At 38.7% G+C, this 140,806-nt stretch overlaps 3 protein-coding genes and 1 long non-coding RNA gene across 5 annotated transcripts; 2 read left to right on the top strand and 2 right to left on the bottom strand.

Moving 5' to 3' along the window:
* Positions 1–20,114: 20,114 nt before the first annotated feature.
* LOC306663918 (PRELI domain containing protein 3B-like) lies at positions 20,115–21,329 on the top strand. 2 transcript variants are annotated; one of them, XR_013764588.1, is made up of 2 exons: positions 20,115–20,765; positions 21,036–21,329. XR_013764588.1 is itself a non-coding variant. In XM_079144565.1 (2 exons), exon 1 carries the CDS (start codon positions 20,188–20,190, stop codon positions 20,713–20,715), a length of 528 nt encoding a protein of 175 aa, XP_079000691.1. In that variant the 5' UTR covers positions 20,117–20,187; the 3' UTR covers positions 20,716–20,720; positions 21,036–21,329. The 2 variants fall into 2 exon arrangements, 1 of the variants encoding a protein (XP_079000691.1); XM_079144565.1 differs by having other exon boundaries at positions 20,117–20,720.
* Positions 21,330–35,953: 14,624 nt separating this feature from the next.
* RHOBTB3 (Rho related BTB domain containing 3) lies at positions 35,954–95,875 on the top strand. The gene is made up of 12 exons (XM_079146017.1): positions 35,954–36,867; positions 37,049–37,274; positions 41,524–41,710; positions 54,573–54,727; positions 57,564–57,675; positions 60,269–60,634; positions 67,750–67,862; positions 72,247–72,367; positions 79,440–79,613; positions 81,787–81,953; positions 88,095–88,191; positions 92,984–95,875. Coding segments are annotated over exons 1-12 (1,836 nt in total). The 5' UTR covers positions 35,954–36,865; the 3' UTR covers positions 93,100–95,875.
* A 13,989-nt stretch (positions 95,876–109,864) lies between these two features.
* Positions 109,865–120,083, bottom strand: GLRX (glutaredoxin). The gene is made up of 3 exons (XM_079146032.1): positions 119,793–120,083; positions 114,192–114,311; positions 109,865–112,712 (listed from the first exon to the last, which is right to left on the bottom strand). The coding sequence occupies exons 1-2, from the start codon at positions 119,997–119,999 to the stop codon at positions 114,198–114,200; spliced, it is 321 nt and encodes a 106-aa protein (XP_079002158.1). The 5' UTR covers positions 120,000–120,083; the 3' UTR covers positions 109,865–112,712; positions 114,192–114,197.
* On the bottom strand, positions 116,217–119,786 carry LOC306664898. The gene is made up of 2 exons (XR_013764846.1): positions 116,941–119,786; positions 116,217–116,884 (listed from the first exon to the last, which is right to left on the bottom strand). It is a non-coding gene; the product is annotated as an uncharacterized lncRNA (long non-coding RNA).
* Positions 120,084–140,806: the final 20,723 nt, after the last annotated feature.

Genomic DNA, 140,806 nt, shown 5'->3' with positions numbered 1-140,806 from the left:
CGGTAATGCAAATCACACAACTAGGTTTTATTAAAGCAAGCTCGAGCCTGGACCACAACCAGCCCCTCAGACCGATACAATGGCTGGGGGGAGGGAGCGGCCCCAGGGGTGAGAAAGCGCTCTATTTAAGAGATTTCCAAGCATTCACACACAAAGACCTGTACGTTATTGGTTAACATTTGAACAGCTAAACATTAGTCCTCCTCTGGTTGGGTCCTGCCAATTTATTTGATTCTCCTTGGGTCCCGCCAGAACTGAACGGTCCTAGAAGAAGAAGGGAGGAGGGAAGGGGTGAACTGTGCAGGAGATGGGTCAGGTTTAGGCCCCCCTGTCCTTGACAGATAAGGTTTCTAGGCAACTGCACATTCCTCAGACAAATATCTCTTAACAACCTCGGTAAGCACGGGGGCCCAGCAGTCCTGTTTGTGCTGTATTGGCTCTTGAGGGTGCAGTCGCAACTGCCTGCATCCTGGTGATTAATTAAGACAATTAGCTGCACAGATATCACCCTGTTCCCAACATGAGCAGTAGCTCCAACAGGAGGCCAAGCCATCCCTGAAGAAGGGCAGTGGAAGTACCAACATGCCTGCCATTTGTCTCCTCTTCCTGCATGTGAGGACTCCCCACTCTCAGTATAGCCTTCCAGCATGACCCTGTGTCCCACAAGCCCAATCTCTGGACGATCCTCAGTAGGTGGGTCACAGCAGTTGGCAGCACATCTCCCAAAGTATCTCCACAGGGCAATCCCACAACAGCAGCAAGGGCTGGAAGGTGGTGACTAGGAGGGTCACCACCTGCATTCAACAACTGTGTTGTTGTATGCCATGATTCTGCAGGCGGGCATTCAGAAACAGAGTGGCTCCAGTGAAAACGAAGAGCTGAGACAAACTAATGGACAGCCAGAAGACCCTAGTCTCTGCAGACCCTGACATCATGGAGCAGGCATTGGCCAAGTGTGGGCTCAAACAGCTACAGGAGGGAGGAGTGCGACTGAACTTCTCCTGAGCTTCTCTGCATGATTCCACCCAGGAGCACATTTGGATCCATCAGGAGCCTCCTCTGCCCCCACCTGCCATCAGACATCAGAGACTCTTTTCCTTGGAACATTTCCCCTGCCCTGCTCTTTGTCTTTTCTCCTATGCTTCTGCGATAGCAGACATAGTATTTAATAAATTTGTTTCTCACAAATTGCATACACACACACACACACACACACACACACACTGGCAGATACTGAAAAATATTTCTGGACTTTTTTTTTTTTTTACTTGAGATTGAACCCAGGGGTACTTAACCACAAAGTCACATCCCAGCCCTTATTAAATTTTATTTACAGACAGTGCCTCAAACAGTTCCTGAGGTTGGCTTTGAACTTATGATCCTCCTGCCTCAGCCTCCCAAGTTGCTGAGATTATAGATGTGTGCCACCATGCCTAGCCTAGACTTTTTGCTCCTTTCCTTAGTTCTATTGTATACTAATAATTACAATATGAATTTGCCTACAGTGGCTTTTTGGGTTTTTGTTGTTGTTGTTGTTGTTGTTGTTGTTGTTAAAGCAGGACTCTCCTTTTTCATTCCGTTATTTCTAGTAGTGTCGCCCCCCCCCCCCCCCTGCTCTATGAATCTCATGGTTTTTCTGCAAATCTCTTAGATTTTCTACATACACAGTATCACTGAATGGGCAGGGGGGATAATTTTCTCTTTCTTTTTCTTATTATTTTTAAATTTTTACAGACTGCATTTTGATTCATTATACACAAGTGGGGTACACCATTTAGTTTCCATGGTTGTACACGATGTAGATTCATACTATTCATGTAATTGTACTGTACATAGGGCAATGATGTCTGTCTCATTCCACCATTTTTCATATCCACCTCCCTCTCATTTCCTTCTACATAATCCAGAGTTCCTCCATTCTTCTCTCACTCCCTACACCTCAACCCCATTATATATCATTCTCCACTTATCAGGGAAAACATTCAGCCTTTGGCTTTTTGGGATTGGCTTATTTCACTTAGCATGTTATTTTCCAATTCCGTTCATTTGCAAATGCCATAATATTATTATTCTTTATGGCTAAATAATAAATATTCCATTGTGTATATATACCACAATTTCTTTATCCATTCATCTGTTGAAGGGCATCTAGGTTGGTTCCACAATCTAGCTATTGTGAACTGAGCTGCTATAAACATTGATGTGGCTGTGTTACTGTAGTATGCTGATTTTAAGTCCTTTGGATATAAACTGATGAGTGGGATAACTGGGTCAAAAGGTGGAAAAAAGTCCATACAACTATTTTATAATCTTATTTAACTGAATTCACTCAGACTTCTGAAACAATGCTGACTAAAAATGATTATAGCAAGACCTCTTATTTTGTTCCTGTTTTCAATTAAAATTATTTCAGTATTTTATTGCTTACCAAAAACCAATAGCAAATGCTACTCTAAATAGTTCCTATCATATTTTTGTTTCCTTCAATGATCATTCTGGTTTTGTTTGTTTTTACCGGTTGAAAGTTGAATTTTATCAAATTTCCTTCATAATCTACAGGTACAACCATTTCCCCCTCAACTTTTTACTGTAACAAATTGTTTATTACCTTTCCCGACATTGAAACCATCTTTGCGTTCCTAGAAAAAGAAATTCTCATTTGATTATAGTATTTCATTTCTTTGTATTTTGCTAGCCTTTATTTGCTAAGATTTTACTTTTAATTTTTACAAGTATATTTATAAGATAGATTGGTCCATGGCTTTCTTTTTTGTACTTACTAAATTAGTACTAAATTCTTGTGAATATGAACTGGGAAATCTTCACATCTTTTGGTGTGTCTCAAACAACAACAACATCACAACTACTTGAAATTCCTTCTGCTCCCTGCTTTTATGTCCTAATGTTTCCATTAAAGTTAGAATTACCAGCTTTTACATTTTATATATGATAATTTATGTATTAAAGTTTTCTTTTTCTTGGGTAGTTCTGTAGTTTGTATTTTACAAGGAAATCTTCCACTACAGGATTTTCAAATATGTTGCTACAAAACTACATGTAATTATTTCATTCTTCCGGATCTATATTATTTCTGATGTTGACTATTTTTCTTTCTCTTTTCTTCATACTCATGATAAATTTAAGTATTAAGTTCTCTTATTTTTAGTTTTCTTCTTTAATAGTGAAGATACTCTGAATATATATTTCACTTTATCCCATAGATTTTTAAAAAATACTTTTATTAGTTGATGACTTTTACTTTATTTACTTTTTTATATGTGGTGCTGATAATTGAACCCAGTGCCTCACACATGCTAGGCAAGTGCTCTACCACTGAGCCATGACCCCAGTATCAGACAAGCAGTTCTTTATTGAACTCAGGGCCTTGTACTTGCAAGGCAAGTACTCTACCAACCGAGCTATATCCCCAGCCCTGGATTTTTTTTTAAAAGAATTGTTCTTTCCATTGCTTTCTTTGAATTCCTTTTGGCCCCAAGCGTTATCTTAATTATGTTCCATAATTTCCAAGTAATTCTAAGATTGGATACCCTATTATTATTTATTTTTACTTGATTGGCATATAGATCAGAGAATTTGGTCTATGAAATCTCTACTTTCTTGATTTTAAGTTTTTTTGTGACTAATAATTACATGACCAACTTTTCATCAATATCCTAAGTCACACAAAGAAATTTTTTTAGTGAAAGAATAAAGAAATACATTGTTTACAATTCTTTATAGCTGCTAATTTTTGCCTATTAGATCTACTGCTGAAAAAATGTGTTAAGAATTACACAAATCATATTTTCATTGTTTTCCTTTCATCACTCACTGTTTTTATATTGTTCCAACTATAGCAGTGATGTGGAACTTAGAAATTCTCATATACTTGTAGAAAGAATGAAAACTGGTATACTTTGAAAAGCAATTAACATTGACAAGTACAAGTGAAATACACATAGCTGTGATCACCAATTCTAATCCTAGACATATCCCTACTAGCACCAGGAGAAGTGTACTAGAAAGTTCACTGCTGCACTAGGTATATCATCGAGAAATTGTAAGCAACCAAAACATCTATCAACTGCATGATTAATAAGGGAATCATTGTATGTTCATAATGGTTACTACATACCAGTAAAAATATACAAATTATAGTTACATGTAATATCATGAATAAATCTCAGGAGCATAATTTTGGATGAGAAAAAAACAAAATAAACATAACATTCAGGATAGTGGTCATCACCTCTGAGGAAGGGATGAGGGTGGGTTCAGACATGGCACACTGAGGATTCTAAAGGAAATTGTAATGTACTTCTCCTAAAACTGAATCGTGTGTACAAAGGTCAATGTACTATCATTCTATATATCTCTCAGTAAGTTAAAAATATATGTATCTAAGTCCTTTGGGTATAAACCAAGGAGTGGGGTAACTGGGTCAAATGGTGGTTCCATTCCAAGTTTTCTGAGGACACTCCATATGCTTTCCATAATAGTTGCACCATTTTGCATTCCCATTACTTGATATTTAAAAAAACATTTGAATGAAATCGACTGGTGAGCAAATTGTTACAAAACTTTGATGAAAAATTACCATTAAAGGTTATTAGAGTAATGATGGTTGACAAAGATTTCCTGCTTGACCATACTTTAGTCAGGCTCTAAACCTTCTCCTGGGTTCATCAGTGCATTTCACTGGTAGTCCAGTTTTAGCAAGAACACTACTGAGTCCATTTAGCAAAATTTTCCCACTCTCATTATCTGATCAACCTTGACATCCGATCCTCATACCACTCACTCTAATCCTGAATGAAGTCTGCCTTACTGTATTTTAACAAGTGTCATTGAATAACTTTTCCTTTAACATGGTAAGGAATGATGTGTTTTAAGCATTCGGTATTCATTGAACACCTACCTATATGCCATCACAGTTTTAGCATCGGGAGATACAGCATTCAAGAGATACAGCAGAGAACAAAACAGACAAAATCTAGAAGCTGGGCATGGTGGCACACACCTGTAATTACAGCACCGAGGAGCCTGAGGCAGGGGAATCACAGGTTTGAGGCCAGCCTCAGCAATTTAGGTTGCAAGTCCCTGTAACGAAATTAAAAATACAAAGGTATAGGGATGGAGGTCAGTGGTCAAGTGCCCTTGAATTCAATCCTCGATATGAAAACAAAACAAAACAACAACAACAACAACAACAATAACAACCAGACACAATCCTTGTACTGATGGAGTTTACATTCAGTATGGAAGAGTGAAATTGAACTACTTATTTGCTAATTCCTATGAACCTAGAAAAAACATTTCTTTCATTAGTAACTTGCTCATATTTTGAGGCAAATATTTTACTTCTGCATTCTATAGTATTTGAAAAGATTATATATGATATAAAACATTCCTTGGATTGAAAAATAGATCTCAGTTTAGCTTTAGAAAATTCTGTGCTATAATGTTTTAAAGTGAAATCTTTTCTTTTTTACATCTTACTCATCAAATTTATCATTGTTCAATAGGGGGTTTTGAGCAGCTCAATATCTTCTGAAAGAACCCTCCACCTTGAAAATAGGTGATATCTAATTGAAACATTTCAATAGAAGCAAGTGAATGCATTTAAGTATTTATAATCCATATGTGCTATGGCCTTTTGTTAGAAGTCTTAAATTCATCTACTCATGCTATATATAATCTCTGCAGAGCATGACTTAAAATGTTGACTTTGTGTTTTGGTCCTTTCACTTATGATCCTAAGATGTATAACCTAATTACCTATGCACCTGAGCAAATCTTCCTTGTCAAACCAACAATGTTCAAACATAACGCCTAATAAACCTGATTGTTCCATGTATTTCCACAGAATGATGCAAAGACTATTAGATCCACTCAACAGTGCTAAAAATGAAAATGCTATAGATGCATCTTGTCCTTTATTTTGATCCAGCACTGATGCCTCTTTAGAGCTAGTTCAGATAAGATGTAAGTCACCATGTGTGAATTAATCTAAACATGCCTGTGAGACTATGTTTATTGTCAGGGAGTATCAACTGATCCTGTTAAATATGCTTAAGTTACTTTTCTTAAAAAAAATTTGTTAGTTGTAGATGGTCTTTTATTTATTTTTATGTGGTGCTGAGGATCGAACCCAGTGCCTCATACGTGCCAGGCAAGTGTTCTAGCACTGAGCTAGAGCTCCAGACCTGCCTAAGTTACTTTGTATACAAATAATTATTACACATGAAGAGTAGCAGAAGATGCCACCCCAAAATATGCCACTTTGACATAAGAATTATTTTAAACTGATGTTCCAGTGGCACAATCAGTTAGCGTTCAGTACTTATGAGAATTATTTTGAGCTGAAGACAATTAAAAAGAAGACGTAAGAAAAGCTCTCAGCCCTCCGTTTCTTCCAGGAAGAGCAGGACAATTCTTAAACCATTAGAAATAATTCTAAAACCTGTATCAGGCTGGAGATGGAAACAAAGAATGCTACATAACAAACCAATCCTGCAAACATAAAAAGTAAATCACCAAAAAAATTTTTTTGTAATACTGAGGATCAAACCGGGAGCATTGTATCTCTGAGCTACATCACCAGCTCTTTTTATTTACTGAAACTGGATCTTCTGTATATCTTCTTCTGTGAAGTGTCTGCCCTGTTCTTTAGCCCATTTATTGCTTGGGTTCCTTGTAGTTTTGGTGGAAAGTTTTTTAAGTTCTTTATAAATTTTGAAGATTAGTTCTCTATCTGAAGTGTATGTAAAAAAGATTTTTCTCCCACTCTGTAGGCTCTCTTTCCACATTATTGATTGTTTCCTTTGCTGAGAAAAAGCTTTTTAGTTTGAATCCATCCCATTTATTTATTCTCGCTTTCATTTCTTGCGCTCTGGGAGTCTTGTTAAGGAAGTCTGGTTCTAAGTCAACATGATGAAGATTTGGGCCTACTTTTTCTTCTATTTGGTGTAGGGTCTCTGTGGAAAAAGGCACACTCATACGTTGTTGGTGGAGTTGCAAATTGGTGCAGCCACTCTGGAAAGCAGTATGGAGATTCCTCAGAAAACCTGGAATGGACCCACCATTTGTCCCAGTCATCCCACTCCTTGGTTTATACACAAAGAACTTAAGATCAGCATACTACAGTGATGCAACCACATAAATGTTTAAAGCACCTCAATTCACAATCCCATTTATTGATTTTTGATTTTACTTGTACTTTATGAGACTTGTTAAGTAAATCAGATCCTACGCTGACATGGTGAAGCTGACATGGTCTACTTTTCTTCTATTAGATGTAGAATATCTGTTCTCACTTGTCAGAATGGCAATTATCAAGAATACCAGTAACAATAAATGTTGGTGAGGATATGGGGAAAAAGGTACACTCATACATTGCTGGTGGGACTGCAACTTGGCACAATTACTATGGAAAGCAGTATGGAGATTCCTTAGAAAATATGGACAGGAACCACCATTTGATTCAGTTATCGCACTCCTTGGTTTACACCCAAAAGACTTAAAATCAGCATACTACAATGTCACAGCCACATCAATGTTCATAGCAGTTCAATTTACAATAGCTAAACTATGGAACCATCTTAGGTGTCCATCAACAGATGGATGAATAAAGAAAATGTATATATATGTATATATACACAATGGAATATTACTCAGCCTTAAAGAAGAATGAAATCATGGCATTTGCCAGCAAATGGATGGAGCTGGAGAATATAATGCTATGTAAAATAAGTCAATCCCAAGAAAACCAAAGGCCAAATGTTTTCTCTGATAAGTGGATGATGACACATAAAGGGTGTGGGACGGGGGGGGTAAGGGAAGAATGGAGGAAATTTGGATTGTGTAGAGGGAAATGAATGGATGGGGGGGAGAAGGAAAGATAGTAGAATGAGACAGACATCATTACCCTATTTACATGTATGATCACACAAATGGTGTGAATCTACGTTGAGTACAACCATAGAAATGAAAAGTTGTACCCCATTTGTGTACAATGAATCAAAATGCAGTCTCTAAAAATAAAAATACATGAAATTTTTAAAACACAAAAAAGAAAAAAAGAAACTGGGTCTTGCTAAGTTGACCAAATGGACTTCAAACTGTGTATCCTCATGCCTCACCTCTCAAATCACGGGCAGTATAAGCATCTGTTACTGTGCCTTGTCAAATCATCAGTTATTGAATACTTAGGATCTAATCATTTATTATATGAATAGGAATTAACATTTTTTAATTTTAAAATGTATTTTATTTGTGTGTATGTATGTTTTAATTAGGAGGTGTGCTACCACTGAGTTAAACCCCTGGCCCTTTTAAATTTTTGAATCGGGGACTTGCTAAGTTGCCAAGGCTGTCCTCAAACTTGGGATCGGACTACTTCAGCCTCTTGAGTTGCTGTGATTACAGGTGTGTGACACTACATCCAGCAACATTTTTTAAATGAATTACTCTCAATATGTGCTATATAGTATATATAGTACTCATAAATTTTGATGCCAAACTTTAGATATACAGGTGACAAAGGATACTATATTTCAATATGCATTGTATCTTATAATGCTATTATAAATACTAATGTTTGGGAGAAAAGAGTTTATAGTATGAATAATGATAAAAATAAGACATGTTTTATCAATTTCTAAGTAATATCCAACATTTATACCATGTAGAAAGTCAAAATTTAGATAAAACGTTGGGATGTCATTTTTGAGACAGATTTCAAAAGACTGGATGACTTACATTCTTTATCTCTCTCTCCCTTGGAAATCAGCTGCCATGTTGTGAGTTACTCTTTGGAGAGACTAGCGAAGCAAAGAACCAATGTTTCTGGCCAATAGCAGTGAGAAACTGGTTCCTTGTTAGTAGCCACATAAATGAACTTAGAAACATCCTCCCTCAGTCAAGCCTCAAGACAATAGCAGCTCTGTTGACCCCTCGATTATAGCTTTTGGGACTCTGAGTTAAACTAATTGTACCTAACTAAGCTGCACCTGAATTCTTGATTACAGAAACTGTAAGGTAAATTTTACTGTCATAAGCTGTTAAGTTTTGGGGTAATTTGTCAAATAGCAATATGTAAATAATATAATTTATTTAAAAATAACAATAGTAATAATTTCTATGAAAATCACTGCATTTAAGATTATAGTATTAAATTATTAAATTATAGTATTATATAGTATTATATAATACTATTATATAGTATTATATTATTAAAAATATAGTAAGCTGAGTGATAACCATTTATCAGTTTTATAAATCTCTTTAATATCTAGTTTCATGAAAGTCATCTCTTTTTTCATATCTGTTTCTGAATTTATCTGTTGTTATACATTGTTTTTATTGAAGTACATAAAGAAAATCTTGTATCATACAGATATGTAGCTGCAAGGAGAGCAGTAATTTATAGTCCCTCCAGATAACTATGGATATTCTTTTATTCTATATCAATATTTAACAAGGGGTAGTTTCTGAAATGTTAGTTGCAATATGGAAATTATATCAATGAAGTTTTTAAATTATTTTACATTAAAATGTTTTGGCCTATCTTAGAGTTTGAATGCATGATTTTGTAACATCATGCAATGATTATTTGGATAATATTGGTTCTCTGACTTACCAGATCTTCCATTGATATGTTACATAATAATCTCCCCAAAACAAACAATGAAAAGCAAACCATTGTTATTATCACCACTTCACCACTGTTCTCAGAAAATCTTTAAGATTGGAGAGTACATTTTATGAGTTATTCTATGGCCAAATAGTAAATTACCCGAAACTCAATAACTTTTTTTTTTTTTTCCTGAAATGGCTAGTAATTTTTATTTAAATTTGCAAGCCTGAGGTAAAAAGCATAGGCAGTAACTTTTACTAGTCAATAAAAAGCAAACGAAACGCAATAATTTAAAGCAATTATCTTTCATTGTCTCACAGTTCTTTAGGTCAGCAATTCGGGAATGCTTTAGCTTGGTGGTTCTTGCTCCAGGCCTTTCAAGAGGTTGCAGTCATGCAATGGAGAAAAGATAGCCTCTTCAACAAATGGTGCTGGGAAAACTGGAAATCCATATGCAGCAGAATGAAACTAAACCCCTATCTCTCACCCTGCACAAAAATCAACTCAAAATGGATCAAGGACCTCAGAATCAGACCAGAGACCCTGGATCTTATGGAAGAAAAAGTAGGCCCTAATCTTCAACTTGTCAGCCTAGGATCAGACTTCCTTAACAGGACTCCCATAGTACAAGAAATAAAACCAAGAATCAGCAACTGGGATAAATTCAAACTAGCTTTCCCTCAGCAAAGGAAACTATCAGCAATGTGAAGAGAGAGCCTACAGAGTGGGAGAAAATCTTTGCCAATCATACTTCAGATAGAGCACTAATTTCCAGAATATATAAAGAACTCAAAAAACTCTCCACCAAGAATACACCTAACCCAATCAACAAATGGGCTAAGGAAATGAACAGACACTTCACAGAAGAAGATGTACAAGCAATCAACAGATATATGAAAAAATGTTCAACATCTCTAGTAATAAGAGAAATGCATATCAAAACTACCCTAAGATTCCATCTCACCCCAATTAGAATGGTGATTATCAAGAATACAAGCAAAAACAGGTGTTGGTGAGGATGTGGGGAAAAAGGTATACTCATACATTGCTGGTGGGGCTGCAAATTAGTGCAGCCACTCTGGAAAGCAGTATGGAGATTCCTCAGAAAGCTTGGAATGGACCCACCATTTGACCCAGCTATCCCACTCCTTGGCCTATACCCAAAGGACTTAAAATCAGCATACTACAGAGATGCAGCCACATCAATGTTCATAGCTGCTCAATTCACAATAGCCAGATTGTGGAACCAACCTAGATGTCCTTCAATTGATGAATGGAGAAAGAAACTGTGGTATATATATATACACAATGGAATATTACTCAGCCATAAAGAATAATAAAATTATGGCATTTGCAGGCAAATGGATGAAATTGGAGAATATCATGCTAAGTGAGATAAGCCAATCTCAAAAAACCAAAGGACGAATTATCTCGCTGATAAGCAGATGATGACACATAATGGGGGTGGGAGGGGGGCAAGAATGGAGGAAGGAAGGACTGTATAGAGGGAAAAGAGGGTGGGAGGGGTGGGAGGTGTAATGTACAAAGCTGCTCTCCCCGCCATTTCCGTTGCAGCCATTTCCTCGCCTCCCAACTACTGTCAGTCTGTGAACATCCTAACTAGCTATTGGTTCATCAGTCAGCTGCAAGTATCCTTCTTCGTTATTGGTCCCCTGTTAGCCCGGTGGAATTCAACTGCTTCATGGAAGCTATCCTGCCATCTTTTCTCTTGCTTTTTCTCTCCTACTCACTTGCTTTCTTTCTCCTCCTCGCTTTCCACTCTCTCTAGCGTGCGACCTTTCTCTTTCTCTTTTCCTCTCATTTTCTCTCTTACCCTGCAGGGAGACTCTGTTTGCAATAAGGGGAGACCCTTATGTGATTTCCCGTGTCAGGCGTGGTTTTCATGGGATTCCTTACAGGAGGGGTGGGGGGAAGGGAAAAAATAACAGAATGAATCAAACAACATTACCCTATGTAAATTTATGAGTACAAAAATGGTATGCCTTTACTCCATGTAGAAACAGAGAAACAACATGTATCCCATTTGTTTACAATAAAAAATCAATTAATTAATAAAAAAAAAAAAAGAGGTTGCAGTCAAGCTGTTGATTTGGCTCTAGTCATCTTAGGGCTCCACTAAGATGTTCATTTCCAAGTCACTCTCATGCCTTGTGGCAGCTTGTAGCACTTACACTTCCAGGTTCATTCACATGGTTACCAGCAAGTCAGTTCCTTGACACATGGGCCTTTTCTTAGGCTGTTTAAGTGTGTCCTCAGAGGGCTTCCGTCTCCCAGTCACCTCACAATGTGGCAGCTTGTCTCACAGTGAGTGGAAAGAGAAAGAAGAAAGCCTCCTGAAGACAAGAGACAGTTGTTTCATAACCTAATCTCAACACGACAGCTCATGTCTTCAGCCATATTCTAGTCACTAGCAACAGTTAAGAGCACATTAAAGGAGAGGGGAAATATCATCTGCCTCTTGAGTGGCGCTGCGTCAGAGAATGTGCAGCATGTCCACAGAACTACACACTGTCAAACTCTCAGTGCTGGATCCAAGTTTTCCCAAATTACAATTTTTGTTTTAAAGGTCACAGTTATCTTGACAATCAACACCGACAGTTTTTTTTTTTCCTTGAAATGACAGACTTCTTTTATTTTTGAGAAAATATCTGCCAAGAACCAAACTCTGTATAACCATTTCTGTCAGTCACTCTTTCAAATGGAAAAAAAAAAAAAAAACAACAACTCACAGCTCAATTGTACAAGTGTTTTTCCTTGAGGCAGTCATGCATTTCAGTAGGCAGCAGAAGAGCTTTATGTGTACTTTGTATTTAATTACATGGAATATTAAAATTCTGTATACTCAAGGGCCAATATTTAATATATGTATTTAACTTTCTTAAATAAAACTGACTTTTTTTCTTTTCTTTCTTTCTTTTTTTTTTTTGGGGGGGGGGGAGGGTTACAGACTAAACTAGAACCTCTTCAGCCTGGGAAAAGTCACTGTGGGAAGGACTAAAGCAGGAAAAGTTTCATGGAAAATGCGTACATTGAGATTGGCTGGGAATTGCATTAAGGTTGGCAGAAAGAAGGAAAGGTGGGAGGGACAAATAAACCAAAACCACAGGGTTGAAATGAAATGATCATGTTGATACTGCTGTTTACCCGTGACAAGTTCTGCTTCCTCTAATGTTGAAGTTTGAAAAGTAGAGAAGCATGCCAAGGCAAGCATATTAAGCAGGTTTTATTTAAAAGTAGTAATAACACAGATTTCTCCCTCTCCGGGGAGGGAGAAGGGAGCTGTGGCTGATGTTCTAGACTTCTAAGAAGTGAGAGCATCCTACATCTTTTGTAGGCTGAGGTCTCTTGTTCTCCAGTTCTCTCCTCCCTTATCTCTCCTTCCTGCCTATGTGACTAGGCCTGGTTTTGCAGGTGAGATGCATAAAGTGAGGAGCGAATGGGCAGGGGGAGGGCCAAAGTGATTCAGCCAAGCAAGGGCCCAGGAGCATTAATTAGCAGCTCCTTGCTTGCAGTCCTTGATAAAGGCAGGTAAATTTGGTAATTAATGGACTCCAGAGATCCTTGACATTCCATTCTTCCAGGGGCAGTCTCCAACTTCCAGAGGCAGATGGTTTTCATGGCCTCCATTTCCTCGATTTGACCCGATCCCCTATTTCTACATTAACTGCCTGTCCCCTATTCTGGCTTCAATGTTATGCTCAAGAATAAAGGGAGGAGCTGGTGCAATGGCACATACCAGTAATCCCCGCTACTTGGGAGGTTGAGGCAGGAGAATCACAGGTTCCAGGCCAGCCTGGGCAACTTAGCAAGACGCTGTCTCAAAATAAAATACAAAAATAACTGGGGGTATAACTCAGTGGTAGAGCAACCCTGAGTTCAATCTCCAATGCTGAAATAAATAAATAACACACTGTCAATCTCTTGGAGTCTCAGTTTCTTCATCTATAAAATGGTGATAAATGATGCCAACTTCACAGAGTTGTTGTAAAGACTAAATGAGTTAATGAGAATTGGAGTTGTAGCTCAGTGGTAGACTGCTGACCTCGCATGTGTGAGGCACTGGGTTCAATTCTCAGCACCACATATAAATAAAAGAAAGGTTCATCAACAACAATAAATTTTTTTAAAAAAGAGTAAATGAGATAATGAATGTACAGCAACAATACCTGGTATGTAATGTGTACTCAATGAAAGATTATGATCATCAAAATCTAAATGTAGTGACCTAGCAAAAAGTACTATTACTTTTGAAAAATATGCCAAGTATTAGCATGCACGATATAGTAAAGGTGAATCAAGAGTAGGAACAAGGAGAAAAATTGACACTTGGAGTAAAAAATGAGGTAGTCTTAGGTACAAAATAGTAGGAACAAATATAAGGAATAATTCAGAAGAAAATGAACAGAAGTGGTAACTGCTTACAGATATGGTATATAAAGGAGAAAGAAGAATCAAATGCAATTTAAATTTCTAAAGCTTGGTTGAAAGAAGAATCACAGAAATGTGAGAAATACAGAAATTGGCAGGGTGAATAGGTTGGGTGGGTGAGAATAGTGGGAAGAAGTAGTTTTGTTTTGCTACATTTTGGATTTAGGTGTCTGTGGGACTTCCAACTGTAAATATCTTATAAACATTTGGAAAGTTATTTATTTACTCATTCATTCATCTATTATTTCTCAAGAGTCACTTCATGTCATACATCACAATCTAGTAAAGAGTTGGAGTCTGAATATGACAGAGTCAGAAAATTTGGGCTTCTCAACATAGAACTGACCCCTGCATATTAATTAGTTGTCTATGGAGAATGTCAAAGAGAAAATTGGGAGTAGTCACATTGTGTATCAAGGAATAATCATAAGGGAAAAAGCTACTTCAGAAGCACATTGTAATTATTTTTATATCAAATTCTAGCCACCCATAGTTTATGAACACTTAATTAGGACAAAATTAAGCAGTCTCATAGCAGCTATTCATATTCTTAAAGCTTTTGATTTTAGGGGCTGGGGAGATAGCTCAGTAGGTAAAGTGCTTGCCTTGCAAGCACAGGGCCCTGGGTTTGATCCCCAGCACTGCAAAAAAAAAAAAAAAAAAAAAAAAAAAAGCTTTTAATTTTAGAATAATTACAGATTCACAGGTAGTTGCAAAAATAATAGAGAGGTTTCATTTACTCTTCACTGTTTCCCCCAACATCTACATCTTATAATTATAGTATAATATCAAAACTAGGAACTTTATTTTTTTATTTGTTCTAGTTAGTTATGTATGACAATAAAATGCATTTTAACACATTGTACACAAACGGAGTACAACTTCTCCTTCCTCTGTACTCATACATGTGTTTAGGATAATATTATCCATCTCATTACACCATCCTTTCCATCTCACACTCCCTCCTCTCCCCAACTCCCCTCTGCACAATCCAAACTTCCTTCATTCTTCCCTACCCCGCTCCATTATTAGTCATCTGATTATCAGAGAAAACATTCAGCCTTTGGTCTTTAGGGTCTGGCTTTTTTCTCTTAGCATACTCTGCAGCTTCATCCATTTACCAGCAAATGCCATAATTTCATTCTTCTTTATGATTGAATAATATTTCATTGTGTATATGTACCACATTTTTTTTTATCCATTCATCTGCTGAAGGGCATCTAGATTGGTTCCACATTTTAGTTATTGTGAATTGAACTGCTATAAACATTGATGTGGCTGCATCACTATAGTATGCTGACTCTAAGTCCTTTGGGTATAAACTAAGGAGTAGGATAATTGGACCAAATGGTAAAACCAGGAAATTTCTATTGGTATAATCCCCTGGATTCAGATTTCACCCATTTTACATATACTTATTTCTACATATGTGTCTATATAGTTCTAAGCCATGTTATCACAAGTGTGGATTCATGGAATCTATCACATTTATTTATTAAATTATTTTCTTTTTCTTCACTCCTGTTACTTAGATAATATGAAGAATCTGTACCACAGGAATTTAAAAAAATAGTTTTAGTAGTTTACCAATAATTTCTTGTGTTCAGTAAATTATAGTAAAGGTAATAAAGATTTTTAAAATATCTAATTAACAAGGAACTTGTAAGTATTTTACACTATTGGGTATATTGAGCCAGATTCTTCTGAGGTCTTTAGCCAGTCATTTACTGTTCTCAAAGTTCTTTACCAATATCGCTAATAAGTGGAGGATGACACATAATGGTGGGGAGGGAAGGGTTAGTGTTAGGGTTAGAGTTTGGGTTAGGGAGGGGGGCAAGTATGGAGGAAGGAAGTACTGCATAGAGGGTAAAGAGGGGTGGGAGGGATGGGGGGAAGGGAAAAAATAACAGAATGAATCAAACAACATTACTCTATGTAAATTTATGATTACACAAATGGTATGCCTTTGCGCCATGTACAGAGAAACAACATGTATCCCATTTGTTTACAATAAAAAAATAAAATTAAATTAAAAAAAAAAAAAGTTCTTTACCAGTAAAATGAGACTTGTGATTTCTAAAACAATCCATAACCCTGAGAATCTACAATTCTAGAACACTAATTCCTAGACCACACAGTTTCTTAACACTGAACAGAAAATTGTGGCAACTGCAATAATTCTTGAGTTAGATTAGTCTCTTTATCAAGCCTATGGCCGGGGTACAGATGCACTATCTTATTGCAGCAATTAACACGCTACTAGCTTGGAAGAGTGGCTGCTTCCTAAAAGGACTTTGCATATATTAGGTAATAGGAGAGTAAATTAGTAATTGTTCTAACAAAAATAACTTTTTTGTTTTAGATATTGGGGATTAAACCCTGGGACTCTCTGCCACTGAGCTACACACCTCCATACTTTTTCACTTTTTAATTTTGAGACAGCGGCTCACTAAGCTGATGAGGATAGCCTTGAACTTGGGATGGTCCCCCTTCAGCCTTCCAAGTCACTGTGATTATCGGCATGTGCCACTAAGCCTAGCATTTTCTATTTTTTTTTAACAAAAATATTTTTATCTCATTATTTTAATAGCATTAGAACCAAAACATCATGAACCATTTTATTCTGTCAGCATTCAACATGTTAGCATTAAGCTTTATTCCTACTCAAATCAAATTCGGTAATATTCTGATTTGAACTTAACAAGGAAGAAGCATTCTGTTTTGAGAGAAAATAATATTAGGATAGTTGCCAAGAAAATTATTTATAAACTAGGACCTCCCCGCCCCCCCCCAAAAAAGAGGTCAGCAATTAATTTCATGAAAATAATAAAAGCTTTTGTGCTTGGACAAAATGTTAGATTCTATCTCTGTGAGTCAGATCAGTGTGAGAAAAAATATTTTTGGGCACAGAAAATGCCTCTTTGTGAAAGTTGCCTGGATATTTATATTTTGGACAATAGTTATATTAAAAACTTGACAAACTGCATATGCTTTACATATTGATGGCATTAGCTTTCTAATTTAGTAATGTTCTAGAAAAATAAAAGTAGATTAAAGCACTTCATGATACTACTTTTACTAAACTAAAGTTAATTAAGTATATTTCAATCCTTAAAGGATTTTTCAGGAGCTGTTCCATTTTAAGCTGTAATAATTCCATATCAGAAGATCAAGATTCTCTCAAGGAAAAACTTAAGAACATGTAGTACTTGCTTTTGGTCAACAGAGTTGGTACAGAAACAAAAACAAAAATCTTTTCTCCAAAGAGCCAAAAACATGACACAATAAAACAGCCATTTGAAGAAATACATATATACAGTAAAACCAAAACATTTATATTTTCTTGTTATCTTCACATTTTTACCAGAGAAGCTCAGCTCCCCATATTCCAGGATAAGCATCCCACTTGGAAATTCCCATCAAGGACTGGAAAGTCACCGAAAGTACTTGTTGAACACTCCAGGCACTAACTCTGGGAGGGAGGCCTAAGTGTGCTGGCTTTACTAACACTCAGTGGCATCCCGTGACTTTCCCCCAAAGCTATCACCCAACTGCAGAGGCAGAAATGAGATAAGAAGCAAGGTTGCCTGATTCAAAAATTTATTGTTCTTAGACATATTCTATCTATGAGTCAATGCTGCATCCTTATGTAAACAGAGCAGAACCTCTACTGAGCAGCATTTAGCACATTTCTCCTATTTATTGCATTAAATTCCCTTATTTCTTCAACATTCACTACAGGGCACCATTTATGTTAAATAGGATACCTTTTTAATTCAGTTAAATCAAACTATATATTCAGGAATTATTTTCTGCTATTTTGGCAAAGGACAGTTATATTTAAGTATAAATGGGAGAAACAGAACTTCTGACATAAAATTTAACAAAGGGCTAACCCCTCACATCATATGAAATTCATAATTAAATACATAAACATCCCAAAAGGAGGAAATGGGAAAGAATGCACACAGACAATCACCAAGGACTCCTCAAACTTATATTTTCTTAAAGTCTACCACGCACTCTGCACAATGCTGTTACACAGAGAATGAAGAAGTATTTATGGACTTCAGGCTATATTGTTAAAAGTGGTTTAGTACGGTTTCATTCTGTAAATATATACAGTTACAAAATTTGTTTGTTTTTGGTACTGGGGATTGAAACCAGGGGTGCTGTACCACTGAAGTGCATCCCCAACCCTTGTATTATTAATTTGTTGTTGTTGCTATTATTATTATTATTATTTTGTTTTGGCACTGGGCATTGAACTCATGGGCATTTTCTCACCAAACTACATCCCCAGCCCTTTTTGTTTTTATTCTGGGACAGAATCTCACTAATTTGCTGAGGCTGACTTGAACTTGCAATTCACTTGCCTTAGCCTCCCAAATTTCTGGGATTATGGGTATGTGTCACTGTGCCCAGCATTTTGTTTAAAAATAATATGTATATGCATATATACATAAACATATCTGGATAAATATCAAGTGGTTACCAATGGGTGGTTGAATTGCTTTATATAAAGCTTATAAAGTAATTAATATGTATGTCTTATAACTTAAAACTTTCATTAAAAACTTTATAACTGTGAACATGAAATCATTAAATTATTTCACTTATTGTTCAGGTTTTTTGATAACAAAAGTACATTTTGCTTTTGTTTTCTAATGGAAGATGGATTCTAATAAAAATGAATTTCTTCTTTTTATACCACTATAATCCTATTTCCTATATCCTATACCTAAGATATGAATATAGGAACAAATACATGGACTGAAGACAGCTTTCCACACAATATACACAAATACACACACACACCACAGAAACATACAGAGAAACATAAAGAGTTTGAAAGTTGGTTGTAATGAGAATTTGGCAGTTACTGGATGGTTTTAATCTTTTAAATATCTTTCATTTTTCTCTAAATGTCTCCAGTTTTTCATTTCAGTCCCTGCATGCAATGATTTTTATGCTTGTGTATTATAACTCACTTATGTCTTAAGTCCTCTGTTCTGTCTACTAGGTCTGTGTACTAAACTGTCTTGGGACAAGTAAAGATACATGACTGCAGTAGCTGCTTATCTAAGATGACAAATAGTTTTGTAGAGTTAAAACTGATAATATAGAATAGATGGTTGGAGGGAAAGATTTACTTACTTAGTTAAAAATTATTTTATTTAGACTCATGGAATGTTATACATTGTAAATGTATATAAAGTGGTATTTTCATTTTTAAAATCATATATGGGTACCCACTAGTAATTAATTAACCACAGCATTTATTAGACAAATAAAACCAGCCTCTACAATATATTCCATACAAATATATTATCATAGCCGGTTTCATGATATTATAACAAAACACCGGAAACTGGGCAATTTGCAAAGAATATGAATTTATTTGTCACAGTTCTGAGACTGAGAAGTCCAAGATACTGGCATTTGCTGTCTTGTGAGGGCCTGGTTTCTACTTCCAAGATAACACCTTTTACTATATATACCCTCTGCAGGGGAAATGCCAAGTTCTCACACAGCAGAAGTGTGTGAGGGTGTGCCCTTCAACCTGGACCGGTTTTATAAGGTGCTAATCTCCTTCCTGGGGGTAAAGCCACACCTCCCAAAGGCCACTCCTCATAATACTACTGTATTGGGAATTGCTTGAAAATGAATTTTGAAGGGATACCATTATTCAAACCATATCATGTATAATTAAATATTCTGTTCTATTAAATTTAATAATTCCATGCCAGGGACATATCAATGACCATTAAAAAAAAAAAATATATATATATATATATATAAGTGGTTTCATCACAATGAAAATATCTCTGATGCTCAAATTTTTCATTTTTATAACTATGTATAGAGCAAATAATAAAAATTTTTCTTTAAAAGTTCAATAAAGGGGATAGGGCGCAGGGCCGCCCGATGGCGCCTGAGCGCTGCGCTGCGGCGGGGTGCGGGTGAGGCAGGGCAGTGTGTCTCGGTGCCTCATTGTCCCCCAGAGTCTTCCGGACAGGGCTCGGGCCGCCGGCACCACGAAGATCTGGACCTCAGAGCACGTCTTCGATCACCCATGGGAAACTGTTACAACAGCTTCTATGCAGAAATACCCAAACCCTATGAACCCGAGTGTGGTTGGGGTTGATGTGCTGGACAGGCATGTGGATCCCTCTGGAAAGCTGCACAGCCACAGACTTCTCAGCACAGAGTGGGGACTGCCGTCCATCGTGAAAGTGAAGTCTCTTATTGGTTCAGCAAGAACTAAAACATATGTGCAAGAACATTCTGTAGTTGATCCTGTAGAGAAAACAATGGAACTTAAATCTTCTAATATTTTCTTTACAAATATGGTTTTAGTGGATGAGAGACTTATATACAAACCACATCCTCAAGACCCAGAAAAGACTATTTTGACGCAGGAAGCCATCATCTCTGTGCAAGGAGTCAGCCTTAGCAGTTACCTGGAAGGGCTGATGGCAAGCACGATATCTTCTAATGCTAGTAAAGGCCGAGAAGCAATGGAATGGGTAATACATAAATTAAATGCTGAAATTGAAGAGTTGACAGCTTCAGCAAGAGGAAGCATTAGAACACCAATGGCGGCGGCAGCATTTGTAGAGAAATGATAAAAGTCGGTATAGAACATCAGGTCCCCAGGAATCTCCAAGCAGACAGTGTATTTATTTGTTATTTAAAAATTATAACCATATTTTAGTGAGAATGTTTTTTTTAAATAATCTGGAGTAAGGCTATGCGACTTGATCAAAACAAAAAGATACAGGACTTCTAAAATCCAAGGGATCATCTGAGGTTAGTGTGGCTCGAAAGGACTAATTTCTAGAGTTCTAGTATTTATGTGAAAATTTAGCAGTTTTTTAAAAAAGTACTTGGGAGAAATTGGCATTGACATTGAGTCTCCTTAAAATAGAATTTCAACACTTTTCAGACATTGGAACTGTACCTGACTTTGGACCAATTCCAGAACCAAGCAAGCAGAGCCCCTACACACTCACCTTGCTAATACAGACTAGAACAGCCTGCGTGGGGGAACTGACTCTAAAAGGAGGAATTGTATAGTGTTGAAAGACATTAAATTGTATAAAATAACTTGCTCTGCTAAAAACCCACAGTGTTTTGTTTTGGTACTCAAATGATATTTTTGGAGTGAAAATCATCACTAAGTCTAATATGTGACTTCAACATAAATAATATTTTATTGTATTAAAGAGTACTGTATTGATTTGCCAAAGTTTTGTAACTTAGTAAAGGTATTACCTTCCTTGGATTTGTACTTTATGATTTAACATGCTGTATCGTGGGCTGGTGATGTTAACTAAAAAAATAGTCATTACCTGAAAACAAAACAAAACAAAACAAAACAAAACAAAAAAAAGTTCAATAAAGGTCAGTTGTTAATAATGCTTATGAAGTTTATTTCCCTAATACAGTTTTATACTGACACAGTTGGTGGCAAAGTTAACCTTTGGAGACTCTGCAGGGGTGTCAAGGAGGAAAATTTCCTGTCACCTTCTTATCCCTCTGATCTTCCTTTCGACTGAACCCACAGGAAGCCAGAAGCCAAATGGTCCAGTTGGTATGGTTCATACAGACTAGCTTCCCAGTATTCAGGAAAGGGTGAAGCAGAGAGAAGAGTGGGCCTGGAGGGGCAAAGGAAGATTTAAACCAATAAAGAAAAACTGGAAAATTATCATAACATTCAGGGTAGTGGTCACCTCTGGACCGGCAAGAAGTTTTATGTTAGTATAACAGAATACCCAAGGTAGGCTGGTTTATTTAGTTTATAGTTCTGAAGATTCAAGGGCAAGTTACCAGCATTGTCTCAGTTCTGGTGAAGACCTCATGGTAGATGGCAAATGGTGTCATAATGACAGGAGTATGTATAGGAGAAAGAGATCACTTTTCAAAACAGGAAGCCAGAGAGAGAGAGAGAGAGAGAGAGAGAGAGAGAGAGAGAGAGAGAGAGAGAGAGAGAGAGAGGGGAGAGATAGAGAGAGAGAGAGAGACTAGGGTTCCAAAATCCATTCCAAGAAAATGCTCCCAATTGACCTAGGACCTTCTAGTAGGCCTCACCTTTTAAAAGTCCCACCACCCCCCTATACTGCCACCCTGGGATCAAGCCTCCAACACGTGAACCCTCGGAGGAACACACTTAAACCACATAGCATTTAGGTATGTTTAAATGCAATAGAGCAATAGAAATGCAAAGAGCAATAGAAGTTGGGAATGGCAGCATGCACCTGTAACCCCAGCTACTTGGAGACCGAGGCAGAAGGATTACAAGTTCAAGGACAGCCTTAACTACTAACTTAACTACTAAGTGAGGCCCTAAGCAACTTAGCAAGACTCTGTCTTGAGATAAAACATTAAAACAGTTGGGGATGTAATTCAGTGGTAAACTCCTGAGTTCAATCACAAATAACAAAAGAAAAAAAACACAAATAATCACAAATAACAAAACAAAAACAAAACAAAACAGTGAAGCAATAAATGCTGAAGACAGAAGAAGAGGAAAGAGTGCTGTTCCTTCAAAGACAGAAGAAGCACACATAGCTCTCCAAGAAGGACTGGTCTTAAATCAGATAAGGGAATTATATTAGCCAACTCTGCATTACTACAGTGAAATACCTGAGACAGGATACTTAGAAAGCAAAAAGAGGTTCATTTAGTTCAGAGTTCTGGAAATCCAAAATCCAAGATCAGTGGGCACCAGTGGTTTTACGTCAAATAAGGGCAGCAGACGGCAATGGCAGGAGTACATGTCAAAGCAAGCAGTCACATCACAAACCAGGAATCAGAGACAAATTGAGAGACTGGGGTCATACAATCTCCTTGAAGTCATGCTTCTAATGACCTATGAACCTCCTATTAGGTTCCAGCTTTTACTGGTCCACAGCATTTCATAATGACGTGACCCTGGGGGCCAAGCTCCCCTGACCCACCCTATTACTGGGGATTGGACTGTGTCACTTTATCACTGAGCTATGTCCCCAACCCTTTTTATTTTTTGAGACAGGGTCTCACTATGTTGCCCAGATTAACCTCAAACTTGGAAACCTCCTGCCTCAACCTTCAAAGTAGCTAGGATTACAGGTGGGTACCACAGAACCCAGCAGGGTCAAGCTTTTACATGTGTACCTTTGGGAGAGGCCCTTATTGAAAGTTAGCAGTATTATTACTGCACTATGACTGGAGGAGAAAGCAAAGGATGTGTGTGACCATGAATACATTTGCTGGTTTAGTTGCAGGAAGCTGAGGAGAGTTCCCCAGCTGATGTTTTAATTTTCTCTGTGGCATGGAACCTGTAACTAAGGAATGGGATGTCAGAGTTAGAGGTGGAAGAAAAGATAAAGAAAGACTTGCATCGCTCTGGAGAACAAGGGCATTATTTGGAGAACAAGAGCAGTACTGAATGCCGGATTGAAGTTCAAGGCATGATTTAAAGTGCAGTCAATCTGCATAATTTTGTGATTTTCTACAGTGGTATTTTTACAACTTAGATTCAGGTTGAGAAAAATCAGACACCTGAGTTTATACGGGATTGGGGTTTTGGATGGAAAACAATAGAGCAGAGGATGTAAGGACAGAGATAAGAGAAGTACCAGGAAATTTCAGTTGGAAAGGGAAAGGGATGAAAAGAGAAGAGGATGGCAGAGGGAGAAAGTGAGAATATCAAGAGTTAGGAGGTCCTATGAGAAAATGAGAGGGAGCTGCTGAGTGATGAAAACAGGGCAGAGGTCAGATATTTGAATGCATTGTGAGAAGTTGCAGACAGTGTTGATATCTAAGGTCTGACCATGGGTGAGGAGGGATGAACTGGAGTGGAGGTGATGGTCAGCAAAGATAAGGAAGCTAAGGTGTTGACAGGGAGTTCACGTGGACCTTAAGAACATGGAGGACCAAGAGCATCTTTTGCGGGGAGGGAAAAACAGATGTCAGCATTTGATGAACAATATGTGTGTTGCAGTAATCAGGCCAGGTAGGTGACTGGGAGGTTGCTTAATGAGAGCAATAAGAGAAAGAAGGGTCGTACAGTAAATATCTCTCTTGGATCCAGAAAACAGAAGTGTTTTGGGATCATGGAAAAGTTATGATTTGGCTCTTTCCCCTTGAGCCCAGTTGGAATTCCAGAGGGCAGACTACAGAGGATTAGCAGGAGGCAAAGCATGGGTAAAGAACAACGATCAGGATAAGTTATGGTTGGATCTATAAGAAGAATATCAAAGAATGGGGCATGTTAGAGTAAACGAGCTATAAAGTTTTCAGGAATAATTTGCCCTATAAACATCCTGACACTGAGTAATGGGCAATATTGGTGGCTAAGTGCTAGGTTGGCTCTGAAAGACTCCAATATTTAATTTACTCCTTGTTATGAGAATCCAGTAGTCAAATATACAAAACTCCTATATGTAGTCATTTGCATTCCTGTTCAGAGAGTTATAATTCCTTGGACAAACCATTTTCAGAGGGTGGTTCTGAATATGTGGCTATTGGATGATCTTCATGCCTAAAGCCATTATACCAATAGTTCACCAATTTTCCTAAATTGTTGGACCTGCCAATCAGAGGAGAAAGCTTTAGAAAATTGGTTATAATGTCTTTCTATGACAAGTCAGTGTTGGCATAATTCTAATTTAAATGATTTTATATGTTAAAAAATTTGGAATCAAAATGACCTGTGCTTAATAAATGTTTAATAATATTTAGTTGCTTAGTAAATGTTTGTTGAACCAAAAGATATTACTGGGCTTCCCATGTAAACATTCTACAGAGGATATGAAATATTGGCCGCATATCATAAGTTTCTAGCCCCTTTGATAGTTTCCCTTCTCTTTATACGTTAGTAAATTGGTATTCCTGTTTATACACTGGCCTCTTATGCATTGGGTTAGCACAAGCTTACTCTCCTGAGAGTGATCAATCATGAGCATCCTGCCAAAATAAAAGTTTCTGAACTTGCAAAACTAAGGAACAAGTCTTGGAAAATGTGACTTAACTGATGCAATGTCATTTTGAGGCCAGCTTGAGTAGCCCAGCTGGCCTCTCCCCACGACATTTCTAGCTTGATTTTTTAGAACAGCAACTCTATTTAGATCAATTTGACTTTCTGCAATAACAATCTTTGAGACTATGAGGGGATTGTTAGAAAAACATTGTTGTAATCAGAGTTACTATAAGGGAACTGAGCAATTTATTAGATCATAGTGAGTTAACAAAATATGCTGGCTGGAAATGCCTCCCAATTCTATAGTCTAATTCAGTTACTAATAGGATATGGTTTGTGGCTCTTGGTGGGTAGTGGGAAGTGACCCAGTAACAGACTGTTCCATTTTAAGTCTCCAACTAATAAGTACTAAAATGCTTGCACAGAAACAAAATAAAACAAAGTAACTCTGTGTGTCTGTGTGTATCTCTGTGTGTGTTGTTTGTCTTACATTTTGCTTCACCGCATCTTGTGTTAGACCAGGGTTATACATTTCTGAATGTCTTGTTCTTTTTGTTTATAGATAGACTCAGACTTTCTCCTCAGTTCTGAAGAGATAGACACAATGACCCATAAACACAGAATTTTCTCAATATGATCAGCATTTTAGTAACAATTACTGATTATTCTTTTGTATCTGTTCACCTACAAAAAGATAATTTCTCACTAACTAGTTCAACAAAATGCTACTTCTTGCTAGATTTCACCTGAAGTAAAGTTTTCTGACTCCTAAGAATTTAACTCTCCTTATGATTTGACAATTTCCATAGTAGTAAATGAAAATATATGAAGGAAAAGTCAGAATGATAACATAGCACTTCTTTAATTTTGCCTGTTGGTAATTTACTTATTGTTTTTATGTTAAATCAATAAGGATATACTATGACTTAAAGGCAAAACTTGAGAAGGCTGAAGAAATTTGGGCTTTTAGCACACTACTTATACTGCAACCTGGTGGGAGTTTAGAAATGGGAATAAATGGGAGGGTTTGTTTGCCTATTGGGGCATATTTCAAAGGAAAGGTTTGCAAAGGTCTGCTTCCCTCTGGGATTAGTCCAGAAGCATGTTTGCTTCGCCGTCTATACTTACTTCACTGAGATAGGACTGAATGTCTTAATACAGAATCAGATTGTCTTTGTTTTACCCAAGACCTAAACTGGCTGGCAGGATATTTTAACATTAAAACACCTTGAAGCAGAACAATGAACAATCTCCTTCATTAGTAGAAACAATATTGGTCCTATACAAACTGTGCCAGTCACTGGTTGGGAAGGGGGTTGGGATTTGGTAACACTGTGTAAAAAAACTTGTAGTAGAGTCATAGAGATGATAAGAACGATGATTACCTATATCCTGATGTTTTAATGTAAGAGAAAGAAAGGCAAGTATATCAATCAAAAGCTGAAATTCTAGCTTAATATTTAAAAAAAAAATTAATGCAGCTCTAAAGAGGAACATGAAGACCATCATCAGTTAGACAGTACACAAGGGGATCACTGGAGAAGGTAACAAGCAGGAAAAAAATTAAGTAAAAATAAAGTCCTCAAGATAAGCTGAACATTTTAAAGGATTCTTCTAGGTAGTCTCTTAGAATGTCCTAACAAAAAACGCAAGCTGCCAACTTAATGGGATAAGTTGGGCTTTCCTAGGAAAGAAAGACCTCTAAGAAAATGTCAGTTGCTGTTCAGTGTAAAACAGAGTTTGTAACAACAGACAGGATTGTAGACTCAGAAGTGAAACATAAAAAGTGAGTTGAGAAAAATAAGGATCAGAATTATCATGTGAGGGCAGAGGAGGTTGGGTGAAGAGGCTTTTGCAATACAATAGCCTTTGAGTGAGAAAAAGAGAACATTCCTAAGCACGTTTGTGAAAGGTTCCAGTTGGGATAATGCCCCATGGATAGTCGTAGATAGCAGAGATGCATGCACCCCAACACAGCAAATTAAAGGAGCAACATATGGGAAGAACTTAAGAGCAATTTTCCTTTGAAAACAGGACAGGTTTAGTATAGTTAAAAAAAAAAAAAAAAGCCAGATTATAGCAATACTGAAAAAAATCTATTTTAGTGTATTAGAGCTCTAAAAAAAGGGTTTATCAAACAAGTAATTTACCATTTAAATCTAGCATCCTATATTTCTGCATAGCTATGAATGAAACCTTCATAAAAATATCATATATAAATAAATGACACATAACCAATTGTGCTTGATAATGACAGTTTATGTACTTCCCTGGGAGTCATATTTTAGAATTAAAAATAGTATTCAGTTTTTCAAGGGAGAAATAACAGAGAAGCATATTAAAGGTTAAACAACCAGATTTGTTTGAAGTTCAACACTTTGGAAAGTGCTGGTAGTCCTGATTCAATGGAACTTACGTTTTGGTATTTTTATATAGTATTTTTTTTTACTGGAAATCACAATGATTGGAAAACACCACTGGTCACAATAATAGATGTTGGCGGATAAGAAAAGTTCAAAGAAAGAAAGAAACATGTTAGATCTTTTCTGAGAGAGTTCAGGGTAGTGGCAATCTGCATATACATAACATTCTGCATTTGCCCTTTGACTTTTTCAAACAAAACTGATATTGCAACCTTGCAATTTGGAAGAAATCCACAATCTAGGAAAAAAATGTAGGCTACTTCCCTGGGAAGAATCGCCCACATAATAGAATGAGCAAATCAATTTACCTTATGACTGACTGACTGAATGATTACTGACCCTGGTAAATGATACTACTTAGGTTATTCTCTGTGGAGTTATAGGGAAGCTAATCTTGAATTTTATGATTTTTGTATAAATTTGCAACCTTATCTCTCATGAAATTAGCTAAAACAATACTGTTTCAGTTAGCTTTTTCACTGCTGTGATCAAAAGATATGACAAGAACAATTTTAGAGGAGGTAAAAGTTTATTTCAGGCTCACAATTTCAGACCTCTTAGTCCACAGTTGGCCAAGTCTATTGGGCCTGAGGTAAGGCAGAACATCAGGGTGGGAGGGTGTATCAGAGGAAAACTCTCAGGACTTGTCAATCAAGAAGGAGAGAGAGAGGAGGGAGGGAGGGAGAGAGAGAGTTCTGCTCACCAGGGACAAAATATAAACCCCCAAAGTTGTGCCCCCAGTGACCTATCTCCTCTAGCCACACCCTACCTACCTATAATTATCACCCAGTTAATCCATTCAAGTGGATTGATGAACTGATTAGGTTAAAGCTCTCATTCGTGAGATTACCTCACAAATGAACCTTTGGGGGATAGCTCATATCTAAAACATAACAAGCACTAATACATTTTTTCATTGAAATGATTTCTAGGCAAGTAGATCTGTAGTTTGTGCTGTTTTCCCCTCTCTTTTACTTCCTGTCTTGCAGCCTCCCTCACCTCAACAGCCAGCCCCAGGGCCCTGTTCTGCTTTCTGGCAGCCCCAGCTTCACTTAGTTCTTCTAAGCATGCTGTCTAGAGCAGAATTTTAGACAGCAAATTTGATAGATTCCATTTTTTTTTTTTTTTTTTTTTGAGGATTGAACCCAAGGCATTTTACCACTAAGCTATATTTCCAGTCCTTTTTACTTCTGAGACAGAGTCTTGCTAAGTTGCTTAGGCATTGTTAAGTTGCTGAGATTATAGGCATGTGCTTCCAGGCCCTACAGCTCCACACTTTTTGCATCAACACCCCATCAGAAAGAATTTTAAGCATGGTCCCAAGAATTTTATGTTACTTGCATATATTACTGTTAATACATTGTGAAAACAATAAGACATACTGAAATAGACATTTTTCAATAGATGAGATATTATCAAGTAAATGATACTAATTAAAAATGCATTACTGATAAAATGAAAACATTTCATATATAATGCAATTATTAGTAAAGTTTTTTTTTGAAGGATGATAATTGAATACATGTCATTATTTTTTAAATCTTGTTTTACTCTGTGATACAGTAAAACAGATGTCTGATTTTATGTTCAGTTTATTTAAAGGCACTCTGAAAAGAGCTCACAAAAAATATGTGAAGCTAAATGGAAGAAGTGCTTCATTAGCTGGTTACTAAATAATACTCATTTTCAATCCCATCACTCATTATGCAAAGGTTTTACTCGAAATCTAATGAATGCATTTCCATTTTGCCTAATATTGCTCATTTCTTCCAACAAACTAATCAGAAGGTGTTGTATATATTAACATTTTTAACACATGGCTTCAAAATCCACTGAAATTTAGAAAATGTTTAGGGAAAGTAGAAAGTTGTATCAGAGTTTTTATAGGTACTGTTCTCAATCAGAAAAATTGTGTGATGAAGGCAATATTTTCATACATCCACTTACCACCGTGCGTAAGGGCACAGCCCCTGGGGTCAAGTGCCTAAGCTGGAATCCCAGCTCCTCTACTCGCTGCCTGAGTAACTGTGGGTAGGTTACTTAATCTCTCTATGCTCCAATATTCTCTTCAGTAAATTAGGATAGTAATAGAATCTACTCATGGGGATATTTTGAGAATTTAATAAGTCAATATTTATAAATCACTTAATATAATGCCTGTCATACACTAATTCTATATAAGTATATAAAGGATTATGGGGCTCTGCTGCTGGGAGAATATTGAGTAAAGCCATGTTTGAAATCAGTTAGTTATTGCATTATAAAGTTGGACATATATATACCCTGAGACCTGGCAAACTCACGAATATACTGTATTTTAAAGTAAGAGTGATCCTAGCAGCTTTGTTTTAATTGGCAAAAACTAAAAACAACCCACATTTTGCTACAATGGAATTGATAAATAATGGTCACATATACTTCCATTGGATGCTATTTAGTAACAAAATGGAAAGAAAGAAATGGACTATAGCTACATCTACAAGGTTGAATCTTATGAACAAAACAATCAAGGCACAAGAGTGTATATAGGGTGCTGTGGCTCAGTGGTAGAGCACTCACGTGGTAGGTGTGAGTCCTGAGTTTGTTCCTCAGCACCACGTAAAAATAAGTAAAATAAAGGTATTGTGTTCCTCTACAACTAAAAACATTATTAAAAAAAAGAGTATGCAAAATGTGATATCATGTATAGAAAGTTCAAAAGGAAGCAAAATCAAAATATTTGTTTAGGAATGTGTGTATATATATATGTATATAGTAAAACTACAAGGAAAAATAAACAAATCATCATAAAAGTCAGTTGCATTATTCTCTCTGAGAAAAGAAGGGCTGTAACTGAGGAGAGGCTCCCCTGGTGTGTGTGTGTGTGTGTGTGTGTGTGTGTGTGTGTGTGTGTGTGTGTGTGTGTGTTTTCACAGGTGCACATACACACTGATAGCACTATGTTTTTTAGCCTGGAAAATTTTAGGAATGTTTATTTTATAATTATTTACTAAATTATGAGCTTATCTTTCTGAATGAGTATTGTATTTCACAATAGAAAAAAATGGTTTTTAAAAACTGCCTAAAATTCTTGCTTTCAGAAAATTAACCACGTTGATAGCATCCTTTAGTATTTTGTGCTCTGGGTCTATCTTTTTTGCTGGATATAACTGCCTTTGAGAGACGATGTGATGTATTTCACGTGGTTGCTCACAGAGTAACCCTTGCTTGGAATCTTTTCTTAGTCCGACTGCCCCCTCCCTTCTTTTTTTAGCCAAAGCAACTGACCCATCAGGGGTCACACATACATAAGTTTTGCATAAAACATACTTTTTATTTTTTAAAAGGTTGGTTATTATTGGGTATTGTTGAAAGATGCAGAAGAGAATTTTTTCGGTTCAAAAAAAAAAAAAGGCATTTCAAAATTGCATTTCATTATTGAAACACCATCTAGTAAATACCATACAGAAACAGAATCCACCAAATACCATAAATAGAATATTAAAAACATCTGTGCTTTCAGTTCAACCTTACAATAAGCTTCCCATTCAGTATCACTTGCTCTAACATTGTATCTTTGGGTTTTAGCAAAGCTTTACGTGCATAGTCACAAGGTATTTGCTGACAAAGGAATGCAGTTGTTTTTTTCCGTTTGCGCTCCATGTATTATTTCAGACATTTTAACTTGGCATGAAGACAGCTACTTCCCCAAAGCAATGGTGTGTTGCTTTTTGACTTTCATTTTTAAGAAAACTTTAAAGACTTTTCAGTACTTGTATTGGTGCTTTTTCTTTAATATATTTCTTTGACTAGTATAATACTTAGGTATGCTGGGAGCATTCTTGAGTTTCACCTCAGGCGTGGATGCTTAGTTTTTAAATGAGTAGCCAACTATGATTGATTCAGAATATCATTAACTAGAATATGTACTTTGGGTGAAGTTGATGTTCCTAAAAGATGTGAATTCACACTTCAAATAGTGTTCTCATTCAAAGGGAAGTCAGTAGCATGAAGGAAAGGGAAGAGGGGAGAAAAAGGGGAAATAGGGAGGAATGACATTGACTGAATTTTATTGTTATATCATGTGCATGCACAAATACGTAACAACAAATTCCACCATTATGTATAATTATAATGCACCAATAAACATGTGGAAAAAAACAGTGTTCATTAATATCAATTATTATGACCAGTTTCTCAGTTCTGATTAGTTATTTAGTTTTGTCCTTCGTATGGCTCCTGAAGTGTCAGAAGTTAGCCAGGCTAGCTGTTGTTCTTGCATTTTTTATACTATCTCTATTCGTCTATGTTGTAGTGTTTACTTTACTTAAAAATAATCTAGGGCTGGGGATATAGCTCAGTTGGTAGAGTGCTTGTTTTGCAAGCACAAGGCCCTGGGTTCAGTCCCCAGTACCGGAAAAAAAAAAAAAAAAAAAATCTAGAATCCCCTTAGCTAGACACAGAAGCTCTAACATGTGACCACATGCTGAAAGACTACACAGAAGGGTACCTGTGCCCCCAACCCCACCACTGTGCTATCTGTCCTGGATCAAGTGGGGGTGCCAGTGCCAATCCTACATTAAACATTAGCAAACTTTATTTCGTTTTTTTTTTCTTTTTTGAAAAAAAAATGTATTTATGAATAGAAATTAAATATTTATTTTGGAATTTCAGTGGGCATCTACTGTACCCTACTTTAAAGTCACTTGCTCAGTCACAAAACTTTGTTTTAAACCTTAGCAATCCCTTCTTTATAATAAAAATGAACATGAAACTCTAATCTTTAAAGGAAAAGATGACAATAAGACTGCTCTTGTCAACTTTAATGTGATAGGGCATCAGAGTTCAGACCTCTGCTTACTTACCTTTCTGTGCTACCTCCTCAGGCAAGACTTGAAGAATACTCTGTGAAAACCTGGTTTCTCTGAAAAATTAGGAAAAAAAATTGTGCCAAGTCTAGCTCTCTAGGACTGCCCTCACCAACACTTGCTTTCTCTAGGCATTAAGGAACCAGTATGCTTTCAAAAGCTGGTATGTTAATATCAAGATCTGAAGACCAGTAATAACTCACTGGTTACCTCACAGGTACCATTTGCTGTATCTGTTCTGGATAAAGATTTCTAACAGAGTGGATGTGAAATAGTAGAGGTATTTCAGCATCTGAAATAAGAGAAACTGTAGTTTGGGCTAGAAGCCTTTTCTGTGTGTTCCCCAACGACCATGATAATCTAATGGACATGATAATCTAATTTGTTATAATTTGCTTCAGTAAAAGTAGTAATTTAAAAAATGTTGCTAATAAGGGAAACTACAAAAATATAAAACAAACAAAATTTGAAATAAAAGGAAAATAACTACTAAAAAGTAGTCTTAAGATTATCATGATAAGTATTTTTAAGATTCAGGAAATGGACCATCTGTGCTATTACAATCAGCTATGAAAAGAATACAAGCTCCTGTAATAATGGACCTCAAAATGTCTGGTAGAACTTAATAAAGATCTAATTCTTACTCATGTCACAGTGTAACACATGCTGTGAGGAGGCTCTGTTGTAACCAGCCACTCAGGGACTGATTCCACATTGCAGTGCTAGTGTCCTCCAACTCCTAACTTCAAGGCTGACCTAGTTCCATTTGGTTGGTAGATGGAAGGACATAAGAAAGTAGAGAAGAAATGCCTTCTCTTAATTGTGCAGTAGGAACACATCCTATTGGTGAGAACTTATGATGATTCAAAAAGTTTAGGAAATGTAGGTTAGCTGTTTTGGAAGAGATATGGGGTTTGGTGAGCAACTAGCCAGGGTTTGTCTTATGTAGGGGAGGGGAGAGAATCTAGACCTGGGGTTCCCAAACTATAACTTGAGTATCAATGGCTCTGATTTTGGAAGTGCCCTGGGAAGCCTCTGATACTCTTCTTTCTGCTTGCCTTAATATAGAACTCTGCACTTCACTTCTTGCAGTTCCATGAATGAGCTTTGATCATGTAAGATCCAATACGTTTGCATGTGATTGGTATGAGATGTCTCTCCAGTTCTTTTTTTTTTTTTTTTGTCTTTTTTCTTTTTGTAGTACAGGGGATTGAACTCAGAGCCTCCCACGTGCTAGGCAAGTGCTCCACTACTGAGCTATACTCCCAGTTCTTTTTATTTCATTTCAAGGCTGTCCTTTGGGCTGGGGAGATAGCTCAGTTGGTAGAGTGCTTGCTTTGTAAGCACAAGGCCCTGGGTTTGATCCCCAGCACCCAAAAAAAAAAAAAAAAAAAAAAAAAGGCAAGGCTGTCCTTGAATTTGGGATCCTCCTATCTTTGCATTTCAAGTAGTTGGGATTACAGGCATGTGACCTGTACCCTGCACCCGGCTGTCCAGTTTTTCATAATACTCCTTCCCTTTCAACCTCTTCTTCCAAATCTACCAAATCAGTCCTCATCTTTTAAAACCCAAGACAATGTTTACTTCCTCTATGAACTTCTCTTATGACACATATAGCACAGATCTCTTTACAGAACTGAACTTTATTCTTGTACCTCCTACATACCTCTATTACTGAATGCATTAGCCTGTATCATAATTATTAAAGGAAACAGCATATTTTCAAAAGGATTGGGTATCTTAACATTCATGATTTAGTGACCATTAATAGACTTAGCTTTTCAAGGGCAAGGACTGAGATATAACTTAGTATCTTCCATACCTACCCAGCACTGGCCTGGGATATATATATATATGTAATATATGTATGTATTTGTATATATATATATACATATATATACAAATAAATACACAGACACACACACACACACACACACACACTCAGTAACTGAAGGAAAAATTAATGCTTTCTCCTTCCTGCCACTTCCTAGTTATCACACATCTGTGTCTTTTTGTTTGTTCTTGTATGTTTTGCATTGTGGTAAAACAAAAACAAAAGCAAAAACAAAACCCACAAAATTCACCATCTTAACTATGTTTTAGTGTTACAATAGTGTTAACAATATGCACTTTGTTGTGTAACTGATTTCTATAACTTTTTCATTTTGCAAAATGGAATCTCCACCCACTAAGTAACTCCCCTTTTGCCCCTCCCCCAGCCCTGGAAAACAGTTCCACTTTCTGTTTCTAAGAACTTGACTACTTTAAATATATCATGTAAGTGGAATGATTCAGCATTTGTCTTTTTGTGACTGCTATTTTCACTTAGCACAATGTCTTAAAGATTTATCCATGTCGTAGGATGACAGTATTACCTTCATTTTTAAAGGCTTATTAACAGTTCATTGAGCCAGGCATGGCGGCTAGCACTTATAAATTCAGGTATTCTGGAAACTTGAGGAGGGAGGATAGCTTAAACCCAGGAGTTTGAGACTAGTTTGGACAACAAAGTGTGAATGTGTCTATAAAAAATTAAAAAAATTTAAAAAATTAAAAAAGGAAAAGGAAAGAAATTTATAAATTAATCAATTAATCTACCTCATATACTTGTTTTCTTTATCAATTCACCCATTTTGGTATCCTTTTTTTTTTTTTTTCCCCACCCTTTGTGGTTCTGGGGATTGAACTTGGTGGTGCTCTACCATTGAGCCACATCCCAGTTCTTTTTATTTTTTGAGACAGGGTCTTTCTGGCCTTGAACTTGTGATCCTCATGCCTCAGACTTCTGAGTCACTGGGATTACAGACATAGGCCAGCGTCTTTTTGTATGCCTTGTTGGTAAATGGAGGGGACTGATGAAAAACATTTTCTATTGACTGAAAAGCAAAGGTGATGCTGTATGCTTGAACTTTTCAGGATGGTTAAGGTTCTAGAGATTAAAAGAAATTATACTTAGGTGCAGAGAAATTAATTTTAAAAACCTCTATGACTACTCAGAGCTAAGAAGAAACAAACTATTTTCAACTGAAATAAGGGTCCATAATAAAAAGTCTATTGACATTCCCTCCTCAGTACCTCCTGTTTCATACACTCTAAATGTTGCTCTGATGAGAAAAGAAACAGCCCAATTTTAAAGTAGGGCAAAATAAATATAAATAAAAGGATCAACTAACTCTTTTAGCATAGAGTATTTGTGCGGATTTTAGTGTTTATGGAGAAGCTGCAGAGTTACCCCTGGCCCCTTGGTATTTGCAGTAGTCCTTGTGTTCATTTGCAGTGAAGAAGTTTGAGGCCCTTTCCGGGACAGGCACAATCTTTACTTCAGCGTGTCATCATGAAAGAATCTAAAGTATCCTTGCATTAACATGATCCTTATTTATTTATTTATTTTTTCAGTTGGTTTGGGCAATATTATTAAATATGTTGCCATAAAGTGTACTGAAAAATCTCCAATTAGCGAACTTCCTTCAAAAAAGATAAGACTAAAAATCCCAGCACTTAAAATATTGCATTTTGGCGAAATATGTCAAATATAGCCTGAAATAGTAAATAATCCCCCAAAGCAACGTTAGCAAATTAATTGTGTGTGAACAAAGAACCTTTTTTTGCTGCAGCAGCATGAATGTTGCCTTTATTTTTGTTCTCACAAGTACGATTTTAGAAAACAGCTGTAGCGCATGTTGACAAATGACAAAGCGGCAGACGTGGTAAAACACTTTCCGCCAAGGCCAAAGCGTGTGGGGCGGGGGGCGGGGTTGCTGGAGCCGCAAACTGGCTGGAATCCCTGGGTTCGCTAGTCTCTTTTTTTCCAGTCCGGAGTGAGAGGGGGCCTCCTCGCCCCACCCCCTTTCCTGGCTCTGGTTACAGCCTTTCGAGTTGAGCAAACTTGCTGCTGGCGGATTGGCGGCCGGGAGCTCTTTGGCTTAGGCGTTGTATTTATTAATTTATATTCCACGGCGCCCCAAGCGGGCCGCTCCTTTGTATCCGGCCGCCACCGCCCAGGTCCAGGGCCTCCGCGGGCAGCTCGTCCACCGCGTCTGCCGGACTCCCGCGGCCGGCACGTGCTGGGCCCGGCCGCCCCAGGGGGCGGAGGCCCGGGCTTTTTTTTTTTTTTCCTACCCCCTCTTTGCCAGAAGGAGGAGCAGCGGCAACAGCAGCAGTAGGAGGCGACAGCTGCCCCGCCAGGGAGGCGCGGCGGAGCAGGGGCTGCGGTCAGCTGAATCCACTCGGGGCTGCAGACTTGCCCCGCGCACCGCGACTCACTGCAGCGGCGGCCGCCGGCGATGTTCCCCGGCACTTCCTGACTGGAGGGTGCACTCGGCCGCGCTCACACGCCCCCGGCCCCGGGCCCCGGGCTCGCTCGCTTGCTGCCTGGCTGGCTCGCGCGGCCCCGCTCTGCGTCGGCCGCGCCGCGGTGGAGGCGCGCTAGGGGGACGCGGCCGGGGATGAGCGGCTTGCGGGTAAACACGCCACCGACTGGCCCCGAGAGGCGGTGAGGAGCTGGTTTTCTCCGAATCGCCGCCCTGCCCTTGAATTTGAGATCATGTACGTACGCGTCGAGGTCCTGCCATTGTCTGTGCCCGGAACGCGTGCGGTGCGCCCCGGGGCCAGGGGCTCGCGCCCACCCTCGCTGCGCGCTGCCCCCACCACTTCCTGTTCGGATGAAAGGGACAGGCAAGCTGATGGTGCTGCTTTTCTCCCTTCGCCCCCCTTTTTGTCGGTGCAGGTCCATTCACATCGTGGCGCTGGGGAACGAAGGCGACGCGTTCCACCAGGACAATCGGCCGTCGGGGCTCATCCGCACTTACCTGGGGAGAAGCCCTCTGGTCTCAGGGGACGAAAGCAGCTTGTTGCTGAACGCGACCAGCACGGTCGCACGTCCAGTGTTCACCGAGTATCAGGCCAGTGCGTTTGGGAACGTCAAGCTCGTGGTTCACGACTGTCCCGTGTGGGTAAGGGGCAGCAGCTGCTCCGTGCCGAGGCTGAAGGAGCTTTTCTTTCTTTCGTTCTCCCCACTTTTCCCACTTCCATGAACGTGGAGTGTCTGCCTTACTTGGGTAGAGTTTTTAAACATTTTGGGGGAAATCTGTGGTCTTTGTTTAGTTGGGCAGTGGGCAGCCCAGTCAGAGAACCGGGCTGTCGGGTAAAAAGCCCAAGTGGGAGCTTGGAGCACCCAGTCGTACACTGCACGACTGGGTTGTCCCTTGGTAGACAGCTGACAGTTGAATGTGCCAACCCCAAAGGACAGGGTCACCAAGTTCTACTAGCAAAGAGCAATGTTTTTTCATGCCTACCCTGTGGAGGATAGAGTAATACTAGTGTTCTATAAATATAGCCCTCTTATAGCTCAGTGCAGGCAAAAATACTTTTCGCTGGACAGTTCAGAAATAGAACGTGAAGGTGGGGAAAGACAGGGACTGAGAATTAATATTAAACGGCTTATTTATAGTACTAGTAACTATACTCTGAACTAAACTCTGAAAGTTTTAAAAAATTTTAGTAATGCAAATACTTTTCCTATACAGCTCTTTTAGTCACTCATAAGTCAGAAATAATATAATGAATGTTTGGAATTTAAAAAAAAAAAAACTTTACGATTTGTGATAATTAAATGAAACTGTAGCGAAATAAATAAAATTTAGCCTGATTCCTGTATGCTTGACAAAAGGACAAAGGAATCTACTTCTTGACACATATATTTTCAGTACACTCTAACAGTATATTTAAAATGTTTTCATTTAGTCTTTTTGAGAATGTCTGATTCTTTACTGATGTTGTTAAATATATTTCAGCTGAAGATTACATTTTATACAGAAGAATATTTAGTGTCTGAGAGAATAATAAACTACTATGTGAGATTTTCCAGTTAAACAGCAAATTTTAATAAAACCAAGTCAGCTGTACTAGCATACCTTTAAAGAAATGTATAGAATGTACTTAGAAAAATTCTAAACAAATTTCCATATTATTGAAAGAAAAGATTGCTTGCCCATATAAATATTCAGTTAAAGGAAAGTTTTGTTAGTGTGCTGAAATAAATTTCAAACAGGCTTTTCAAAAGGTGGAATGTTATTAAGCCCCTTGCTGTGACAGTGATGATGCTGTTCATAAGAAGGATCAATGGAGTCTTTGCAAGCAAATTAAGCATTTCTTTTACTTTTGGCCCTTTTATTATGAAAGATCTTACAGCCTTTAAGACTTATTGGATCAACATGGAGTTGTTTAGTGAACAGAGTAAATAGATGTACAGAAAATAAAATAAGCAGAATTAGGATGTTAGAATTACTTTTCCTGTTTTTAATTTGAGCTGTTAACTCTTTCCTGTTTATGTTGATAATTTATCAAACGATGCTTGTGATCCCATGTATTGTGTGTAGTAGAATGAAATCTTTCAAAAGGATAAAGTAAGCTTTTGTAGTCTGTATTCTTGTCATATACTGATTTTCTGGTTTATTATGCTAATCACTTTTCATTTAGTTAGACTCTTGTGGTACCAAGTTTGTAACCAGGTCTAATTTTCTAGGTTATAATGGTTCTTCAAACATAGTAGGTTACATTTGCAGAGTTGCTCATTCTAAGGTGCTTTTCTTCTCTAGGTATTAAGTAAAGCCCATCAGAGATATTAAAGGTGATTGTGTTATTGACATATGAACTGAATCAGAATGTGAAATGTAGCAGAGGAGGTAGCACATGGGTTTTGATATCAAAAGGAACTAATTTCCGAGCCCCACATTGCCCACTTAGTGCCTTTCTGTCTTTGGTAAATCATTTACCTTCTCTCAGTCTTATTGTCTATAGACTAATCATCATAATCTCTTCTCCTATAGTTCTGCTGAAGGGTAAATGAGATAGTACATGTAAAGTTCTAAGTGTAGAACCTGGCGTGTATTAGTGTTCCATAAGTGGTACCTGCTATAATAATAAAATGTTTATTGTAACTCTAGTATAGTCATGTATCACCTATACTGAGCAAAGGTAAAATTTCCCCATGTCCTTTGAGATTTAAACCAATACAGCAGGTTGGAACAGTGATATTAGTTATAAGTATCTAGTAGATAATATATTTGAAGCACCACAATCAAGTAGAATAAAATTTTTGTTTCATTGTAGAAATTCAGATTTTTTTTTTTTAAAGATGAGTTCCATTCTCCAAATGTGGTTCCAAGTTTTGTGTTGCATAATCCCCTAGAGGAAATACTGGAATCGATTCACAAGAGTTGGGAGAATCTTATTTCCTTCATAATTCTAGAATCCAGTGAAACATTTTCTCTTCGACATAGCTTGAGAAGAAATGTGTTGTTGCTGCCTTGGAGTTGGGATAAATAGTTGTGCTTCTATTCCCTACTTTCTGTAGACCCTCAGTCTTATTCTGTCTCTTTGGCCATATGTATTTGGCACTTTTAAAATAAATATGTTTCAAATAAAACTCATTATTTTGCATCTCTCTCATCCATTTCCTTTTTTTTTTTTTTTTGCAGTTATGCAGCTATGTTGTTACTTCATTTCACAATTGTACATCTTTTCCTGTTTACCAAAATATTTTATAAAAAGCAGTGAGCTAATGCATTCACAATTTTCTTGTGCAGGGTTTGAAGTTCTGATTTCTATTAACAAAGAAAGTGTTTTGGTCTTTGTACCCAATACCACAAAGTTAATGATGCTCAAACCCATTTTTTTTTCATGACATTTTTCCTTAAATATCCCCTTTTTCTGTACACCTCTCCAGTAGCTTCTGAATTTTGACTTATTTGGAATGTGAAAAGCAGATGCTTATTTTTTATTTTTTAAATTCTCTCAGTTAAATGAATGCTTAATATTGGTCCCACTTAGTTCGAATCCTATTTATATGAGTTTATCCCTTTTTTGTTATTCTTACATACTCTGGTATACTTCTATACTTTGAACTTGAATTCTGTTTAACAGATACATTTGGAATTATATGAGGTTTGTGGTTGGGACTTGGAAATCAGTAGTGTTCTGCTGGGAAGTACTCACATTTTCTTGGGTTGTATCCCACATCATTCCCCATAACTCATCCCATTCCACTCTCTACCTCCTTCCACTCTCTCAAGTTTGTTACTTTACCTTTGGTATTGATAGTCCCCCCCCCCCCCCCCCCCCCCCCCCCCCCCCGTTCATTTAAACTTCCTTCAAAAATGCTCCTTTTGTTCCACTTTCAATAGGGCATTCCTGTTTAGAAATTCTGCAGTTCTCATTACTTGTCTGACCCCCTTGTGGGGGTCAGTTGGGAAGGTATAGGCAATGGGGGGCACTGGTCAGAAGCTATCTCTGCACAAGGGCAACTCTGTGTAACACTCCAGGATTTTTCTCTCACAGGTTAAAAGTTCTGTCACAGATCTTGATTGGTTGATTCAGATACTATTAACCCTGTTGAATTCATATTTCATACTTATACTGCAAACTTCCATAGCCAAAACAGTTGGCCAACCAACTGTCTTATTTCCTTAGTCTGATTTTATTATATCCAAGAAATATATATCAAAGGCCAAATGTAAGGATGAATAATGATTAATGGTTAATTACAATATGAGAAGAAAGCTACTAGTTTTTATTTGGCAGTAGAATTAAGATCCATAATGATATTTTTCTCATACTACTGTTTGTACAAAAACTTTGAAAAATTGTTAAGATATCAAAGCACTAAATTTTAAGGAGTAGGGTCTATAATAAATTACTTATGGTCCCAATTCTAAGTATAAATATTATTCAATAACATACAAAAAGAATTTCAGAACTAGAAAGATTTATGTTGAACTTTTAATTTATATAAGCAAAACAAACTAGATCACAGAAAATCCTTTGAAGCTTTGTTACTCATACTTTTACTCTTTCATTTAATACCATAATGTTACATTTTAAAAATTAGGTGATTAAAAACAGCATTACTTTTAGAATGCTTATTTTTAAAGCATAGATACTGAAAGGGATTGCTTCTTTCATCAAACTCTCATTTTCTAGATATCATGTTGAGCCAATAATTCTTATCTAGGCTAAATGAAGAAAACTTTAAAAAAAAAAATCAAACATTTTAAATTTTATATAGCTCCTGTTTAAAAATAAATTTATGTTCATTCCAAAAATTTAAGTATAGCAAAAAATTTAAACTAGTATGTTATATTTGATTTTGTGATTGATTTGAATATAAGTAGACTAAAGTTTGCTGTCTACATTCTGGTTTAGGACATTTTTGACAGTGATTGGTACACTTCTCGAAACCTGATTGGGAGTGCTGACATCATTGTGATCAAATACAACGTAAATGACAAGTTTTCATTCCATGAAGTAAAGGACAATTATATTCCAGTGATAAAAAGAGCATTAAATTCAGTTCCAGTAATCATTGCTGCTGTTGGTACCAGACAAAATGGTAAGTATTTAATTTTCTTTTTTATAATGAGCTTGCAGGTACCACATTAAGCTTGAATAGAGTTAAGTTTATTAATGATTAATACAGTTTTGTTTCTTTACCCAAATGACTGTGGGTTCAAATGCCAGTTGTTAACCTTTTCATCATCTGATACAATAAGGAGACATCAAAGGAGAGGATTGGAAACTGCTGTGACGCTGAAGGGTACAAATCTCTTTTACCCTGCTCTTCCCCGTAATAAAGAAGTCAATAATTGTGTTCTTTTGACATATGAAAGGTACTAAACTGACATTGAGCCCTAGAAAGCTTTTCTTGACTGTCTAAAGGTTTACCCAATTGGAGAGGATGGCTTATCCGCATGAAGGTGTGAGTGTGGGAGCAGGATTTTTAGGTGGATGACAATGAGTGAGCTGAGTACTCTGACACTGCTACCTGAGGAAAGGCTGTTCACTCCATGGCTAATGTGCTGGATTGGTTGGGGCAGTTGTAGTCACTGATTCTATGTATGTTGTCATCTACTCAAGGTCAACTCAAGATTCACCTTCATTTGGTGGTATTTACATATCTTCCTAGTAGTAGTATTCACTCAGTAAAGCTGTTTTTAAGATTTTATTATTTTTTATTTTTTATTTTGTTGGGGGGGTACCGGGGATTGAACTCAGGGACACTTGACCACTGAACCACATCCCTAGCCCTATTTTGTATTTTATTTAGAGACAGGCTCTCACTGAGTTGCTTAGTGCCTTGCTGTTGCTGAGGCTGGCTTTGAATTCTTGGTCCTCCTGCCTCAACCTCCAGAGCTGCTGGAATGACAGGCATGTAACACCACGCCTGGCTTAAAGTTTTCTTTTTTATTTATTAATTTTTTGACCTTTTGTATTGCAGTATAACAAAGAAAAGACCATAAAGTTCACTAGTGTTGGAGTGTAGCTTAATGTATTTGTGCCTGTGTGTACATCCTTATATAACCATTGCATTGATCAGAGGGCAGGACACAACACCTGCAGTACTTCAGATGGTTCCCTTAGGCCTCTTTTCTTTTCTTTCTTTCTTTCTTTTTTTTTTTTTTTTATTATTGTAAACAAATGGGATACATGTTGTTTCTCTGTTTGTACATGGAATAAAGGCATACCATTTGTGTAATCATAAACTTACATAGGGTAATGTTGTTTGATTCATTCTGTTATTTTTTCCCTTCCCCCCACCCCTCCCACACCTCTTTTCCCTCTATACAGTCCTTCCTTCCTCCATTCTTGCCCCCCGCCCTAACCCTAACCCCTCCCACCCATTATGTGTCATCATCCGCTTATCAGAGAGATCATTCTTCCTTTGGTTTTTTGAGATTGGCTTATCTCATTTAGCATGATATTCTCCAATTGCATCCATTTGCCTGTAAATGCCATAATTTTATTATTCTTTATGCCTGAGTAATATTCCATTGTATATATATACCACAGTTTCTTTATGCATTCATCAATTGAAGGACATCTAGGTTAGTTCCACAATCTGGCTATTGTGAATTGAGCAGCTATGAACATTGATGTGGCTATATCTTTGTAGTATGCTGATTTTAAGTCCTTTGGGTATAGGCCAAGGAGTGGGATAACTGGGTCAAGTGGTGGTTCCATTCCAAGTTTTCTAAGGAATCTCCACAGTTTTCCAGAGTGGCTGCACTAATTTGCAGCCCCACCAGCAATGTATGAGTATACCTTTTTCCCCACATCCTCGCCAACACCTGTTTTTGCTTGTATTCTTGATAATCACCATTCTAATTGGGGTAAGATGGAATCTTAGAGTGGTTTTGATTTGCATTTCTCTTATTACTAGAGATGCGGGACATTTTTCCATATGTTTGTTGATTGCTTGTAGATCTTCTTCTGTGAAGTGTCTGTTCATTTCCTTAGCCCATTTGTTGATTGGGTTATGTGTATTCTTGGTGGAGAGTTTTTTGAGTTCTTTATAGATTCTGGAGATTAGTGCTCTATCTGAAATATAATTGGCAAAGATTTTCTCCCACTCTATAGGCTCTTTCTTCGCATTGCTGATAGTTTCCTTTGCTGAGAGAAAGCTTTTTAGTTTGAATCTATTCCAGTTATTGATTCTTGCTTTTATTTCTTGTGCTATGGGAGTCCTGTTGACGAAGTCTGGTCCTAAGCTGACATGTTGAAGATCTGGACCTACTTTTTCTTCTATAAGATCCAGGGTCTCTGGTCTGATTCTGAGGTCCTTAATCCATTTTGAGTTGAGTTTCGTGCACGGTGAAAGATATGGGTTTAGTTTCATTCTGTTGCATATGGATTTCCAATTTTCCCAGCACCATTTGTTGAAGAGGCTATCTTTTCTCCATTGCATATTTTTGGCCCCTTTGTCTAGTATGAGAAAATTGTATTTATTTGGGTTTGTGTCTGTGTCCTCTATTCTGTACCATTGATCTACCTTTCTATTTTGGTACCAATACCATGCCATTTTTGTTACTATTGCTTTGTAGTATAGTTGAAGTTCTGGTATTGCGATACCCCCAGCTTCATTTTTCCTGTGAAGGATTGCTTTAGCTATTCTGGGTTTCTTATTCTTCCAGATGGATTTCATGATTGCTTGCTCTATTTCTGTAAGGTACGTCATTGGGATTTTAATTGGAATTGCATAGAATCTGTATAGCACTTTTGGTAGTATGGTTAGACCTGTTTTCTAGGTAATAACACCTTTCCTCAGAGGAAAATGCTGTTCTGACTTCTAACTACATAGATTAGTTTTTACCTATTCTTGAACTTTATACAAATGAAATTATAGGATGTGTTGCTCTTTTTATTGCTTTACATTATCCTATTGTATGGATATGCCGTAGTTTATGTATTCATTCTCCTTTTGATGATACCTAGTTTGTTCCCTAGGAGTAGGATTGCTGGGTCATAGGGTAGGTATATGTTTAGCATTAGTAAAGTGAAGCAAGCTTGATCCACCATTGACCCCTCATCCTCTCTACTTCCCTATTTTTTTTTTTTTTTTTCCAGGTCATGATTCTTGAAAGAACCATCCACACTTCCTGAGTCCACTTCCTTTTCATTCTTCAGCTTACTACAGTCTCATTTTGACTTGCACAGTTACCCCAAGTTCTCACTGGGGTTGCCAGTTATATCCTTATTGCCAAATTTAATACATTTTAATAATAATTCTTTGAAATTATTTAAACATCCCTCTCCCTCTGCTTAATAAAGCTACTCTTTCTTTTCTGTTTCTTCTAATTCTCTGGGTCTTCTTTACTGGTCCCCTTGCCCTCTCCTGTGCCCGCCTCCATGAGCATCAGCATATCATGAAGTTGTTTCCCAGGGTTCCATCCTTTGGCTTCACCTCTTGCTCTTCAACTCAGATCATGAACCAGCCATTTGGAATCCTGGCTTCCCCTCTATAAACAGTGATTGTCCAATCTGTTTCTCTTGCTCCAGTCTCTCTCCTGACCCATATTTACATAGATAGTATCTTCCTGCTACTGAGTTCCTTGTCTTGGTGAACGATGCAAAAATCTCTCCACTTAACCAAAACTAGAGTCATCCTGGATCCTCCTTTCTCTCCTGTCCACCACATCCAGTTGATTAAGAAGATGTTTTTTGACTTTACATTATAAATAATCCTCAAACCCATTAATTTCTTTTTATCTCTGCTGGATTTCAAATTCTTGTTATTTAATTATCTTTCATAGGGACTTTTTTTGTCTCCTAAAAGGATAATTCAGATTTTATGGGACCTCAGACTTAGGTAATTTTGTGTCTGGGGTAGGGAACCCCACAGTGAATGAGAAAAGAAAGAATAGCAACTCACAAATCTCAAAGATCTGTCAAATACCAAATTTAGAAATATTTCTATTTAGCAGCCCAACACTTCTTTAAATCTTCTTACATTTTGGGGGCTGTGAAGTCTTTGATCACCCTTTCATTTGAATCACTTTGTCATATTTTCTGCTGAGAGAAGAAAATGATAATCAGTTTTTTTAACAGCATGTTTCTTTATTCTCTACATCTTTTTGGCCTCAGGCACCAGTTTGTATTGTGTACATATTTCAGCTCAGCAGTCTAGTATCTGATGCCAAATAAGTCTGCATTGTGGGTGGCAGAAGCATTCCTGAAAGTCATTCCTATTCTAGGACAGTTATGGAACAGGAAAGTGTAGTGCACACATGTAATCCCAGCTACCCAGGAGCCTGAGAGAGCAGGATCGCAAGTTCAAGGCCAGCATGGGCAACTTAGCAAGACACTGTCTGAAAATAAAGAAGTGAAAAGGGCTGGGGCACCCCTGAGCTTATTTCCCAGTGTTGAGGAAGAAATGTGTCTATAAACCACAAGTAATAGCTCACTAAACCTAAAGCTAAATTTCCCCTTAATAGCATCCCTAAAATGCCTGATATAAGATAAATTGAATGAGAATGGGAAAAGACAGTGGTCTTAGCCAAACATAGTTAAAATATTTGTGAATTTGACAAGAGCATATGACCATGTGAAAAAATATGTTATTCAGGTTCCTCCTTGGGCTTTGGAAAGGAAGCACAAAAAGAAGGCCTTGTGTTTAAGCTTCATCAGCCTCATGATGATTGGCCTCTGGCCTCCTATTGTTGGTTTACCTCTGAAATAATTTCTCTCAGAATAATCATGCTAGAATACAAGTCAGATCATGACACTCAGTGCTTTGAATTGTTTAGGATCTTCCTTCTTCACTAACTTGTATTTTGCAAAATTTCAGACCTTGAAGTTCAATAGGACTAGAACACTGAACCCTAGAATTTTTTTTTTTTTTTTTTAGAGTAGAAAGTAAGCTTGATTAAAGAAAAGTAAAAGCAGACTTCTCCCGGGTGGAAGAAGGGAACCCAAAGGCAGAATCCCTGAACCCCAAAATTTATAAATACACATGCACACATTTTTTTCTGAATGATTTGAGACTGAATTGTAAATATTATGTGATTTCTTCACTCCTAATTACTTTAGCATGTATCATCTAAGGACAAGGCCATTCTCCTATAATGCAGTCATCATGCAAGAAATTTAACATGCTTTTATCTATTATGCTATTATTTAAAATATAATCCATATTTACATTTTTTTCAGTTGTTCCAGTAATGTGCTTTATAGCTGTGTTTTTTCCAATCCAGAGTATAAGTTATACATTGCATTTATTGGTCCTCTTTGGTCTCTTTTAATCCAGATGGTTCCCCAGTATTTTTGTTTGTTTCTTTGTTTTGTTTTGAGGGGGCATATCTCTCATGACATTGACATTATTAAAGAATTTGGGCTGGCGCAGCATTTTTGCCTCATTATTTTAATTGTCATACATGTCCTTACAAAACAGTAATTACAATTTTCTATGGCGCCTTCTACATTTATTTATTGGTATTCTTCTGTAAATAGAGCTTTTTCTTCTCTCTGCTCCTATACCCTTCTTTTGGAAACATTATGATTCATGAATTTGGTTTTTCAATTCAACATTTTATAGTCTGTTGTCCTGATTATTCCTTCTGATGCTTTCATTTTTACCCTATGTTTGTCTAGAGGGAGTTTTTTTCAAGCTGTCTCTAATCAGTTTTGAAGTGCTTCCTTATTCTCTGGCACAAGACTTTAAGGCTCACCTTAGGCTTTTGCTGTCCCAGTCCTGGAATAGGTGTTCTCAAGGAGCTCTGCTTCCTCTTGGTGGGTAATGATATTTAGAAACCACAATTCGGGCTCTAGGGTACCCGTTACTTCAATGTCTTTGCTTCTAGATCCTTGCACACTGGTCAGAGCCGGGGATTGTTATATATATATGTATATTACTTTTTTCATACTTCTTTTTAAATTCTTTTTAGTTATACATGATAGTAGAGTGTATTTTGACATATCATATATACATGGACTATAACTTCCCATTTCTGTGGTTGTACATGATGTGAAGTTACACTGATCGTATGGTCACATTCACGTATTCACATAGGAAAGTCATGTCTGATTCATTCTACTGTCTTTCCCATTTCCATCACTCCCCTTCCCCCCACTCTGCTCTGTCCAATTCCATGACCTCTCCCCCGCCCACACTGCCTATTGTGCTACTGGAGTCAGCATCCGCGTTTCATAGAAAACATTCAGTCTTTGTTTTTTGGGGATTGAATTATTTCACTTAGCATGATATTCTCTAGTTCCATCCATTTACCAGCAAATGCCATGATTTCATTCTTTAAGACTAAGTCATATTCCATTGTGTATATGTACCACATTTTCTTTATCCATTCATCTGTTGAAGGGCACCTGGGTTGTTCTATAGCTTAGCTATTGTGAGTTGAGTTGCTGTAAACATTGGTGTGGCATTCTAAGTCTTTCAGGTATATGCTGAGGAGTGGGATAACTGGGTCAAATGGTTCCATTCCAAGTTTTCTAAGGAATCTCCATACTGCTTTCTGGAGTGGTTGCACCCGTTTGCAGTCCCATTAGCAATGTCTGACTGTACCTTTATCCCCACATCCTTGCCAACATTTATTGTTACTTGTCATACATACATTTTTAAATCACAGGTTCCCATTGATGCCCTTAATCCTGTCCAGTATTTGCATCTCACTTTGATGACTTTCTGTTGTAAAATCTTACCAAAGATACAAGATTCTTCATGATCTAGCTTCCAGCTTCTTCTAGAACTGTTAGGAACAATTCCCTATGCCTTATGTACCATTCTCACTGGACTGCCTGAAGAACTTAATGCTTTTCTTCAGGTCTAGGAAAGTATCGACCTTTTCATTTCTTTAGGTATCATCAGATCTCCATTATCTCTATTCTTTTTTTGTTTGTTTGTTTGTTTGTTTGTTTTTCAGGATCCTTCCAATGCTGTTGGTGATGCTTCTTTGTCTTCTTGGGTACCCTTATCTTTCTGATCCCTTTGTTTTGTTGTGTGGAATTTGTCCTTGACTTTTCCCCCCCCTCCCCCAGCTCATGCATTAGTCTGCTGGGTCTGTTTTGCTATTTTTTAAAATTTATTGGGGCTGGGGAGATAGCTCAGCTGGTAGAGTGCTTGCCTTGCAAGCGCAAGGCCCTGGGTTTGATCCCCAGCACCACAAAAAAAAAAAAAAAAAATTATTATAGTACTGGGGATCAAACTCAGGGCCTTGTGTTTGCAAGGCAAGCACTCTACCAACTGAGCTATCTCCCCAACCCGTTTTGTTATTTGGATTAATTTTTTAACTTCAATAGCTTTTCATTTCTAAGATCTCTAATTGGATCTTTTATAATTTCTTGTTCCTGTCTTAAGGTTATGAAATTTTATTTTAAAATCTTAGGATAATAAATTATACTTAGTAGTTCTGTTTTGATTAGAATATTGTCTGGTTTTGAATAGACATTCTAAGTCTTTCCATCTGATGAGACTTTATTTCGTGATATGGATGTTTCTCAAACATTAATTCTTAATTTTCCTACTTTTGAAATTTGCTTTCCCTGTTGAGTTGATGCCTTCCTTTTTCCCTGCTCAATGGCTATTGGGACAGAACGGGGAACAGGTCAAAAATCACTGGGCCTATTTGTTTCTGTTGGTATACTCCAGTTAGTTGCCAGTGGGTTGCCTTTGGACCTCCTGGTTCTTGTCCCCCATTATTAAGCAATGAACACTCCAGCTTGCTGCAGAGTCTGAGGCCCCACTAGGCACTTAACTTCAGTCCTATGCCATCTGCCTTCATTCTTGTAGGCCCTTCAAGTTTGGGGGCTGATATTCACGCCCCCCCACACTTTTTTTTTCTTGGTACTAGGAATTGAACTCGGGCACTCAACCACTGAGCCACATCCCCAACCCTATTTTGTATTTTATTTAGAGACTGAGTTGCTTAGTGCCTCACTTCTGCTGAGGCTGGCTTTGAACTTGTGATCCTCCTGTTTCAGCCTCCTGAGCCACTGTGATTACAGGGGTGCACCACCATGCTTAGATTTTCCTCTAATTTTTAAATGTTGCTATATATATAATTCTTCTTCCCTCCATGCCTCCCCTCCTCCTTCTTTCCTCCTTTTTAAAATTCTCCTTCCTTTCTTTTTCCCCCCACCCTCTTTATTTAATATCCATAGGTTGGCAGAAGGAGAGCTCACAATGTGGGCTTAGTGTGCCGTCTTTGAACCTTTTTCTCACATGCAGACCTCTACATATGCTACCCTGTGACTGGAGTGCCCCTTCACACAGCCCTCTCATATCTGCTTAGTGATTTCATACTCATCCTTTCAATCATTACCTTTCTGCAGAGCCTTCCACAATTCCCCCAGGCAGTTAATTTCCTCTGTTCTGTTCCCATGGTAACTTTGTACGCCTTCATTTTAGTACTTATGTTATGTTGCAGTTGTTTGTAGTGATGTCTATCTTGGCTCAGTTGACTATGATTTTCTTTTATCTTCCCATCTTTTTTTATCAGTGACGCTTGATGTGTGGTAGGTGTGCAATAAACATTTGTTCAATGAGTGAGTGAATAGTTTTATGAATAATCTAAGTGAAAAAATCAATTTCACTAACAAGATGGAACTAATTTACCATATAAGATGTGATTACAAAGTAACTGCTAATCCGGCTGTTCACCTCAGGGACCTTTATTATCATCCCCTCAGCATCCCTTTCAGTACATGAAACTGTTGCGTACTCTTCTGTTAATTCTTTTGGGAACTTTTTTAGAACTTGTTCAGTAAATATAACCAGTCATCACTTTCTTTGGTTACATATGTTTTTGACAAGTGTGACTATGTGGATGTCTTTATGATACTTGGCTCTAAATACATTTTGGCTTTTACTAAATATTGAACCTATGTTTTAAAGATAAATTTTTTTCCCTCCAGAATATGCCTAGGATGTATTCATAGCCTGAAACTCCTGAACTTGGAAACACTGTCTCTATTATTTTTGAAACCCGGATAGAGTCTGGTACATAGCTTAGCTAGAATTTTTGAAAAAGAATTTCTAAAACTTTCAGGCAGTGACAACTTTGTAATGATCACCCTATAGGTTTCCAAAGCCACACGACTTTGAAAGAGATACTATTCATTTGAATGCCACAGTTACATTGTATTTGCTTTTGAAAAATAAATATAACATCGTGAAAGATAACATGTAACAGCAGCAACAACAACAAAACTCCACAAAGTTAACTAGAAGTGTAGAACTGATTCCCAGAGCCATTGTGACTACAAGAAACCACAATTTAAAATTGTTTCTGATAAAATGGATCCTCTGATTGTTTCTGATAAAATGCTTAAGTTGAAATTATTTAATCCTGAAATGTGTTGTTGGTTCTCATTTTCTAACCAACTCAAATCAGACTTTTACTTAGAATTCTATAGGTGATTGATATGGAAAAATGTAGGAGTAATTTAGAAGTAAGTCACAGCGTAGTTAATTATGAGCAAAAATCTATGAAGGTTTAAGAAATAAAACTTTCTGGGTTTTATACTGGGGGATATAGCACAGTGGTAGAGCACTTGCCTATATTCAAGGCCCTGGAGTCACTCTCCAGTGCTGCAAAAACAAACAAATAAAATAGGAATAATATTTTAGAATCCAGACAATGGTAGATGACTGGCAGCTAGTTATAGCATAATGTAGTCTGTAGTGACTAGGCATTTTTACTTCCTGGTGAGTGAACAAAAAGAAATGTGTTCATTGACATAGAGGAGATAGGATTAGCTATAATAAGACAAGCTTTCTCAGGATGTGTGTCAGAAAGATGCTTATAGCTACACAAAGCTAGCTAAAACCTAAAATTAGCTATGTTTTTCCCTTCAGTTTGTTTGTTAAAACTTAATTTGTATTAAGTTCACTTCATTTTTCATTTGAAATACTACTGACTTGGTTTGATTTTTGTCCAGAAATATTTAATGAAATGATCTGCTTGCCCACTGCATTCCATCAACATAAGGAGACCTTTGTAGGCACAAGAAGGCTTCTGTCTTCAGAAAACCAAAGATACTGTTTAGAAAGACTTCATAAAGAATGTGGCATACCAATGCATTATTTTTCAGAAGAGATTAAATTCTACTTGATAACTTTGCTCTAAATCTAAAATGATGTTAGAAAAAATAAAGCACATCCTTCAGATTAGAATGTATCACATAATTAAAGAACCCAAGCTTAATTTTTAAGTTACTTTATCTTTGGAATCACTAATTCTTTACTTAAGCTTAGTTTTTTTCCTGTTTTGATATCACTTTATTTATAGGGTAGAATAAGTAATGGCACTTTTATTGTTCACCAATGGGAGCTCCCTGACCCAAAGCCATGCCCCCTCTGGATGAAGCACTAATCTACTGACTGTTTGGTTTAGGGTATAGGATGCAAAGGCCCAGCTGGCTTTCCTCAAGCGTGGAGCACACACTCTGAAAGGCCAGCTGGGCTTCAGAGCCCCTGTGGGATAGTTCTGGTCTCTGGAGCTACTGCATTGCTGTTCCAAGTTTTTCCCTACCCAAATCCACATCCCTCACTCCTGACAAGAGTTGTTTCCCAGCTCACCTCCTGGTTGACCTCCTGCACACTCGTCTCCATCTTACAGTCTATTTCCCAGACAGGCCAACCCGCAACAACAGGCATTTCTAGAAATGACTTTTCCTTCTTTTGACTTGACTACCTTTTGAACAGTGACCCATATTTTAGTCGTAAAACAAAGCAAACTGATGAATGTGGAGTTGAACGTATATTTTTAGTCTTATAGGGTGTGTTCTTATAAATAGGTTGCTCTGCACCTTCCCAGCCATTAATCTGTATGTGCTATAACTGAATATTGGGACAGTTCACTTTTTAAGTAAAGATTTATTTCTTCAGCTTTTACTCTTTAAATCTTACAGAAAAAGATAAAAAGTGATTGAATTTGGTCTCTGAAGTTGACTGCTCTAGAGTTAAATGATTGAAATGTCTGACTAAGAATGTACTTTGTATGGAATTCACAAGGGCAGTGGCAGGTTGCAGCTTTAAAAATCAGGTCAATTTGATGGTTTCATTGAAATGAAAGTGTAATGTTTATTCAAATTTGGTGACTGTATTTATATATTTAAAGTTTATTACAAGAAAGAAAGAAATCCAACTCCCTGCTTTTCATGGTTTCTGTGGGCAGTCTAATTGTAAATTTTGGATTTTTTTCTGCTGGTCTAGAAATACTGATGTTCAGATCAAGACTGAATAAGCAACCTGTCTGCCATTACTTCTAGTTAGTCTAATTACTGTACTAGCTTTAGTAATATCCAATCATCTATTTAAAAAAAATCTTTATTTTCTAAAATGCTATTTAGGGACCTTTTTTTTTTTTTTTTTTAAATTTGGTGTATTATTTATACATGACAGTAGAATGCACTTTGACTCATCATACCTAAATGGAGAATAACTTCTCATTCTTCTGATTATACATGATGTAGGATCACACCAGTCATGTAGTCTTATATGCACATAGGGTAACAATGTCTGATTCATTCTACTATCCTTCCTACCCCCAGACCCCCTTCCCTTTCTTCACTCCCCTCTTCCTAATCTAAAGTAATTCTATTTTTCCCTAGCCACCCCCACCCTTATTGTGAATTAGGATCTGCATATCAGAGAAAACATTTGGCCTTTGGTTTTTTGGGATTGACTTATTTCACTTAGCATGATATTCTTTAGCTCCATCCATTTACTGGCAAATGTCATAATTTCATTCTAATTTAAGGCTGAGTACTATTCCATTGTGTAGATACACCACATTTTCTTTATCTGTTCATCTATAGAAGGACATGTAGATTGGTTCCAAAGTTTAGTGGATTGTGAGTTGAGCTGCTATAAAATTAATGTGGATAGTATGCTGATTTTAAGTCTTTGGAGTATAAACCAAGGAGTGGGATAGCTGGGTCAAATGGTGGTTCCATTCCAAGTTTTCTAAGTAATCTCCATACTGCTTTCCATAATGGTTGCACCAATTTGCAGTTTCTCCTGCAGTGAATGAGGGTACCTTTCCCCCCACACCCTTGCCAACACTTATTGTTGCTTGTATTCTTGATAATTGCCATTCTGACTGGGGTGAGATGAAATCTTAGTACTCTTCAGATTTTGATTTGCATTTCTCTAATTGCTTGAGATGTTGAACATTTTTTGTATATTTGTTGAGTGATTGAAATCTTCTGTGAAGTGCATATTCAGTTCCTTAGCCCATTTATTGATTGGGTTATTTGTTTGTTTTTTTTGGTGGGTTGTTAAGTTTTTTGAGTTTCTTATATATCCTAGAGATTAATGCTCTTAGTTGCATGTGGTAAAGATTTTCTCCCAATCTGTAATCCTCACATTATTGATTGTTTCCTTTGCTGAGAACAAGCTTTGTAGTTTGAATCCATCCCATTTATTGATTCTTGATTTTACCTCTTGCTCTTTAGGGGTCTTGTTATGGAAGTCAGATCCTAGGCCAACATGGTGAAGATTTGGGCCTACTTTTTCTTCTAGTAGTCACAGGATCTCTGTTCTAGTGCCCAAGTCTTTGATCTACTTTGAGTTGAGTTTCGTGCAGAGTGAGAGACAGAGGTTTCATTTCATTTTGTTACATGTGGCTTTCCATTTTTCCCAGCTTTATTTGTTGAATAGGCTCTCTTTTCTCCAGTGAATGTTTTTGGCGCCTTTGTCTAGAATGAGATTACTGTATTTACGTGGGTTTGTCTCTGTCTTCTGTACCATTGATCTATGTGTCTGTTTTGGTGCCAATACCATGCTGTTTTTGTTACTATAGCTGTATAGTATTTAGGGACCATTCCATTATCCTTGACACATTTTATTTGGAGTCTAGTGGATAGTACTTCTGGTATGTTGTGTAATGATCAGATTGTCTATGTACTTTTTTTCCCCTGTGTACTTTCAAAGCTCTTTGTTTTCAAATTCATTTTTTCAGAAGAATTGCCTTGCACCTGCCCGCTGTGCACCTCAGACAGAGGGAGCTGTGTCAGTACAACGGAAGGGATCCACCTTGCTAAAGAGCTGGGAGCTACCTATCTTGAACTACATAGCCTTGATGACTTCTACATAGGGAAGTATTTCGGAGGAGTGGTAAGTGGAAATTCCTGTTACATACAAAGTCATTTGTCAGGCTGACTTTTTAGCTATTTTCTGGAACATCAATTCGAGTTTTAGTTTTAAAAGCATGATTAGTCTTAATCTTGAGATATAAAATGAGAGTAAATACTAAAAGTTTTACCAGAGCAAACTTATACATTTTTCTCTCCAAATGCAATACTGTTTTATTGTCTAATATGATATTTTGGAATTTTTCACTTGGTGGCACTTTTATCAGTTCTCATTCACACAAAATCTTGTTTTCTTACACAAACCTGTGATGTCACTGGTTAATAATATTTTTCTAACTAAATGAACCTGGTACCTGAACCAGTGGGCCCTGAAAGTTCTCTTATTTCCCTTTACTAGTTGAAAGTAAGATTTTTTTTCCCCCTCCGTGTAGTGTTAGCAAGATTTCACACCCTAAACTTGTAGTTCCAACATTCAGAGGAACTACTTGTACAAATAACTTTTTTGTTGGATATGTGGGAAACCAGAATTGGCTTGCCCAGTTGCAATGGCATTTATTGGGTCTTGTGGTCATTTTGAGGCTCCTCTGCACACATTGTACCTGCCCTCTATAATATTAGGACTGTAAGGTACTTGAAGAATACTGTGGGGTTGTATCATTTAAAAGTTGACTGACTTGGAACTATCTTTCCAACCCTCCAAGAAGTATCTCTTCTCAGTAGACAAGTCTGATTATCATCCAAGAGAGATTAAAACCAAAGAAAACTCTACATGGAGTGTGAGCACTTTGAAATCCTTCTTCCATCCCCCTAGCTCTTCATTGAGTTCTCTTCCCAACAGGCCAGAATATTTATTATGTATTATTCATGTTGACATGTTGAAGTTTCCATAGGTGACTATAGACACATTTCATTTGTTCTGTAGCTCTGTAACTTGGAGAAAATAAGAGACAAATATAAATGATACTGATTTTTGTTGAATATAAGTAGCTGTTATTCACCTGGGAATTACTTTGTAGTGGCTTAAAAAACAATAAAATCATCGTTTAGTCAAAGAATTGTGTATGTCTGTGAAATAAATGCCTAGGGACCTGTGGGGGAAAAGATGGTTTGGTTTCACTTGTTGGAGGTTCTGTCGGTTGTGTTTGGTTTCATGGGTGGAGGAGGAGGTTAGTTCTGTGGGAAGCTGCAGATTTCCTTCCTTCCTGCAGGCCCTGAATACTCAGGATCACTCTTCCCATCTTCGGGCACCCACTTTTTTTTTTTTTTTTTTTCCTGTTTCTCTTCTTTCTTCTCCTTACGTCTCTTTCTCCCTCACACTTAATGTTGCAGTGAGGGTCAGAGGCCTAGTCAGGACTAAATGAATATTAGACAAAGTTGGTAGAAAGACATAGTGGTTTCTTTTAATCTCAAGACTTGATAAGAATGTTAATTAAGAATATCATGATCTCATTTTAAATTCACGCAACTGGGATCTTGGGTATAGAAATAATGACATTTATAAGAATATGAGTGGAGATGATGGAGTGAAAGGGGTGTTTAAAATCCTGTGTTTAAGTCAGGATTGGGATAAAGAGCTGTGAAGTCACCTTACAGACCTGGGCAACAGGGGCACCTGCCCTTGAACTTTGGAGAGTCTCATCTGCCTTTTGCCTTGTTGCAACCCTACCCAGAAACCACATGTTGATGGAACCAAGGGGATTTGCCACCTGGAGCTGGTACCATCCATATGATAACTGCACGTGTGTCTAAATATATTGAAATTAAGTGAAATAAAATGAAATGAACTTCATTTCCTCAAGTATTTTAGTTATATTTCAGGTGTATAGTGACATATAGATACCAACTGCTGTATTGGATCACATAGATATTAGAGAACTTTTCCACCAACACATAAAGTTTTATTCAATGCTATGATTATACTTCCAAACCTAAGACTCCTGAATTCTGAGGTTACTGACCCAGACCCTGTTTCCTGGACCCGTACAAGTCTCTTTTTCTTGGGTCTGTTCTCCTAAAAGTGAACTGCGTTACCCTGAGGCCTGGGGGTGGGGTCGTAGCTGAGAGTGACTGTTCCGGAGGGTTGGGAGGGGAAAGTGGATGGAGTCTGGGTATCCACTTTTGTGCATTAAGCTTCTCAAGGAATGGGATGAATTTGGGGTAAGGAGAGAGAGGGCTCAGTAGTTAGGGGCTACTTTCCTATACTTCATGAACTCCAGAACAGTCTGAGAATTTAAATCAATTTAGCTGGTCAGGCCTTTATAATGATATGTTTGTCAAAACTAGAGTATAGAATATTTTTAACATAACAGTTGTATTCTTGATTTATAACATTTAAATATTTTGCTATACGAGTGAACATCCATTTGTGCTTTTGCCCCAGGCCTTACAAGGTAGATCACAGGCCTGGGACTATATAAGTACATGTGGATGAGATTTTTTAACTTGTAAAATAAAGGACAGCTTTCAAAAAAATTTGTTTAAGCAAAAAAAGTGAAATTTCCTAGCTGATAGGAACATCTGTAGACACAGAGCCAGATCTGTTCTTACCTGGAATCTCACTAGTTTTTTAACTGTGATACTTGCCCTCTGAGAAAATTATTGATAGCCCCACAGTTTTAGTGCGTGACTACTTGATCGTCCAAGAAACAATTCTTTCTTGAATGAATAAATTCTCTTATGTTTAGTCGGGGTATAATCTGTTCCCCTAGACACATTTTTTAAAGATAAAACAAGTTGTTTACAAGTGTTTGCTAAGGCACTGACATTAAGAACATTTGGCAAATATGATTTGGGGTACAAACAATTATGTCAGATATAATTTTGTTGGACCTTTAATTTAGATTTGATTCATGTTTTAGTTGGAGTATTTTATGATTCAAGCCTTAAATCAGAAGACAAGTGAAAAAATGAAGAAAAGGAAAATGAACAGCTCATTTCATGGAATTAGACCACCTCAGCTTGAACAACCAGGTGTGTAGACATTTATTACAGATTCCACAGGTCTTAGAGCTTTTGTTCTCAAATTTGAGTGTACTTGAGGCCTACCTGATATTCTGATTCAGTGAACTTAGGACAGGGCCCAGAACTTCTCAGGTGATACAGAAGCATGTGGTATTTAAAGCATGTTTTGAGAAATACTGTCCTAAAACTTGAAACCTATACATTCTTAAAAAGCATGTGGTAGAGGGGAGCTCTTCTAGATTTAAGACTAATGTGAAATAATTGTCAGTGCTGTACATGAATCTTGATTGAATACTAACTAGCTCAATAAAAAAAAAGTCTAAAGGATGTTCTTTGGATGCTGGGAGAAATTTTATAATGGCCTGGAAATTAGATGATATTATAGAACTATTTGTTAATTTTCTTGTCTGTGGTAATGGTATTGTGATTAATAAAAGAATGTTCTTATTTTTGGAAGATGCATGTAAAGGTATTTTAGAGCCAAAGTACCCTAGTGACTGTAATTTACTTTTAAATAGTTCAGCCATGTGTATCTATGTGTTCACCTATCTAGAGATTAGGCAAAAATAAGGAGGTCAATGACAGCAAGATCTAGGTGAAGAATATGTGTGCTTACTATATCCTTCTTTCAACTTTTTAAATGTTTGAAAATGTTCTTAATAAAAAGTCGGGGGAAATAGAGGTAAAAATAAATAAAATTGCATTAATTATAATCAGAATTTTTACATAATTCTATGAAGTAGACATTTACTCTTGGATTCATTTGTTTTTGATATTTTAAAAAGCAGATTCTTAATAGCACAGTATGGTGATTATACTTTACAACAATGTAATTATATATTTATGAAGAACTTGAAGATAGAAATTCAAAATCCCCAAATATAAAAAATAAGGAGATGAAAATGCTAATTCCCTTGGTTTGATCATCACATATTGTATTCATGTGTCAGACGATCACACTGTACTCCATGCATATGTAAAATTTGTATGTGTCAGTTAAAAAGAAAAAAAAATTTAAAGGAGGCATTAGATAAATATTTGTTGAATGAATGAATTTAAATAAAAAACAAAAATATAAATTAGAACGGAAGAACATTTTCAGGTATAAAAATAAATCAATAAATAGACCATAAAATATACACACTTGACTTTGAACTTTCTGGTTTGATTATTGCAACAGGAGGCTTGGTCTGTTATATTACAAACCCTGGGGCCTTAAATAGTTTCTGAATTGGAAGATAGGAGGGAAATAACCAGATAGTTAATGTAACTAGCTAGTTAGTTATTAATTCTTATTGATCCAGAAAACATCAGTTTCTCTGAGAAAGCAAAACATCCCGCATCCTTTTAGCACTAAAAGAAGCGCCTCGTGTGCATCTTCACTTGGGGTCACTAGGTAGTATAGTAAATAGGGTCTTCAAAAGTGTCCCTTCAGCAAATGCAGTCTCCACTTTTTTCATAGGGCTGCTTCCTGTACCTTTCAGTTAAGAGAGTTGTGGGCATAGCTCTAAACATAACCAACAGTCTAGCCTGACAGTCTGGGTATGTCTTGAGCTGATTTTTCTCTAAGGACAAATCCTGGGCTTTGGGGCATGTGACTTTCAGACAGTTCTCAGCATTTTAGGTTCTGTGAAGGTGCCACAGGCAGTGGCAAAGAGGGTGGAGTGGGGTACAGTGTAGGGCAAGTCTGGCCTCAAAAGTGCCTTGTCATCTTCTTTACAGCCTGGACTTTGCTTTAAAGGATTTTCTTTGCTAAAGAAGTTTGAATTCCACAGGTTTAGAAGATCTCATATCCTCCCATCAACATTTCACAAAGATTCCTTTCCTGAGCTTGGCAGATATTTTGTAGTAGGGTCTGTGATAGGGTGTGCAGTGCGGATATTCTGAACCCATAGAGGGCTAATCTTTCTTTGTTGGTAATCAAACTAGTAAGTGGAAAGTTACATCCTCTTTGGGGAACTAGGGTGTTTAGTCAGCACTTCTGCTGAGGTGTGCTGAGTGAAAAAAGTTTTTCTGGGAAGGCTATTGCTTTACTAGGAAGAAAAAAGACTCGGCTCAAAATAAAATGGTCAAAGTGTTTTCCAACAGTGGAGTCCAAGATTCTGAACTTGGACACTGAGAAATTGCAGAATTTTCATAGGTTTCCCTTGACCCCACTCCTGGATCTGAGAGGAAAAGGGCTTCAGATGTGTTCTTGGGTTCTTTAGAACTTACTCAGTACTTTGTTCTAGGTTTTTTTGTTTTTGTTTTTTTTTTCAATCAGATAAAAGTAAGGAATGATGATTACCAGAATACTGACATTAGTATTTGAGGGAATGTTTTATTTTGAAACATACAAATAATGAAAAATGTTTTATTGCTTCTTTTTTTCATTTTTCATTTGCATGTTAAAATGTAAATGTACTATCATGTGTCTGTGTTGTACAATTCTATAATCCCCATAAAATTAATTTCATATGCTTAGGTTAAACTAGGGAAAAGTGCTGTTATTGTAGGTAAAAAATGATCAAATATAAGATATAGTGTGTTTAAAGTAAACCTGAAATTTTGGGATCTGTAGACTAAAAGTAGTTTATTATTCTTATTTTCTTTTTTGAAACAGAAAAAATGCCTGTCTTAAAGGCTGAAGCATCGCATTACAACTCTGACTTAAATAACTTGCTGTTCTGCTGCCAGTGTGTGGACGTGGTGTTTTACCACCCAGATTTAAAGGAGGTCATAGAGGCCCACAAGATTGTTCTCTGTGCAGTAAGCCATGTTTTCATGCTGCTTTTCAATGTGAAGAGTCCCACTGACATTCAGGATTCCAGTATCATCCGAACTACCCAGGATCTCTTTGCTATAAACAGAGATACCACCTTTCCAGGTGCTAGCCAGGAATCTTCTGGCAACCCACCATTGCGAGTCATTGTTAAAGACGCCCTCTTCTGTTCTTGTTTATCAGACATTCTGCGCTTCATTTATTCAGGTATCCTGTCAAATGGTTCTGGTTCCTTAAACTCTTGTAAGCCTTTGAAATGAAGTATGCCTGTAGTCCTCAAGAGTATTGGTTAGTGTTACATTTATTCTTTATAACATCTGAGACGAAATTTATACATGAAATAATACTTGCTTTATTTATAAGAGTTGGTCCAAGATTTCTGTCATCCTGACAAATTTATTTACCTGTTTTTTCCCCACCAGTTTTTTGAATTGTGACAAAATACATGTAACAAAATTTATTATCTTAACCACTTTTAAGTGTGCAGCTCAGTTGTATTAAATACATTCATAATGCTGTGCAACCATCACCACCATCCATCTCTGCAACCTGTTTTAGTTTTTCAAACTGAAACTCTGTGCCCATTAAACAAAGCTCCACATTCTCCTCTTCCCCAAGCCCCCAGCAACCACCATTCTACCTTCAATCTCTTAGATGTTTTCACTATTCTGAGTGCCTTGTGTAAGTGCAATGGCTGTTGTCTGTTTTTGAAAGACTTACTTTATTTAGCAAAATGTCTTGGAGGTTCATCCCAGTTGCAGCATCTGTCAGATTTCATTCATTTTTAAGGCTGAATAGTATTCTGCTAGGTGCATATACCACATTTTGTTTATCCATTCTTCTATTGATGGGCTTTTGGGTTGCCGCATTATTTCAGCTTTTATGAGTAATGCTCTTCTGGGCATGCTTGTACAGGTATTTCTTTTGAGACCCTACTTTCAAATCTTTTGGGTATCTACCCAGAAGTAGAATTGCTAGATCATATGGTAATTATTATTTTATTTTATTTTTTTAGGTTTGAGGTTTTTTTTTTTTTTTTTTTTTTTTTGGTTTTGGTAATTTTATTTTTAATTTTTAAAGAAACTGCCATATTGTTTTCCAGCTATACCATTTTTTGTTCCCATCAGTAGTGCACAGGGATTCCAGTTTCTCCACATCCTCAACACTTGTGATTTTCTGTTTTTTCATAGTAGCCATCTTAATGAATTATCAGGCTATCTTGTAGGGTTTTTTTTTATTATTTTGTACGGGGGGGGGGGGATCGAACTCAGATACACTCAACCACTGAGCCACATTCCCAGCCCTGTTTTGCATTTTATTTAGAGGCTACATCCCCAGCCCTGTTTTGCATTTTATTTAGAGACAGGGTCTCACTGAGTTACTTAGCCAGACTCATCATTGCTGAGTCTGGCTTTGAACTCATCATTCTCCTGCTTCAGCTTCCCCAGCCACTGGGATTACAGGTGTGCATCACCACGCCCGACTCATTGTAGTTTTGATTTGCAGTTCTCTAATGACTAGTGATGTTAAGCATCTGTTTTTATGCGTATTGTACTTGATTTAGTTTCACATCTATTTGTAAAAACTGTAGTCTATTGAGCATGTATTAAGATTCTTTTCTTAAATTACAAATATGAAATGTAAGACTTTTCTGTCAGTTTAAAAAAATAAAAATTTCCAAGGGCATATGAAATCAAGAGTCTTAAAACTTAGCTATTCACTGTTTGGTTTGACTCTTAGATTTTTGAGAGAACTGAAGAAATTGCGATACTTTCCTTAGACTTTTTCCTTACTGTGCCTTTACCCTTTTAAGATTTAAGTTATTAATTACTTTTCCTTTTGCCATTTTAAAAATTCAGTGGTATCCAAATTCTAAAGAATGGAAGTTTCATCAGCATCACTTTAGCAAATGAATCACTTTAGCAAATGAATCATGGTCTCATGCCCCAGTGTCCCATGTATGGGTAGAAAAGAGTGTATGTACAATAGTTTTTAAAGTAAGCATCTGAATATAAGTTTTCTGAGGAAAACTTCCTTTTCTTCTTAATAATTTCCTTTTTTCCTCTTGAAAGCATGTATTTGGAAAATCTACATTTAAATGGGCGATGTTAAAAATGATACTATTTTCATTTGTGTTATATAATTTTATAAGTTAAAATTTAAGTTATGATTTTGAAAAGTACAGTTACAGCATGCAGATTTATGTGTATAAAATATATATGTATTGGAGTAGAATATGGTGGAAGGTCAAAGAACCTTGGCTTGGAAAAGGGCATGCGTGAGTACCCATACAGCACACACCCAGCAGTCTGCCTTCAGCATGGCTGTTCACCACAAGTTCCACTTCCATTACAGAGTATTTTCTAGTAGCTGGGAATCATCATATGAATAAGTCCGAGTAGTTAAGGACTTCTTTTAGTACCTCAGATTTTAATGTTTAGACCTAGAATCTCATGAGTTCAGAATTTAAGACTAATTTTGAAAAGTTAAAATGTTTGCAAGTTAAATGGAAAAAAGTGTTTTTAATGACAGGTTTAAGGAAATGTGAAGGATGTGTTTGACTTCTCAGTGATTTTACTGTTGAAATTCAATGAATTATTCAGCAAGTTTTCCACAATATCCATTCAGTCCTTTCAAAGACTCACAGACATTCTAAAGTTAGTTCCATCTTTAATATGGCAGCAGGAAAACAGCTACATGTGAACCACCAGTGGTTGAACCTGCCTGGCTGTCTCCAAGGGAGAGATTTTTTTTTTAAATCAAAAAATTAATACAGGCAGATGGGAAAAAAATGAAAAGTTCTCCTGTAGCCCATACCCATTCCCCAGACTCAGTTGCCTATAAAAACAAAAAATTGTTTGTATTCTCTCTGATGCTCTTTGAAAGAGAACAGTGTACTATCAAATATGCTTTAGTAAAAGCTTAGTCTTTGGTAACTGCTGTTTTTCCAGGGACCATAGATAGTTTCCTGTGGCTGGAACGTAATGTGGAAATTGAAGGCTGATGGGAGATGACGCAAGGCCTATGGGAACAGTTCCTGCCTTTTCTAAAAGCTATGCTAGAATGTTTTAAGAATCATCAGAGATGCTTAAAATCTGCTCTGGTGATGGTGTGAGGTTGGAATAGAGAAGGTAAGACAGGAATCCAGTTAGGAGGCCCATCATTTCATTCTGGTGATCAGACTCAGAAAGGCCAACATTTGGGCAGTGAGTGTGTTGCCCTTGGCCCTTCATCATCTAGACCAGTACTCCCAGACCTTCAAGTGTACTCAAGTCACCTGGTGATCTTGTTAATGTGCAGATTCACATACTGTAGGAGGCTTGGGATGGGGCATGAGATTCTGCATTTCCAACAGCCTCTCAAGTGCTTGATGCTCTTGGAAGAATGGGTAACTGTTCAAATTGGGCTTCCAATTTAGTTCAGAGGCTGGAGAAGGAACCCCATTACCAGCTTAGCATTTCCAACAGCCTCCCAAGTGCTTGATGCTCTTGGAAGAATGGGTACCTGTTCAAATTGGGCTTCGAATTTAGTTCAAAGGCTGGAGAAGGAACCCCATTACCAGCTTAGGGTATAAAGTCAAAATAGGGTGAGCTGCAAGGCTGATGCTGAGCTATTTGGAGTTAGTGTTCCCTGCCTGAAGTGGGGGGAAGTGGATGCTTAGCCCTTGATTAGAAACTAAGTGAACTAGGAGACAGATTAGAGAGCAGAGGTGTGTGGAGTGCATCAAGTATGGAGAGCTTCATGAGCTACCTCAACCTGTTCAGAGCTCCACTTCCTAACGTGACACTGAACTATCCCATTTCTGCACTGATATCTTCCTGTACATCTCAGTGAGGCAGAAGGAGGTATCAAGTATGAGCAGAGAGTACAGGCCCTTGACCTGAGGCAGTAGGAGACCCTGATGCTAGTTTAGGAGAAGGAAAAATAACTGGTTCTGCCGTTAATTCTTTACTATTTAATTTATTTATTATTCTTTTATTATTTACAGATAATAACCTATGATTCTGGCAAAAGCTATGTTTAAAAAATAGTAAAACAGGACTGGGGATGTGATTCAGTAGTGGAGTGCTTACTTAGCATATACAGGGCCCCAGGTTCAATCCCCAGCAACTGGGAAAAATAAAAACAAAAAAAGTAAAACTACATTTTCACAATAGAGGAAATTTTGAAAAATGCAGAAAATTTGTGGATCCCACTGTCAAAAGAAAGCGTTTGAATGTAATAACTGTTTTCTTTTTTCTAGTTCTTGTTTGTGACTAGGTTACTGCTTTTTAAAAAATGTTTTTTTAACAAATCAAACAAAAATTTTGAACATAAAACATTTTTCTTAAGAGTGTTCAGCAAAGGAGCCAGGTATGGTTTTTTTTTTTTTTTTTAAACATTTAAAAACCTTTGAAACACAAGTTTGAAGATACTATTATGCAATGGTTTTCTCACAGAAGCACTCTAGCCACCTGTGGGTTATGTTAGGGAACCACAGCCAGTGGGACTGTTGGTATTCACATCAGTTCTGCTGGTCAGAGGCAGAACACTAGAGCATGGCATGCTCTGGGTATTGGCCCTGAGAAAACAGGGGCAAAAGATCAAAAGAAGCCTATCTCCTGTCCCTTTTTTTCCCCCGTGAACCAGATTACAAAGAATGTTTTCATTTTTAAATAGTATACTTTTTATTTTAACCTTTAGGAATTTGTAATTTTGTTAATATTGTGTCACCCTGGTCGTCTGGTCCTTTATTTAAGAGGGTCCTGTTTAGTGTCTGGTTAACATCTTATACGTAAATACAAGATTTCAGTTTATTTTCCCATTCAGATTTTTTCATAAATAGATACAGTCCAGGTATGTCTGTTTTGTATGTGTTAATTTTCCATTGAATGATAAAAAACACTGCATAATGTGTGAGTATCTCATGACTGATCCTTAGAGGAGAAGGACTAATGGCACAGTGAGGCCCACAGTTTCCTGGTCTTCAGGGAGTAATCCTTAAATGGCATACAGTTGTAACATTCTTACAATACTTGACATAGTCTTCGGCTTGCAAATTTCTGTCACATGATCTCAGCTAGGAATTGGAATCTTTGTAAGAGCCTCAAAAATGTATCTTTGAGCTCTTCCTGTCACAGAGGGACCTTAGCATCACTTACTGAAATGCTGCCACAGTAGATGAATATGTGGAAATGAGTGTTCATCTCCAGTTTGCATAGTTTCTCCTATGCTTAGAATTATTCTTGGCATTCTCTTTTCTGCCCTGTATAAAAGCAGCCTGGTATACTGTGCTAAGAGATTAGATAAGTATTTTGAAAAGTTATCCTTAAAAAATTCCACTGAATAGTACAAGATGAATAAATTCTAGAGATCCTGCCATATGACATCATGCCTATTGTTTAACAATGCTGTACTATACACTTAAAAATTTAGGAGGTTGGGTGGGGCATGGTGGCACATACCTATAATTCCAGTGAATAGGGAAGCTGAATCAGGAGGATCAAAAGTTCAAGGCCAGCTATGGCAACTAAGGGAGACTGTGTCTCAAAATAAAAAGGCTGGGGGTGTAGCTCAGTGATAGAGTACCCCCAGGGTTCAGTATCATAAAAATAATAAATAAATAAATCTTTAAAAGGATGAGGTTTTATCTGTAGATATTAATTTAAAAATTTTAGATCTCATGTTCAATGTCTTTATTAAAACAGACCAAAAAACTCCCAGCCTAAGGATTATGGTTTTATTTGGATGTAAATAAATGTATCAGAGATGATTCAATTAGCATTTCTGATTGTGAAAACAGCCCACTCAATCTGTGTGCACTTAAAAATTAGTCTTCCTTTCAATCTTAGTTATTGGTTCTTTTTGTGTCTGTTTTCACAAACTGATAGATCAGTGACCTGTTGGGAGGTACCTGATGCTCATCCATGTATTTAGATTATTTGATACTTGATGGCTTTCAAATAATAATCTGAGTGGAGTGTGGATGTCCTTTAGTTAATATAACTTTACTTATGTTAACTTAATCTAACTTGTACTCATAATATTAAAGGTGACTACAGAGACAGTATCTGTGTTCTCCTTCGGCGTGGGTGAGTGTAGACCATCAAAAATACCTACACCTACTATTTGCTGTATACCACTTACTCTCGGTTATTATAATGGATGAGATTTCCAAAGGAAGAACAGCAGCCAGCAGCAGCACTCAGTGCACTTCAGTCACTTAGGAGGTTTTAAAAGCATATTGTGGTCAGGTTCACAGCTCCAGAAATTCTCATTTAATTGGTACGAGGCTTCTTCTGATGGCATTTTATAAAAGATACATCTCCAGGTATATATAATGCACAGATAGGACTGTGAATGGCTGGTATAGAATAAATTTAAATATTCTTTTTTAAAATTAGTATTGAACCTGTTGTGCTCTACCACTAAGCTACATCCCCAGCCCTTTTTATTTTTTTGTTGTGAGACAGGATCTTCCTAAGTTTGCCCAGACTGTCCTCAATTATGTGATCTTGCCAGGTGCAGTGGCACACACCTGTAATCCCAGCAGACTGGGAGGCTGAGGCAGGAGGACTGCAAGTTCAAAACCAGCCTCAGCAAAAGTGAGGTGCTAAGCAAGTCAGTGAGACCCTTCCTCTAAATAAAATACAAAATAGGGCTGGGGATGTGACTGGTAGTCAAGTGCCCCAAAGTTCAGTCCCCGGTACTAAAAGTAAAAACAAAAAACTTGTGATCTTTCTACCTCAGCCTCCTAAATCTTTGAGATTACAAGTGTGTCCACAGTGCCCAACTGAACAAAATATCTTGTTTGGTGCCTCACTGGCCTTTAAGGGGTCCTGAAACTCCTGTGTTTTTATGAAGACTTTGTGTATGCATGGGGGAGTTCCTGGAAGAGATGCCGTTCTGACCCTAACAATGCACGAGACCTTAACGCTTTCTGTGTCTGCTGCATATTCTTCTACCTGATGGTAGTTGCTGCTCTCCATGATCAGAATGGAAAAGACTGCATCTACCTTTTTCCACAGGGCAGACAAATAACTTGGGTGTTAGACACCTTATTTTGGCCAGTGCTGTTATCACTGCTCACAGAGTTGGCAGCTGTGCAGGCAGTAGGACTTCAGGTTTTGAGAAATTTAGGGGAAGCCAAAAACTGATTTGTTAAAAATGTGAGAGCTAGTAAATGTATCCTTTAATTGCAAGGCTATGTTTGGTAAAGGAGAATCAAAAGAAAATACTAAAAACAAAACAAAACAAAGAAAAATGAATAATATATCTAGTGTGAGATTAATTTTTCTTACCTCCTGCTGTAACAAAAATATAACATTTATAATTTGCTACAGGTGCTTTTCAGTGGGAAGAATTGGAAGAAGACATCAGGAAGAAGTTGAAAGATTCTGGGGATGTTTCTAATGTGATTGAGAAAGTCAAATGCATTTTAAAAACACCGGGAAAGGTAAATTAATTTATTTGACTTCTCTGATATAAAGTGATGAATATAATATTGAGTCATTAGAAGAATTAAACAATATGTAAATATGAGTGTTTCCCCTGAATATATGTTTACATTTTAAGTAGAAACACATGCTATTTGCTACTTAGATTTTAATTTATGTAAGAATTAAAATATGTGTGAGTCATGTCTTTAAAATATTTATTTGTGAGTTCCAACTTCTGGAACACTTCACTGGAGCTCTGGAAATACATGATCCATGTCAGGAAAGAAGGGTTGTTTGATTTTTTCCTGCTGCAGTTCAACTTCTTGGAGGGGATGCTTGTTTGCTTTCTCTTTTTAATTTATCATCTAAACCATTTCTTTTTTTTTTTAAATATTTTTTAGTTTTTGATGTGTATTTTATTTATTTATTTATATGTGGTGCTGAGAGTTGAATCCAGTGCCTCACACATGCTAAGCAAGTGCTCTACCACTGAGCTACAACTCCAACTCAGGATGCTTTTTTATGGCTCACAATCAAAGTAGTTTGCAGGAGCAGGGCAGTTCCTGTGTGTGCCTGTTTTGAGGGTTCTGAGAAATCTGTTTAACCAGATGGACAGTTAAGGATTCTGTCTAATATAAGTTCAAAACTATAAACCAGTTTTGGGGTTATAAAAATATAGACTTTGTATATGGCTATAAACGTGTAGATTAAAACTCCAGTAATTTAGATTGCCTATAAGAGCTTTAAAAGTAGATTTGTTAAATTTTAAAACAACTACTTTATACAATTTAGCCAGTGTACTCTTATTTTAGATTCTGTGATAAACAAGTTGCCTACACTAGATAAAAAGTACATTGTGTGTAATGCCTAGCAGAATACAGATTTACATTTAATGTAAGAATAAAAAGATGATTCCTTTATTTATTTTATACAAGTGACTTTGTCACATATAATCCTGTTACTAACATTTTAAAGTTAATAGTTTAAAAATGTAAACTATAATTTTAGTGAAAATTCCTGATTGTTCTTTAATTGAGAAGATTTTTTTTAGCTAAGTAACATGGAATTAAGGGGCCAGATCTCAAATCTTTTGTTTCAGTTACTCATTGAAGCAGATATACAGAAGCTGTCCAGTTTTACAGATGTCTAGCAGGATGGTAGCTCTCTTGCAACTAAGTCAAGTCAATAATTATTTTGTAAGACTATACACATACACCTACATTCTGTTTTTCAAAGCAATAAATGTAGTTAACTTATGTAATGAAATGAAAATGCACATCATATACATCTGTGTTCTCACTAAACTTCTGCCCTCTCACTTCTTTCAAATTCAAATCAGAAGTGACACATACATTCATACATAGTATATAGCTACATAATATTCACAGTATACAAATTCATAGCCTTTCTATACAGGTAAGGGAAGAAGTATTGCTTTTCTTCTGAACCTGCATCTTTTCATGGGTTTCATTCTACATACAGCCCTTTGAGTACAGAGAATAAACTGAAATCTTCTTGTGAAGGGAATATCTGATACCCTGATATTGAAATAAATCCCTCGCTTTCACAGAAGGGAGAAGTTCTTCTATCCTTCTTTTGTGCTTTCCTGGGTAAAAGTCCATCCCACCGACTGAGCACATCACAGGAAAGTAACACTGGGCTGGGGATGCTGCACAGAGTGCTTGCCTAGCATGCTCAAGGCCCTGGGTTCCCAAGGACTTGGAATCAGCATACTACAGAGATACAGCCACATCAATGTTCATAGCTGCTCAATTCACCATAGCCAGATTGTGGAACCAACCTAGATGCCCTTCAGTTGATGAATGGATAAAGAAACTGTGGCATATATATACAATGGAATATTACTCCGCCATGAAGAATGATAAAATTATGGCATTTGCAGGCAAATGGATGAAATTGGAGAATATCATGCCAAGTGAGATAAGCCAATCTCAAAAAACTAAAGGACGAATGATCTCGCTGATAAGCGGATGAGGACATATAATGGGGGATAGGAGGGTTAGCGTTAGGGTTAAGGGTTAGGTTTAGGTTTAGGGTTAGGGATAGGAGGGTGGCAAGAATGGAGGAAGGAAGGACTGTCTAGAAGGAAAAGAGGGGTGGGAGGGGTGGGGGGAAGGAAAAAAAATAACAATGAATCAAACAACATTGCCCTATGTAAATTTATGATTTTTAATTAAAAAATTTTTTTGATTTTGGCAATAAAAGATAAACATAACATTCTGTGAGTTCAAATGCATGGCAGGAGGTTACATGAGGTACTGGGCGAAGTCACTGCTTTATATAATGTAGCTATTAGGGGAGAAGTCACTTGGTTATTTAACAAATTGGAAAGACAATATTATTAAGATTTTCATAGGAATGTACATTGTCAATGTTAACAAATGGTTTTAGGCTAAAGTTCCTGGTACATAGTAAGAGGTACAATTTCAGTTATATAAACATTAAAGTAATCTAAAGTTTAAATTACATTTTAGTCATACCTGAGACTCCATTACCCAAGAAAATGCAATTTTGGCCTCTATAAATATTAACAAAACTCAGAATCCAATGACTACCTTCATATTTGTAGCATTCCTCCCAAAACTCACACTACCCAGTTAAGACAACACAGACAAGAACTAATTTTTAAAACAACAAAATACATATTACACATATACACATAACACACTGTCCAAGCTTAGATCTCTTTTGCCAAGTGTCCAGAAGTAGTAACACTGAATGCTGCATTTGTGAACAACAAGGAAATCTGAAGATTTCTGCATCATCTTTTTTGTACAGTTTTCCAATAAATGTTAAAGATTTGATCAGAAAAAAAAAAAAAAAAAAAAAAGGCCCTGGGTTCAATCCTCAGTGCTAAAAAATGGGAAAAAAGAAAAAAAAAAAAAAAAAAGGTAACAGTAAACTAGGACTTGGGGAATGTGGATTTAAATCGTGAACCCACCACAAATTATCTCTATGATATGGAACGAGTCAGGGCTTTCTTTAAATAGAGGCACTGCTCCGGGAGGCCTCTGCTAGCTTCCAAATCTTTGCATAGGACCTGAGAATGTGGTTAAAGGACCAGCATTCGTGTGGTCTGTTTTACCTCTCTGCTTGCTCTTGGATGCCATTCAGGAGTGTGTTTCCTCTTTTTTTGTGAAGAAGGATAGTGTTATTTCCCCACCTCACTAAAGATTGAATATTTCCACCATAGTAGATTAATCTTCAGTAGGATTAATCCACACAGTGTATGCCATTTATTTTTAATATTGTTAATGTTACATATTTGCTTATTTCTAGGGGTTAGAGCTTTCTGATTTCCCTAACTGGGCAAGTGGAGAGTTCTGACCAGGGCTGAGGTTCAACCAGAGAAGTGGGTAAATCCATCAGGAATGAGTAAAATATGATGTTTCAATAAACATCATCACCAAATCATTCTAAATGAGGGGTGTAATAATGCAATATAAGCTTGAAGTCCTAATGAATTCTAGTATTTCAAATAAGTTATTCTTCAGCTTTTGGGCAACTCTACCTGAAAATATTGTTCAGGCTTGTTTTGCTTATTAACTGTAATAAACTAGAGTAAGTAAAAAAGACAGAAAATGGATGGAGGGTTGGGAAAGTGAGGCTGGCCCTTAACCCCTATAGGTTTAGAACAAGGGGATGTCTGAAGTCTGAGTGGGACAGAGGCACTGTCCCGGAGGCTGCCAACTGTAGCAGGCAGGTAAGATGAGACAAGTGGTATTGTCAAGGGAAGAGCATATGGAGCTCCACATCAGAGACCCAGGCAAACCAGTAGTCTGTGCTGTGTATAGGAAAGGATTTTAAGATTGACAATTAAGATGGAAATGAGCCAGTTAACCACTTTCAGGTAAGTGTGTGTGTGTGTGTGTGTGTGTGTGTGTGTGTGTGTGTGTGTGTGTGTATTTTTTAATGTTCCTTCCTTTAGGAGAAAGTATTGAGCTAGTAGGAAGCAAATGAGCCTGGTATGATAAGGGGAAAATATATTTTTCTAAATTGCAAATTAAATTTTTGTCTTCTTTCTTAATGAACAAATCTGACAGAATGAGTAAACATATTCTGTTAGGCATTCATATGTGTTTATGCTGCTGCTCTGTTTCTCAGTGAAGACTCATAGCAGTTCAGTTTCTTGGCTGTAGAGAGTTGTGTTCTCACTTAGCCAGTGCCTGTCCTATGGTGTGTGCTGAGTGTGGTACTGCTCATCAACAGGGAGCAGATGTAGTGCTTGAGAATGAGTTCCCTCGAACACTGTGATCAGAGGTGCCATGGAGCAGTTAATCATTATTTCTTCATAGTTTTCCAAATTCTCAAACCAGTCCTTATATGTTACCAAAGCATATTGAACAATCTCTCTCCTTGTATTTGTGTTTTTTCTTATAGATTAATTGTCTAAGGAATTGCAAAACCTACCAAGCCAGGAAACCTCTGTGGTTTTATAACACTTCCCTCAAGTTTTTCCTTAATAAACCAATGCTCGCTGATGTTGTCTTTGAAATACAAGGTATGGCTCAAATTTTCAAAGTTCATTATGCATTTTCATTTTTCATTTGTTTTCCTCACTTTGTTTCAGCTTCTGATAAATGCCATTTGGGAGTATGTTTCCTTTTTTCTTGTGAGGAAGGATGGTATCATTTTCCCCCTCACTAAAGATTTAAAATTTCCATAATATTAGATTAATCCAAGTGGGAATGTGTGTGTGTGTGTGTGTGTCTATATATGTGTGTATATATCTATATGTGTGTGTGTGTGTGTGTGTGTGTGTGTGTTTATGTTTTTGTACTGGGGATTGAACCCAGGAGCAAAAACTACTGAGCTAATCCTCAGTTCTTTTTATTCATTCTTTATTTTGAGACAGGGTCTTGCTAAGTTGCTGAGACTGGCTTTGAACTTGCAATCCTCCTGCCTCAACCTCCAGAATTGCTGGGATTTATAGGCATGCACCACTGCACCCAGCTGTTTTCCATAGTATTTTCCCCTTTACTGTATACTTCATTAACTTATAGAAATCAGCAAGGAATGGGATGATCTGTAATATGTTATTATTTTTTCTTTTTTTATTATTTATTTTTTAATTTTTACAGACTGCATTTTGATTCATTGGACACAAACAGGATACATCATTTCATTTCCATGGTTGTACATGATGTAGATTCATACCATTTGTGTAATCATGCATGTACACAGGGTAATGATGTCTGTCTCATTCCCGTTATGTATTTTTGTTTGTAAATTTATGATCCTGGATGGTTTGTTTGTTTATTTAGTTTTGGGGCTTTTTTTGTGTGTGTGTGTTTTGTGTGTGTGTCTGTGTGTGTGTGTGCTGAGGATTGAACCCAGGGGTACTTTCCCACATCCCTAGCTCTTTTATTTTTTATTTCAAGATAGGATCTTACTAAGTTGCACAGGCTGACTTTGAACTTGTGATCCACCTGCCTCAATCTCCCACATCACTAGGATTATAGACCTGGCTGATATACTGGTTTTTTGATTCATGTGAGGTTGCTCTCCTAAGATTACATTACCTTTTGCTTATTTTATTCAGCACTCGTGTGTGTGCCGCGCATGTGCGCGCGCGCTCTCTCTCTCTCTCTCTCTCTCTCTCTCTCTCTCTCTCTCTCTCTCTCTCTCTCTCTCTCTCTCTTTCTTTATTTGAGTGAAAGGATCTAATTGTGGTTTGAGAGTCATGCCTAGCCTACATCAGGCACCTGCAGGTATTGCTGCATTGATTCCTCACACTGCTCAAAAGTGTTATCCAGAGCAATGGAAAGCTGCTTCTTATCTCTGTGGTAAAGTAATGCCACCTAATTGTACTAAAGAAGAGCTGTTTTAATGCCCATTATTAATTACTTGCATGGATAATTTTGTCACTTCAGTAGGTTAAAAGTAGAATCTCAAAAATGAATTCTCATATATCTTTAGTTATGCAAGAAGGGTAGGAGATGTTTTCAGATGAATTAATTAGAACTTTATGTGGGTTATTGTGAAGAGTAAGATATAATTCTAATTTTATGGTGGAAATATGTGACAGCTAACATGGTCATTTACTTTAAAAAGTATTTGCCCAGAAAGATTCATTTTACTTCTAACTTTGGTCACCTTCCAAGACAAACAATTAATTGGAAACTTTCCAAAGTACATTCCAAAGCTGCTGTCAGCACTGTAGGCAGTATGAGCCTAGAACATTGAAAATGGGACAATAAGGGTAACCTTGAGATATATAAAAAGTGATTGGGGAAAATTGCCAACAAGAGGCCACAGACTTTCTGTAATCCTTTCATTGTTTTAGAGAAACCTAAAACTGACTCTGACTAAACCCCTAATATTATCACACCTTGATTTATTAGTTGCCAAGATAAAAACCCAAAGTGTATATCTAAAGTCAGCTTTTGCTGATGTTCCTTATAGGTGGAGCAAGCCTTGTTGGGGATAAAGCCCCCAGTAATCACAGAATTCTCTCATTAGTTTCTAGGAGAAAAATCTCTGTTGATTCATAGTATTCATAGAAAATGCTTGATGTATTCTATCCATACAAAAGAAGCATAGGGATAGATACTTTTTTTTTACAAATCATCTAAGAAGCTTTACATGTCAACAGAAGAAATATGATTTGTAAATAAAAAAGTTTTTATTTTTCCAAGATTAATTTTTTTAAAGTCCATTTTAGAAAGATGGAATAACGGTTTCTGTATTCTGAAAGAAGATGGCTGATGGCGGGAGATGCCTAAGTGCTCTTTTCCAAATGACTTCCTGTGGGGCACTGAGGTCTGTCCTTTGTTTTTTTGTTTTTGTTTTTGCAGTACTGGGAATTTGAACCCAGGACATTGTGCTTGCAAGGCAAGCACTCAACCAACTGAGCTATATCCCCAGCCCTGAGGTCTGTCCTTTAACCATGTGTATTTTAAGGTTGACGGGATTCATACTGAGTAAATGAGGATGAGGTGGGAACAAAGCACTCCAGGGACCATATGACAACACAGGGCATGTTTTTCATAAGGGAAAAAAGATGTAGTAAACTGAAGGTTATGTAGTAAACATACAAGAATAGTTTGTAGTGCTCTTTCTTTTGGGCCATGGTGTCTTTTATCCTATAATACAGTATGTTTATTAGTCATGTCCAACATCTCGGACTTTCCTGGATGATGCTCTGATACTGGTCTTATGGCTAGGGCTGACCAGTCTCTTAACCACTCACACAATATTTGAGGCAAATCAAGTACAGTACAGTTGATTCAGTATTTACTTCTTCCGTGATGATCAGGTTCTAGTTCTTTGGCTGTCTTTTTATATATTAATTTATGTTTTGTAACCTATGTTCCTTGATTGGAAATTTGTTTCCAAACACCTCAGTCATCCACTTAGAGATGGACTGTTGGGTTATTCTGCAAATGAGTAATCACATTGCACGTGTGTGTGTGTGTGTGTGTGTGTGTGTGTGTGTGTGTGTGTGTGTGTGTTAGGAGTTCCTCTGTGAAAGGAAAGTCACAGTTCTGGACTGGGAGGAAACTTAACAGTTACCACTAAGGAAGGACTTATGTTGTTGCATCACTGTGTTCCACAACAGCAACCGACCTTTAATGAATGACAGTCGGTGATGAGACTGATGGTTCTGAAATTGAGAATCAACATGTGGAACATAAACATTCTTCAAGTCTTTGCATGGTGTGTGGTCTCCAGGGGCAGAACCTGTCCCACTCAGGCTTGGGCACTTCATTTCCCCTTGCTGTGGTCTTTTCAGACATTCCCTTGTTCCAGACCTAAAAGCTGAGGGCCAGCCTTCCTTTCCTCATCCAATGTCACTCTGAAAAACCAGTGTCTTTTTTTGGTTTTGTTTTTGGTATAAATGGAAATAGCTGTTTCAAGTGTGAAGGTATCTCTAACTTTTTAATTGACAATTTAAATGTTTCATACCAAAAATAGGGATGGAAAACATTCTGTATTTCAAGTTGATTTACATTGTACTTGACACAGACCCTCAGAGTAATGGTTGGATAATAAACTATCTCAAATATTAATTATAAAATTTTTAAAAGTTATATTGAAGTCTTAGATAAATGTCATTTTTTTCTATACACAGCCTAAAATATTTATAATGCAAAATATATGTTCTGAAAGATTGGTATTTGTGAAATACTTCACATTTGGAAATAACTTTGATATCCTTACTATAAATTTATGTGAGCTAACAGGAAAGACAATTTAAAAATTAAATATTTATTTAAGTTTAACGTTTTGTCTTCATGCAATAATAGTAAATTTGAAGTCACAAGCAATAACTCTTTGACTTCTTCACTCTGATTTTGAGCATGAACATCACTCAGCCTCTTGGGAGGCTTAGGGAAACCTAAGTGAGATTGGAATCTCTGGGACATCAGCCCGGAACTGATAAACCAATGTACCTTGATGAGGTAGAAATAGCATAGGCCAGGAAGACCTGGCCGGGGCCTTTGCTGGGACACATACTTACCGTATAGGCTCAATTGTGTTACTTTCCATTACTGCTTTTTAAGATTGACCAAAAGTATCAAGTAGATAGTAGATGTGGGTGAAATTTAATGTCACCTTGAAATTTTAACAGAAATTTTTCATTCGTAAAACAAAGCACCTTTGTTTCCTCATCTGTGGGAGGAGATCCTAATTTCTTCCTTGTGGTGTGGTTACAGGGATTGAAGTAGTGGATGCAGAGGATCAGTGGAAGCCTAACTCAGTCTCCACTCCCTTCCTGAAGTGTGGCAGCCAACTATGCCATTTCATGTTGAACCTAGGCTCCGCAGAAAACCCTTCTTTTAGAAGGTTCCGGGCTGTCACCAACAGCTGGCTAGTCAAAGTGGGATGTAAAAACCTGACATGGGATACTATCCCTGTAATAGGTGGTCATCAAATATGTATTTTCCCTACTACCTGTAATTCATTGTTTGGGTTTGTTTAAAAAAAGAAGTTACTCTAGCCGTTCTAAAGTTAGTTTTGGTAAATATTTAGACGTGTATAGAAAGATAGGGATTTCCTTTGACATTTGAATCTGTGCACATGAAAAGTTCTTTTACAAAATTATTCCTTCCCTGTTTAGAATATGTACATTACTCTAAATCTCTATTCAGCTAGACAGATATCCTTTTTTCAGAATGAGACCAAACACAATTCTAAAAATTTCACTTTTGAAACCTGGAAAGTAGTATGAAGAAGGTATAACAAATGTATTTTGTTTTGTATGCAATGAAAACAAGACCTTTGATAATCCATCAAAGTGAGTAGGAGGACTGGGCTTTTACATTTTGTTTCACTCTTAAGATTATTCTTTTCCTTAGAAAAAGTCTTTTAAAACTGCAACATCAAATTAATAATACAAAGAAAAGATAGTTTGGCCTTGACATTTTCCGAGAGCATGTTTATCTTTTTACTGGAAAATTGGTGTGTGTGTTTTTTTTTTCTCTAAGTAATTCTCCACCTGTATCCTGTTACTGGTTAGTATATAAACACTGTATAATGTTCTTTCAGCAAATATTTTTATATACAATGTTAAAAAAATGTAACTCTCCTGGGGTATTATGTCAACACAACAATTTATAGCCCCAAAACAGTGGTTTAGAGCTGAGAAACAGAAGTTGATGTTTTCTTTACTGAAAGTATGGTGGTTTTTCAAACTAAACTTAAAGCTTGAAAGGGGCTTAAAAGTATTTTAAAGTCCTGATTGTTTTGCAATTCTAATGGTAACATGATCAACATGTTATCAACATTTTTTTTTTTTTCCTTCTCTCCCTCCACTGTGCCCCTATACTGGGGTTTGAACCCAGGGATGCTCTAACACTGAGCTACATCCCCGGACCTTTTATTTTTTATTTTGAGACAGACAGGGTTTTGAGTCTGGTCTAGAACTTGTGATCTTCTGAGTAGCTGGGATTATGTGGTATGCCACTGTACCTGGTCTCAACAAATTTCTGTTAAAATTTCAAGACTTATCCAATTCCACCCCCATCTACTATCCACTTGGTATTTTTAGTCAATCTTTAATCACTCTGCTTTAACTCAAATGATGGGTCATTCAGTTCGTTTAACTACACTTCTAATTTTTTTTTAAATGATACCATATTTATCTTGAACATTTTTAAATCTTCAAATTGCAAGTCTGATTGTACTACCTGTTTGAATCCCTTGTTAATTGCTGTCTATGTATATATGCAGTATGCTTTAATTATGGACACTGGTCCTCTTCGTAGATGGACACTGTCACATGGAGGCTAGGAAGGTTGTGGCAGAGGAGGAGGCCTGCTGGTAGGTAGTGTTTATTGGAGTCCCCAGAGTTCCTTCCTTGCTCCTAGTGGGGAAGATATGATTGCACAGACCACAGTGCCAAGCATTGGGCTCAGCTGGCAACATCAGGGACTCCTTGTAGATCCCGAGGAATTTTTGGCTTTAGAGAAAGACACTGGGTTTAGATGGAGCTCTTCCTCTGTGTCAGGACAGATTTGGCGTGGATGTAAAGGAGACAACCCAATAGTTAAAATATTTTTGAGAAGAATATGTACCCCTCATAAGTGTGAGATTTTAGGGATGGGTATAAATTCTTGGGCAGAGTAGTTTGACTCCTAGAGTTAACTTTCTGGAAAGGGACTGCTTTGTCATGCCTCTGCCATGGTGTTCCCCACTAAAACTCCTGCTCCAAAGCATGGTAGCTTTGACCTCCTCACCTTTGTATCTTCAATTCCAGACACAATGATTAGCACATGGTGGGAGCTTAGCAGTGATCTGTAGAACTGATATAGGTCAGACTGAAGGCTGATTCCCAGATCACCTATGCCCCATGTGGAACTGCCTTTGTGTGATGGAACAAAACCTGGAGAACTGAGCAAACTCTCCCATGAGCGTCAGTTTAATTTAGTGGATCTTCTGCGTGGGCTGAGGGGACCTTTAAATTCAAAGGCCTAGTTCCTCTGGAAGAATGCATTGTTCTCATGGAAAAGAGTAATTGTTTGGGGAGGTGATATGCTGGGGAGAGGCAGGGCCAACCTTAACTCTTTTCAAACTTTTTGTAAGGTTGGAAATGGTCTCCTGGCTCCCTTAGAGATTTCTCTTGCCATTCCCGCTGTTAGGTATGGACTGTTCGTGGTGTGCTTGTTGCAGTTCCCTATTTCTGATTTGGTGAAACCTGGTCCAGACTATTCTGTGAGTTTGGCCAGGAGGGGTCATAGGGGTTGTTTTCTTGGAGAAACATCTCCAAATCATGTTCCTTCTCTGTCCAGGGGAAGTGTTACTTTGAGACAATCAGAAAGGATAGACATTTAATTTTAAAAATAAAGCAAAAAGACTTTTCAGTGTTTCTGTGTTTAGGAAATATAAATTAAATAACAGATGGTTACCTGATTTGAAAATTGTTGCTTTCAAGGTCAACATTTGAACTCTCTTTATCATTCAACTTCAAACTAAAATCTCTGGAGTAGTAAGTGGTTCTCATCCCCCAAATTGGGTTTTGTGTATCAGTTTAGCTGATGGTATGCAATGGCACTTTAGAAAGAAATTGCTAGTGTAGTAACTCATCAAATTTACCTTACTTGACTTTGTCTTTCTTTTGCACCTTCCAGGTACAACAGTGCCAGCCCATAGGGCCATCCTGGTGGCCCGTTGTGAAGTAATGGCAGCCATGTTTAATGGTAATTACATGGAAGCAAAGAGTGTCCTGATTCCAGTTTATGGTGTTTCCAAAGAGACTTTCTTGTCATTTTTAGAATACCTATACACAGACTCCTGTTGCCCAGGTGAGCAATATACATGCTAAACAATAACAATATTTTTTCTGTGTCACCCATTTTGGTAAATTGCATTCTTTGAAATCTGTTTTTGGTTAAGATCTGTCACAGTTGGCATCATGGCATGTACTAAACAGTTGGAGGACAACAATGAGTCTTTGTTTAGTTCAAGTGGAAAATCAATGATTGGAATCCTTTTATGGGCTCTCAGCCTCTGGCTTAAATTCACAGATCCCAGCCAGCTCCAACAGTGTGGTGATACCTGTAGAAACCCAGAAATGGAGGTGTTTGGGGGTACTCAACGACCACTCTGATTCTAGAGATTGGAGCAGAGGGCTCCTTGAAGCTTTATCTCTTCCACACAAAGAAGAGGGTTGGGTGACTGCTTTTGTGGCTCTGACTTATGATTGAGATATTTTTGAAGACTTGATATTCTGAGATGCCTGGTGTCTGACCCAGAGGATGTGGGATTTTTTTTAAAAGGTGCCTTCCAACTTCTAGAGTTAGCCTATCATAAAACTGACTTCTCTGAAAACTTCCCAAGATGTTTAGGATACCCAGTGATCTGCAGAATTTATTTACAAATTTACTGACCAAGGACTGTCTTTGACCAGGAACTAACCATCTGTGACAGCTGTGGGTTGGAACACATCTTGCAAATTTTCTCTAACTGGAGACACCTTGGAAAAAGCAAAATCCTTTCAAAGTCCTAGAGCTTTGTGATGCAGGCATGGAAGCCCCTTTGATGTTCTTCAGCCTTTGGCCACCAGGTGGCTCCTGCCACAAACACAGCTAGAACAGGCCCCATATAGTTCAAGAGACAGACCTTTATTACAAAACCTGGGCAGGCATCCTAGCAAATATACAAAACATACATCTCAGACCACTTTTCTCTTTAAGGTTCTCTCCTTTAATTTTTAGAGTAGGAAAATTTCCTGCATTTGTCATGGAAATATTTTAAATGTAATGAGCTTCTACTGTAATATTTTAGAAATTTCAGAAAAGAAAAATATTTTTTTAATTGAATTAGTTTTGGTCTTGCAGATAGTCATGGAGTATTTTGGAGCTAGTTGTTACTATCAGAGTTAAAAATCAGCTTATCCTTTTGCCTAATAAAAGTTAAAGTACTGGTTCTTATTGGAAATAAATCTTACAGATTATTATTTCAATAATGGTAATTTAACATATTAAATTTAAAAATTGACCAGATTTGAAGTAATAGTAAAATTTGGTGTCTCAGGCATCATCTCTTTATTTATTTTTGGTGCGGGGGTTTGAACTCAGGGACTTGTGCATGTGATCAATCATCTCTTTAGATGAAACTGCTTTAATTGAAGCTGCTAACATTAGGCCTCATTTTGCTAAATAGAAAAATGCTCAGGAAAGCAATAGTAACTACAAGACAAAGCACTTTAAAAAGGGGTTAAAGGATCAGAATGAACAAAGAGGTAAGCCAAACGTTAGAACATAGACATTGGGAAAATCACACCTTTAGGCTGTTCATTGTGTTACATGTTCACCATGCACTGTGTTCTTGGTTCCACAACTGTGAAAGGACATAAAGAATTGAAGGAGGAATAAGAAAGAATTACATGAAAAATCAGACTCATAAAGAAGTGTTTAAAACAACAAACAAACAAACTGGTGGTTTCCAGAGGCCAGAGGGAAGGAGAAATGGGAAGTTATTGTTTAATGGGTGCAGAACTTCATTTGGGGAAGATAAAAAAGTTCTGGAGATGGTGGTGCCAGGTGCACAGCACCAGGAAGGCACTTCTTATCCCTCAGCTGAATGCTCGAAAATGACTAAAATGGCAAATTTTATGTTATGTCTGTTTTACCACAGTAAAAGCAACTAAGGCAGGGGACTAGAACCAAGAAAGAAAATGTGCTAACAGAAAGATTGGCCTGATAGCTCTGGGTGGATACTTTAGGGCAGTTAGAAGTTGTTTGCTCTGGATTCCTCCCTGAGTGTGACAGCTGAAGTGGATTCTTTATGAAATGGTTTAGAGTGCTGATATCTTAAGGCTTTTCCTTGGCGTTCTTGTCCACACTGGATGATACCATCAGCACATTCTGTGTGTGTGTGTGTGTGTGTGTGTGTGAGAGAGAGAGAGAGAGAGAGAGAGAGTGTAAAAGCAGAGGTTTTATCACCTGTTTCCTCTTGTTGCCCTTCTCTCGTCAGCTGGCATTTTCCAGGCCATGTGTCTCCTGATCTGTGCCGAGATGTACCAAGTCTCTAGACTGCAGCACATCTGTGAGCTGTTCATCATCACACAGCTGCAGAGCATGCCAAGCAGGGAGCTAGCCTCCATGAATCTCGATATAGTCGATCTGCTCAAAAAGGCCAAGGTAATAGGCCCTGTGTGTCTGATATTTTTTGATTTTTTAAAAATTATATAAAACTATGCTACTCTTTTAAACTTTCTGTTTTTAAGAGATATATTAATACTAGTCTTAGTTTGGAAGTTTAGCTAAATGAGGCTAAAGTGCCTCTGCAACAGTTTCTGTGGCTAAGTGACTTTGAATCATTAGGGTTTTGCTTGATCCCTTTCTAAGGTGGTGGAATTTATGGATATGGAATTCTTTTTTAGTGATGGCCCTGAGTGGAGTCATTTGATTGTGGTGTTGTACTATGTCACATAGGCATCGTAGGAGGTAGGATTTTCATTGTATTTCCCCAAAAGGATCACGTCTTAGAGTTTCTGAAAGGACAGTGACAAGGTTAACCTAATTGGTTTAATTATTCATTCATTCATTCTTATTGGAATACTTTGAAGTTCAGTTGTATGTAGGAGATATGGGTGTAATTCATTAATTCTTATGAAATGACTTTTATTGGTATGGCTCACTATATTAAAAAAACAGTTTGAGATATGAAAACTACTTCAGTATGACATGCTTCTTCTGGGCCTCTTCTAAGCTTTTTATTTTTATTTTCTATTTATTTTTTGTGGAACAGGGGATTGAACTTAGGGGCACTTTACCACTGAGCTACATCCCCACCACTTTTTAATTTTTATTTTGAGACAGAGCTTGGCTGAGTTGCCCAGGCTGGCCTTGAACTTGCAATCCTCCTGCCTCAGCCTCCTAAATTCTGGGATTAGAGGCATTCACTATTGTACCTGACTAGTACTACTTTATTTTTAAGAATTGTATTGCAACTAATTCTAGGGAACAGATGGAGTTTACACAATTAAAATAACTGTGAGTAACTGTAGTTATGAAACCCCAGAATATGAATCTGACAAAGGACTGGGCCAGGGTCTGTAAATAAACTTGAATTGCTATATTGAAATCGACCTCCCAAGCCCCATCCTGGTATGGTCCCAGTCAAAAGTCTATCATCTCCTCATGCCCACTCTCTTTTATTCTGGAGAACAGAGGTTGGGTTATCTCAATGGTACTCTGCCATTCCATCCACTGCCTAAGGCAGATTAGGACTTGAGGGTTGGGATTCACCATCAATATTGCTTAAGTGGTATGAACCCTCTAGTCTTTTTCAAAGGAATATCTTTTTTTTAATTATTATTTTTTAATTTGTTCTAATTAGTTATATATTATAGTAGAATGCACTTTGACACATCATATATAAATAGAGTATAACTTCTCATTCTTCTGGTTGTACATGATATAGAATTACACCAGTCATGTGATCATATGTGCACATAGGGTAATAATGTTTGATTCATTCTACTATCATTCCTACCCCCATGCCCTCCCCACTTTCACTTCCCTCTGTCTAACCCACAGTACCTCTATTCTTCCCTACCCACCCCGCTTATTGAGTCAGCATCCTCATATCAGAGAAAACGTTCTGCCTCTGGCTCTTCGGGATTAGCTTATTTCACTTAGCATAATATTCTCCAGCTCCATCCATTTACTGGCAAATGCCATAATTTCATTTTTCTTTAAGGCTAAGTAATATTCCATTGTGTACATATACAACAATTTCTTTATCCATTCATCTGTTGAAGGGCATCTAGGTTGGTTCCATAGTTTAGCTATTGTGAATTGAGCTGCTATAAACACTGATGTGGCTGCATCTCTGTGGTATGCTGATTTTAAGTCCTTTGGATATATACCTAAGGAATGGGATAATTGGGTCAAATGGTGATTCCATTCCAAGTTTTCTGAGGAATCTTCAAAGGAATATCTTTGATCCAGCACTGCTGACTGTTAGGATTTCTTAAAATATTATCTGGCATACAGCATATTATCTATCTCTAACAACTCTGACATCCAGGGTTTAAAAAAAAAAAATGACAACTTCGTCTTCATCCAAACTACTAGAATGAGCCACATGATGGGGCAAAGGACAGAACTCTGTGACCACACAAAGCTTGCCTCCAGGCTGAGGTGAACTCATTAATCAACCTGTGTATTTCTGGGCATAGAAGGGAATTCATTTAAAGCTTTGGAGTATTTTTACTATCTTCCTCTTTTGAACTTCATTTGTTGCATAATCAAATCTTAGGATCATATATTAGGGATAAAAACAGATTTAAAAAATGAATCCTCATCTGTCTCTGCAATCTATTTACATTGAGCTTGAGATAATTACATAGTTTCCCTTAAGTTTTACTTTAAAATTTTTCTTATTCCACAACCTCAATTCATTTTTGATGTATCATTTTCATGCTGTTCTAACAAGTCTGTCATATCTATAAAATAAAAAAATGGATACAAGCTTCTTTTCCTTATCTTTAAATAGTTTATATGTAAGAAAGCTTCCTGTGTGGTCACAGTGATTTCTTTAGATGTCCCCCTTACCCCATACATTCTTGGTTCTCATCAAGTATTCTTCATGAGCTGTTTTCCCCCCAATCCTGTGGTTTCTCACTGTGTTATTATCCTTATCTGCTTTCCCACCGCAAATTTAAAAAGTCTAATATAACAGTTCTTTTTGAATTTTATTATTTGTTTCTGGAAACTTTTTTTTGGGGGGGGGGGGGTGCTGGGGATCGAACCCAGGGCCTTGTGCTTATAAAGCAAGCACTCTACCGACTGAGCTATCTCCCCAGCCCCTGGAAACTTTTTTTTATATACTAAGTTTAAGCTTAAATTTACCAATTTTCCTTTGTTCTCTTCCTGGGGTCCCTAATTAGGTGATTATGAATTCCAGATAACAGAAAAAAATTTTTCCCAAGTGCTATACTTTGGATCTTGAGGGTCCCTCCGAGGCTCATGTGTTGATAGATTGGTCCTCAGCTTGGCACTGTTGGGAGATGGTGGACATTTATAGAGGTGGAGCCTCGTAGAAGGTCTTCAGGTTCCTGGGGGCATTGTCCTCAAAGGGGATTGTGAAAATCTCACTCCCGTCCTCTTATTCTCTTTCACTTCCTAGTCATGAGGTAAGTAGTTTTCCTGTGCTGGGCCCTCCTGCCATGATGTGCTGCCACAGCCCACAGAGCAATGGGGCCAACCAATCATGGATTGAAACCCCTAAAACTGTAAGCGAAAGTAAACTTTTTCTCTTTATAAGTTTGTTATCCCAGGTATGTATATGTTATAGTATGGAAAGTTGACTAACACACAGGTTTCTCCTTGAAGTTCCTAGTTTCATGTTCCATTTCACCAGTCAGTTCATCCTGATGGTCTGAATTTGGTAAACATTTGCTACTAGATTCCCTAGTAGCTTTCTGAATAATTAAAACTTCCAGTCAGTTTTTTCTCATCCCTGCCAGTTTTGTATCACATATCAGGAAAGCATCTTCTATGTCTTTTATAGATGAGCAGTTTGGGTATTCTCTCATTTCTGTTTTCACTCTCCCCTAGCCTCTCTCAATTCTCTGCCATGATTCTATCTTCAGGTTCCTATATGTCCATCAAGTTGTTGCATTATATATGTCATCTCATAACAGAGAGATGCTTATTACCCCCAATCATATCAATTTCTTCAGACTGATGTGAAGATTCTTTATCTCTGCACCCATTCAAGCCCCGTGTGTCTATACTTCAATTCCTATGAAATTGCATTTAATCTCATATTAACATTTAAATTCATCTTCTTATGATATATATGTTAATATTTGACCACCTGTGTCTACAAGCTTTCTTTCTGACCTTTTTTTGTGAGTTCCTGGGAGCCTTCTCCGTAGTCTTTAGATAGCTCTTAAGCTCTTGCGTTTGGTTTATATGTTTTTAATGCCTTTCTCTTTTGTTCTTTTGCATATTTCAGTTTGAACCTACTATTGTATGTTAGCAAATACTTTTTGAAAAACCTAATTTTTACAATGATATGTGTTTCATTTCTTGTCAAGCTCTCATGGTGATGGTGTCTTACATCTTGTTCAAAAATAAAAATCTACATTTGAAGTTATGTCTTTGTAGTTAGCTGTGCATCTCTGTGATCTCCCTTCTCTTTCAAAGTCACAGCCCTTAGGCAATGTCCAGACCTTCTGGTGATAGGTTATCTTCTCTGGGTTAATCATTTAACAGTGATGGTAGCTTCTGTTAAAGTAGTGTACAGGTTCTTATTCTGTTCCCCTGAGATTAGTCACATTCATTTACTGAAAGATAGGGGGGAAATGTGATGTGGGATTGATGAGACGAGCTATAAACTTCCTTCCAATTGAAAATTCTGGTTCCATGTACTACAAATAAGAGGGACTTGTGAATTTGTATGTCAAATTGCACTATATACTTTTTTTTTTTCCTTGCAGAACTGGGTATTAAACACGGGCACTCTACCACTGTGCTACATTGCCAGCTGCCCACCCCCCATTTTTACTTTTTATTTTAAGACAGGGTCTCAGTTGTCTAGGCTGGCCTGGAAGCTGTGGTTTTCCTGCCTTAGCCTCCCAAATAGGTGGGATTGTAGATATGTGCCACCATATCCAGCAATGTTTAAAAGTTCTCATTCTTGAGTTTCCTTCTTAGGATTTGATATTACAACTCTTTTGATTTAGCATGACTTACTGCTTATTTAACATTTTTAAATATTGTTAGAAGAGCCATAATTAACCTAAAGGTGGAAACAACCTTAATGTCCATCTGATGATAAAAGGATAAACAAAATGTTGTGTGTGTGTGTGTGTGTGTGTGTGTACATGTATTTATATATAAACAAATGTATTTTATATATATACATACATACATACATATATGTATGTGTATATATATATATATGTATGTATGTATATTCAGTGGAATATTATTCAGCCTTAAAAGGAAATACAATTTTGATATATACCACAACATGGATGAACCTTGGAAGACATTATGCAAGTGAAATAAGCCAGAATGTAAAGAACAAATATTGAATGATTCTACTTATGTGAGACATCTAGAATAGTCAAATTTATAGTGACATAAAATAGAATAGTGGTTAACAGGTCCTGGGCATATGGGGTTAAGAGGAATTATTGTTTAGTGGGTACAGGGTTTCCGTTTGGGGTGATAAACAGTTCTGGAAATAGATAGTGGTACTGGTTGCACAGTCATGTGAAGGTACTTAATGCCATACACTTAAAGATGGTTAAAATGATAAGTCTTTGCATATTGTACCAAAATAATAATAATAATAATGATAATTATAATAATAAAGTTACCCATCAACAATTTACTATAATCCAAATTGGTGGTTGGATGGGCCAGGGACTATCACTAGGTTTGCACCGTGGTGATGATGTCAATGACCAGGTTGCTCAGAAGTTCACTCTATTTGCAGCTGTTGAAATGAGGAGAATTGAGTAAGAAATCCTGCTCAGTATAGCAGTATACCCATAAAAGCAACTATTCAGGTATAACTTTCTCATAGGAATATTTACACATGGAAACCTATGCCCTTAGGCTAATTTCCTCTTCAGAGTAGTTTTTGGTTTGTTCTTCAGATGAACCTGTTTGGATATTGCTCATCATAATCTTCTGCTCCACAGACACAAGTACAGTTAGTGAAGTCCATGACCTTAGTTAAAACTTTAAATTAAGTTGTACCTGTTGCTACATGTCTGTAATTGCAGCCACTTGGAAGCTGAGGCAGGATCACAGGTTCAAGACCAGCTGGGGACATTAGAGAGACTCTGTCTCAAAATGGGGGGGAAAAAAAGGCAAAAGGGCTGGGGGTGTAGCTCAATGGTAGAGTGCTCACCACCTACACCACCTAGCATGTGTGAGGCCCTGGGTTCAATCCCCAGTACCCAAAAAAGGAAAAAAAAAAAAAAATTAAAAACCTCAAGAACCTCTAATAGTGTTGGTTAACCACAGGCACAGCCATACCTCTGCTAAAGATGTTTGGCCACTGCAGCAGCAGTAGCTTATTATTCACTGTTGATTCCACTTCTTCATTGAATGATGTAACTTCATTGTTATTTGTTAATAATGGTCCACTTTCCTTTCTGCTGTCACAGCAGCCTGAAGGCTGCATCACGCATAGGCACTTACTCGTGGATATGGACTCTCTGGTTCCTCCCAGGCCACTATCTGTATCTAGTTGTCATCCTGATCGAAGGGTGTGATATACAATGTTGTTTCTTTTTCATTTTCTTGCAGTTCCACCACTCTGATTGCCTTTCAACCTGGCTGCTTCATTTCATTGCCACTAACTACCTCATCTTCAGTCAAAAGCCTGAATTTCAGGATCTTTCAGGTAGATCTCCAATTTATGCCTTGCAAAGAAAAAAAAAAAAAAAAAAAAAAAAAAGATTTTAACACAATAAGAAGAGTCAGTATACTACATTCCTTTTAAATTGTGCAGGGTGGTAATTGAGGACTCCTTAATTTGTAGTCACCTGTGTTATATAAGCAGCTTGACCTGTGTTACACAAGAAGTTTTCTAATGATTATTTCATAGTTCCATTCATTTTTAAATGCATTTTTTTCTGAAATAGAGAAGGTGGTGAAACATGTCCTCAGGTGGCATTTGGTTGTGATACCTGAGATCTTAGTTTTAACTACCTAAGTAAGTCAGAAGCAAAATTTAAGCAATACATTTAAATTTTTCTTAAAAAGGAATTTATTGCTTATTATTTATAATATATAGTTTTATTGTACTGGATATCTATATTCATTAAGTATATATATGCAGGACCCTCATATTACTTGAAATTACATTTTTGTTGTTGATTCAAAGTGTTAAGAAACTTACTGAGCAGAAAGTGTACATAATGTGGGGCTGGGGTTGTGGCTCAGTGGTGGAGTGCTTGCCTAGCACGGTATGAGGCACTGGTTTGATTCTCAGCACTGCATGTGAATAAAAATAAAGGTCCATCGACAACTAAAAAAAAACAAAACAAACAAAAAAAACACACACATATATTTTTTAAAAGGAAAGAAAGTGTACATAATGTGATTTCTAAATTAAATTACAAAGAGTAAAACCAGGTAAGGGTGAGTTTCCTACTACTGTGTCAGAGGAAGGAAAAAGAAAATAGTTGTCAGAAGAGACAAACTAATCAGTCAGCTGATTTCAATGGTTTGCTCACATTATCACTTAGCATAGAGTCAAGGAAAAATTGAGCTAAAAAGGGAAATGACAGTATACCTGGTCAAGTACTTTTAAGCTCTGGACAAAGAGCTCTCCATGGAGATGCCTGAAGGTCTTATGGGACAAATTGCAGAAAGCAGGCAGTGAATGAGGAAAAGAACAGGGAAGGAATAAGGAAAAGAAGAAAGGAAGGCTAAAATCTGAGCTCTTGGACTCTTCCCTTCCTCCTTCTGGTTGATTCCACTTCTGTTTTACATCTTACAGTTCTGCTTAAAATTTTAGTTAGTCAAAAAAAGATTCTGCTGGCAGCAGACATGAAAATCTCCTGCCTCCCTTCAGGTACTCATGTAGTTATGGAAACCAAGGAACACCCAGTCAGTTTTTGACAGAGGTGTGCAGCCAGTCAACGTACATTACATGCTTATTGGGAGCTCCCTTACGTGGAGCTCAACTATGAAGACAGTAGAGTAACAATAAAACCAAAGCAAATCAATTGGTATTATTAGGTATCTACTTTTTGTAAGAAAAACAAAGTTCATTCATAAAGGTAAAGGATGCTTCTGCTTGCTGTCAGTTAGTAGGGACATTTTTTTTTTAAATCATAAATTTATATAGGGCAATGTTGTTTGATTCATTCTTTATTTTTTTCCCTTCCCCCCACCCCTCCCACCCCTCTTTTCCCTCTACACAGTCTTTCCTTCCTCCATTCTTACCACCCTCCTTATCCCTAACCCTAAGCCTAACCCTAACCCTCACGCTAACCCCTCCTACCCCCCATTATATGTCCTCATTCGCTTATCAGCGAGATCATTCGTTAGTAGGGACATTTTTGCATGGTCGTTCTTTCTTTAAGAAGTCAGTGTTCACCTGAACTGCCATTTGGTTTTAGAGCCACTGTTACTATGCCACCCTAAGTCACCTTCATTTGTAAAAGAAGAATAACATTATGCTCTACTTACTGTTTTGTATAGCTGTATGCTATTGTGGCATACTGTCACAACCTTGGGAGAAAGGTGCTCTATAAATCCTTCATGTTATTAACTTTATTATATTTTATTACTTATATAATTGCCTATAAAGTTTGTAATACTAACTGGCATAGTGAAAAGCAGGACTGCAGGGTATAATCTGAGTGGGCAGGGTGAGGGGCTGAAGCCTCCACAGTGGCTGTCTCTGTTCTGTGGGTGGGAATTGTGGGAGCATCCTGGGCACACTTGTTCCAAGGTGCCTATTCCTGTTCAGCAGCCTGCCCTGGTATGTGGTCCTCTTCAGGAGAGGCATGAAGCCCCTCTGGATGAGGGAGAATTTAATTCTCCAAATCAGCCTTACAAACTGGCATTCTGTGGGTTCAATGTAGCCTGTCAAGCGTTTGATGTGGACTACATTTTTAAATTTTCATTTTAATGTTATGTCAGCATTTTAAAATTCCATGTTTCTGGCTTCTTTGAAAAACGGAAGATGTGGATACTCTGAGCCCCTCTTCCCATGGGAAACAGCCTGAGCAGGGCAGTGGCTGCCACTGAGAGGAACGTGTCCTTCAGAGTGTTGCAGGCAGCTCTCCCCTCTGCCTCACACCTGGCTTGCTTCATATGGTCACTTGAAGTTCAAAAGGGTTCTTATCACAATTTCTTTAGTTTCCTTGTAGAATTGCCCATTTTCAGTTTTAGGAATTATCATGTTATTGTTGAAATTCTACAATTCTACAATTTTTTTCCTCTTAATTTAGAATTTTTCTTATTTAAGGGTGATTGGAAAGCAGAAGGTGAAACTAGAAAAAATCTCATCAAGGCATGGATACTGCAGAACCCTGTTAAATAGCTTGTTAAATATTAGATGTTTATGTGCTATGTTCTTCTGAAAACAGCAACTCCTAGGAATATATGCCCTTTGGTGGCTATAGATTCATTTTTATCATGTTAGTTTAATTTAGCTGAATATTGTATTTGTTTTGGTTTTTGCTGGCTGCCAGAACTCATAGGTGATAACTATTCTCTGGTGTTCTGTTTTAACTGAACCTGTCATCTCTTGTCTCCTGGAACCTAGAGAACTAGTTTCCCTGAGCATCCAGCTTGTTTCTGTTTACTCAGGTCCTGCAGCCTAAACCAAGACCTTGTTAATCCAGATTCCAATAGTTGAGGTTATAGAATAGATGGAGAAGTGGAGTGATTCACCCAGCAGAATCCCAGAAAGCCTTGTGTGTTTGAGGTACCAGGTGTTTGAGAAGCCAGGACAAGGCATGGGGTCACGGCAGTGGAATGAGTTGAGTCTTTTGCCACACCCTCACCTCCCACACAGGCAGCTGCTGCCGCATCATCACAGGAAATAGGAAGTTTACTATGGAGGAATTAAAACAACAAATATTCTAGAATCATGAACTCTGGGTGTCCCTGGGACCAGGAGTAAGGAGCTAGGCTGAAGCAGGGGGTTATGTGAAAGGGTATACATTGTTTAATAAGGTTCCAGCCTCCTTCCCACATCCAGGTTCTAGAATTCTGGAACTTATGTATTTGTCACCCTGACCTCCATGCTCTATGCATGAAATGGAAATCTCCTTCTCTGACCTGAGAGGGAAAATGCACAAATGTAGTCATTGGGAGAGAAAGAAAAGAAAAGAAATAATATTCATAATATTATTGGAATAATATTCTAGGGCCTGGGTAAAGGGACATTAGGGAGTTGTTTAATGGGTACAGAGTTTTAGTTTTGCAAGTTGAAAGGGGTCTGGAGATTGGTTGTATATAGCATGAATATACTAAATATAATTGAACTATGTATTTAAAATTAAAATGGCAAATTCTATGGTATATGTATTTTAAAAAATTAAAAAGTTCTTGAAAATTAAAAATATAGCAAAAGTATAAAATATATAAAAGTGAAAAATAAACTAAATAAAATAATTAAAAGATAAAAGTAATCTCTTGGAAAATAGGACAGAAAAATAAAGGGACAGATAGGAGAGAAAGTTTTGTTTTTAATTGGAGACTCAGTCTAGAAGTTCAATGTTAAATAAAAGTTCATGGCTGGGGGGGGGGGGGGGGGGGCCCAGTGGGGAGGAAATTACCAAAGACATAAATCAAGAAGTTATCCCAGTACTGAAAGACCTGAATCAGCCAATTGAAAGGGTTTACTAAGTGCTCAGCTAAATAAATGTACAAAGTGTATCATTAGTATGTGGAAGAACACAAAAAACTCAATTTCTGGGATTGAAAAAACATAGATCACCTACCAAGCACTGTGAGTCTGAATGACAGTGAAGCTCTAGAAGGTAGAGAGCCATCTTCAATTTTGCGAGGGGAATTTTCAACCTAGTATTCTATAGTATACCACATACTCCATCACATATGAGCTTAGACAAAAGACGTTGCATCACAAGCAAGATCTCAGAAAAACTTCCCAGATGCCCCCCTTTCAGGACTCTAATACAGGTTATGCTTCACCAAAACGAAGGGGATAAACAAAGTAAAGACTCTCAAGTTGAGGAACGGTCAGATCCAGCACTAGGGCGCGGAGAGGCCTGGAAAGCAAGAAGGGCCCTGGCCTGCAGCTACAACTGGAATGGGTAGACTGCCTGATGACTGGAGGGATGCCCTGGTGGGAAATAATCAGGAGCTCTTCACAGAGTTTGGACGACCAAGTTAACTACAAAGAAAACCTATTAGAAAAGAGGAGCCAGTTATCTCCAGGAAAAACAAAAGTTTTATTGAAAAAACAAACAAAAAAAGCAAAGTAATATAGTCAAATATTGATGAAGCAGTGAATGAAATGTATATGATTATAAAATCACATAATAAATTCAGTGACTGATTTAACTGGGATTGTGTTAAATGATTTGGAAGACTTGAGGAAAAGATAGGGGTATATATCACAGAGCTCAGATCTCATTACATAGGAAGTCAGTAGTTAATACCTTGATCAAAAATAAAATGCATTCACGTTCTTTTTCTTACAATTTCAGTGGAAGAACGCAGTTTTGTTGAAAAGCACAGATGGCCATCAAATATGTACTTGAAGCAGCTTGCGGAATACAGGAAGTATATTCACTCCCGGAAATGCCGTTGCTTAGTGATGTAACCTGTAGTTTTTATATACGTACACTTTTTTATTATGAAGAATGGGATACCTCTGGGTTCCAGTAAAACTCTTATGACTGAAACCAATGTGGGTGTTAAAACAAAATTATCATACAGTTTAATGTGTTCATTAGTTCTCTTTGAAAAAAAAAAACTATTGTGATCTTAAAAGGGAGCAAACTATACCACAGACTAAACAGGCTTCACCCTAAAATATAAAGCTGTTGTGCAGCTGTGTTTCCCCTTCAGTATGTTCTGTTGCTTCAGTGATATTAAGACCCCTCTCGGATAAGAAATGTTTAAATTAAAAAAAAAAAATCATTTAGGATTAATATAGAAGTTTCATCATGTCTGATTAATTACTCTATTAAAATACAGGGTTTTCAAAGACCCAATGTAGCTGTTTCTCCATGAGAAATATCAGGGAAGACTAGTCCTTTCTGAGAATTTTGGAAAGTGACATACCACTTGGTTCCAAAGCAGTGACAATGTTTGAATCAACGTCATGAAAAAAATTCTTTCATCTGGACTATTCACCTGAATTGCCTTGTGTCCTCCCTAGGATTCTGATTAGGCAGGAAACTGAAATGGGGTCAGCTTTGTCTGTGTGTGGCCTTTAGTGGCAAGGGCTTCCCACTTACAAGGGCCTGACATTGTTTTAGTGTTCTGCTGCTGCAGTCATGATATTCTTTATAATGATTGAAGAAGGGCCCTGTGTTTTCACTACATAGAAGTGCCCCCCCCCCAAATTATAGATATTTCCTGACAGAAAAAAATGCAGTGTTTTCTGGCTCAAACATCATTCTCTCTGAAAGAAAAGAGGCTCTGATATCAAGGGAAGAGAACATTTATAGATTCCCACCTTTGGGGAAGTCCTTACCACTGAGGGCCTCTGCTGCCAATTCTGTTAGCAAATGACTGTTGTGTTGTCTTAACTTTAAAACACTCACAGCAGCCTCTATCACAGAAGGGTAGTTACTTTGATGATTCTGTAGCATCAGGATGTTGGTGAGAGTGACCTAGTAGCCTGACTTCAATATACATTCTAAGAGATGCTCACAAGAAAAGGTGCTTTCTAGAGAATTTGCTATGAAGGCTCAAGAATTTTTTGTGTGTGTGTGTGTTTCTGCTAAGAGTAGGATGTGAATGTCAGTGGCTTGAACCGTTTGAATTCTTTCCAAGGACTGCAAAGCTATTTGATATGGAGTAGTATGAATCTTGTCCCTCAAGGTTACCCAGGAAGTTAGAAGAAAGGATATGTATCAAAGACTTGTCATGTGTGGAGAGAATGGCCCTGTGACAGAGGACAGAATTAGAGCCTCTCTCCCTGTCATATGTATGTAGAAATGATGACATCAGAAGTCCATGAATCTGGAGAGGGAAATCAGATTACTATTTATTGTTAACATTATTGTCATATGTAATTTAGTATTGGACTATATCTTTCTGTTAATATCCAGTGACTTTAGAATACATGTATTTTTCCCAACCTCTTAAAGGTCTGATTAATCAATCTTATAGTATTAGGATTCCTTACAGTTAACCCTTGTACATATGCCATTACTGAAAGAGGAAAGCACTAAAAGTTCCCTTTAGATATGTTCCAAGAAGCCTGATTTTAATTGGACTGTGTCGATGAAGACTACTGGAATGCAGTTTACGTTTTTTATATTTTAATCACGTGGGTTAATCAAAGACTGGCAGATCCTATGAGGCTAGGATTAACATTATAAAGAGTAGATACTGTAGCAGATTTCTAGAAATTCATTCACCTTTATGAATTTTTAAAATGCAGTGATAACCTTTTGTTCTATATAAACATAGTCTTGCACCAATATTAATTACAGCATTTAAAATTCTAAAACTTTAGGAAGTTGAAAAATATAAGTACAAAACAAAGTCTTTTCTCAAAAACACTTTTTAACATTTAAGTAGAATGTAACTGGTTCTTTTAGGCTGTTTGGCCTGAGTGGGGGTTGAATTCAGAAGATGGTACTCCTTGGTGTCAAGTGTGTGTTTTTATTTTGAAAATTCTTCCTCCATTGTTACCCAGACAGTCAGATGTCACAGTTCTCCAGAGCTAGTTAGAATAGAATCAAATTAGTTTTTAAATGCATTGAATGTAGAGTCAAGACTTTTGAATTCACTCAATTTAAAATAAGAAATTTTACTTATCAACTATCTTGGAGAAGTGAATGCTGTTTTTGAGGGTTTTTTTTTTTTTTTTTTTCCCCCCAACTGAAAGTTATTTCTAGATGGATGTAAGCTTTGTGCTGATCTCTGCTTCGGTATATTTACCTACCATTTTCCTTAGAGAAGACATTGTATAGTAGAACTAAGGCCTTTTGTTGCAAGGCCAGGTTTTCATCCTATTTAATGCCTTTATGTACTTTCTGACTATTCCATGTTCATGGTATAGGAGACTAGATTTGTAATAGAGAATTTTCAGTATCATAACAGATTTACCCTGTCCAAGCCAGCATGGTAGCTTTACATTGGGTAGTAACAGAAGACTGAAGATTGGATAAGTTTGATTTCCAAGACAGCAAAACTTTTCAACTGTAATTTTACAAATTCAACACTACATTGGTATAATTAATTAGACAAAAAAATCCTGAAAGAGTACTTTATTTTATTTAAAGCATCTGTTTAATTCAATCTTTAACAAATTTTGCAAAGAAGGGTATGTGTGTATTTTAATATAGCCTGACCTGAATTTATATGTTTTTAGCTTTAGTATTTAACATTTTGTAACAAATAAACCTTTTTTTTTAAAACAAGTTTAACAAAGTGTCCTATAGATATTTATTTTATTTGAATGTTGAATTGCTGAAATGATTTTGGGAATACTACCTTACATTTATCAGGCATAATTATATTTCACAGATAAGATCCATTACATACAAATATTTAGAATGTTGTCAATATTATAGATGACTCATGCATGATGAGATAAAAGAATTTGTATTATTTTTAACAACTTTAAAGAATAAAAACTTCTCTTAGGAAGGTAACTGCCTTTATTCATGAAAATGCTTTGATAATTATTTGACATAGAAGTGAGTTCTATGGGAAAATAGATTTTGTAAATCCTGCCTATCCAGTAAAACCCAACTTAAATATCATTTTTATTTCCTGTCTCTGACTCTTCTAGAAAGAATGAATTGCTTCTATGTGCGTCCTTCCTTAGCTCCTTGTCATACCTTTGTTATGGCACTTACACCTTTCCGGGTACTCTGTGTTAGTCGTCTCTGCTTGACCATTACTTGAGGCAGGGACCATGTCTGTCTATCTTTCTTTCTTTTTTTCTTTCTTTATTACTCCATTTGCTATTATTTTTATTTATTTTTATGTGGTGCTGAGGATCAAACTCAGTGCTTCTCACATGCTAGGTGAGTGAGTACTCTACCACTGAGCCACAACCCCAGCCCCCCGGGACCATGTCTTGACTGTCTTCCTAATCCTCCATCAAGCAGAGGCCCAGCATGACTATAGTAAAAGGCACTGAAAATACAGATCATTTCTGCAGGAGAAGTAATCACAAACTTGGAAATGGAAAGTCTGCTCTATTGAAGCTTTGTTTGTCCTGTGTCAGGGGTAGCCAGAGTCAGCTGCATGTGGGGCCCTGGGTATTCCAGGTGACCAGTTGTTTGGTGAGTTGAACATACAGAAAAGTGGTAAGTGCTGGGCCATTAAGGAGATGCAGAACATGAACAAAGGATCCTTGGAATACCTCTGTCTGGGAGTCTCCACTAGACATCCAGTAGTAAGCTGGGATGAAGAGATGGAAGAGTGGCAGTGGGGTGTTTTGAAGGGGCAGGTGCCCTCGGTGTTGCACAGAGCGTACAAATGCTTCCCTAACTACACGACATGATTTCTCTGTCATGAGGGTGGCTATGTTCTCAAATTCTCAGTTGTCCTGCTCTGCTCTTCTGGTTCTTAATGATCAGCATTAGTGTGAGAGTGTCTGATGACATTCCTGTACATGTTCAAAACAAAGAGCTCTCATTTATTCTTACTTAAAATAGCATGTAGTTTAGTGAACACAGTATATTACTTATTTATAAAAAACTAAGTGGAAAGGAATGGGAACTCCAGCCCTTCTTTTATTGGGAACTTGAATCCCAGAGGATCCACAGAACTCAAAAACAAAACATTTCCTTTTCCATAAAAATTGAGCTTAGTCCCTTACCTGTGACTTAGTGCCTATTTTATTTCCTTTAGATCCAAGGGAGTTCCTATTTCTTCCTCCCTGGCTACCTGCATCACCACTGAAATGCTTTTGCGCTTAATACTTGTAATCTCAAGGACTCCAAAGTTCCCAGGTTTAATTTCTGACATGTTATGTTCAAACAGAATAGCCCAATAACCAGAAATTACTTAAAGTGATCTCTTTCTCTATTTTCATGTGTGTGTATTAACATTGTGTAATAGGTAATATATTTGCTTGGCTCAAAGCTCAAAAAGGAAACTTTGGAAACGAAGTCCTTTCTTATTCTTGTTTCCCTTCCCCCAATATCCTGTGTTCCTCTTAGGTAATTACATTGATTAGTTTCTTATACATTCTTATAGTCTTTATTTATGTGGATATAAGCAAATGAGAGTGCATGCTCTCATGATCCTCCCACAGTAGACAATCATGGCCTCCTAAAGATGTCCACTTCCTACTCCCCAGAACCTGTGAGTATGTTACCTTTCATGGCAAAAGGGATTTGCTGATGTGATTAAGTTACAAATCTTGGGGTGGGGAGATATTCTGAGTGTGTCATCGTCACCACAATGTCCCTTATAAGAGGGAAACTGTAGAAAAGCAATATTTGAGGGAGGAGGTAATGTGTGGTGAGAGTTTGGAAGGTGCTGTCCTTTGAGGAAAAAGGAAGGGTTCATGAGCCAAGGGAAAAATACAGCCTCTAGAAGCCAGGGAAGAGCAATGGAATGGGCTGTCCCTTGCCAGCCTCCACAGCCAGACTGGCTGACACCTGGACTTGAGCCCAGTCAGACTAATTTTTTACTTGTGATCTCCAGACTGTAAGAGAATAAAATTGTGTTGTTTCAATCCACGAAGTGTGAAACTATCTGCTACAGCAGCCCAATCAGCCTAGTAGTAAATTGGTTTAATGAATTGCTGTGTGAGGTCTCAATATGTCAAACAATGTTTTGTTAAGCCAGTTATTCTCAATTGTAGCAGTCATCAGGATAACCGAAGAGGTTTTTAAAACACAGATGCTAGGTCTCAGTCCCAGAGTTCTGATTTTGTGGTCTTGGGATTGGGTCTGAGATTTTGCATTTATGACAAGTTCTCAGGTAATGCTGGTGCTGGTGATTCCAAGACCAGGCTTTGAGAACCCATGAAAATTCCATTTCTTGGGTCTAAAGGGCTAGTAGCAGGCCAGATTTTTCAGGCCTTACTTTACCCACCACTCTGGCCCAACCGCAGGGCTTGACCTTTGACCTCTAGTACCAAGTCCCTCCTCTGTCTCTTCAGTAGTTTTTCTAGCTGTATCACATTGCCTCCATTTTTCTAGTTCTGTTTCACAAGGAATTGACCTAAAGACCAGGCTTTTCCCTCAAGTTGAAACTGGTAGAACAGTCAAGCAAAGACTTCCAGGATGATTTCTCTGTTAGGTGGTGGGTAGGACAGGGCTGGGCTCAGACATTCTCAGGCTCACACATTAAACCTCCTGCAAACCTCCCCTTGTGTTGTTTTGTTGATCTTAAACTCTGTTCTTGTGCTCAGGGTATCTCTGGGCCTAAGCACTGGATTCTTAACACTTTTGCCCAGATGAGATGCAAGGTTTTGATTAAGGTAACATTCTGAATGGTCTTAGAACAGTCCTATGTGCATTTTTAAAGGAGTTTAAAAGGAATTTCAAGTTCCTTATTATCTTTGTTTATAATGATAGAATTTGCTACAATTTCAGAAAATACTTACTACCCTGAATTATATTTTTATTTTATTATTTTTGAAGTTTTAAAATAAAAAATTATCTGCTAAGGATTGGAAGAAATATTAGAGCACTTTCATAAATGATGTTTTTAAGGCAAAGAGCCTCATGTGTCTAAATTTGGTTAAACCAGATTTTTATCACAGGGGCCAGGGAATTGGTAAGTAACTGCCCCTCACATAGCTGTCTTGGAAATTTACTTTTAGTAAATTTAAGGCTACACAAAAATACAATGTCCACAGTTTAAGTTTTCATAAAATTTATGTGACAGTTTTTATTTTTCTCAAACTTTTATCTAACCCTCTCTTCTTTGTTGCTTGGGCCACTGAAGTCACAGCAGTTTACATGGATGTGTAATTAAATCTTGAGAAAATGTCCAGGCAATAATTGATAGCACCTACTTGTTACCAGAATTAAGGTCCAGGTTGCCACATGAAAGCCAGCCAATATTTGGGAGATGAAAATTGGTAGGAAAGAGTTAGGTTTATTCAAGAGCAAGCAATCCTGAGAAGATAAGTGGATTACCTCCTCAAAGCTCTCTCTGGAGGAGATTTTATAGGGAGGAAAAGGAGCAGGCGGGCTGGAAGCTATGCCATGCAGGGCGTCCATCTACTGTTAATTCTTCTGGGGAACATGGCAGTGGACCTTGACAGAGACTTCATGGGCAGGGCCTTCCTCAGGGGCAAATGAGAGAGCAGGGAAGCCACATGAGCCTGTGCAATGATATGTGGAGTTGTACCATCTTTCCTGGGACTTCTCCCATTGGTTGGAAGAGAAGTAGGATTCGTTTTCTAAATTGACAGTGCTTTCCTCTGGGAAAGGAATTGCCTTAGCAGCAACAGACATTTTGGTCTAGAATAACAACACACCTTAGCAACCACCAGCTAGAACCCCTGCTAGCCAGGAGGAAGGCCAATAGCAGTGCACAATGCCCTAGTGAAGTTAAAATGCTTTCCTTGACTAGATGGAAGGCAAAAACTAGAATAGTCTCCTTAGCAGGAATTCAGATATAGAGATGATCATTTAAATGAGTCAGGATGTAACAGGGCTGCTGCTTTGGAGAGGCCCTTGGCGTCCCTGCTCCTCTACCCTCTACCCCTCCCTAACCCTTTTGCAACATTTATATCCCTTCCCTTTCCCAGCATTCTAAAGAGAAACCCCACCTAAATATATTCTGTACAACAATTTAACATGTAAATTGTAACATGTAAATTGCTGTGGGATTTAATTTGGAGAAAAGTAATCTGCCTCCTAACTGAACATAGAAACTAACCCCAGGAGGTTGAGGTCCATTGCCATTGCTGAGGAAAAGAAAAACAGGAGACAAAGGAGGACAAAGACCCTGCTCAACACACAGCCTTCCTGCCCTGCTTCTCCTTTCCCTCCCTATAGAAGCACCTTTTGGAACTGGTGATGTAGCTCAGAAATAAGAGTGCTTGTCTAGCAAGTGTGAGGCCCCTGGATTCAATCTCCAGGACAAAAACAAAACAATACACTCCATGTGCTCCTGACTCGCTTACGATGGAGCTTTAAGAATATAGCCCCTTCATCTTCTCATGATTGCCAACCCTCAAATAAACCTGCTTTTTTCCTACTAACTGTTATTTCCTACAAATTGCCTTTTGAATGGAAGGTAGCCCAGACCTTAACTCTGGTAACAAATAGGTGTTTTCAATGATTGCCTGGATGTATTCCTAAGCTGCTCATCACCACCACCAAGAAGAGTAAGATTTCTCTTTTACTACTCTCCCAATTTCTGATGAATGTGGTCAGAAAGGCTGATGTTGTGGGGGCTTAGTGTTGGTAGGCATCTGGGGTTCCTAGGCTGCTACAGAGTACCCATCTTGATCTGCTTGTTGCTTGTGTTTTCATTTTTGTATGTCTTCTAGTATTTTTTTTTATGATCTTTTTTTTTTTTTAATTTTATTTTATTGTAAACAAATGGGATACATGTTGCCTCTCTGTTTGTACATGGCGCAAAGGCATACCATTTGTGTAATCATAAATCCACATACAGTAATGTTGTTTGATTCATTGTTATTTTTTCCCCTTCCCCCCACCCCTCCCACCCCTCTTTACCCTCTATACAGTACTTTCTTCCTCCATACTTGCCCCCCTCCCTAACCCTAACTCTAACCCTAACACTAACCCTTCCCTCCCCCCCATTATGTGTCATCCTCCACTTATTAGCGATATCATTCGTCCCTTGTCTTTTTGAGATTGGCTTATCTCACTTAGCATGATATTCTCCAATTTCATCCATTTGCCTGCAAATGCCATAATTTTGTCATTCTTTATGGCTGAGTAATATTCCATTGTGTATATATACCACAGTTTCTTTATCCACTCGTCAATTGAAGGGCATCTAGGTTGGTTCCATAGTCTGGCTATTGTGAATTGAGCAGCTATGAACATTGATGTGGCTGTATCTCTGTAGTATGCTGATTTTAGATCCTTTGGGTATAGGCCAAGGAGTGGGATAGCTGGGTCAAATGGAGGGTCCATTCCAAGTTTTCTAAGGAATCTCCACACTGCTTTCCAGAGTGGCTGCACTAATTTGCAGCCCCACCAGCAATGTATGAGTGTACCTTTCTCCCCACATCCTCTCCAACACCTGTTGCTTGTATTTTTGATAATCGCCATTCTAATTGGGGTGAGATGGAATCTTAGGGTGGTTTTGATTTGCATTTCTCTTATTACTAGAGATGTTGAACATTTTTTCATATGTTTATTGATTGCTTGTACATCTTCTTCTGTGAAGTGTCTGTTCATTTCCTTAGCCCATTTGTCGATTGGATTATTTATATTCTTGGTGTAGAGTTTTTTGAGTTCTTTATAGATTCTGGAGATTAGTGCTCTATCTGAAGTATGATTGGCAAAGATATTCTCCCACTCTGTAGGCTCTTTCTTCACATTACTGATAGTTTCCTTTGCTGAGAGAAAGCTTTTTAGTTTGAATCTATCCCAGTTATTGATTCTTGCTTTTATTTCTTGTGCTATGGGAGTCCCTGTTGAGGAAGTCTGGTCCTAGGCTGACATGTTGAAGATCGGGACCTACTTTTTCTTCTATAATCTGCAGAGTCTCTGGTCTGATTCCAAGGTCCTTAATCCATTTTGAGTTGAGTTTTGTGCAGGGTGAGAGATATGGGTTTAGTTTCATTCTGTTGCATATGGATTTCCAATTCTCCCAGCACCAGTTGTTGAAGAGGCTATCTTCTCCATTGCATATTTTTGGCGCCTTTGTCTAGTATTAGAAAGTTGTATTTATTTGGGTTTGTGTCCGTGTCCTCTATTCTGTACCATTGATCTACCTGTCTATTTTGGTACCAGTACCATGCCGTCTTTGTTACTATTGCTTTGTAATAAAGTTGAAGTTCGGGTATTGCGATACCCCCTGCTTCATTTTTCCTGCGAAGGATTGCTTTAGCTATTCTGGGTTTCTTATTCTTCCAGATGAATTTCATGATTGCTTGCTCTATTTCTGTAAGGTACATCATTGGGATTTTAATTGGGATTGCATTGAATCTGTATAGCACTTTTGGTAGTATGGCCATTTTGACAATATTAATTCGGCCTATCCAAGAACATGGGAGATCTTTCCATCTTCTAAGGTTTTCTTCGATTTCTTTCTTTAGTGTTCTGTAGTTCTCATTGTAGAGGTCTTTTACCTCTTTTGTGAGATTGATTCCCAAGTATTTTATTTTTTTCGATGCTATGGTGAATGGGGTAGTTTTCATAATTTCTCTTTCTGAGGATTCCTCACTTATGTATAAAAATGCATTGGATTTATGAGCATTGATCTTGTAACCTGCCACTTTACTGAATTCACTTATGAGTTCTAACAGTTTTCTGGTGGAATTGTCTTCTAGTATTGTTTCCAAACATAATACTTAATAAATGTCTGTTGTATGTAACAAAACATGACAAATGGAGAACCTAGCCCAATTACTTGTCTTCAAGTTCACAGCATTGACTTCTGTGGCCCAGGTGTTCCATTTCTGCTTAACACTCAGCCAACTTGATCAGAGGGTTTAGGCCCAGGAGCGGCATAGGGGATACCAATAAGAATGGCAAGATGAGGCCCCACCCTCAAAAGACTTCACTTTATGGGCAGGGTTTTCAGTGAGGGGCAACAGTGGGAAAACAGAGGGGCCACAGGAGACATGCCAGGAAGGGAGGTAGGGAGACTTTGGGGTTGTGTCTTGTAGGCAGAGGTGTTTGTATAAATTCCAAAGACTGGTGAGGCTGGGCAAATGGCATAAATATTATTTCAGTGTTACATGTTGTAATGGTTTAGATATGAAGTGCCTATCAAAGGCGTCTGTGTTAATGCAGGCTTTTTTGGAGGTGAAGCGGTTGGATTGTGATTGCTGTAATCTAATCAGTCCATCCTAGTTTGAATGGACTGAATGCTAACTATAGACAGGTAGAATGTGGCTGGAGGAAGTGGGTCACTGGGGATGTGCCCTGGAAGCGTTATGTTCATCTTTCCCCATCTCTCTCACTGCTTCCTAGCTGCCATGAACTGAGCAGCACTTCACCACTTGCTTCCACCATAGTGGTCCAGAGCAATGGAGTCAGTTGACCATGGACTACATCTCTGAAATCATGAGCCAAAATAAACTTTTCCTTCTCTAAGTAGTTCTCGTCAGGTATTTTGGTCACAGTGACGCAAAGCTGACTAACACATCTCATTCTGGTCCTGCAAGGTGGCTCTGGAGAGGTCCTTATCACTGGAGGGCCAATCTCCCTTTGCTGCTCAGTGTGTTTGTTTAGCAGACCTATGATCCTGGGGCAGTTCTGTTCCCATGAGATGATTGCTTCTGCTTAGGGGAGCAGTCTCACAGGGTGATCTGCTTGCAAGACTCTTGTTCCTGGAAGGTATGGGGCGATGACTGGAGACTTTGAGGCACCACCCCAGGGGTCAGGAATAGGATGTTGTAAAAGCTGGCAGTTGAACATTCTTGTAAATCTCGAAAATACCTTAGTTATTCTTATCTTCGTATCCTCAGTCTTAAAAGAGGGATGAGATAAATTACGTAAACTTAGGGCTAATAAACCTTGTATTACCAGTTTTTAGATAAACACTCCTTAAATGATTAACATGCCTACTTGCAGAGCTGGAATCTGAAGATACAAAATGAAGGCAGAAATGTTAAACTTTATCCTGTTGGGTATCTGAAGGTCCAAATGAAGAGTCAGTACTTTTAGCAAAAGCAGCTTCTAATTTTCTGTTACATTAATACTTTGGGCTATTGGAATAGAACAACTGTATTTTGTGTGTGAGTGGTACATGATATTGGGGGTTGGGGCAGAATGCTCTGGTTTGAATGTGTCCCCCCCAAAGTGTGTATAAACACTCTGCAACACAATAGTGTTGGGAGGTAGGGTTTGGGGAGGTAATTAGGTCATGAGGCACCACCCTTGTGATGGATCAATGCCAATTCTAGAAGGGTTAAAGGCTCAAGTTCGATCTCTTGCTCTCATGCTCTGGCCCTTCCACCTTTTACTATAGAAATGCACAGCACAAAGTTCCCCCCACCAGATGTAGTGCCCTTAACTTTGGAATTCCCAGCTTCCAAAACTCTTAAGAAATAAGCCTACTTTTTAATAAATTGCCCCCAGACTGTGGCATTCTCTTAGAATAGCACAAAATGGACTATGTTAAAGGATAGCCCAAGGCGAGCTCACCCTATGTGACCCATTCCCACTTGATCTCTCTGCGCAGGAAGTGTCTTGCAGTTTCCCACCATCCATTCTTTGTTGTCCTTTTCCTATATCAGCACAGGGGGAACACTGAAAGATTATTGGCTTATGGGTTTTGTGAGGCAAACTTTAATCCAATAAAGGTTATTGAATTAAAGACATGGACCGTTGCCGGGAGCAGTGGCTCCTGACCGTAATTCCAGTGGCTCAGGAGGCTGAGGCAAGAAGATTTCGAATTCAAAGCCAGGCTCAGCAACTTAGTAAGGCCTTATGCAACTCTGTGAGAACCTGTCTCTAAATAACATATAAAAAAGGGCTAGGAGTGTGACTCAGTGGTTAAGTGCCTCTGGGTTTAATCCCTGGGACAACAACAACAGCAGAGACAAGGACATAAAAATGACAGCAAACCCTGCAGGACAGTACATAGGGTATCCCAGCATTTTCCAACCTCATTTAAACATGGAACCTCTGTTTTCATCTAACACATGTTAATGTGCCATGGAAGCAGTGTTGTGAGGAACTTCCTCTGGGAAACACTGAACACTGAGCTAAGATGTTGTGGGAAATAGACAGGTCAAGAAGCAGCAAGCAGCACTCGGAGAGAACTCCAACCTTTCTTTTACACTGGCAGCCAGAGAGGAAGACAAAACTCCAAATTCTGAGCCCCTATCCACAGTTTCTCTCAATATTTATAGGCTATCTAGTGTCATAAATTTTCTAGTCTACCTGAAATATGATTGTGCACAGGGGTTTCTAGCAGGAAGCATGTTTACAGAAGCAGAGTGTGACAAAGGGAAGAACTGGCTCTTCTTACAAGGACTTCTGTACATCTCATGCCTTGGGCCTGGAGCCTCCACAGGTACTTTTATGCTTCAAAGGGAATAGTCAGACTCAAAGAGGAAGTTATCAACAACCCAAAAGGTAGGGACCCATGTTCAGTCAGGTTTCCTGGAGAGGCTGAGAGAGGAGAACTGACCCCTTCTCCAGGCATTGTTTTCTTACGATAACATTTTTATAATTTCATTTCGCAAACAGGTCTGGTTTTGCCCTCACAAAGAGACAGTTCAATCTGGAGGAGTATCTAGTCATTTTTTGAGATTGTGGTTCAGTGCCCAGAAGCCTAGGGAGGCCTGTTAATTGACTCATTGGCCCAGAAACATATACCCCTTGCAGTGAAAGGCTGAGTAGTTCTGAGTGCATGTTCCTGGAAGCCTTCTGGGCTCAAATCTTGAATCTGCTAATAGAACTTGGACTAATTTTTTAGTCTCTCTGAGCCTCAGTTACCCCATTTGTATAATGGATATTATAGCAATAATTGTCTCATAGAGTTTCTATGAGATCACATGAAAACAGGTACAAAACTTAGAATGTGCTTGGCACCTGGTGACTACCTAATACCTAGGTAGCTGGGTTTAAGTGTCAGCCAGCATAGTGTGAATATTTATTGTATTTCAACCAACAGGGAAATTTAATAGTCCCTTTAAAATGTTTTGGAAACACTGCTTAATACTCATTAACATTGAATTTGGTAAGAGTTAAGTCATTATTTAAAATGACTTGGCACTGCAGTTGTTTGCTAGATTCTGATCTGCAGAAATAGAAAATCTGTGAGCCCCAATGTAAGCCACCTCTTTGGTATACAGGAGAATTTTTCAGGGTTTTGAGGGGGAGGAGCACACTTTTACACTGTTGGTGGAACGTAAATTAGTATGCAAATCAGTATGTAAGTTTCTCAAAAGACTAGGCATGGAACCACCATACAACCCAGCTGTACCACTCCTTGGCATTTATCCTGAAGAATTAAAGTCACCACACTATAGCAATACATGCATACCCATGTTTATAGCAACACAATTCACAAGAGCCAAACTATGGAACCAGCCTGGGTGTCCATCAACGGATGAATGGATAAAGAAAATATTGTAAATATCCACAATGGAGTTTTATTCGGCCATAAATAAAAGTGAAATAATGTCATTTGCAGGGAAATGGATAGAACTTGAGATCATTATGTTAAGCGAAATAAGCCAAACTCAGAAGTTAAGGATCATGTTTTCTCTCATACACGGAAGCTAGGAAAGAGAAAGGTGGTGGTGGGGATGCCATGAAAATCAAAGTGAGATCAGTACAGCAGAGGAAAGAGACCAGGGAATGGGAGGATGGGAGGGAGGCAGGAAGTGCTGGGGAGTGATAATGGCCAAATTATATTATTTTATTTTGTGTGCATGTTAATATGTAACAACAAATCCATTATTGATAACTATAATGCACCAATAAAAAATTGGACAAAAAAGATGAGGTGGGGCACAGCTCTCCAGATATACTGGCTGTGCATTAGCTATCAACTGAGAAAACAGCAATGGTCAGAAGTTAGAAGGCTGGGATGCTTTTTTAAAAAAGTAAATTTTTTAAAATAGTTGATTATATATACATGGTAGTAATCCTATGAATGAGTTTATATTTTATTCCTATTGCTGTTGCCATACAGAAAAAAAATCAGGAAAAACTGCTAGTTAGGTAAACCAATTGCTCACTTATATTAAAATATTAGAAAAATACATGCAGTGTAATATAGAATGGCCCCTTTAACATAATTGTGAAAAGCAGGGATATATGTGTATATTCTTGGACCTCCTCCGGATCCCCAAGAACACTGCCCACTGTCTCTATGCTAGGGTTCTGCAGCTTACAGGGACTCAATCTGCTACAGAAAATCAACCAGAAAAGAAACCTCGGATCCTTAAAGATCCTGCTCATTAGTGGGGAGCACTTATCCCTCACTCCTCAAATTCCTATAAAGTGGGATTTCTCTTCTGCCAACTGGGAGAAGGGTAGGGAATGTCTAAGGAATGGCTTTGCAACTTCTGCTCCTTCCCTTATTTGTAGGTGGAAGAGGGGGATGCCTCTGGTTAGACTGACAGTCTATCAGCTACTGGGCCGCATCTTAACCAAGAGGCAGGGGACACAGCCTCCAAAGTGGCATAAAGTTTCCCTATCCCCTCTCTAGCCTGCTACAAGCCCCCCCGGATGGGGAGTTGGACCTGCACCCCTGCTTGGTGTTCCTGATCTATCTGGGAATGTCCACTGTCCTCCCATTCTGGAGGCAGCCTGTAGCCCATTGTCATCTTCCCCCTTCTCTCTGGTGCTCTCCAATCATACAGTATCTGTCTGGCAAGGTTAACAGGGATCCTCTCTATAAGAACTGGGCAAGGACACCCAGGGTCACTTCACATACCCAATCTTGCCACACATTGGTAAATTCTAAATGTGTCACAGGGTCCAGCTGAGTTCTTTGCTTCTGCCTTCCCAGGAGTTGCTGGTCCCCATTCCACACCTCTGGTTAGAACCCAGGACAGATTGCATTAAAGATCATCATACCCAGTTCTCTAGGATGACCTGGAGGAACAACAATGAGAGACAGTTCAATCCCCACCTTATAAATGACTTGCAATTTTAAGTATGAAGTATTCCAGTTTTTATTCCAGGCACAGGGGAGAAAAATAAGAAAACTTAGCTGCAGCTGTCCTGAGGCCAGAACCCAGCTGACGTGGAGGGAGGATCCTGTGTGGGTGGGAAGGTCCACTAGGGATAAAACCCAAATGCCGTGAGCACCTTCATTGACTTCCCTTGTCCTGTCTTTTCTCCACTTCCCTCCTTCAGCTCTGCATAGCTCACCGGAAAAGTTGCCTGGGGACAGGAAATATAAACCTGCCTATAAATATACACCCACATTTAAGTATCAGTTGTGCTTCAAGGGATGAAGACAGAATTCTCTTCCACTGATATGCAAGATTGAATTCTGCCCCTTTAAACATTCAGTGTACTTAATAACAATGATATTAATATAAGAAAGGACTTTAAGTAAAATACCTTGGGAGCCCAGTTCTAGAAAATATTTCCCAGGACTGGAGAATGATTATTATGGAGTAGCAAATTAGGGAGCACAGCTTTCTCTCACAAGTCAATGTCAAAATAATGGCCTAATGATATTCACTGGGATTTATACAGTGTGGTCTGGGCTACACAGGCACATTTATCACCCTAGCTATTGTTTCCCAGAAGGGCCATCTTCAGACAGCCTTGTACTAGGAGGAATGGCTGTCAAGAGTCCAGCACAAGGAGCCAAATTGGAAGCAGTGGAAAGAAAGTAGCTATTAGAGTAAGACATTCACAGAAGATCTAAAGTAAAAAGCAAGAAAGTGGCTATACATATTTTTGGTTGCTTTTTCTCTGTCCACTCCTTGTGCCAACCATTCATTGCACTTTGGATGAAAGTCTTTTCTATCCTTGTATATTTCACAGAATTACTCAGCAGAAAACAAAAGGTGACTGGAGAGCCTGCACTTTGCCTAGGAAGTTGCCAAGTCCCTTTCCCCTGCTTGTCAGACAGAACCCTGCCAAGGAAGCCCAACTCCCAACTCTGACACTGCAGAAACTGAGTAGCTTAAAAGAAAAGATAAACAGTTAGGGGACCTCCCAATGATACGACCAGATTCATGCCTGATGATTCTTTAATTCATCCAGACACCCAACAGGTATTTATCAAGTACCACAGTCTTCTCCATGCCATGGATACAGCATCAATTAAAACAGGATTTGTTCCTTGACTTCAAGGAGCTTACATTCCAAAAAGGTCAGTGAACAAGTAAGTAAATTATGGCTTTTTTGGGGGGAGGGGTATGGGGGATTGAACTTGAGGGCACTCAACCACTGAGCCACATCCCCAGCCCTATTTTATATTTTATTTAGAGACAGGGTCTCACTGAGTTGCTTCAGGCCCTGCTAAATTGCTGAGGCTGGCTTTGAATTCGAAATTCTCTTGCCTCAGCCTCCTGAGCTGCTGGAATTACAGGTGTGCAGCACCACACCCAGCAATTATATAGCATTTATTAGGTGATAAACATGAGAAAAATAAACAAGGAAGAGGAGTAGAAATGCTAGGGAGAGAGGAGGGCAGGGTGTTCTATTTTACTTGGGATGATGTGTGAGCCCTTGCTGAGAAGGTGACATATGAACAAAGACTCTAACCATGATGAAGCCCATTGGCTGACAAGCCCAATTCAGGCTCACAAATCTTCCAACCAGTTTTAGTGCCTGCTCCCTTCTTTTTCCTCCTTCTGTCTTCTTTTTAACACCATGGGGTTGCACAGGCTGACTTTGAACTCCTGGGCTCAGGCAATTCTCTTGCCCCAGTTTGCAGAGTAACTGGAATTTTAAGTGTTGTTTTCACACTGGGTTTAGTGCCTGATTCTTAAATATTTATAGACATCCAGATCTCCAGACATTTGAGGAAGGCTTTCAAATGTAAAACGTAAAATAAGGGCCCAGAGGGAAGAGACTAAGACAGAGAAAAGCCAATATAATCTTTTTCATATCCATTCTTGGCCTGCCTTGCACTTATCACACACCTGACCAGTGAAGCAGGTGTGGGTGTGCTTTGATCGACTTCGGAAAGCTAGAGGTGGGCCCTGCTGAGCTTATGAACAGAAAATTCAGAGTTGTCCACTCCCATTGACCATATTTTGGGGGGACACCCAGTATCTGGTTCACACCATAGCCTCCCAGCCCTGGGGTGCTGTTTCTAAGGACTTGCTCAGGGCCTCTCTGGTTTCCCCAGAGGCAGCTCTGATGAACTTCCTGGGAGGCAGATGCTGGCCGACGACTCTGTCAGTCTACAGCATATCTTTTCTTGGCAGAGTTCATGGCGGTTGTGGTAATAGTGTCCTTTCTTTACATAGCAGGGTGGTGTTGCTATTGCTCTTCAGAATTATTTGGTAGGAAGTAAAAAATATAAACATTAGAAAAATTACAGCAAAATGAACCAGTGGTTACCTCTGGGGGGAGGGGAGTGGGTATACTGTGTGAGGGGCACATACTCAGTATCTTAGAGACACTCTTTATAGGTGCTTTACTCTTAACCTGGAAGTTAGATAATAGGTGCTAAGGAGAACTAAACATTCCATTCACTCTTGTATGTATCTACTACATTTTATGATTTTGTTTTTGTATTTTTAATGTTACTGGGAATTGAACCCAGGGGCACTCTAACCACTGAGCTACATTCTCAGCCCTTTTGGTTATTTTTGAGACAGGGTCTCACTGAGTACCTGGAATTACAGGCAAGTGCCACCACTCCCAGTTCATTTTATAATAATTTTAAATAGGCTTAAATACCCACAAAAACTGAAAAATATGACACGGAATGAGGTTTGTGAGGATTGCACAAGGAAAGTCTTTTCGTATATGTAGCATTTTAAACCATGTGCACGTATTGCCTTGATAGAATAGAGCTTCTATGCTAGAAAATGAATTTACAGAGGTGGAAGTCAACTTCTTGCCTTTGTGCATTTCTGAATCTGTCAAGAGACCAATAGAGATGACTGACTACAATACAACCCGATAATTATAAAGGACCTAAAATACCAGGGCTTCTGGACTACAACGGAAAAAGCAATGGCATATTTGGTTAAAAGGCATGAAGATGAGAGGAGAAACGGTCTACAAATCAGGCCTTGAGGGAAGAGTGTGAACACAGAACAAAGAAGAAAGGGCACCTCTTCACACAAGGAGCAAAGCACAGTGTCAATGAAAGTACAGATTAGTACAGGATCAGTGCCTAACTTTCAGAGAGGCATTCATAGTGTTGTGCAGTGTGTAACCTGCAGTCACTCACTCTGCAGTCTTGGCTGAATGAAGCAACTAAGACCCACGTTGGAAAAAATCAGGAGTACAAGGGTAATAGGTAGGAAATGGAAAAACTACATATGAAATGAAAAAGATGATTACTGAACTCCCCAAATTATTCACTAATTGTCATTTCAATATGAAATTTAAAAATCTTTACTTGTTGAGTGACAGCAGCACATGTCTTTATATGGCATGAATAAAACAGAGTATTTCACATTAATACTATTCCTTAAAGTCTTGAGAACATGGAAGAGATCTGGATAAGAAACCAGGAGACAGCTGTATGTACATCTTTATTAGAAATTAACCATTCCCACTAGATACCACAGAGGGAAATTAACTTAATCTTACAGAAAAATTTCAGTTATAGGAGTCTTAAATTTCCAATGTGTGTGTGTTGGGATAGTTATTTAGGACAGTGTTTTTCAAAATTTGGCTCCTTTCAGATATGCTTTTGGGATTGTTTGGAACAAACTTGGGATATAGGTTCTCTATGCTAATGTTTTACGTTTTATATTTTAATTTTGCTGGAATCTAAATCCAATGATTGCACAGTTGTTCAGGATGATCTGGAACCATCTTATCTAGTGCTATCGCATTTGCCTCTTTACCCTGCTGCCTCTATTCATGTGACCCTGGTGAAGACCAACCCGATGCTCAACTTTTCCTCATAGGTTCTCAAATTGGGTCCTCAGGCCCTTTCAGAATCGTGCAATGTTTCTAATGAGATCTGTGAGATTCCTAGGTGAGAACAGTGGCCCAGAGCAGTGACCCTCAAAGTGGGATAGGGTGGGGTAGGTTTGAAAAAACACACTCAAAATACCCATTGATTCCATAATACAAATTGCATAAAGTCATGTTCAGCAAAATAATTTCAGCTGATGGGAAATGGCAGAACACCAACTGTAGATTCATCCTTGGGGCATCTGGATACGTACGGTTGAGAAACACTGGCTTGGAGGTAGAGGCATGCTGGCACACAGAGAACAGTTAATAAGAAACGTGCTAAAGAGAAAAACATCTTTTGGGTCAGTGCATACTAAACCAAAACTTGTCATGGTTTTCTGGAACCCAAAGGACCAATCCAGAAGAAACCCAAGATGATCCATCAATCTTCTCGGCCCTATGGTTAGGGACAAGTTGGTCCACTTTTTAATAATGAGGCAAAAGAAGAAAAATCCATTTGTGGTCGAAAATCCCATCCACCAGGAAATGCTGTCATCTTGTGTGCTTCCATTCAGCTCTCCAGGGGGACATCAGTGTGGTGTCTGCTCCACTAGGAAATAAACAATGAATTGGATCTTCTTGGAAGGCCAGTTTCCCTCATTTCCCTTCTCATGACCAAACCACTTCCTCTTGCTGTTTAAACACAGTTATGGATGGCCTTGGGATGAAGTTGGCAGCAAAATAGGAACAGCACAGAATGCTAAGGGACAAGGATGATACAAAGAGACTCCTGACTATGAAGACTCTAATCCTGCTCCAAGATTGAGGGAATTGGGGAAATGTTACTTCCATTCTTCATCTAAGCCTAACTGCTGAACGTGCTCCAGAAGAGCAAATATTTGGAATCACTAATTGGGCTTTTAGTGCTTTAGAACCTGGCATGAAACCAGAAAGCTAACCCAGAGGGACAGCACTCATTTACTCTGACGAAGTCATATGGTATGATTGGAAGATGTATCATATTGATTATTTTACTTCAGGGGATTCAGTTGAATTTTTCAGGATTAACCCCACTTTTGCTGCTACTCTGTGTAACCATCACAAATTACACACACTCACTGCCCAAGGGAAAAGTTATTAATTGATGAGGAATAGATCCCCTCAAAGAACATTTTGGTTAAAGAACCATTCATTTCTCCCACGACAAAAGAAACTTTGAAGTCTTTCTGCTTATGAGTCAGTGGAACTGGACTGTGTAGAAGTTTGCTAGCACTGGCAGTGCTGGGGGAGAGAGCTGCTCATTAAACTCCTGGTTTCTTCCCAAACAGCTCTTCATCCCTGGTTTTTCCATCAAGTCAAAGATCTCTGTTAGGTTACAGATTTTACAAAATTTGCTTTGGTGTTGGAGAAGCCAATCAGACTGAGTCAGTTTGCCATGTGAACACAGATAAGCAAAAATTACCTCCATTCACATCACATGTTGAAGAAATCCAAACTGCTTACCATGGCCTGTGTGCTCAGTCCCTGCCCACAGTTCTCACTCCTCCACCTGACTGCCAGCTCCTCAGCCTGCTCTGGCTTTCTTTCAGTTCCTTGAACATGCCTACCTGTCAGCATCAGAGCCTTCTGCATGGGCTATGCCCTTCGCCTGGCAAGCTCTGCTCCGTCATGGCTGTCTGGTCCACCACGAAGGGTCCTCCTTCACCCTCGCTGAGTGTGTTCCCCTACCGCTGGCGTGTTCTATCACATCATTCTATTTGTTTAAGGAATTATTTACCTACTCGTTTGTGATCTATCTACCTCTCTAGAATACAGGCTCCTTGTTATCTTTTTTTGTGTATCTCTGTGTTTAGCACAGTGTCTGGCACATGGTAAGCCCTCAATAAATATTTGTTAAATGAAGTTTGAGTGAAACAGTTTCTCCCATTGATACAATTCATCCCTTTGTAAAATGTGAAATTCATAAATATGTTGCAGTTCCTCAAATCACTAAGTCATTTTTCCTTAGAGTGAATGCCTTCTTATAGCATAATACTTAGCAGAATTTGCCTCCCAGTGTCCCAGGCCTAGTGTTTAGCCTGACACTCACCTGTAACTACTGCAGAGCTCCGATCTGCTTCAGCCGCGTCAGCAGTTCCCCATTCTGTTGCATAGTTATTAGATCACTGCATCCCCCTATACAATCTGTACCAATGAAGACCCGAGGTACCTATAAAAAAAAATAATCCAGGAAAGTTATTAATAATCTAGGAAGGTCATTAATAATATAATAAGGAAAGGATGATATTTTATCCTTTCAAAATCTTCCCCTGATCCTAAGGTTTTCAAATGACTTTAAAACCTCCTCCTCAATAGTCTTTTAGGAACTGTTATAAGGGCAAAATTATTCATTAATGTTTTTAAGTCAGAATATTTTTCAAACAGAGTATGCTGTTTATGTGATTGTTCAGCTTGTTAAAGGGATTTAAAATTTTTATTCTACAGAAACATGTTTCAGGGAAAGAATTTTAACTGGCTGTAGCCAGACCACCCTGACTGCAATCTGGTTCTCTGAAGCTGGGACCACACCTGAGACCTCAAGCTGAGCCAGGGCAACCAGGAGGGCGTTCATTTCTAAACAGAGCTGGAAACTATTTACATTAGGTCTCTGTCTCTAATTTGGGGGTTTATGGTTTTGGGTTTACACACAGTCATCTCTCTGTGTTGTTAAAACAGGTTGTCCCCTGTCCTTAAGGAGGGGACATTGTAGTGGTGTCTGAGTCTCTTTAATCCCTGGTCCATCATAAGATGTTTAAATGCTGCAGCTCTGGGATCAAGGACATTCTTCTGGTTTGGCTTCACTTCTGGTATGGGTGGGTGGCCCAAGGAGAGCCAGACATTATACCTGCTGAATGGGTTTCTTTCCAGTCACTCCCTCTCCCTCCCTGCCAATAGATACAAGCACATTTCAGAATTCTAGGAGGATTTTAGAATCCGGAGGGAGAAGAAAGTCCCGGCTCTGAACCCAGGCAGCTTCCATCCCAGAGTGTCACATCAAGGCTAACTGGCAGTGAAGACATAAGCACCATATTGGTTGCCAAAGTGCTTGGAAGGCAGGTCTGGGCGGGGAGGGCACAAGAACATACTAGACAGAGGGATGGGAGAGGAGTTAGGCAGAAAGTAGTGATAGTATTTCATCTTCCCCAGAAAGCATAATTAGAGTGAATTGCTTAAAAAGTGAGAAGCATGGGCTGGAGTTGTTGCTCAGTGGTAGAGCATTTGCCTAGCACATGTAAGGCACTGGGTTCAATGCTCAGCACTATATAAAAATAAATAAAGGTATTGTGTTCATCTACAACTAAAACTAAAATTTTAAGAAAAAGTGAGAATGATGAGAAAAAGGGCAGAATTACTGTAAATAATTCTCATAGTATTCTTATTAAAAACTGGATCTGAATGGAAGTTGCTAAAAACTAAAAATAAATACTGTACAGTTATTGGGCATGGTGGCGCTTGCCTGTAATCCCAGGGACTTGGGAGGCTAAAGCTGGAAGATCTCAAGTTCAAGACCAGCCTGAGCAACTTTGTGAGACCCAGTCTCAAAATAAAATAAAAAGGGCTGGCAGTATAGCCCAGTGGTAGAGCATCTGCCTAGCATGCACAAGGCTCTGTGTTCAGTACCCAATATCACAAATAAATAAACCACCAATATCTACCATGCCCCCAGAATAAGGGAAAACCCAGAGGACTTGTTCTGGTCCTGGCTTGCCTAGTAACCTCCCTGCTCAGACTCAGAAGATCCACCATGCGATATGTGGGAGGCCTCACAGTGGGAATTACCAGCAACACAACATGGTTTTGTCAAATGAGAGCAGGAAAGATAAGGTGGAAAACCTAGGGTTTCCCCTGAATCCTGAACATTGCTTCAGAGAAAATAAAACTCCCACTCAACATTTCTGGGGCCATTCAGCTTCTACCTTCCCAGAAACATGTGGCTGCGGGTCAGTTGTAGCAGTAAACAGAATTCTAATGTCATCCTGATGTCACTCTGTTGCAGAGCTCCTTCTGTTGAAAGCATTGACTGAATAAAAACCATCTGAGCTTTACACAGGCAACCTTCTATTCATTCTTGAACTTCTATTTTTTTTTTTTTTTTTTTTTTTTTTTTAAAGAATTGAGCAATCCACACCACTCCTACAGACTGCCAAATCATCACCTTTGACCAGGTGTTGACCTCAGGTTTGGAGTTACAGCAGCAGGCAGGAAGGACCTGAGGATCAAGGAGTTCTCTTCAGGAAGTGGGTTCTCCCACTTGACCTTGCATTACAATAGTGTAAGGGCTTGTTAAAATGCAGATTTGCACTCTCCCCACCCAACCCCCCCAATTTCTAATTCAGGAGAACTGTGTTGTGGCTCAAAGAATTTTCATTGCTAAGGAGTTCCCAGGTGCTGGGCTGTTCCAGTGATTTGCAAACCATTGTTTTACATTGAGGGGCCATTTATTCCTCCCAAGGTAACCTGGGCTTTGAAAACCCACAGCCCTACAGCTGCCTCCAGTTGCTCCGCCCTGAAACCCGAGCAGGCTGTCCCTGGGGTGGAGTTTTGTGCACACCATCTGGCAAAGAGCTGGTTTGCCTGAGAGTGGAAAGGCCCCTATGCCCTGCCCCCACTCTCCAGCCCAGGCAACAGAAAAACCACCTTCAGTCACACGGATGAACAGGAAGGGGCACAGGGTGGTAATACAGGAAACACAGAGGCACTGTTGATTCAGCTGGGGAAAGAGGAGCATACACCCTCTGCCACCTCCCTCACCTCCCCACCTGCCCTTCCCCCTCCTTGGAGCACACACCCTCTGCCACCTCCCCTCCTGCCTTTCCCCCTTCTTGGAGGAACTAGAGTCTGTTACAGTCCTGGAGAGAAAGGAAACTGTCACTTTCACTATAACAGTAAGTTTGGTGATAGGGGGCCCTATACTGCTAGAGTAGCTTTTCCCAACCTCAGGCAGCACCGTCTACACTTGAGTTAACTCAGATGCAGCAACTCAAATCTATTTCCCAGTACTCTTCACTTCCTTGACCTCCTCCTTGGCATAAGCCTCCATTTCTTACCTGAATTACTGCTGTAGCCTTCAAATATCCCAGTTTCAAGCCCCACCCTGGCCCTCCCACAGCCTCTTCTCCCCACAGCTGCCAGAGTGACCCCTTCAAAACTGAGTCAGATCAAGTGACTCATCTGAAACTCGCTAGTAGCAACTCATTCCATCCAATACAAACCACAGTTCATACAATATGGTTTAAAGGCCTTCCTAGACTATCTCCCAGCATCTCCTCTGGCTCTCGTAACTCATTGTACTCTAGCAATATTGGCCTTCTTTCTAGTCCATTAACCTGCCAGCCACAGGACCTTTGCACTTGTCATTCCCCTGCCTGCCACATTCTAACCCTAAATTCCTTTCTCCTTAACCTTCTATAAAGATATATTCAAATGTTCACCTCTCAGTCGGGCCCAATAATGGCTCCATTTAAAACTCAGCTACCTACTTCTTTCTATTTAATTTTTCTTTATAGCCATTCACTTACCTCAACAATTCTATTATATTTATTGTCTTCCCTAATTGAATGCAAGTTCAAAAAGGCAGAAGTTTCCCCACCCCCATGGCTGTATTCCTGATGTCAAGAAGATGATCTGGTACATGATAGATGCTTAAAAATATTTCTTATAGCCAGTAAAAGCAGCCTTTAAATATGAAGGGAAAACAAGCTTTCTCAGACAAATGAAAATTTGGGGAATTTGTTGCCAATAATCTTGCCTTGCAAGACACGTCCAAAGAAGTTCTTCAGGAAGAAGGAAAATGAGATGGACCAGAAGAACTCAATTCTCGTGAAGAAGGGAGGAGCATTAGAGAATGCCCAAGCTAAGGCTCTGATCTAGGGACTGTGGCCATCCCAAAACCAAAGCAGGTATCTCCAAGCACACAGCCCGATTGAAGGCCTGTTTCAGTAATTAGTCAAGTCCTGCTGAGCTTCGACTACATTCACAACAACCTAGGTCATTAAGGATAACTAAGACAGCAACTACTCTCATGTGTTCAATCTCCTTGAATATAAACACTTCACTGTTGAGGATCAGGAAACAAACAGCTTTGAAGGATTTGTTCTTCCCTTTAGAGGAATGCATTCTGGACTCAAGAACCTGTGAAAACTATTTTCTAAATGTTAAACCCAAAAGATGACTACAAAAAAATATTGTTGCTTTACAAAGAAGTGAAAAAAAAAAATTGTTAAATGAGTACATGAAGAAGTTTGCTTTTTTTTTCTGCTGAAGAATATATGCTGCCAGACATAAAAAGGTAGTTCCCAAACTTTGTTGCAAATTGGAATCACCTAAGTATCTTTTAAACTATCGATGCCTGCTCCAGCTGCCTCCACTTCCCACTTCCGACATTGTGATATTTTCGGTATGGAGTGCGATATTTTCTGTATGGGCATAGGGATCCTTTTAGAACTTACCCAGGTGATTCTATTGGTCAACAAAGTCCAGGAGCCACAGAATGAGAGGGATTCAGGGCAGGAGACCCTGCAGGAGCCCATGGTTGTTTGTAGGGTCCCTTTCTTCTCAGGTACCTGGCCCTGTGCTTCTAAGCCACAGTGACTCTCCAGTCATCAAGTCTGCTCCAGAACCTCAGCTCAGAGCAGCAAGATAACATAACGCTTTTCTGTACAATGCTAATTTTTGATTGGAGAGAAGGGGAGAAACCTCCTCCCCTACTTTATACTCATAGCCCAGAGAAAACCCTGTCAGTGAAACTAAAACTAAAATAGGTATGTTCTTCTGCCAACACTGTTTCAGAATGTGGCTCCTGAAAGGGAATTTTGGTGAGCTGGTGGGACATCTCACCCCTCCCAGACCCAAAAATTGTTTGGTGGCTTCTGCCAAGTGCTAAGGAGTGGGAGGCCTTTCAGAGATGAGCAGTTCTCAGAGGGTCCCACAATAAATTTGTAGCAAGGGGACTTTGAGGTCACCCACTATAGTCTCGCAGCTGGGATTGTTGAGGAACTGAGATGTGGTGACTTGCAGGGATCACAAAGCAAGCCATTGTGAGAGCCAGGACAGAACTCTGGCAGGCCTAAAAATATCCCATAATTAACTTAGAGCGAGGGGAAATAATGGGGCATTAGATATTTTTCTAGTGGGAGGAGTTTGATAAGGAAGAATAAGCAAATTAGGTTATGGTTAAAGAAAGCCCAGAAAAAAGATCAAAGGAGAGCGAATCTCACTTGGCCACGTGTAAACAGAAGGAAGAGTGCCCATAATTCCATGTTTGATAACAGCAATGTGCAGATCGCAGTGGCTTCTTCCCCCCACCTCCAGCCCCAGCGGAAAACTGTCAGTTCAAGGCAATGCTTAAAACAAAGCCTCCACATGTCCTTGGTGACTCCCACCCAGCAGCTGGGCCCACAGCCCTGACAGCACACTCAGCTGGGCTCCCAGCTCTTCTGAGGGGACCCTCGGCTGCTGTCCAGCTGTCCATTCAAGTGACCAGCGTCTCTCCTCAGGCTCCCTCCCCCACATCCCGCAAAGCCCTCTGGATGCCTTGAAGGACAGGGAACTAGCTGGCAGTGTTCTAGAAAAAAGGCACTGGCGTACGTTCATAGCCCTGACAAGAAAGAACGAACTGGGACTCTTAAAAAACGGAACCCCACACACTTACCGTTCTCGCGCCTGTGAGCTGTTGCAAATAATCTTGAATCTCATTTGTGTCACCGGTGGCTGTGATATCGACAAATTCCAGCAGCCCTTGTTTGAAGGGCAATTGACTGAGGATCTCTTGGGTCTTCCTGCAGTAGGGGCAGGTGGGCTTGATGAACACAACGACCTTCCCGGGCCGGATTTTGCCGTTCACAAACTCCTGAGCCATGCTGACAGGTTGCAGTCTCCTCGGGAGAAATCCTCAATTGCAGGTATTGCTTTGGGTGTTAAACTACGGCCCAGCCAGCTGGCTCCCTTTTAATAAGGAACCTCCCTGGAGGAGGAGTTTGCCTGATTGTGAGCTTCAGTTTTAAAGGGACAGCCCCAAAGTCATTTCAGCCCGGTATGATTCACTGGTTAGTGTGCCTATGAATGCACGCTTGCTATTCAGGCATTAGTAGCTATGACCAGTATGTCTTTGTTCTCCTCCAACCCATCACGAGTGTATGCCCTTTAGCAGGAATCAGAATTAAGTCACACTCTTGGGGAGCATAAAGTGTACAGCCCAGCCTTGGGGAGGGCTGAGGCAGCGACCTCTTAGAGCAAAGTTTTTGTTTTCCCTCTTGGAGATATGATTGGTTTTTAAAATGGAAATGGAGTCATTCAAAGAACTGAAAGTTTTGACACCATTTAGAGGAAGCTGAATTGAAACAGTGACTTTGCACTGCGTGGAAATTGCTTGTGGATGTTTTTCTTAGCTTGTATTTCAGATGTTTGTTGTGACTGCTTTAATGGAATTCGTTTTCAGCATTTTAAAAATCTGGAGAGTAGGGGTGGGGAGGTGGGTCAGTAGTGGAGCGCTTGCCTAGCATGCATGAGGCCTCTGGTTTGATCCCCAGCGCCACACCCACAAAAATGAATAAATAAAACTGGAGATTTTGCAAAAGAAGCCGGACTTGCAACTTCTCTAAAGTCAGATTGGACAAAATTGAGCTGCTTTCTTCAGTGGTAGCAGCTGTAGATGAGTAGCTGTGGTGCCCTTTGGCTCCAGTTTGTCACAGGTTCCACCTGGCAGGACGGCCTTTGAGACACCTGCTTCACTCCATCAGCATTTGAGTTGGTGACCCTTAATAGCAGTTCAATAAGGGTAAATTCCATCGCAACCCTTGACTTCAAACTCTAGACCAACGAGGGTCTTTTCTGTTTGGCCCTGTGACCTTGGGTGCTGTTTGTGAGTAGGTGTGGTGTAATAACTCAGCTGCAATATCCACCACAAGGGTTATGCATGACAGCGGAAGAGGCAGCGATGGCAGGACTAGGAGGTCTTTTGCTCTTCCCAGTATGCCTGTTCTCCGTACTAGGCAGAGCAAAGTCTTCTCCTAGGTCTCTTTCAGACGCCCTCCAGTGTGGGGTAAGTCATCAAAGAAAAAAATATCACCTTTAAAATTGAATCGTCCTTTTCTCAAAAAGTTTTATGTTGAGCATTAATCTCCAGGATATATAAAGAACTCAAAAAAACTTAATGCCCTCCGCCCAAACAAACAAATAACCCAATCAATAAATGGGCTAAGGAACTGAACTGACACTTCACAGAAGAAATACAATTGATCAACAAATATTTGAAAAAATATTCAACATCTCTAGAAATTAAGAAATGCAAATCAAAACTACACTGAGATTCCATCTCACTCCAGTCAGAATGGCAATTATCAAGAATATAAGCAACAATAAATGTTGGCAAGGATGTGGGGGAAAAAGGTACACTCGTTCATTGCTGGTGGGACTGAAAATTGGTGCAACCACTATGGAAAGTAATATGGAGACTCCTCAGAAAACTTGGAATGGAACCGTCATTTGACCCAATTGTCCCACTCCTTAGGTTTATACCCAAAGGATTTAAAATCAGCATACCACAGTGATGCAGTCACATCAATGTTTATGGCAGCTCAATTCACAATAGCTGAACTATGGAACCAACCTAGATGTCCTTCAACAGATGAATGGATAAAGAAAGTGTGGTATATGTGCACAATGGAATATTATTTAGCCTTAAAGAAGAATGAAATTATGGCATTTGATGGTAAATGAATGGTACTAGAGAATAACATGCTAAGTGAAATAAATCAATCTCAAAGAACCAAAGGCAGAATGTTTTCTTTGATAAGAGGATGCTAACTAAATAATGGGGGTAGATAGGTAAGAATAGAGGTACTGTGGATTAGACAGAGGGGAAAGAAGGGAGGAGAAGAGGTATGGGTTCAGGAAGGATAGTAGGATGGATCAGACATTATTACTTTATGTGCATATATGATTACATGATTGTAACTCTACATCATGTACAACCTGAAGAATAAGAATTTATACTCCATTTATGTATGATGTGTCAAAATGCATTCTACTGTCATGTATAACTAATTAGAATAACAACAAAAAAGTTTTATGTTGAAACCAGAATATCTTAAAAGAGTCAGGACCGGGAACACAGCTGGGATGTCACCATCATCACAGGGTCAAATCCCAAGCGTTTTATGATAGAATGGGAGCAAATTGACTCCCAGAAGCAGCTTTCTTCTGTTGCTCTAGTTGCTACTAAAATTTAAATGGAAAATGAGATTCTGCATCCCAGAGAGGGAGCTGATAGAGAGCTCTGTCAACAACAGGAGTGTGGTAGGAATGAGACTTCCCCACCGATAGCTTCTCTTCCCTGCATACTAACCTGGGCGGAAGAGTCTGTGTCTCCCTTCTTCCTTCATTTCAGCCAGGCCTGTGGGTTTTCAGAACCCTTGGGGCTGCTCGTATTCATGGGGCTCATGGTATTCAAGCAGCCTTGTACCTGGCTATTCCTCTGGAGGCTTTCCCTCCTTAGTGTCTGTTATGGGTCTCTCCCTTCCTGACACCTCTTTCTCCTCTGCAAGTTCAGTTCTCTCCCTTGCTAAAAACCACTGCACTAGCACCACCTTTTATTTCTTGCTTTCCTGTCTCTGCCCTTTCATGAAAATTGCTGTTAGGTTTGCATCTGTAATTTACTTACTTCCTCTTCTTTCCTCATTTTGTTGCAATCTGACCTCCTTATCTCTGCTGAAACTCCTCTGCATTGCTAAATTACTTTTAGTTGGTATCCTGATTGAGCCTAACCCAGAAGCTAGGCATTTGAGAACTAGTGGTGCACATTCCCAAATAACCTGTCTGTACAGGGCCAGCTGGGGACTGGGATAACTGGGGCAGAGGCTAGATATGGAAGATCCTATTGTCTGCCCCACAGCTTAGTCCCAGGGATGTGTCCGAAGTCATAGGACAGATGGCCACAGTTACAAACTGAAGAAGGTGTTTTCCTGAGATACTATGTGAGACCTAGGAGATGAGATAGTAAAGAGGGAGGTGTTGTCTCCATTTCTCCGAAAACCCTGTGACTTGTGCTCAGTAAGAAATTCAAGCATAGGATCCTCTATTGCATAGGCATGAAGGCTGGTAACTTTGGGGCAGCAGCAGAGCTGCTGAGACCCCAGGGGCATTTCAGTGGGAGTCACAGCTGGTGGCAGGGTGGGGGGTGTTACAGGTAGGACCAACCTCAAGAGCTGTTGACAAAAAGCATGTGTGTGTATGTGTGAAGGAGCACATACGGGCTTTCCCCCAGCCCCTTCTAGAAACGCTTATTAGAAAATAAGGGTGCTTTTTAGGGAGAGGTAGTTCTGCTATGGCATATGGTTGGCCATGAGTTAGAGATCTATGGGAAATATGTGCTATTACTATTAGTATGATCTCATCTGTATCCACAGGCTGATAAAGGCTGCAAAAATTGACCACAGATGAATGTTTTACAGACTTTTTTTTTACCTGCTTACTTTGCAGGATTTGACTCTGCTGATCACTGTCCTCTCCAATGTCCCCAATACGAGTTGCAAAGGGATCTTATTCTTCTTGTGTATCTGGATATTCTGTCTCAATCTCTTTCTCAAGAATTTTGCCTCCACATATGGTATATTCTGAGTTTGATCTTCTTACACAGTGTTAGTGTCCTCCTTGAAAGATCTTATCACCACACATGGTGGTTCCAGCTCTCACTTTTGTGCTGATGAGTATCACATTCATTTTTCTTGTCTGGATCTCTCTCCTGAGTCTCAGGAATGCATTGCCCCACCTGAGTTTCCTCAGGCCTCTCCACCTCGCAGAAACCAAACTGAAGCCACCCTCCCCTCATTCCATACCTGCTGATCCTCTTGCATGTATCAAGTTGTCATCTGCCCTGTTGACTGGGGTGGAAAACTGGAGCATCTTTACTGCCCTCTGCCTTTCCTTAGGTAGAAGGGCCAAGCACTCACAGGTTTGCCTCCTAAGTCCTTCTCCAGTCTGAATGCCTAACTGTTCCTGTGGGTCCAGCCCTCAGGGTTCTTCACTGGATCTCCTTACTTCCACCCTGGCCCCACAACCCACTATACACTATTCCTTGGCAATCTTTTTTTTTTTTTTTTTTTTTTTTTTAAGAATATGAAAGTTTTATTGAATGCAATGCATCATTTTTGGAATAACCAATATAAACCTCAATAAGCGGTGTGAAATTAGAACAAAAATCTTTAAAAGAAATCACTCTTTACAAACTGCTCTACCTGTTTTTTATGATCTTTCCTGTGCAATCTCACAGGAAAAATGGGACTCTCATTTTATTCTATAATTTTCTATTTCCCTTTTGAAAACAGATCTTGCTAAGAAGGGTTTCTTCTTTTTTTTATTGGTTATACATGACAGTGGAGTCCATTTTTTATATAATTATGCAGGCATGGAATATATCTTATTCTAATTAGGACCCATTCTTGTGGATGTACACCATGGTGAGATTCACTGTGGTGTATTTATATATGTACATAGGAAAATTACATCAGATTCATTCCATTGTCTTTCCTTTTCCTATTCCCTCCTCCCTTTCCTTCATTCCTCCTTGTCTAATTTACTGAATTTCTACCCCCCTTCCCACCTTATTGTAGGTTAACTTCCACATATTGTATTGCTGGGCAATCTTTAAAAATGCAAATTCTATCATGTTCTCTCTCTCTTTTTCTTTTTCTCTGCTTGTTACTGGCAACTTAACTCAGAGACTCTACCATGGAATTACGTCCCCAGTTCTTTCCATTTTTAAATTTTGAGACAGGATCTTGAACAAGCTGGCTTGGAACTTGTGCTTCTTTTGCCTCAGCCTCTTGAGATGCTGGGATTAGAGGTGTGTGCCCCCACTCCCAGCTGTTCCTTCTTAAAAGACTTTCAAGCTTCTCCAGGACAAAATTCAGGTTCCCTAAGGGATGTGGCCCTGCAGATTGGTCCTCCCTGCACCCCTTGCTGTACCCCTGCCTTTCCCCACCTTCTCTGTTCCTGAGTTTTGTGGACTGAGTCATTGATGGGCTCCTGCCATCCAAGCCTTCCCCACCTGGGACCTGCTGTTCCTGTGCCCTGAGTGCCCTTCCCTCCCACTCCTGTGTGCTAACTCCTGCTGGTCCAAGGGGATCCAGATGCAGATTGGGCATCAGCACCTCTGTAAAGTTCCTCAGAGCACACAGCTCTTTCCCCTCTCAGTTGGATGACCCCCTCTAAGCTCAAGTGATATACCAAACATGGACTCTGCAAATGTCTTGTTCTTTTGTCAGTTTCTTGAGGCAATAAATTAAAAACAAAACAAAAAGAAAAAAAAAAAAAGAGAGCAAAAACCTTTTCATCCTTGCATTATTGGAGTCCAACCAATGGTTCTGTTCCACCCACACATGTATCCATCCACACATCCAACAGTTGTAAATCCACTGCCCTGGGCAGACACAAAAATATTCATATACAGTTCCAGTACTTAAGTATTTCTAATTTAATGGGAGATATAGATTTGGAAAATGGACACAAGTGTTAATAAGTATTCTGGGTGATACATATGGGCACTAAAATAGTGTGGCCAATGCACCTCGAGGGGTTAGGGAAAGAGCCCATGGAAAGGAACGAGGTTGAATCTTGAGCCCTACAAGGTGTATTTTATCATGGATAGACTTTCAGTTTAGGGTTTGATCAACTGATGTCTGTGTCACACCTCCCAAGTAACAATAATTTGCTAAATGCAGGGGAATCCCAAAAAGGCTGTAAGGAGTGACAGGAATGCTTTGGGGCAGGAAAAGCTTGTAGCATCCCCCCAAGCTCACTCTGGGACCACTTCCAACTTAAAACACATGAAGATTCTGGTTTGTGGCCTGTTTTTAGAGTCCGATCCTGTTTGATGCTTCCTCCAGCCATCTCCAGGTTTGACCACAGTGACCCACAGTCTGACTCTAAGGATCTCTTTGGACAGCCTGTTTCCTCACTTTCCACCTCTTTGTAGGCTGCTTGATACTGAACTCACTAATACTGACAGCTCCTGTTAACTATACACCTTCCATGTGCCAGGCTCAGTACTAAGAACTTCAAAGAAACCATCTCTGATCCTCACAGCAACTTTTAAAGGTAGGTAGTTTGGATCCCAAACTGAATAGAGGAATAAGGGAATGGTTCCTGAGTTGGAGGACAAAGTTCAACCAAGGCCAGGAGTGTAGGCTGCTTTCTAACAGGCTATGCCTTACTTTTGGAAAATATTTCTCATTTCCACAATTTTTAAGATCTGGGTGCAGTTTAGACTTAGAGTTTTACCTGAGAGTCCCTGTGTTACATTGAGATTTCTTGTCCTCATTTAAGTTCAAGACTCTGTACTGTGGCATTTCCAGGTGTTTTAGCACAGTTGGGTCTTATTCTTGTTCTTAGGTTCATGGAAGGGATTAGTCCTGACCTATTTATGTCAGGTAAACCAAATTTATGCCTTTGGAAGTGGGAGTTTCTTTATTAGGTACAACCAAGATAAAAACAGCATTTTATTTCTCTTTCCCCAGACCTTGGTGCTAAAGTATGTCATCTCCATGGGATATCCTGTTACCATGCATAGGCTTGGACCACTTACTGCAGGAAGAAAGCCAATTAGTTGAGAGGCAAGGCAGTGGTAGAGAAAAAAAATTAATTCTGATGAGCTAGCTGGTCAAATGTTAGAGATTCTCATCCTTTTTTTTTTTTTTTTTTTTTTGCAGTGTTGGGGATTGAACCCAGGGCCTTGTGCTTGCAAGGCAAGCAAGCTACCAACTGAGCTATATCCCCAGCCTCAGGGATTCTTGTCCTAAAGACCATCTTGCCCAGGAAGTGATTTGGAGGCAGCCTATATAGGAGATTGGCGATTGTGGACTGGTAGGAATCTTCCCACAGGTGGATGTTTGTGGCCAGATGATACTGATCTGATCCAAATCACCTCGTCAGGAGATGTTTCTCAGTTCTGCAAATCTCAAGAACAACGATCATGCCAGGTACGGTGGTGCATGCCTGTAATCCCAGTGGCTTGGGAGGCTGAGGCAGGGGGATTGAGGGTTCAAAGCCAGCCTCAGCAACTTACCTAGGTGCTAAGCAACTCGTGAGATCCTGTCTCTAAATAAAGTACAAAATAGGGCTGGGGATGTGGCTCAGTGGTTGAATACCCCTGAGTTCAATCCCTCATGAGTTTAAGTTGTCCATCATGGACAATGTACCAAAACAAAACAATACAAAACAAAGATCATTTCCTCTGGCTATTTTTGTCATTGATAAGTTTATCCATGTGCACTTTCTGATATATTATACAATGGGTGAACCGGAGGGGTAGCTACCCAAGGTCCTCTTGCTAATTATCAAACTCAGGATAATGAATGAAAACATACTTCACCTGCTTATGTGAAGTTAAATAGGGAGTCAGGCATGAGATCTGGTCTTAATACTTGGCTTCAATTCCTGTCTTCTTTGGGATGGATTTGTTGGTGATAGATGGAGGGTTAGTTTCCTTTTAACAGGTTCGAATGTACATTGAAGGAAAGCAAATAGATTCAGATGTCAGAAAAACATGTGAACATATTGACCATAATTGTCCCAGCTTTTGTAGCTGTAGCCTCTACCCAGCCTGATCAGGATCAGGCTGGTAGAAATAATAGAATGCCCAACCAAAACTAGTTCTGATTAGAGGGGTTCATTGTTCTCATCTTTGGGGAAGTCCAGGGGAGGGAAGCTAGCACAGAAGCTCAGTGATCCTGGGGCTGGGGCTGGTCCCTGAGATTCTCCGGGTCATCCCCTCATGAGTTTAAGTTGTCCATCATGGATTTGCATATCTGGCCTTCACACACTGTGTTCAAAGGTAGGAGGCAGACGTAGCACAGGAAGGTATTCCTCCTTAAATGCCTTTCCCCAGCAGATTTTCCTTCTACCTCTTGAGTGGAAACTGGTTTGTGTGTGTACCCCAGGATCAGTTTCTCTTCCCTAAGCACTTTGCTGTGTTACTTATTCCTGAGCTTTCTGGGCCAACAAGAGAACACACGGCTGCTAGGTCATCAGTCCAATGTGGAACTCTGATTTTAGTCTAGAACTCCCTTCCCATCAGGAGTAGGGGGCTGCTTGTCACTAGTGCATCCTTCTCAAGGAAGCAACTTTAGAAGCAAAGGGATTTTTAGTGGTAATCACTCTTGTATCTCTTAGGGTGTCTTTGGTCATAAGGGACAAAAATCTCAATTTAAACTACTTTAAAAAGTTATATTGGAGAAACCAAAAGTCTAATATAGGACTGGCTTCAGGATTGGCCTAGTGCAGTGGCTCCAGCTGTGTCTTCCTGTCCTTTTCCTGAGGTTGTGTCCACTTCCAGCCTGATGGTGGATTGCCCCGTATCTACAAACAACAATGTCTAGAGGAAACTATTCTGAAGTTACTTCACAGCAAAGGTCACCGTGTTACTGGTTCAAATTGCTTCACAGGCTCATTCCTGACCTGATTGAATGCCCACGCCCAACACAAACACATCTTTCAAGACTAGTGTAAGGAATGAAATAGAATGTGTCCCTTGTGGAGTAAATAAGGCCCATCCTGCAGTGGAGATGGTCCCAGCTTCGCCTGAGGAAGAACTCTGATGGGGACACATGGACTTCTAAACAAACAGGAATTATCTAGGGAGGAAAACAGGTGCAGGGCAGGTACCAACACTGTTCATCACCATCTCCTAGCACCACCATCTCCTAGGACACACTTCTTAGAAGCAGTGAGCCACCAGTGGGAATGTTGCTAGTTGAATGAAGCCGAAAACACTGAAATAAGAGGTGGGGTTTCTACTGTTGAGTAGAAGGTTTTATCTACTTTGATTCAAGGCAGTGCACTCTAACCTAAAACTTTTGAGCAAAATCATCAAAATGGTATTTACTTAGCAATTATCCCTCTATAGTAGTTATCAGTACTGCCATTTGCTGATAAGAAAAAAGACTGAGGAAACTTAGGCAATTCCAAGGCTTCCCAGCAGGGAGGTGGTAGCCATGGGATTAAAGCCCAGGCATGAGTCCAAAGCAGGTGCTTTCTTCCTTGTTCTACAGAGAAAATTCCAGGGTCTTAGAGGGAGGGCAACTCAAGGCTGGAAGGAGCCTCAAAGACTACCTACTTGCACCCCCAAATCCTGAACTTACCTCTGGTCATGACATTTTTCTGCCGGTTGCCTGCCCTTGGGGACTTCCATGAAACAGGCAGGAAATTCAATCAATGAAGGGAATGCCGAGTAAGCGTGCCTTAGGGAGGCAGAAGCTGCTTCTCAGGGGAACTGAATGCCCACAACCAACGCAAACGCATCGTTCAAGTAAGAGGATGTTTTATTCTTCAGGATGGTCAATCCAGGATCAGAAAGAAATGGCTCATATGGGCAAAGACATATGAGACAGAACCACAGCTTTGCATGTGAGAAAGAAAAAAAGTGGTTCCAAACAGGAGTGAACCTAAATCCACTTGGCTAAGCTTTTCTGAAAACACACCTGAGCCATTGGTAGTAGAAAAGTGTTTGTAATGTTTTTGCCAGCTGGTGGCATATCTGAGCACCAGTGCTGTCCTTAAAGCTCAGCTGCACTTCATCCAGCTAATAAAGACTCTGCAAAGCTATACTTAACCCTGATGAACTCCTCTTTATAATTAGATATTCCTGTTGTCATCTTATTTCTAGTCTTTTTTTTTTTTTTTTTGTACTGGAATTTGAACTGGCATTTTACCACCAGTTATACTCACAGTCATTTATTTTGAGACAGGGTCTTGCTGAGTTACTGAGGCTAACCTCGAACCTGTGATCCTCTTCTCTCAGCCTCCTAAATTGCTGGGATTATAGGAATGTGCCACCGTGCCTGGCTCTAGCCTAACTTTTCTATGAATATCTGTTATGAGCAAGCCATGCCATCAACATACACCAGACTATTTGTTTTTGTACAATGTCAGAATTTATTGGATAACAATAAAGGTCAAGCTACCTCTCTCATCAGCTTTTTTTTTTTTTTTTGGCGGTACTGGGGATCAAACTCAGGGCCTTAGTGCTTGCGAGGCAAGCACTCTACCAGCTGAGCTATCTCCCCAGCCCTCTCATCAGCTTTAATTCACAGAAATATTCATGGTTCACTTGGTGTCATGACCTAGGCAATCACAAGTTCTTTTAGTCCATTCCAATCTTAATTGCTAATACCCACATCACACATCACAGCATGATATCTATCAATCTATCTCACAATGAGATGTATATATTACAGAAAGGTTGAGACAGGGATGAGGCCACTGTAGGATTTCAAGAGGCCTACTCAGAGCGAAGGCAGAGAGCAGACACAAATACAGAGTCACTGCAGGTGATAAGAGTTTTATTAAGTAGAACTTTCTCATTGCAGTAGAATTGGAAGGCCAAAAGGAGGACAAAGAAGTGTAAATACTGCACACTGAATAGAAAGCCACCAGCAGTCGGTAAAATTCCCTTTCTAGACTTGATAAAAGGTGACAGAACTGTCCCTGTGATCATCCACACACACTCCCTGACTTCTACTCTACTTTTCCTTATAAGAACTGCTGGAGTTTCCCCCAAGTAAGAAGGACTTCAAGAGAAAGTCTTAAAAATTGGAGTATACCTGCAAGAAGGGGAGACTGTATCTCACTCTCCAGTTGACCTCTGCTTGAGTAGATCCATTGATCTGCCCCGTGCCTTCTGTTGGGGGATGTAGAGCTTCTGGAGAAATGGCAGAGTTTGACTTTGAAGGACTGCGAATTTTCCATGGGGTGAACCCACAGCCTGAGCTACCTGATTGTCCTCCACCTGCTTGTCTTACTTCCTGATGGAGTCTCTCAACCATGACCTGAGTCATGAAACTTCCCAGGAGGCTTGGAACTTGACCCTGGCCTACTTCCCCACCAGACCTCCTGCTAGGGCTTACCTAGGAAAACTCACCTCTTTTAAAGATGATTAGTCAGAAAGCAGCCACCACCAGATCTATGTTCAGATAATCCAAGAGGAAAAGAGTCTGGGAGCAAGCAGGAAGAGAAGAGTCACCAAGGCACTATAGTTATATTGACAGGGATTCTCCCTATGGCATTTTTTGCAATAATGGTAATAGTGATAACCCTAAAACCCAAGAATGACCCAAAGATCCAGGAATACAGAATTAATTATACAAGTCAGGGTAAATCTACATAACTGGCTACTTTAAATCTATTAAACATATTCAGTTATATCTATACATGCTAATATGAAAAGATACTCAAAAATATACAAACTTTTTTTAACTTTTTTTAGAACTTTTATTTTTAGTACATTAAATTTACTCATAAAAACATTCTAAAAATGTACAATTTTTCCTTTTTAACAAAGTATAATAAAACAAAAACCCCAAAAACAGAATACTTGACACTTAAAATTCAAAATCAAATTAGTGGAATGTTAAATATTTACAAAACTATATCCTTAAAAAATATTTATAAAGTTACAGGCAATTTTGTAGAATTGACAAAAGAATGACTCAAAAATGGGAGATTCCTTCATTCCCAAAAAAGAAAGCACGTCTGGTAGAAGCCGCGAAGATTTCAGTCTTGGCATCAATTCCTTGTCTTTGCGCACGCGAGTCTTTGCGCACAGGAGAAGTGACCCATGTGGCTGCCACTCTTTCCCCTTGGTGAGCAGGGTGGTGGCCAGGCCCTGTGGCCTCCACCAGCACAGTATAGGTTTTCTACAATACTGCAAGAGTGGACCAGAGACCCCACTTAGACTCAGCCCTGGGACTCTTTAGCGATAGTCTCTCAGACCCCATGACTTTCAGTGTCACCTGACTTGTTCCTTAAAAGTCACCTGCACTTTGGGAAGGACAGCCAACCCTGCTCAGGTTCCACAGGACCATCCTTAGGGATGAGGCTGAGTAGGGAGACCGTTTCCCTTACAAACTTTCAAGACGTGAGCAGGCAAGGCCAGCAGTTCCCAGGAGATTAGTGCATTTTTACAAATATTTTTAGTTGTTGATAGGCCTTTATTTTTATTCATTTATTTATATGCAGTGCTGAGAATCAAACCCAGTGCCTCACACGTGCTTGGCAAGTGCTCCACCACTGAGCCATGACCCCAGACCCAAGCAAGAAATATACAAACATTTTACAAAATCATTTTTTCTTTATATTCTTTATATTTCTAATGATTAAAATGTACATAGTAAAGAGGAAGTTGTTCTTTTATCCTTCCCTCAACTATTCAAATACTTTCACCACGGTAACCGCTATTCCCATTTTTCCCAGACACTTGTGCCAGCATATAGTATTGAATTTGTAAAACAAAGGTCAGAATAATGTGTGACTCCATTTCCAGGTATATAATTTACAAGTTTATATTATATGTTATAGATATATTTATTAACCTATTTATATTACGTATAAACACTATAATATATAAAATCAAAAAATTTTTTTTTTCTGAAAAGAGACTTGTGATTCTATTACTCAATTAGTTAATAAATTTTTCCCAACATCTTTGGGGATAATGACTAGGATTAGATGGGGCAGATGGTGCAACCTGCACCACTGTTAATTCAGAAAACCGGGCAAGGGGCGATGAGGGGATTAGAAAAGACAAACAGACACACATGGAGAGAAAGCTTAGCCCAGGTGGAACATTACACCCTGATGGTGCTGCTTGGTACCCAGAGCTAGCTTGGTACATTTATTATATAGGTTTTAACATCAAAAGGGTGAGAAAGTTTGTTCAAAGCACACAGGACTGAGGTCGAAGATTAGAGGCCCAGTTAAAATGACTAGTTTGTGCCCATAATTCTCTACCCCCAGCAGCTGGGGTCTGAACTAGGATTAAGACTGATAGCTCAGAGGCAGACACAGAACCTCCTTTTGAGCAGGGCATCAACATAGCAACGGGGAAGTCTTTAACCGATGCCTTTGCCCCAGGAGTTCCCATCACAGTGTGTTCCTGTTGCAGGACAGTCAAAGGCCATAATTCAGATCACTGCTCCTGACAAGTAGGGAATTTTATTTTCCATCCTTTTTTTTAAAATTATTTTTTCATTTGTTCTAATTGTTTCCATCCTTCTTCATTGAATGTTTACCCTATGTGTGCATCACTTTCATGTTTAATTTTTTATTTAAAGTAGTTATTGGGAGGTAAGGAAGTAGAGAAAACTAGTGCAGACTAGTCTTTTAACACATTAAGTCCCAAGTTCTCAGTTCTGCAAATGCTGCAGCAAAATTGACACAGGTGCATTAAAATAGGTTCAAAATAATAATCTAGAGCTTATATGTTGTAGTAAATAATCATAATAGGATAATACTCTTTTTACATAATTACATATTTAAGTTTTTATAGGTATTCCACACCTGGGATGATCGAACAACATGGGTTCAAGAACTTTGGCAGAGAGTTGGACAGTAGTTCAGGCTGCAGTGGTGGCACCCTGGCAGCAGCGGCAGCAGTGGAGGCAGCTGCCCTGGTCACAGCTCCTGTATAGGTGCAGCCACATCCGCTGCCTCGGCTTGTCTTCCCTTCACTAATCCTATGGCTAATAGGCTGACTGAGGTACAGATCGCCGAATTCAAGGAGGCTCTCTCTCCCTGTTTGATAAAGATGTCAATGACTCCATTACAACAAAGGAATTTGAAACTGTCATGAGGTCACAGGGTCAAAAACCAACAGGACAGAATTGAAGGATATGATCAATGAATTGGATGCCGAGGATAATGGCACCATTGATGACCCAGAAGTTTTGACAGTGATGGTCAGAAAAATGAGAGCTACAGAGAGTGAAGAAGAGATCCTCGAAGCAAGAAGGAAAATGGTTACATCATTGCAACAGAATTATATCATGTCATGACGAACTTAGGGGGGAAACTAAGAGATGAAGAAGTAGAAGCAGAAATCAATGAAGTTGACAAGTCAACTCTAAAGAATCCATACAGATGATGACTGCAAAACAAAAACTACTTGCAACTACTTTTCCACTTCTCTAGAAGAATCAAATTGAATCTTATACTTACTTCTTTAAAAGAAAGAAAAAAAAGGCTCACTTATCGTGTTTTTTTTTTTTTTTTTTTTTTTTTTTTTTTTTTGCCGTGCTGGGGATTGAACTCAGGGCCTTGTGCTTGCAAGGCAAGCACTCTACCAGCTGAGCTATCTTCCCAGCCCCTCATTTATTGTTTCTATATAACAAAACCAAATGTCAGAAGTACCTGCTATTCCCACACACAAAATCTCCATTAATATATTGCATTAATGTATTGGTTGGTGGTCCTGCCCCCATAAAGAGCAAGTCACAAGTCAGTTTTGTAATATAAATACCTCACTACCTTAATGACAAGGAAGCACTTAGTAGACTCCTTAAAGTTCCATTTGTTAATGAATAATAATCTGGGTTGGCCTGTTTTTCATGCATGCAGTTTAATGATTCAGCAAAGTCAGACATTTGTATTAAAATCAAAAACTGAAAAACATTCAAAACCTATTCTGATGGGTTCTTATTCAATTTATCATAGCTGGTTTACTGAAATCAACATTTAAAATTAGTTTACCTCAAGATGGGGTGTAGGAAATGTGTAAAGGATAATCTGTTGAGCTGTAGCTACAGTAGTAGGATGTTCCTCTCGTACTTCATGTGTTCTGACCAATGGTAACAATGACACACCCTGATAGCATGCCTGCAATGTTGCCTTAGGGTTGTTTGCATTGTGCTAAAGTGAAATGGGTATTAGGTTATCATCTGTCACACAAATTTTTAATAAGAAATATTTATCAGGGAAAACATTCGGCCTTCGGTTTTCTGGGATTGGCTTATTTCACATAGCATGATATTCTCCAATTCCATCCATTTATTTGCAAATGCCATAATATTATTCTTCTTTACGGCTGAATAATATTCCATTGTGTATATATACCACAGTTTCTTTATCCATTCATCTATTGAAGGGCATCTAGGTTGGTTCCACAGTCTAGCTATTGTGAATCGAGTTGCTATAAACATTGATGTGGCTGTGTTACAGTAATATGCTAATTTTAAGTCCTTTGTGTATAAACCAAGGAGTAGGATAACCGGGTTAAAAGGTGGGTCCATTCCAAGTTTTCTGATGATGATATATACTGAGGCTGGGGGTGGGGGTGAGAGAAGAATGGAGGAAATTTAGATTACGTAGAGGGAAATGAGATGGAGGTGGGTCTGAAAAATGGTGGAATGAGACAGACATCATTATCCTATGTACATGTATGATTACATGAATGGTATGAATCTACATCGTGTACAACCATAGAAATGAAATGATATATCCCATTTGTGTACAATGTATCAAAATGTACTCTGTAAAAAATTTTAAAAAGAATAAAAAAATTCAAAAATGGAGGAAAAAAAAAGAAATATTTATCAAGAGAGCATCTTTGGACTCTCTTGTTTTTAAAACCTTCTGAACCATGACTTGGAGCTGGCAGAGTGGGCTGTGGCTGTGGACTTCAGTACAACCATCAACATTGCTGTTCAAGAAATTAGAATTTATGTCTTTTGTAAGTTGTAAATTATAGTCTCCCCACTCCAATGAAAAACCAAAACAGGGCTGGGGAGATAGTTCAGTTGGTAGAGTGGTTGCCTTGCAAGCACAAGGCCCTGGGTTCAATCCCCAGCTCTGCAAAACAAACAAACAAACAAAAAACCCAAAACAAACAACAACAACAAAAAAAACTTTTGGCAGAGAATGGAATAAATAAAAGAATAACTTAAATATGCCAGGATTGAGAAAAAAGATCTTTAGTAGAGGGAACTGTGTGGGGAGGGGGTCACAGAGGAAGAAACCAATTAAAGTGGGGTGCGGGACAGGATGCTTGATGGAGCCAGGTCACAGGCTAGGGGAGGGGGCAGAGGATCAACCCACAAGCCTTGTGTGAAAGGGTTGAGGGGAGTGCTGGGTGGCAGGGATGGCCAGGGAGCCCCCAGAGGTGAAGATGGGCAGGCCAAGTGACCAAAGTGTAAGCCCAAGGGCACAAGGGATTCTGGACTCTGGACAAGTCACAGAAATGGTTGATCGTGGGTTCCAGCTGAGGGAGGAGGCAAACAGAGCAAGGGAGAAAATGATGAAAGTACAGAATAGGAAGGTGTTAAAAGTCAAAATAAAGATGAAGAAACTGGTTCAGCGCTGGAGGTTAAACAGCGATAAGCAATGTGCAGCGATAGGAAATTCAGGCTCATAAGTGAACACTTTGTGTTTGCCTGGCAGTATGACCAAGGATATGCGTCAGTGTCTGAAATACTGAAACCAAACAGTGAACATTAACAACAACAACAGTTTCAAGCTTTTCATGGGAAACAATAGGTTGAAATGATCCCATAACTCAACAAGGTCTATTTAACCAGGTGGGTAGTTCTTTCAGAGGAAAGCAAACCATCTACATTGACAAGTTACCAATGCATCAAACCTTAAAATTGTTAACATTAGGTGGACAATACCTGCCTTACCCAGAAGTAATAGCTACATTTATGCACAATTGGTTGGGAACACACACACACACACACACACACACACAACAAAACAACAAAAACAAACAACAAAAACATAAACACAAGCTGAGAAGCTCAAAGAAAACGAATTATTTAGAGACACAAATACCTTTAATTAGAAAGGACAGCTTGCCCTGCCTAGAAATAGTTACTGGGCACATGTATACATGGAGCTATTAATTGGAATGATTTATCTAAAGAGCTTGAGGTAGAACTAAGAGGAGCAGAATCTGGAAAATAAAAATCTGAGCTAACAGTAGCTGTTGAGCTACATCACCAGGAAGTTGAGGGAAACAACCAAAAGGAAATGGCAGCCTCTTGGCCGTTTCTCACCCAGGACTCCTTTCTTCCATGCTTTTTTCCCAGCATCTTTTCCTCATGGGATAACTTCCAAGTTTCATTCCTTCTCCACAGAACATGAGATTCAATTAAAGGACTCTCATTCAGATAGACGAGAAGTACATTTGGGGGCTTCTGGTTAATAAATTTTGGCACATCCAAATGGTAGAGGAAGATGTAGTTGTCAGTAATAGAAAAGGTCATATGTATGTGATGAGTTTTCTAGTGTCTGAAATCAGAGTGTGCAGCCATGTCCATAGGATCTCTTATATAAATATAAACATGGAGGTTCTGAGAGTATCATGCCTGACTATATAGAATGAGATATATCTCTGTATCCTATATGAAAAACATGCTAAGTTTTAAAAATTACAAAGTAATATCTATGTCAAAAACTGGACTGGGCGTGGTGGCACACACCTGTAATCTCAGAGGTTTGGGAGGCTGAGACATGAAGATTGTGAGTTTGAAGCCAGCCTCAGCAATGGGGAGATGCTAAGCAGCTCAGTGAGACACTGTCTCTAAATAAAATACAAAATAGGGCTGGGGATGTGGCTCAGTGGTTGAGTGCCCCTGAGTTCAATCCCTGGGATCCCCTCAAAAAAAAAAAAAAAAAAAAAAAAAAAAAAAAAACAACAAGAACTAATAAAATAGACCCCTTGGAGCAAAAGGTATGAAAAGGGAAGGTGGGAGAGGAGATAGATCCTAGAAGCAGGTATTCAAAATTAACTCTGGAACTGGAAGTCTGTGGGGTTGTAGATCCAAGGTCCTCCTTTTTCTCCTCCAGGACATCTACAGTAGGGTTCAAACTTGTTCTCTAATGTTCTTAGGTGGGTGGCTTCTCCTTCTCCTCATTGTTCAAAAACACAGGGAATTAATAAATATATGAAAAAGTGTTCAACATCTCTAGTAATTAGAAAAATGCAAATTAAAACAACTCTAAGATTTCATCTTACTCCAGTTAGAATGGCTATTATCAAGAACACAAACAATAATAGATGTTGGTGTGAATGTGGGGAAAAAGGCACACTTTTACATTACTAGTAGAGTTGCAAATTGGTGCAGACACTCTGGAAAGCAGTGTGGAGAATTCTCAGAAAACTTGAAATGGACCCACCTTTTGACCCAGTTATCCCACTCCTCGGTTTATACCCAAAGGACTTAAAATCAGCAAACTACAGAACACGGCCACATCAATGTTTATAGCAGCTCAGTTCATAAAAGCTAGATTGTGGAACCAAACTAGATGCCCTTCGACAGATGAATGGATAAAGAAACTGTGATAGATATACAAAATGGAATACTATTTAGCCATAAAGAAGAAGAATATTATGGTATTTGCAAATAAATGGATGGAATTGGAGAATATCATGCTATGTGAAATAAGCCAATCCCAAAAAACCAAAGGCTGAATGTTTTCCTTGATAAGTGGAGAATGACATATAATGGGGGTGTGGGCGTGGGGAGTGAGAGAAGAATGGGGAACTTTAGATTATGTAGAAGGAAATGAGAGGGAGGGGGTATGAAAAATGGTGGAATGAGACAGACATCATTACCCTATATACACATATGATTACACAAATTGTAGGAATCTACATCATATGCAACCATAGAAATGGAATGATATACCCCATTCATGTACAATGAATCAAAATGCAGTCTGTAAAAAAATTAAAAATAATAATAAAAAAAAACACATACATATACATTTATATCTAGTCTTAATCGTCTTTCCAAATGCAATCACTGTTACCAGTTTCTTGTGTGTCCTTCTGGAGATGTTCTTGTCATTTTTCTTAAAATAGTATCACACCTGTCATTTTCTAGACTTTCCTTCGTTATTTAATAATTTACCTTGAATAGATGTAGCTCTAACTCATCAATCTTCATAATGCTACCTCGTAGTCCATTTATGAATGCACATACATAGAACAGTTTCCTGTTGTGGGAGTTATTGGCTTCTTGTCTAGTGGTAATGCAATTGTGAGTTTTCCCGTGTGTGTTTATTAGGAGGACTCACTGAGGGATGGAGAGCCATGGTTTTGCACAGATACCTGGAAGGGCTCAAGAGCTTGAAGTCAGAGGGCCAACGAGAGACCACATCCTGGGAAACTCTGTTGGGGAACTCTGGGGCTTATATAAATGGGGTAGCATTTGTATATAACCTACACATATTCCCCTTTATAATTTAGACCAATTCTAGGTTACTTATGTAATACAATGTAAATGCTAGTTAAATTGCTCTCATATTTACTATTTAGGGGATAATGGAAAGAAAATCTCTATTTAGTACAGATGTGATCTGAATTTTTTTTTTTTTTTTACAGTACTGGGGATTGAACCCAGGGCCTTGTGCTTGCGAGGCAAACACTCTACCAACTGAGCTATATCCTCAGCACTGATCTGAATATTTTCAATTTGTTAAAATTCATTAACAAATTGGTTAAGTTCATTAATGTGGAACCTGTGGACATGGAACCTATGGAGGGCTGACTGTACACCATTTTTTGTGAACAACTTTTAAAAACTGTTTTTCCTTTCTCTGAATCTTCCAGGGTGGGGAACTGCAGTCCTTGCAAAGACCTGGTTATTCAGAGAATCAGCAGAGGGTGTTTTACATGCACTGAAGGGTAAGTTCTTTCAGCAACTGCATGATGTTCATGGTTGGTTTGACCTCCCTTTCGACCCTGGCCCATCTATTTTGGGCCCTGCTGCTGTTTTACAGGGTGGAGCGGAGCCATGTTCTTTTAATATCACATGGAGCCTCTCGCTGCTTCTCAGGAGGAGGGCAGGCACTTTACATTCCCTGCCATGTCCCTATACTCCTTTTCTAAAAGGCAAGGGAAGAAATGTTCCAGTTTGGATGTTGTCTTCTTCTCCTAGGACTGGGTCAGTGTTCTAGAATTATGAAACCAAATGTGTCACCCTCTTGTGACCTATGAAGCAAACGGAAATTCCCTTGGGAGGAATAAGTAGGTGACTGATGTATAGACAGCTGCTAAGTTTCCTAATAGTTGAAGTTTGAGATGAGCAATAGGGAAAAACCACTTGATAGCAACACAAAAGGCCTCACCTGACTGTTGTTACTCATCTCGAGTACTTCCATTTCTTGCACTTGAAAGAATTATTAGAAACTGAATTATTGAAGAAATTGGTTGGAAGGTCTGCATAAAAGAAATGAAAAAGAAAAGTATACACTCTTCATTTTTGTTTCTTCTTCACCTAGTAGAATTTTATGGCACAATGAGCAGAAACACTTGGTCTGACTCAGTTATCTTCTATTGTGGGAGTGGGAGAGATACTGTCAGGAAGTATCAGGACCCCTGGCTGGGGCATTTGTAGGGTTGGTGCTTGTCCAGCTTCCATCAGTGTGCCGGAGGCCAGCCTGGTTCTGATTGACTGAAGACTAGGCCATCTCAGGTGCTATATACTTTAATGTGTCTGGGTGTATTCTGAAAATCATGTACAATATTATATGATCATTTTATATGTGGGAAATAAAAGAGAGGGTTTCTTCTGTAATTCAAACTACTAGAAGTGAAGCTCAGAAGAATCCATTGGCTGTGGAGATAGAGAAATGCAAAGAATAGATTGGAAGGGAAGAAAGCACTGGAAGCTGACTGGAATTTGGGGTGATAGTGGAAAGAAACTTTCACTTATCAGAAGGGATATGAATAAAATAAATGAGAAACAGTCAACTTTATAAAACAGGTGGTTCTGACTAGGTACCAGATTGGAGAAGCACATGAAAAAAAAATCCTGTTGTAATCTCCTGTTGTGTGTGTGTGTGTGTGTGTGTGTGTGTGTGTGTGTTTTCAAACACTGAGAATGAAGTGGAAAT

This window comes from Sciurus vulgaris, assembly GCF_902686455.1.
Source record: "Sciurus vulgaris genome assembly, chromosome: 6".
Classification (NCBI taxonomy): domain Eukaryota; kingdom Metazoa; phylum Chordata; class Mammalia; order Rodentia; family Sciuridae; genus Sciurus; species Sciurus vulgaris.
This window is presented reverse-complemented; position numbering and strand designations above follow the sequence as displayed.

Bases quoted from the DNA above. Each gene is read 5' to 3' on its own strand.
- LOC306663918 (XM_079144565.1), top strand. From the start codon at position 20,188: ATGCAGAAATACCCAAACCCTATGAACCCGAGTGTGGTTGGGGTTGAT.
- RHOBTB3 (XM_079146017.1), top strand. The intron at 57,676-60,268 runs GTGTGTAGACAT...TTTTTGAAACAG, and splicing joins ACCTCAGCTTGAACAACCAG to AAAAAATGCCTGTCTTAAAG. The intron at 72,368-79,439 runs GTATGGCTCAAA...TGCACCTTCCAG, and splicing joins TGTTGTCTTTGAAATACAAG to GTACAACAGTGCCAGCCCAT.
- GLRX (XM_079146032.1), bottom strand. From the start codon at position 119,999: ATGGCTCAGGAGTTTGTGAACGGCAAAATCCGGCCCGGGAAGGTCGTT. The intron at 114,312-119,792 runs GTAAGTGTGTGG...TTTTTTTTATAG, and splicing joins AGCTCACAGGCGCGAGAACG to GTACCTCGGGTCTTCATTGG.